This window comes from Pholcus phalangioides, unplaced genomic scaffold (genome assembly GCF_987345545.1).
Source record: "Pholcus phalangioides strain wild (caught in Gottingen) unplaced genomic scaffold, Ppha-v1.0 ptg000005l_1, whole genome shotgun sequence".
NCBI classification, from domain to species: domain Eukaryota; kingdom Metazoa; phylum Arthropoda; class Arachnida; order Araneae; family Pholcidae; genus Pholcus; species Pholcus phalangioides.
Window position 1 is genome coordinate 6,712,649 of NW_028301598.1, and position 132,388 is coordinate 6,845,036.

Consider the following 132,388-nt stretch of genomic DNA (forward strand, 5'->3'; position numbering starts at 1 on the left):
TATAATAAATATTTACAAAGGAAAACAAAGAAAATATGTACATGATATATACATGTATATATCATGTACGAACAGCTATGTGAACCGACGATTTTTATGCACATCATTCAAAGTCCAGGTCACAGTTTGTCCCGGGGGGGGGGGGTCTTTGGGGCCGTGACGTGGTCGCTTCTTTCTTGAACTATGTGCCGTGTTGCCACCTGTGCTGCCAGTCTGCTGGATCTTCTCGTAGGCTGCTGAGGTCTAGTCGTCTGGTGGCTTATATCTATCCTTTTCTGAGGCCTTTACCTGGTCAAAAAATTTTGTGCCTAGAAATTTACATGCTTATTCTCGAAAACTTTAACCAGATTTCATTCTCATGAGGACCCCCCATGCCCGAGTGGGCCCATGCATTAAGACGGCGCTGCTCTGAAGCGATCTGACATAGGTTCAGAGCATTTAAGCTGCTCGTGCAGTTCCACATTGCTCAAGTAGCTCACATTTCCAGATCACTTGAGTGGCCTGCTGCATATTTACTGATCACTTCAGTGACGCGATGCATAGTTTCAGATCCATAAAGCTGCCCGCGGTGCAGTTCCACATCACTTAAGTTATCCTTGGCATATTTGCAGTTCACTTAATTGGCCCGCGACACGTTTTCAAACCAATGAGGTGAAGTGGCCCGCACCTTCCTAAAGGTTGAGCACCATTGATTTAAATGTAACATGTACATTCAATTTATGAAAATTTTAAAATTTATATAGGGCCCGTTCCTCATAGGTTCGAGCCCATTCGGGAAAATATGAATTTTTAGACCCCTCCCCCATTATGTTCATTGAGACTGAGGCGTATGCATGGGAAGGGTGCATATCGGCTGTGCGTAAGATATAAAAGGCAGCCAGTTTTGGGGTCCCGAAAATTTATGGGCCCGTTTGCCCATGCGAGAAGGGCCTTTCATAATAAATTTATGAAAAATTATTCAAATTAACCTGTTTATGTTATAACTGTGACCAGCGTTGCTATATCTCTCTGCATCGGTGACCACCACGCCCCTGAGTTGATTGATTGGTCTGTGAGGTCACAACGGCAGGTAAATGACCATTGCACGAGTCACGTGATGTATTCGAATATGGGTCACATATTGAGTAATGTCGCTGTGTGACTCGTTTATTTCCCCCCCCTCCCAATGCCTAAGGTGTGCGCAACTGCCCAGATGATGAAAACATGGGGTTCCGGCATGCGTGACAGCACTCGCCAATGCTGAATTATATTCCAAGTAAATACACGGCATTGCGTAATAAGCAGTTGATAGGTCCGTAAATATACGTTTTCCCTGGTGACAAAAAAGAGATAATTTATTGTATTACGCGTTTGTGTGAAAAATCGTGCTCTGTATAAAGTTATGTCAAGTTATTTGAGTGATCTAGGACCCAGAGCCATGGCCCCACATAGGGGGGGGGCTGACAGGGCTCTAGCCCTGGGGCCCGGGATAATTATCATCATTTTTTTGCTTTTTCACGCTATAAATTAGCTACAGAAGGGGCCCGTTGAAAGTCTGACCCAAAGCCGCTTGCAAGTTAATGCAGCTTTGGTCTGACCGAGGGGCCCGCTAAAGATCTCAGCCTAGGGGCCATGCCTAGAGCCGTATTTAATGAGGGTGGGGGCTTAGCGGTCTGTAGCCAAGGGTGGCAAAACTCGCGGGCGGTAAAATCATAGATCCGCCTCTACCTAGAGAGCGAAGGACTAGGCCAGTGAGTGAACAAACAACAAGCATGCGAGTAACCTAGAGAGTTTAAGAGCATATGAGTGATCTAGTCCACAGTTTCCCAAACTTTTTATTCCATTGCCCCTTCAGAATTTTTTTCTTTCATCACTCGGACCCTTAGGCTGGGGTCTTCGGCGGGCTCCTAGCCAGCCCGGTCGCTCCATAGCTAATTAACGGTATGAAAAAAAGCTAAAAATCGTCGTTGGCCCTTGTGGGGAGGGGGGTATGTACTGATTTTGAATCTTTCTATATTGGAAAATATTATCTATATGGTGCATTTACACTCATCTTTCGGCTCACCGCGATACAATGAGTTATTGGACATCCATTTTGCAGGCTGGTCGAAAGATGGCACTGATCGAATCTTATTTACATAGATGAAATCGCCATGCGATTGAAGTTTCTAGAAAACATTAGAGGGGGGTTTTTTTTCATTGGCTCCATTGGAATGAACTTTAATAACATTTTTGACCTTCAACCAATGAAGGCACGTGGTTCGATTTCCCTCTTTCGTGAATTCCCCATCCCTCCGATTATCTGTTAAGTCAAGTAAAAAAATAATGGGGTGAAGATAAGTAATAACTCGATCTCCCATCCTTATCCATCTTGTTATTTATGCCTAATTTCAGATCGAAAGAGCCGATTGCGGTGATGCCAAAAGTTGGAGATATCGTAGCCGTTTTGAAATCTATCCTCTCGAGCGACCGCCGCTACAAGCAGGCCGAAGAGGTCATCCATAGGTCAAGCCTCAATCGTCGACTACGAGGGGCGACCGGGAAACCCAATCGCCAAGCAGCTTCGGACCTTGTGATAAGCCCGCTGCTTATCTTCAAGAGACTGATAACATTCCAGAGCCTCGATTACGTCGGTGTGGAGAGGCAAGGACCTAACGGACTGGCGTCGTCATCAGGCGATAACAACGGGCCATCGCCATCATCGAGGGATAGCAATAATTCGGTGGCGATCATGCAGAATAGATTCAACGAAGCCAAGATGAAGGAGATGAGACGAAACCAACGCAGGAGCGCCCCCTCGTGCCTTTTCTACACATGACTAATACACCGTTGCTGCAGACTGGACTTGAGGATATATCCTCTCAAGATAATTATCATTCACAAAATCCATATTATTATTATCATTCATCACATATTGATTATGTATCATGTAGTGTTCATGTATAAAAAATATTATAAAAGACACACCTCGAGATCATTTTAAACAGCTCACACACCTACAGGTGAATTTATGGTTTTACTGCTTGTGGGTTACACAAAGTTTGCCGCACCTTCTCCTATTCTAGTCTTGTCCACTCATCGCTTAAATTTGTCGCCCTAGACTAGACTATAGCCCACTCAGTCACTCCCTGCTTCCTGCTATTACATCTGTGTCTCCAATTCTTTTTGGTCACTCCAATGATTACACTATCTCTAGGTCACTCACCAACCTATTCCTCCGCTATATAGGTCACGGGTGTATTTACTGGGGAGGGCCGTCTTAAGAGCATCATGGGCCTCTGGGCGAAGTGATTTTTCTGAGGCCCTTACCTGACAAATTTTCCAAAATTTCAACCTGTTCCTATTTCTTTGAGTCCTCTCTTCCCCCGAGTCCTCCGGGCCGTGCCCGGGTGGGCCCATGCTTTAAGACGGCACTGCCGTTAAGCCCCTACTAATGTAGCTCCCATCTAGCCCAGTGTGGCAAGTTCAGAGGGGTTGCAGATTTGAGGAATGAGTGACTAAGAAAATTAGTAGAATAGGAGAAGGATGGTGATGAACTAAGAAAATTACCCCTTGGAGGAATGTATTGTGCGTGTGTGTTTATGTGCGTGCCTCTAATGTAGTCAGAGTTGTGCTTGTTCTCTGTTCATTACTGGTGCTGCCATCTGTTTTCTATATTTTAAAGTTAAGTGCTTGAATTTTCCATGCTATGTAAGTATCGCGTTGAAGATCTACCTACTGTTGTATCCGCTTATGAGTCCCCTGTTCTCTAGGCAAAGGCGGATTAATTATTTCACCTCCTGTGGGCAATACAAGTTTACCGCACTTCTCCATTCTACTAATTTTCCTGCCCACTCATTCCATGCAAATCTGCCACCCCCTCTGAACTTGCTGCCCTGGGCTATAATACGCTTAGCCAAACACCCTTCTCCGTAAACACGTCTCTACTCTTATTTGTCATTGTATCTAGAGTAAGTTTTCGACGACGAGGGGATCCGAAGAACATTTTTCTACAGCGAAGAAGGGGCGTTAATTTCGTCTACTTCTGTGTAGTGAGTGTTTGTGTCTACCTTCCGCATCATTTGATCAAGCCAGGATCATCTTAACAGCATCTCCGGGGGAGGATTCCCCCCCCCCCCGCGCTTGCGAAGAACACTATAATTTCCACCCTTCAAGTCTTACACAATTGATTTTAATTTTTGTGCAAGATCATCAGAGGCGGCCCTTCATTCATCAATAGGTCCAAGGTTTCGGGGGATAGTCTCGTACCCGCACTAATCGCGTGAACAGACGGAAGGAATATATAAACCAACTCTTCCCTCCAGGATAAAAAAATCTTTCTCTTTCAAACTGAGCACAAGTCCGGTCTATCGCCATGGGAAATTTACTACAGATTGGAGTTGTGCCGGAAGTGTGAGTGTGTTCGTCCCAAATTCACTATCACAAGGACCACGAGAACCAGTCTGGGTGAGTATAAAGTGTTGTGTGTGAATTTTTTTGTGCTGCCATCTATATTTCAAATTGTGAATAAAGTGTAGTGATTGAATATTTGTACCGTTGTAATCAGAAGGACCCTAGGAAACCCCACACTCTGTATCGCGAACACATGTGTAAATAGCAGAAGGACCAGGACAACCATATTCTATTTATCACGAGATGTACATAGCAGAAGGTCCACGGGAACCCTAACCTATCTATAGTGAGATGAATATAGCGGAAGGACCACACTTTAATCTGTTGTCAAATTCACTATCACAAGGACCACGGGAACCACATTCTATCTACCGGAAGATCTATATAGCAGAAGGACTACGGGAACCCACACTCTATGTAACTGTATCGCTACGTAACTTTTCGTCCTGGACTGGAGTATGCTGTAAGGTTTTGGAGACCATACCTGCAGAGGGACATAGACCTGGTTAAAGGGGTACAGAGAAGAGCTACGCGTATCCTTCTTGTCACACGGGGCTTGAGTAATGCAAACACCAAACATAGCCCCCGCTCTGTCCCTTGAGGGATATAAGCAGTTGCGGCTGAAGAGAGACTTCATTTTTTGAATATGTTTACATTGGATGAACGCAGGTGTCGAGGAGATATGATCGAAGTGTTCAAAATTTTCAACGGGATGGATAGGATGGACCATGAACTTTTAGCACACCGCCAATCGACTGCTTTTACAAGGGGACACCAGTATCGATTGGTAAGGAACAATGCGAGATTATGGTGTCGCAGGGAATTTTTCTCTTATAGGGTTGTTCATAAATGGAATAGCTTACCCCCTGAGGTAGTAAATTGTGACACAATTGACACGTTTAAAAAGAAATACGATAAACATGTTGGGGTAAATCGAGAAGCTATCCATTCTTAGAATAAGACAACCATAAGTATTCTTTAAGGGCATTGTACAATATTTTATCACGTGTATGTATATATATTGTTTATAATTTTTATTAATTGCATTTTTAATTGGGGGTTGCTGTATTTTTGAAATATATGACATCCATATTTTTATGGACATCTTTCTATCAGCCACCTCGTTGGGCATTTTGCCTGTTGTGGCGTTTTTTTTGTATCTGTATAGCAGAACTACGGGAACCCACACTCTATGTATCTCGAGATGTACATAGAACCATACACTCCCTATCTATCGCGAGATGAACATAGCATCAAGACCACTGGAACCACACTCTATCGCGGACTGTACATCGAAAGACCACGAGAACCATACTCTATCGCGAAATGTACGTATCAGAAGGACCACGTTAACCACACTATCTATCGCGTGATTTACATAGCAGAAGGTCCATGGGAACCTTACCCTATCTATCAGGAAATATGCATATCATAAAGACCACGGGAACCACACTCTATTTATCGCGAGATGTTCATAGCAGAAGGACCTCGAAATGTTCATAGCAGAAGGACCACGAGATGTTCATAGCAGAAGGACCACGAGATGTTCATAGCAGAAGGACCACGAGAACCACGCTACCGCGAGATGTACATATCAAATGACACAGCCGTAGCGGGGGGGAATGGGGGTCTGGTTCCCCCGGAAATGTGAGAAAATGACCGAAGAAAGCGAAAAATATGGCCAAATCTATTGTGTTCTATCACTTTGGTTCCCCTCCCCCGAACAAAATGTCTGGTAACGGGCCTGTCAGATGGACCACGGGAACTACGCTTTATCCATTGCGAGATGTTCATAGCAGAAGGCCCACGTGAGCCATACCATATCTAACCAGACCACGGGAACCATACTCTATCGCGAGATTTTTACGCAATTAATTGGTATGCAAAATTATCACGTGATGGAAAAACCTCGTAAAGTGAGATCGCATAAAGCAAAAAACACCAATAACACAAAAACGGGACAAAGGAACAAAATTTAACATAAGTCAAGGGCTGGAATCCGTATCAAAATGAAGATCGATCGGAAGTGCTTCTCGCCAACGAAAATGAGGGGTGGTGATGGAGAGACAGAGTAATCGGAATAGATGATGATACGAACTTCGAAAGTAATTATGGGCCGGAGTGTCAGTAGAGAGGAGTGTAAGAGTGCATGAAATGAGCTCTTGATATCAGACATAGGGGTAACAATGCGTATTGAACTGCAACCCCATTACTTCTAAGCGGCACCTCCGCAAACTAGAACAAAAGTGGCACTCCTGCCACGCTAACAAGAACGAAAGTAGTTGCCACCGATGCCTGCATATGAACTGTGCAGGTAAGCGAACAGTAAAGAAAGCGGCTGTCCTAGTCCTTCGAATCAGAACGAAAGTACAAACTCGAACGGAAGTGGCTGTCGAAACCTTGCAATCTAGAAAACAATAGATTGTTCCGCTCTTGCTGCAACTCATTGGTTACCGCGGGGCTCTGTTGCTTGGGAAATATTTCAGGGAAGTTTCGTTCAAATGCAGTTTCAAGAAGCCCCACGAAAATTAAAAGCATGTTCTTAACTTTATTGGCGATTTTTTTAAGCAAAAAAATTCAAAGTTTAGACATGCATTGTAAGAACACTGAAAACATTCATGTAAATATAATTAAACTCAAAGCCATGCACATTGTGCGGTGACCAAGAGGTGCGGGAGTGCATAAGGGATTAGCAACGTAAACAATTATATTTTGTTCTACACAGCATATACTGGAGAAGAAGAGACGAAAGAGGCCACTCAACGAGGGGCGCGAATAATTTGAACAAACCTGTTTATTTTCATCTCGATCTGCAGTTTTTCTCTATCTGCTGATTGGTCCGCTTTTCCCCCTTTCTTCCCCCCCCCCCCCCCTGCGGTAAGGTATCATCATCATCATTATCTCACCCTTACATTTTAAAACTACTCAGGCCCCATTTTCTCTATCCTCATCTTTTACTATATCCGGAAATCACTTCTTCCACCTCTATGCATTTGTTTAGGTTGCGCTCATAGTGGAGCGAAGAGGTACGCGTTACATGAATCGCGACTAGGAAGAAAATTTGCCGAAATATCAGCAGAAAAAAAATGGAGCTTTCGTTTTTTTTTGCATTTTGTTTGAGAATAATGTCAAGTACTGAATGGTAATACTTGAGTTTTTACATAAAACTAGTCATTTTAGCACGTGAAAAGTGGTAAAAATCTCGATCATCGATATCTGAATAAAAAAAAAAATTCTCTCAAATGTTTCGTTACAAATTTCTTTCTCAATGTTGCAAATTGAACTGTTTTCCTGATTTTGATGCAAATTTAACTATTTTTGATTGGGAACCACACATTTCCCCCAATCATTATTTTAATAAAAACATCGCAATTGAATTCAAACTAGTAATTTTCCATATGGAACTTTTCAACTATGTAAATTTAAAATTTTTCATAAATTGAATGCACATATTACATTTAAATCAATGGTGCTCAACATTTAGGAAGGTGCAGGCCACTTCACCTCATTCGTTTGAAAAAGTGTCGCGGACCAATTAAGTGAACTGCAAATATGCTAAGGATCACTTAAGTGGTGTGGAAATGGCTCGCTGGTAACTTGAGTGATGTGGAACTGCACCCCGCGGACAGCTTTATGGATCTGAAACTATGTATGCATCGGGTCACTGAAGTGATCAGTAAATATGCAGCAGGCCACTCAAGTGATCTGGAAATGTGGCTTGGGCCACTTGAGTAATGTGGAACTGCACGGGCAGCTTAAATGCTCCGAACCTGTGTCGTAGATCACTTGATAGCAGTGCCGTCTTAACGCATGGGCCCACTCGGGCATGGTCGGAGGGGGAGGGGAGAGTCCTCATGAGAATGAAATCTTGTTAAAGTTTTCGAGAATAAGAATGCAAATTTCTATTCACAAAATTTTTGACCAGGTAAAGGCCTCAGAAAAGGATATTAAACTGAAGAGCCAAAAAAACTGGTACAGGCATGCGTATGCAAATAAAGAGATATGGAACAAATCAGAGTACGGCGCTGCGGTCGGCAACGCCTATATAACACAACAAGTGTCTGGCATAGTTGTTAGATTTCGATTTCCGTGTGATTCTGAATTATCCTTAATTTATGGACATGAGTGTATATAAACCACTGGAGACACGGTCCTGTCTCACTAACTCTCTCTACCGTCCTACCTTGGTGCCTGGGAGGCCACTAATGTCTCTACTTCAGCGTCTCACGCCACAGTGCGTGAAATAAAGAAGGTAGGGTCGTGTCTCCAGTGGTGTACAGTCAAACCCACTCAGTGCGTCTACCGGTTAACACGTCACTCCGCTTACCGGGTCGCTTTTTAGAAGTCCCAATTGCCCTCAGGCAGGAACTAGCACAGCTATGGCTTACTGCGTTTAACGAGTCACTCCGCTTACTAAGTCATATTTTTGCTCTCCCGAGAGTGACTCATTAACGAGGTTTGACTGTATATGGTAGCATGATTGCCAGGAATGAAAGAGGGCCTGGGTTCGAGTCCCAACGGAAACCAGATAACTTTTCTTGCAGAGTTCACCTAGGCATCCAGAAAAGTGCTACTTCCTAATCGGAGAAATAATTTACGGACCGGCAACAATAAAATCTGACGGCCTTAGATCAAAATTAATGTAGATATGGCATAATATTTAAATTAAATCTAAAATTCTGTATAGGCTGTATAAATTGGTCGAAATTTCTCGCGGACCAGTAGAAAATTCTTACAAACGGGTGCGGACTAGTGCTTAGGAAAACACTGGTCTAAAGAATTGTGCGCAGTGCCACCCTTAGGGTGTGTGACAGGTGCGGTCGCACCGGGCCCCGCATTTTGGGAAGGGGCTCGCTTTTACGGTAACAATAATATCTTTCCAAAAATTCTGAATTTTCATCACCTCTGGAAATTTGATTTTTCATCTAGAAATAAATAATTCTGGAATTAAGTCTTTCATAACTTCTGATTTTTTTCATGAAAATTCGGGAGAATTCTTAATTTCCATCAATTCTGGAAATGATTTCTTTTCTTTCATTTTTTTCTAAATTTTCATCAATTCTAAAAATTTCTTTTACAATTGACGAAAATTCAGAATAAATCGAAGAAATACTTTTAGAATCGATAAAAAATTTAGAATAAATCAAAGTATTTTTCATCTCTTCTAAATTTTCATCAATTATAAGAGTATTTCTTTCAATTATTCCAAAAATTTTCATCAGTTCTAGAAGTATTTCTAGCATTTTCATGATTCTCATTTTCTTAATTTTCAGGGGGGGGGGCTGCTATTATTTTAGCACCGGGCCCTGCGTCTTATAAGAGTGGCCCTTATTTTGTGAATAAAATACCTTAATAACAGATACAGGTTTATAATACGTAATAAGAACATTTACTACAGATATCACGTTTTTTCTTAAGATTTCAGCCGCGAATATAACCGAGATAACCTTATTACTTTTTTTTCTATTAAAAAAAAGAATATATATCACCAATATTCAAACACCTCACACATATAGAAAACTTTCCCTAAACCGCTGTTTAAATTCCCTTAAAAATGGGAAAATGCCCTTCTTTTCCCCTATAACATTTTCTCATACGAGAGAGATGCCGAATCACTCGAATCATTCACAGCTGTGTTTTCATTGAACGCGTAACGTTAAAACTATTATTATTATTATTATTATCATCTCCTAATTTTGATCCCGCGGGGATTTTTGTCGTTTTTATTGCGATCATTTGATTCGTGACATAAAAAAAAGTTATTTCTTTCCCCCAATCTCTCAGTTATCAATTGGACATGGAGAAGAAAACAGAATTAAAGGTATGTTAGTGAGACTTTTCTCTAAATGCATGTAATTTTATACGTGTGGGGATTATTAATTATTAATATTGTTTTAATTATTTATTAATTTTAGTTGTTAATAATTTAATTATTATAATTTGTTTATTATTAATAAATGATTGATTATTTCCCCCAATGATATCGATTCTATGAATATCCTTCTTTACTTGATGCGAAAAGGAAATTGAAAAAAAAATATACTAAGTACGACCAGGGTTTATGCAGCTGTGTCTGATGCGTGTGTAAATAATTCAGCTACTGATTCGACGCTGTAATTCATTCGTTTTACAGCGTCGTGATTTCACACTTAATCCAGATTTTATAACCCCAACCAACCCCCATAATAAAATACACCGTTGACAAAAGCAAACTTTGAATTTCGAATATTTCTTCGCAACTAATCAGGGTCCGATTTTAACATGAGGTCACTCTGGGCCAGAGTCGCCCGTAGAGGTGAACGACTGGTGCAATCGCACAGGGCCACGTGCTCACGGAAATTATATCGAAACTGATCTTGGGGTACACGCGGTAGCCCAGGTCGATAAGATACTCGCCTAAAGTACCAAAGGAGGTTTAGAGGTGTCGCGAGTTCGATACCCGGTTCGTCCTTGTCAGAAAACTGTCCTGACGCAGGGGTACAGCAGAAACGGCGGCATGATCGCAGAAAAAGTTGCTACCGCAGGGAGTAACCCCCATCGAGGGGTTAGCGCACCAACCTCTCGATGAGCATAAAAAAAAACAAGCCTGCCGTTCGGAATCGGCACTAAATTGTAGGTCCCGGTCTAATTAGGCCCCCGTGTGCAAAAAATGACCGTGGTGCGACAAATATGATCAAATGAAACGAATCTTTTTTTTAAATAAATGCATTTTTGCTTCTCGTTGTGGATCAAAGGGGGGAACCAAGATCCACGAATCAAACAAAGGGCCCAAATTATAAAAAGTTTTCAGCAGTTCCTAAATTATTTCTTTCATCTATTCCGAATTTTCATTAATTCCGGAATAATTTCATACTTTGATTCTGAATTTTTCAAAAGTTCTAGAATTATTTCTTTCATTGATTCTGAATTTTCATAGGTGCTGATATATATACTATATATATACAGTATACAGGGTGCATAGGTAAAACATATGGCATTTTACTGGACGCACCGTTGATTCTATACTTCCAATTAGAAAAAGTATTCAAACAACGTGTAGCACTTAGATATGTCATTCATGTTGCAAGGGGATGTATAGTTATTTAAATTTAAAAGAAAATTGACTTTTTATACTGTCCCAGTGTGCCCAAAAATCTAATTTTTAAAGTTGCTGCCCAGTCTCTCTTGATGCCAACTAAAAAATTCTCCACGGTTCTAAGTGCAATATTCGCTGGGACATGCAAATTCGGAAAACGGAGGAAATTTGGAGCAAAAAACAGCGTTAAATGCGAGTAAAACGATTTTTTTGCATTTAGAGCTAGTGGAGATATCAGATTATTTTTTGCATTAGAGCCAAATTTTCGTTAGTTTTGGAACTATTTCTTTCATTAGTTTGAAAAATTTTCTTCGTTTCTGAATTTCAATCAATTCGGAATTTCCATCAAATTTTGTGTTTATATATTTTGTTGCTTGGATATTTTTCAGCATTTCTGTAATTCTATATGAATTTTTTGATGCCGATTCTCCCCACCCCCGAAAAATAAATATTATGACATCCCTGGCCCTGCAATTAATTCCTGACCGGGTCCTGTGACTGGTAATTGTGGCTTTGCCCAGGATAAAAACAAGGATTATGGGGCGCCCGCCACCGACGTCAAAGATTTTTGGCTTGTCAGTGAATATGTTATCAAATTTTTAAGTCCTGGGCAAAATGCCTCACTTATCAATGGGCAAATCAGTCCCTGCCATCAATATAACACAAAAATACTAAAAATTTACTGATACGAGCATATGAGAAAGATATTTCGGATCTGGTAACCCTACACATGCCGGAGTGTGTGTGTGTTCTGAGTGTATGTGTACACATACGTTAAGAGGGCACGTGCCCTTTTAACGTATTTATGTTGCCAGAGTTGTGCGTGTTTCATATTCTTGCTGGTGCTGCCATCTGTCTTCCATATTTCGAAGTGAATATGATAGATGCTTTAATTGTCATGTTATGTGAGTACCATGTTGTTGTTTTCTCTACTCTCTGCGAGTTAGAGGCTATTCTAGTATTACGTCAACAGATTTTTAGCCATTTTCGACCCCCCCCCCCACTTGTCAGCAAAATTTCGTCAGCAGCTTAGAATATTTCATATCTTCAAAAAGGGTGCTTGATGACATAAGCAACCTTCAAACCCTCCCCCCGTCATCAAAAGTCACCAAATTCGAAACCCCCTCGATGCTGACGTGATACTTTATTGACCCCTTAGGATAAGAACATAGTGCACGCTGGTTTCCGATTTGTTCTGCCAGTCCTCTCCATTACGGATTGGTTAAAAAAACTTGAAATTCAAGTTTTTAATCCAATGCGTAACAAACGTGGATTTGCAGAATCGGAAACCAGCACGCACTATGTTCGCACCCTTAGGGACTGCCGTTTCTACTTCAGTGCGCACTGTTACTGTGTGCATGACATAAAGGAAGAAAAGTCGCGTATCCCATGGTCTAATGCAGTGATTCCCAACGTGGGCGTTAACGCCCCCGGGGGGTGATAGAATGTTCCAGAGGGGCGGTAGAAGCCACGGGTATAACATAGGATCCTACGGGTTAGATTGCGTTGGGGGGCGATGGGAGAAGAAAATTTCTGAAGAAGGGGGCGATGGGACACAAAAAAGATTGGGAAACTATGGTCTAATGTTTATTAGCACACTAGTCTTAATTACACAAAGACTGAAGTTCGATTCCAGATGGGGATCAGCCTCCCCCCCCCCCCCTCCGCTAGGTACGCCCATGTTGTAGGCTATGGTGGCTGAAGAAAATCCTCTCTCGCCGAAATAAATGAAAATAAAAAAATAGGAAAAAAAAAATTTTTACACCACCTGAGTAGTGGTTTTCTGAAAATGGCGCTACTTCCACATTTTCTGAAATGTCTTAATTTTAATTACTAGATTTCGGATCGCCACCGGTGGCAACAGTCGGCGGTTGTTTATTATTTTTCGCGTCATGGCGCGAGTAGCAGCGTTTGTCGTGTCGAATTTTTCTTCGGTGCACCGCGACTGCAGACGATGACGAAGAGATCGCGATCCCGATGGTGCTCTCTGCAGAAGATAAAAGATAGTTACTACGAAGGATTCGCACATGAACGGAAATGGACTCGGTAACGACTGCTAGCAGTAGCATGGACTCTCCCGATGCGTCCGCGATGCCGCCCATGATAACGACCTACACCGTGATCGGGGACAGCGTCTGCGAGGACAGCAGCACCCAGGAACGGCCGCAAAACAGGTAATTATTATTATAATAATCGTATTCTTCCGGATGTTTTCCTCACTGCTTGCTCTGTTTACGTTGCTCTGATGTTCACGTGCTTTGCATACTTCAATGGGGAGTGCTCAGTTTGTAGAGTCGCTCAACTCCCGTTTCTTTACATGTCACTTGTATCTAATGATGATTCGAAATGATTCCGGTCCAATTCCGTTGCATAATCGCACAAAGGAGGAAAAATTCATTTTAATAGTCGGACGGTCTCTACCAAAACTCCATTCATATCTCCTTATACCCCTGTGCAGCAGCACAGGGCAGGAGTTTTTTTTGCTTTATATTTCTCTGTTAAGTGGGGGAGGAGGAACAGCACGGTGTAAGGAGCCCTAAATAGGGGTCTGGCATGGCCCCACAAGAGTGGGGGCTGGCACGGCTCTAGCCCTGGGGCCCTGGGACGATTCTCATCATTTTTGGTTTTGTCACGCTATAAATTAACTATGCACGGGGCCCGTGAAAAATTTAGTTTGGGGGGGGGGCATTCTAGAATCTAGAGCCAACGTAAACAGCAAGCAGTAAGAAAACATCTGGGCAAGTGTGCATGCCTTTATACAGGTATCTAAAAACAGTATGTAAACACATTTTGACAACATTCAATATAGCATATACTTATAGTTAAAAAACTAAAAAATTAGTTCCAACAGATTCATAAAAATGAGCATTGACTGATATACAGGGTAAGTGACCCATATTTTATGGGACAGTCACAGTAATTTTGGCCACCCTACCTATTTTTTATGACGTCTTGTTTTTCCTGTGTTTTCAATGAGGCTTGGTTGAATTTTTGAACTGAAATCAAAAACCAAGATTATTTACATGACTTATAAATTATATTATGATAATTATGACACAAATATCAGAATTTCATTAATTACATCATATATTATTAATTAATTATCATAATATCATTAATTACAAGTTATATAAATATCAAACCCATGCAGAAAGTAAGTACCATCTGTTCATATCTTCAGCCCATCATAAAGTAGAAAAGTCATGACGCATGCGTAATTACTTCCTCCTACTCGAGGACAAAGTAGCCAAACCATTTTGTTTGTTTTCGTTCATATTTGAAGTCATTGCCTGGGCGGGTCATTCAAGTATTGCGTCAGCACCCCCCCCCCCCCCCCTCAGTAGCTTAGAATATTTCATATCTGCAAAAAGATGACATGAGCAACCTTCAAACCCTCTCCCCTCCTTGTCATCGAAAGTCAGAAAATCGTAACACCTCGATGCTGACATAATACTTGAATGACCCCCCTGTGAGTATTCGTGTTTAAAAAATCAATCAGCCTGCCAGTTTTGAAGTAAGAGTAGCAATTAAATTTGGTGAAAAATATAAGCACTATTCTTGGCGCCATGGTGCCAAGCATGGTTCCCATCCTGAACGGCACAGCAATAATCCATTAGAAACAGAAATAATCCTTGGGGTACATGCACGTGAAATTATCCTTAGGGCACAAACATGTAAATAATCCCAAATGCGCGTAATAAATCGAAATAATCCAACGGAATTTTGAACGCTGTGAACTCATACTACCGAATTTTAAAAATTCATCACGGCAATACGGAATTAAAATCACCAGAAGTATTAAACTCCGAAGTGGTTGAAGCTACTAAGCCTCGGCCCAACAGAAGCCAGTAGTAAAATAATTTTTAAAAAATTTTTAGATATTTCTTTAATGCCCATGACTTACTTTCCAGATGAGCTTGGTATATTCATCTCACATAACGGTTAAGCATACTTTATACAGTGGTGTTGACTGAAAAAGCATGGTCATAAGGCAATAAAAATAGGACCCACATGGGTTGAGATTTTTCTCGATCCGTCCCTCCATGCAGTTCAGTCAAGCTATCATTTGTTCATATTGTTTGTTAGTTATTTAAATGCTGTGTTTGCATTCAACAAGACTACTTTTTCCATATGAAGATTTTTTCCTTTTTTTTTTTGCAGGTTAGCATTGGCAATACCTCACGGAGATGATAAGAAGCAGATTTTACACATAAAGAAAGAGAAAAAACCAGCCACGAGGAAATCATGGCGAGGCAGACTTCTTCCAACAGATGCCAAGCCATGGCGGAAACAAAAATTCATCGAGAAGTGGTTAGTAGAAGAACAGTTTCGTGGCTGGTTGGCCAGTCATCCTGAGGACCCAACGTTAGCGAGGTGTGTGACGTGCAACCAGGAACTGGTCGCCGGTAAAAGTGAACTTATCAAACATTCTAGGACGAGAAAGCACGTCAAATCAACACAGGGTGGTGGTGGTGGTATCGATAGAGACATTTCTGTAGAGGAAGAGGAGGAAGAAGATGCATCAAACCCACCAAAAAGTAACCAGCCCTTATTATTGTGGGTCCTTGGGGAACAGGATAGCCCTACGACGACTACAGAAGTCAAGGTGAAAGATCTGTAGAGTTATTGTGATAAGAAAATAATTTTTTCATGAAATATTCAACAAACAATTCCTTAAAGTTTATATTTTATGTTGTTTTTTTTTTTGTTGTTGTTTATACAAATTTGTGAGAAATGTGATATTAAATTTTCTCTACTGGTGTCATCTGTAAAAAAAGTGATGTCATGTTTCTTCTAGCGTCAGTCAAATACAGTGGAACTTTGCTTATCCTACCTTTATTTTTACATAACTTCCTGCTAACTGATTTCCTTTCATACAATTTTTCCCATAAGAAATATCAGAAACTTTACTGCTGATTGGAATGAAGATGCTAGCGAAATCAAACAGATTTCTATAGGGCCCATTCCGCCAATTCTCAAACTGCTCTAGGAAGCCCTGGATAAACATTGATTAGGGAAAGGACCACTGCCGGTGGAAAAAGTTTGAGAACTCCTGCTCTGGGGAATTGCTTGGTTGGAACAGCAACAACATTAGGACGCATCATAAATATTTTTTCAATATAGCTTTAACCCTTTGAATAGCAGGCATTTTTCCAAAACCCATAGAAAACAATGTAAACAGGCATCTCCACTATGGAGACACAGCACCAGAAAGCATTGAAACAAAGAATGACAAAGGATGTTTATGTGTTGGTTTAGTGGATTTTTGATTATAAATATAATCTAAAATAAAAGTCTGAATTGTTGCATAAATTGTGCTATAAATTGATGCATATTCAACTTTAAATGCCCCAGAGCTAAGACATGGGTTTGTTCTCTAATGCAGTGTTTTTCAACCACTGATCGGTGAAAATTTCCTGCTGGTCCACGAAACATTTCGACCACTTCATAACTTCAGATTTATTATGAATATTGCACTGTCTCTAGTTTGATTTTTATTTCTGTCTTAGCTGTCTGTAAATTATATCTCCCATTTATTTATTTTTTGCTGGTCCGCAAATTATTTCTCGAAAGACTTTTTAAGGCATTTGCTTTATTGTTGGTCTGCAAATTGCTTGCCTCATTTGTTTATTTTTGCCAAGTCTGCAAATTATTTCACCTATTTGCTGTGTTTGTTTTTTGCCAGTTCACTCTATTTATTTTTTTATATTTTTTGCCGGTACACAAATTGTTTCTCACACTTTATTTCTGCTAGTCTGCAAATTATTTTTCCCATTTCCGCCAGTCCACAAAATTTTTTGACTACTTTCACTGGTCGAAGCTATAAAAAGGTTGAAAACACTGCTCTAATGGCTTTTTGACTCTCATTGAGGCTCATCCCAATTATGTTGGATGTTATAGGTTTTATTTTATCATCTTCACCTATTTTTTGCGATCAAATACAAATACCTAAGGTGTCAATGTACAGTGAATTCCGCTTGTACAACATTCCCACTTAGAACATTTTTCAGCTCTGTATGATTTATTTTCGTGGTCCCAACTCTAACTAATGCTCATAGGGATCTCCTGTTTGAAGCATTTTCCATCTTACATTTTTCATGATGGTTCTTTAAAACACATTTTAAGCAAGATCCACTAAAAAGCTGGATAAATGATCCAGTATCTGGTAATATATATAATTCCATGGTAATAAAACTATTTCTACCTCTCATTTTGACCATTTTCAACTGCATGTAATGGATTTACCCTTGACTTTCATATGTAAACTTCACGTTTAGAAAGTATCTCAACTGAGAATAATGTGACTTGAAGAAAATATGTTATGGCTGTCACCAGTCTTCCAAACTGCACTTTTTACTGCCCTCCAGCAAAATTTTGTTTTTCCTCTGCGCTTTCCGGCTCAAGTCAACGTATGTAGGATCATTTATTATATAGTCGTGGTTTTACCTTAATTCCAGAGACCACAAGGAGGGGTGTTCAAAATTTTTAAAATATGCATAGTAGTCTCTTAATCATATACATTATTTGCATTTATCATTATAAACTAACAATGATTGATTTATGATTATGTGGAATGAATCTATTTTTTTCATTTGCTAAAATCATTAATAACTATGTATAATCTTCCTACTAATCACTTTTTCAAGTATGTATTATTTGATGCATGTTTTTTTAGAACATCCTCGTGTGCAATCATGGTGATTTCAAAAATAAGTTTTTTAATCATTTTTTACTAAATTCTAATTTATTTTTGTAGTATCTTTCTGGTTTTGGAAGTGATTTGACATCTGAAGACCCAAGATGCCCAAACTCTTTGCCATGGGGGCAGGTCAGTAATAATTTCTGTTGGTATCTCACCAAATTTATACAAATACAATATAATTACAAGGCCACAACAGGCAAAATGCCTGAGAAAAAGATGCCCATAACAAATATGGATGTCATATATATTTCAAAAATACAGCAACAATAATTAAAAATGCAATTACAAACAATATATATATGTGACAAAATATTATACAATGACCATAAAGAATACTTATGGTTGTCTTTTTTTTTTTTTTTATTTATGGCATCACACTTTTCTGTAAGTTTAGGCATGTAATCATGATGCTTGAACTCACTTTCCAGTGCAGATTCACTTATGAATGTGTTTTAGGAACCGACAAAAATTTAAAAAATAAAAAAAAATTGATCAACCATGTATCGTGAAAAGCTGCAAATCATTTGTAACTTTGACAGAATATTTTACTTGCTTTTTGCATCACTTGTATGCATTTTTATGAAAACAGCATCCATATTCACAAAAATCTAAATGTTTCTTAGAAAAATTGCAATTTTCTTTGTATGTTTTTTGCTTATAACATGCACAGTTTACAACAAATTTTCATGAAATGTACAGAAAATCAACACATCCATATTTGATGAGGTATAAGCATTTGGAGATAAAAGAAACTATTTGTAATATATACAATCGGCCCCCGTATTCACTGTTTCCGTATTTGCGGTTTTTCCTTTATTGGGAAATTTTTTTTTGACAACACTCGGCAATCATCGTTCACGTGTTTTGTTTACAAAGTTCGAGCTGTGCTTGTTTAAGATGGCCCATTCTTCTAGTGCTACTGATAATGCTTTGAAAAGGTAAATAAAAGTGAAAACTTGGCAAGAAAAATTGATACATTATTTTTATTTGGTGTCAATACCTGTGGTCCACCATTAAGGAATCAACGAATCTACACTGAGATATATATGTATATATATATATCAAGAAAAAAGAATCTGAAATTCGTTCAGCTGTAGCTGTACCTGTGGCAGTAAAAACTGCAGCGCCTACAGGATCTATGTGGTTTCTGGTACAAAAAATGCTGTTTTTTGTGGGTACAAAAGACAGTATTATAACAGAAAAGGCGAAAAATTTTACTCATCCATAAGGGAAGGGCTTGTGAAACGTCTATTTCATCACAATTTTATGCAAGTAAAGGTTGTTTGATGGGTTTAAGAAACTATAAACGATTCGGATAACGCAATGTAAAAATCACTGGTGATCAAGCCTATGCCGACTAGGAGGCATCTAGAAAATTTCCAAAGACACTGTAGAAAATTATTGAAGAGAAGGGTTATGAGAAGGCATAACACCTCAGCAGGTGTTTAACACTGGCGAAACTACACTATTTTGGAAGAAAATGCTGCAAAGAAGTTAAGCAAGAGAGGAACAGCGAGCTCCTGGTTTTAAGCAAGTAGAGATGGACTTACTATGTTGTTTTGCGCAAATGCGTATGGGTACATGATAAAGCCCACTATCATTTTTAAATCTGTGAATCCGTGAGCATTGAAGGGAAGGATAAGCCAAAGCTCCCAGTATTTTGGACGAATAATAAAAAGGCTTGGGCAATGAAAACATTTTTCCTGGATTTGGTTTAAACTGTGTTTCGTTCCTGAAGTCAAGAGGCACCTTGAGAGTAAATACATGTTATTCGAAGTTCTTTTGATACTGGATTGACGGGGAGAATTAATGCAGCTGACTGGTCCTGAAACTGAAGCAGTACCAGATGAAGAAGATCAAGGTAAAGAAGTAGAAGACAAATAGCGAAAGGGCTTCACAAGCTCAAATCAGCAATAGATTATTTTCATAACATAGATCCCTCTATTTTACTTTCTTCGCCATGTAGAAAAATTAGTAGAGGATGCCTTGTCAACATACACTCCATGATATGAATAAGAGAAGAAACGGCAAACAGAAAAATCACAATGTTTTTTCAGAAAACATCGCCAACAATCGCTGTACCCTCTTTCACTTTCCCTTCTACCTCTGCATCACCCTGCTCTTTCTCATGATGTCCAGTAAACGAGATATACAAATATACAAAACAAACCTATGGTTTCGGTTATTCGTGGATTTCCGTTTCCGCTGTTACCCGTGGAACGTAACCCCCACGAATACGGGAGGCTGACTGTATAGTGTAGCTGTCCCCCAGATTTTCTGGGAGGCTCCAGAATTTCAATTTCATCTCCTGGATTCCCCAAAAAAATTCTTATATATCCAGAATTTCAACTATAATTGTAAAAAAATTCCTTTTGGGGGGGGGGAATTATTCCCAAAGAATGAACTTGGAAAAAAGACTGTTGCTTTCATTTTTAATCCCAATGATGACGTCACAAGCATCCATTATGCTCAAATACACTGGGGGTCCATTTGGGGACAAACAGTCGGTATTAATTCGGCCTTTTGAGATCTAAAATTATTAAGATGACATGTATCTTCTTAGACCGTATCTCCTGTGAGTCTGTATGATCTGTTTCAGGCCCAATGGCAATTTTTTGTTGGCATGATTTCATTTGAGAGCAGTACAGTTATGAAAGGTAATTTAACATACTGGTTGGTGATGATTGGAAACTTGTTGCTAATCAGAGATGGTTTGCATGATGTCACATTTTTGCAAAGGGGAAAAATCTCTATATTGTTTTGAAAAATCACTTTTCTATGGAATTTGGATCCATGTGAAAACCTCCCTAGTTTTCCGAAGTTGGCAACTATGAACTTATATAAAAATTCTAGTTTTGAATGTTGCGAAAACTCAGAAAAATAGCAGCAATAGTTTCAGTTACTTACTTGAAGTAGCTTGATGATAACTGTCACATTTTTACTTTTAAAAATAAAAAAATCCCTACTTTCAAAAAAAAAATCTGAGTTACTTATGAAAATCTGTTACTTATATAAAAATGCTGTATATCAGGGTCTGATAAATAATTTAGTCACGAGCAAAATTTCAAAGGCGTCAAGAAATTCCCCCACCCCATTAACAAAATTGGTCCAAAATAGTGCTGGCATAATTTCCAGTAATTTTGTGCTGTCCTTCAACTTCAATTAAATTATCATGCATAGAAAATATTAGATGACAATTCTATGGCGGCCTGGTGCCTGCGATTTGTCCAGCCCTGTTGTACATTTATAATTTTTGCTAGAAACAGAGAAAAAAAGTGAAACTGGTGGGCCTTTTGGTAATCAAACATAGTAATTGTGGCTAAAGATCCTGTACCGATCACATAGTAATCGTTAATAATCTTAGGTTAAAAAATTTTAATCAATATTATGGATGCTCTGCTCTCCAGCAGCTTGTATGACAGTACAGAGACTCTTGTGTTGTATCTGATGGAAACCTTCAGCAAATGCACTTTCTAAAAAAGATTTGTTACACTGGATATCTGAGAATTGTAAAAAATGATGCAGAGTGGAACTAATCATGCTACACCCCGTTTTGTACTGATGGAAAGTGTAGAGTTTAGCAAAAAATGTACTAGAATCTTTTGAAGTCAGAGCATAGGGGGCGGGGGAATTGTCAGATAAGGTGTAGCTTTGAATTGGCCACAAGAGCTAAAATTTTATTTTTAAACTGTATAAACTTTATTATGGGAACTTATGACAAATTGTTTTGTTGTGCATTCTCACTTGCGTATGTAATCAAATTGTTTTTTTTTCCCTCTTTTAGAATAATCCGCAAGTATGTCCTTATAATTTATATGCAGAACAGATATCAGGGACAGCATTTACTATGCCGCGGGAGCACAACAGGCGAACGTGTGTATTTTTATTGGTGTTAAAAAATGTCTAAAATTGGAATCTTTTGACTAATACTGACATGAAATACAAATATCAAGATTCCTAACACATTTCTGACACACTATTGGTGTCATCTTCAAAATATACAACCTCTATCATGCTGACTGAGTTGGTTACGAAATTTCAATTCCCAGTCACTCAGCGGGGAAATTAAATCAAGTAAAAGTCAGCCAGCCGTTGTAGTAAGAATTTTTGGCCTGAGTGCCTGACTTGTACAGATGTAGTTTTTGCTCTGCGCAACCGAGAGTTTACATTTGCTAACCAACCCATGTATGGTCTGTGATCAGCATGATAGTGGTTATATATATCTTTTTAAGAACCCATCCATAGTATGTTGAAACATGCTAAGATTCATGTTTTTTTCCTTGCTATTTGCCTTAAGCATTCTTCTTTACTGTGTTATTAAACAATGCATTAAAGTTTTAAGTATTATGTCATTTTGTTTTGTCTTCATTGTTATTCAATGAAATCTTCCAACCATTTATGGTCATTCGGATACTTTTCCTGTTCTTTTGAATGCAATGAATCCTGCCTATTTTGTACAGGCAGGAATGAGACTGAATATTCTTGATATAAGGATATGCAAAACGCAATTTCAACAGTGTAAAAATTCCAGAAATTAGAGTGTTTATATATTAATGCTGTCACTCATTCATGGCATCATATTTTACTTCCAATAAAGTGATGAATGCATGTTTTATTTTTTAGATGGTTTTACAGGATAAGGCCTTCGGTTCTGCATATGCCATTCGAACCAATCCACAATTGTGATCTGACTCATGATTGGAACGAAAACCCACCGAACCCTAATCAGGTAGAGTTTGTGTGATTCTTATACTCTGTATTTTCTCATTACTATTTTTCAGATTAATTTTTCTGAAATGGAAAATATGATTTTACTTATATTTGGCTTATATATAGGGATTAATAGGTTAAAATAATTCAAAGCGAGCATTTTCAATCTGATTCTCATTAAAGTGCCCAATCTTTATGCTAGCGAGGTCATCATTTATAACATTTCTGTTTCATTCAAAAATCACATTATGCTAGCTTGAATTTCTACCGCTGTTGTCATAAGGGTGGTAATCTAATGTTGTGCATAAAAACTATGCTCGTGAATAGGAAAAAGATTGAAGAGTCCTGTTTTATAGGAATTAAAAGAAAGAAAATACCAAGGAAAGAGACTTCTGAATATTATTGCTGAGATGAAATCTGAAAGAAAAGTCAGCTAGTTTTGATCAATCCTCTTTCAATCCAGGCAAGTGTGTTAACCGGTATATAACAGGAAACCCTACTTTACTTTTCTTATAATACACACAAAGAGTATCATGAGAAGTAGAGAGCACAATGTACAGAAAGTCTCTTTCCATGGTGTATTGTGTGCAGAGAAAAAAAAACACTTTTCTCTAAAGGAAAAAATATTCAAATTTTAAGGCACCACTTGCAAGTCTGAAGTTGTACAAGAACCTGGAACTAAAATTGTGGCCAAAGAAGTATAGTACCAATTAATTTCAAATCAACTACTCTATGCAGTTAAAGGCACTGAATTGAATTAAAAACAAATATTTACTTTTTATCTATGAAAATCAGGACAGGGTAGTTGACATTTCAAAATTAACTAATATTCATGTCTTGGTGAAATAATTAATTTGCCCTATCAAAAAAATAAAATACAATAGAAAAAAATTAAAGAAATGGGATCACACTCACCCAAACATCTTTCTTGCTGTAGACCCAAGGGGAAGATTTAGGCTATTATCACGTATCTTAGAATGATGTCACTCTCCGCTTATCCATACGAAGGTTTTTAACAGCTGGCTGATGGGAAGATATATTTTGGAAAGGGAGAAAATTCAATTGCCTTTGTAGTTATTCTAGTGGTCTAGGGCATTCACCCAGAAAGTGAAAGAACATGGGTCCATTTTCCCCACAAAGGCAGTTGAATTTTCTCTCTTTCCAAAATATCTTCATATCAGCCAGCTGTTAAAAACCTTCGTATACTATCACGTAGCTGCATAATAAAGTGGCACTTATTTTTCACTTTTTTAAAAGTTTAGCTCCCACCCACTGATCTTTTTCCAATTAAAAAATAATAATAACAATCTGCCTTTTGAAATCAACAAATAATAATAATAATCTATGTAAAATTTTAGCTCAATCGAACTGCTAAGCGACCCTCAAACATTTTGAAGCTGCAACATAGTAAGCAATGTTAATTCCTTATACGCAATGATTAATTCCGTTCAAAAGTGATGTTCTCTTCCCTATCTCAGTCACTTTTTTAATCCTTAGAGAAATTTATGTGGACATATCCAAGCAACCCCAGCAATTGTTTGAAAGCATTCTGAATCGAATTTCGTAAAAGCTAATTTGAAAAATACATAAAATAACACTAGAATTTTTTTTAAATATTGTTTTTTTAATAATGCATACTTCTTCAATAAGCGAAACATCTTTATTTACAACAATAATTTTTATAAAATCAAAAAATAATGTAAACAAACATTAAACATTTTTTCCTAAAAGAGTATTTAGTAGTAGTTGGGTATTTTTTACAGTCTATGAAAAAATTGTTTCTCAGTTTCATCTTTTGTGAGACTATTATTGTAATACTGAATGAGTTTGGATTAAAGCATCTTATCAGGATTTCCCATTCATGAATCAGCTGATAAATTATCAGATGCTATTGATCCAAAAATCAGTAAGGGTACTGCGAAAAAAAAAATTCCAACCATCTCTGGTACTTGGTTCCTAAAACTGTTGCTCTATCATTATTTGATGACAATGTTTCAACAGCGCTTAAGGCAAATATAGCTCAAGTTATGCTGGAGCCGAAAAAGATGAGGAAGGAAAATCAACTGAAGGAGTACTTCTGCACCAAAATGATTTTTCTTCCTTTACAAAATAATGTTTGTTTGTTCACATTATAAAAATCATTGCTGTAAATAAAAATGTGTTTCCCTCTTATCAAAGTTGTGTCAAACGTTATTAAAAAGCATAATATTTCTTAAATTTTTCATATTTCAAGTATTTTTTGAATGAACATCTAGGAATTTGATTCAGAATGCTTTTAAACAATTGCTGGGGTTGCCTTGGACATGTCCTCATAAATTTCTTTTAGAAGGAAAAAAAATGATTGAGATAGGGAACAGTATACAGCTTTTTAACTGAATCATTGCATATAAGGAATTAACATTACCTACTGCATTCTAACTTCAAGGTCTTTGAGGGTCACCTAGTAGTTGTCTGATGGAGGTAGAATTTAGTGCAGATTTTTTTTTTATTAGAACATTATCAGGGGTGAGAGCAGCGAAATTTGAACGTTCAGAAAATTACGTACAGCTATGGACCACCCTACTGCATAAATGGGGGAGGGAGATACTCTATTAATAACTTTTGCGCTCTCTAAAACTATGTGTTCATTCTTTGAAGCCCTGAGCATGCGTGTGTGAAAATCACTTCTTGTTAAACTCATCTCTGGTCTTTTTATTTGCTGAAGAAGGCATCTGATGGAAAATTTAACAATATTATAGGCTGAGTTATTTTTAAAACAAAATGACATTGGAATGTTCTGGATATATAGGTCCATTTGAGACAAAAATTCAGACTGTAAATGTCTTGTCTCTGTTTGATTTCGGAGAAATAATGTGAAACAAAGTTGTTGTGGCGCAGCAATTTCTATCTTATGTAAGCAAGAATGAGATTGCAAATAATTGTGACTGACTTGATTGCCTGCATCATTGTAAGATGTTCTCGGAGGGGGATGGCGAGATGCAATTGCCCTCACAAGAGCATCCCAGACATGTTCTATAGGGTTTAGATTAGGAGATTTGGCTGGCCAATCCATACGCTGTATATCCTCACTTTCCAGATAATCATTGACCAGGTGAGCCTCATGTGGACTAGCGTTGTAGTCCATGAACAGGAACCGAGAGCCAACTGTGCCCCTGAAAAGTCAAACATAGAGCTGTAAGACCTTTCTATATCTCTATACGTCCTAGCGGTCATGGACCCACTACCAAACACATGGAGGGGTGTGCGGCCATCCAACATGATGCCATGACCATGCCCAGACCATGACACTTCCATCACCATAATGGTCCATTTCCCTGATGTGCGAGGGATGGTATCGGATACCTGGCTTTCTCCAGATGAGTGTACGTTGAGAATCAATGTCCAGGTTGAATCTCTAACTCATCTGTGAAGAGCGCCGTGCTCCACTGAAGTCTGGTCCAAAGCTGCTGATGTCTGCACCATGCTAAATGCTCTCTCTTGTGTGCTGCAGTTAGCAGGGTGCAAACAGCAGGTCTTCTGGCATAAAGCCCTCTCTCATGAAGCCTTTGGGCAACAGTAAACTGTGAAACTCGAGTTCCAGTGGCAGCATGCAGCTCACGTGAGAGCTGTGATGCTGTAGCAGTCCTTTAGGCATTATTAGTACCTTTGGTTCAGTACTTTTTGTGAAAACAGACACACAATGTGTAAATTCTCTTAATTTTGTTCATGAGTGTATTTAAAGTGACTGTATAATCACTAGAGCCAGGATTATATGCAGTAAAAAAGTACCAAAATATGCTCTAAAAACATGCAAATATGCAGTTAAAACTGCCAAAATATGCACTAAAAGTCCTAAAAAGTTGAAAAATTCTGAAATATGTACCAAAAATGAGAAAATATGCATTAAAAAAATCACCATGCGATTAAAGCAGACATGTTTCTAAAATATATATTTTATATTTCTTGGTGCATGTTCATTTACAAAAAAATATTCCCATGTATACATACTGCATATGCAAATAACTTCTACATATTTTTGTGTTTAAGCTGGAATCACACTACAAAAGTTTTATTAAAGTTTTGTCATATAAAACTTGCAAAATTGAATTAATTAGCGCATCGGTTACAATCCTGGCCAGTAATAAAAATTTCAACACTATTTCTGAAAAATGAACAGTTTTGACCTATCTCTGAAAATAGTCTTACAATAAAACGAATAATATTTGAAAAATGCAGTACTACAAAGTTTGTGGAACAAACATCTCTATTAACTCATTAAATCCCACCAGCAGAAGAAAAAAATACCCAGTGTTATGGAGATATTATTAGCAATATTTATTTGAAAAATTATTGAAAAAAGAGATTGGGAAATGAACCTTCAAAAAATATGCATTTATTCTGAAAATTCTTTGGTTTTATGGATTTATATGCATTAATGCTAAAAAAGATCAAAATATGCAAATGCATCTTTTTTCAATAATCCGGGCTCCAATAATCAACTATTTCACTTTTAATTTGACTTAGGTATTGAATATTTGAGAGGGTTGAAGTCAGTGTGTAAGTCACATTTTCAACAATTCTGACTCCAGAAGTGCAATGTAGAAGTTCTAAACTATTGAAAGAAAAAATGAATTAAATCTCAGTTTCAGTAATTTGTCACTAGATTGTGAAATCATAGAATGTGGGTCTCTATGAAAAACAATTCTTGTAAAACTTTTTTCTCAAAATGAAGATTTATAGACTGTCACCACACACTCTACTTTAACCCCTTCATTTCAAGGTGGGAATTGCACTCCTACAACACACTAGATTAAACCAAGGACGCTGTGTGGAACAAATCATCTATATATACAGTATATATAATTGAGTTTCTCGATTTAAGGCATATAAATTGCTTTTGTAATGGTTCATCACTTTTTTCAATCCTCCCCAGTAATTGAAGAAGACCTGGGCAGCGCTGAGTATTATAGTTAGTTTGGTATAAAGTGAAGATATTTTTCAAGCTGGCAGAAGATGTAAAAAATCTAATGTTGAAACGCTCAAAATTTTTAGAAAGAAATACCATACAGCTCTTCTTCAGTAAGAAAAATAAAATAGTCTTATAGCGCAGAAAGATAACCTTGGTTTTCTACACCTTCAAATCATTAGATCATTTCTTATGGGGAAGTTTACTTTGATATATGAGTGCTTCAGATTACAAGTATATTTATGGAACAAATTATGCTCACAAAGGTACTAATGCATTTAATATTAACTGATATCTTTCTTTCGAATGTATGCAGTGGTTCTTGGTAAACCTTGCTTTTCTGGCATGCTGGGAAAAAAATCTGATCTCATGCAGAAAAATGTGGTAGACAGAAGATATATATTTAATTAATTTGTGGGGTTTTTATTTTTTTGATGATATATTTTTTTATGCATCTGTCATTATTTTGATATTGAAGCTATGCATTCAGATCAAATAATATTTTTTATCCAATCTTGATTCAGCTGAGGTGGAAGCCCTTCGACATACCAGACAGAGAGCTTGAACAGGTAGACTTCGTAGAGGTATGTCACTAAAAGAAGTCAGCTTATCCTTACTGTAGTTGAAAATTGTTAATGTAAAGTCTGATGATGTTAAATGCTGCTAAATTCTAAATTCTGTTCAGTGTGGTAAAATGAACTCTTAGCAATGATATTGATCTGTTTTTCTTTAGGGACTGAAAACTATCTGTGGTGCTGGTGACCCAAAAATTAGGCATGGCATTGCGATACACATATATGCTTGCAATATTTCCATGGAAGACAAGTGAGTAGGACAGCCCATTTATAGATTAGATTTTTTTTATATGTAGTGGAACTTCAGGTTATATTGCTTCAGATTTTGTGTACTGATCCTAAGAGTAACCTTAGAGTTTTTTTTTTCATTATAATTTCATAACCAAAATTTTTTGCAGTACTTGGTACCAGTGTTGTCTGAAAGAAAGTAATTTGATGAGTAATTTTACTCCTCTCCAGAATTTTTAAGGAATAATTTGGTGAAATGAGAAATATTTTTTTTAATGTAAAACAGAAATAGCTCATAAAACTGGAAATTTGAAAAATTGGAAAAAGAGTGTTTTGACTTCTGAAAGAAATTTGGAGGAGTAAAATTGAATTTTGATGTGTGAATCACGTCTAGATGCGTATTGGCAAACACTGCCTGGTACTGATTTGAAAGAGTCTCTCCACAAAGAGCAATCAGACTTCGAGCATGGTTCTTACATAACATGAAAATTCGGGCATTTGCTGTTTTCACTTCAAAATATAAAAGACATACCAGCTCCAGTAAAACATGAAACACATAATTCTGACAACATGAATATGTTAGGGTCACACATTGCATCGTTGTAGTACACTCCTGGTTTAATTTTAAGTTTATCTCCAACAAATTAATTTTTTTCAGATGACAGTAAAGAAAATAACCAAATACAATTTTTCCACTTGAACAGATATTTATTAACAATTTAATCTGAAAATTAAACCAAACTATTAAACTTAACATTTGATTGAATTTCTGTAATTAATTCAACACTAGTATATAATTATGGTTTGGAATTTAGTAATTCTATACAATATTGCACACAAAATGAATGTCTCACTAACTGATGACAGCAAGGTAGGCAGGAAAATCGTCCTCCATCCCACACTACAAGAGTGCCATGTTTAGTCCATGAAATCTGGGAGTCCATATGTTAATACTACCTTCCCATATCTATTAACATGGTCGATCTTGCTGAGGAGATCCAAACATCCCCATTCAGATGTTCTATGGCATGCACGATCCTACCAAGGATTTCAGTGTGAGAATCACTGGTTTAATGTTAATAATCTGTTATGCATTGGAAATCCTGTCAAGAGTTTTTCACATTATTTGTAAACTTTACCCTTTCATTTTTAATTGCAGGTGCTTTTATAATTCTGATGGTGATTTTTTGATTGGTATGTACACATACTCTTCATATTAGAATAGTATAGATGTAGTTTAATGGGGTTAATACCTAGTGTGGCAGCAATCTGGCCAGTTTTGTGTTGACAAAACCGGTGTTTAAAACTGTTCATTTATTTCTTTTTAGTGCCTCAGCAAGGTAGACTTACCATTACCACAGAATTCGGAAGAATGTATGTAGAGCCAAATGAAATTTGTGTGATACAGGTTTGTACTTCGATGAAGTGTTCTTAAAATAGCTAAAATCATGAACTTATTTTAATCAAAATCCATCTACAGGGCTCCCACTCGTCCTAATTTTCGGTAAAATGTCCTACTTTCTAGTTTTTGTCCTACTTTTTTACCAAATCCTATCGACAAAATTTGTGTAATTGATTTTAATGGAGCAGGAAATTATTGATATATTGCCAAATATTACAAATGTTGCAGAATGCAATTAATGATTCTGCCAAAGCAGAAATTGTATCATTTTTAAGGTAATTTAGAGGAGGGGGGGGGGTATGTGGACCATTTGATTGATTAATTTTTCATTTGCTTAGTTTGAGGGTTCAACGGTTCAACAAGTATAGTAGTCATTAAAAACTTCTGTCTGGATGGAAAAATAATTTTGTATTTATTACTTCGTGGTCTTAAACAGTAACTAACATTCATCATTCAAAATTATGGTGCAAATAGGTGAAACAACGGTTTGCATTTCGAAGCAGTTGGATACATAGGCCTATTCTAGGTTTGGTGATTCTGTTGCTACCCAATAGCATTCAGTTGTCTTCTGTATTTTTAAGGCATGAAGAGGCATAAACAATATTTACAATGCTCAGCGAAGAGCTAGAAATGGAAGTGCTTCATTTGTCCAAAACAGAAAAATTTTAAAAATGATGAGCAACGCAGTAAAACTATCTGGTTCACCTTGTCTTATATACGTCGGATCTTGTAATTTACACATGTTTTGCATTGTGCTTTCGAAAGTGGTCTCGAAGGTGCATCATTCTTAAAAAATGTATGTCTTCGAAATTTGCAGTGCCTTGTCGAAAAGAGTTGACAAGCTTGTCACTTTGGAAGACACCAGAAAAGAATGTAATATATATGAGGAGAGACAGCAAAGAATTATCTGTGGTTGATAGTGCACTGTTTTGACCAAAACTTGGTTTTGTAACCAAGTCATTTGTCATTTTGTTTTGGCTTGACTGAAATAGTGCTAGGGGGGAAAAAAGTTAATTCAAAATTAAAAAAAAAAATTTTTTAATTATTTAAAATTTTTTTTTTTGCAAAAAAAATTTTTTTTAGGGATTTTTTTCCATTATGCTATGATTATGTTGTCTAAGGGGGTTACCCTCCCCCATCTTACTTTTTAGTCCTGCGTTTTCCTACTTTTTCTTATTTTTTGAGTGGGAGCCCTGCATCTATTATAGTGATTAATGTATCTAGCATTGTTATTATCACTTACATCATTCATTAGTCAAACCTTGTCAGTGTGTCACCCGGGTAACACGTCACTTCTCTTACCAGGTCACTTTTTGGAAATCCTGATTGTCGTTTATGAGGCTATAATGTTATTAAACTCCTGATAATACGTTACCCACTCCTCTTAATGAGTTACTTTTGTGAAAGTGCCCTTTCGTAAATTACCATTCAAATCGAAGCTTTTCATATAATATACACTAAGTTCAACATTCACTCTTACCATGTCAAAAATCTACCTAGCAATTCAAGCAGAAGCCACCGAAGCCTCCATTTTCTTCCCCCACTCACTGCAGTCTTGTTGACATTTTTTTTCAACATTGGGCAACCTAACGTGGAAATGGTTCAGTGGAAATTTTTTTTTTCTTGGCAAGTTCCGGTTCTCTCTTCGTCAACTTTTGCTCAAAAACTGGCAGAACCATGGCAGAAATCCAACATTTTTTTTAGAGATAAAAAAACGTTATAGGGTTTAATCCACTCAATAATTTTGTTTCAAACAAGTCTTAGCTGGATGATTGTCAGGCATCTGTAACCCTGTGTGTTCACCCTACTGAAAGAATGTTCCCCAAATTTAAAAAAAAGTTTGTTCACCTTTTAAAGACAAAACAGTGTTATAGTGGGGGGAATATGAAAAATCGACCTATTAGGAAAATTTGACTGCAAAGCACAACAGACAGAGACTTGAAATTTCAGTCTTTGGAGAAAAGGATCGTTTCTTCAACTACCAATTCCACACAAACAAAACTCAGTGTTTTTTCAGTGGAAATTTTTTTTTTTTTTTCGAACTCATGAGGAATATTTCACTTCCATTTAATAATGTTCCTAAAGAATTAAACTGTTATACAAGATGACAATACTTTAATTTCCATAAACATGAAGAAAAATTTGCAAATTTTTAAAAATCTAAAGGGTTATTTCATGTTGTAACAAATGCGTAATTAAGTAGCAAATAAACTTTAATTTATTAATAAAAGCTCAAGTAATGAATTTGTTTGAATAACTGAAATTTTGTTTTCTCTGCGTGAAAGCCTCAATAGAGAGACAGGAATCAGCAAGGGCATGGCTACTCCGCTTAACGAGTCACTCTGCATAAGAGATCATATTTTTGGTCTCCCAGGCGCGACTCATTAATAAGGTTTGACTGTATAATGGGAGGTTTCATAATGATCATTTGACTAAAAAAATTGATAAAGTTATCCATGCACATAAATTTAAACAAACTGGGAGCCGTCATTTTGGGCATGTAAATGTGGTAACCTCACCCATACATAATTATTATTTAATTTTGTGTGACAGTGGATAATGACGATTGCAAAATTGTTGAGAAGTATGCTCAGCAATTCAGATTTTTTTTTTCCAGAACAAAATTTGGGCAAACCAGCCTGATTTTAAATAAAGATCATGACATCAGTTTAAGGACCAACATAGTATGCTTTTATGGACCCATAGAACTTAAAATATCTTTCATCTACTTTGAAAATCATGGTATGCAGTATGAAACATGGCTGAACTAGTGAGAAATTTCAACCTTTTTCATGCCAAATTCAGATTTTTATTGATTTTAATAATTTTTTTCTTTTATTTTCTCTTCTGATCCTTTAGTTTAGAGATACCAACCAAAATACTGATGAATTTTTTTTTTCCTGTAATGTTTCTGGACTTGCCCATATCCATAGAAGTAACATTAAAATCAAAAACAAAAAAAATTAAATTTTATCCTTCCTTAAAATTTGGTGTTTTAAAAAAATTTATGGCATAAAAAAGATGCTTAAATGATTGAAATTTTTGTTTGTAAATTAAGTTTGGAATTAAGTCAGGAAAGTGCTTTTGGAAACGAAAAAATTTTTATAATTAATAAAACTGATGTTCACAATTGGAAACATTGACAGTGGAAGGTTCAGCAGAGGATTGAAAGAATTGTGACGTATCAAAAATGGGAATTTTTTTTTTACCTTCTCAATTAAATGAGTTATGGTTTAGCATCAAAAATAATACTGTAGACTCTCTGATCCAGATTAATTGCAGACCAGAGTGTGCCAGATTACTGGAAGTCAGTTAAAAAGCATATTTAAATCATTTAAACATCTGTGCTCAGACATGCAGTGTTATGGTGTTCTCCTCTTCCACACTCAAACAAAACTCGCCTAAAAACACCTGATCACTATCAGGCCAGACTAGTGCATGACCAGATTATCAAGTATCTACTGTATCTGTTAATTCATTAATGCATTTTGTGATAAAATTTAAGAAAAAAACGTTGTGAACTGCTTTATTAACTGATGAATTATTGGTTGTTACTGATTCAGTTTAAAAAATTTTCTGTGCTGATACAAGGAAGAAAATATTTCTGTGTTGTATACCTTGTCATTCCTTTAGAAGTATTATCCGTAAGTGGGAAAATGATGCAATGTGTGGTTTCTGTTTCCCCTTTTAGCATGGAATGAAGTATAGCGTTGCTGTTGAAGGGCCCAGTCGCGGGTATATTCTTGAAGTTTTTGATGCTCACTTTGATTTGCCTTACCTTGGACCCATAGGTACTTGTTTTTTTTTAATCTTATTGTGGTCATCTTGTTTTCATGCTTAAATCTTCTCACTGGAATTTTTTTCTTGTTTTAGATATTTATGCATTCATTTTGGTTATTCTTTGTCTGGGAATTTTTTTTAATGGTTTATTTTATTTATATAGTACTGTGAGGCTGAGGCCTGTACAAGAGAATATTCTAATGACGTTTATATAAAAATTTGTCTGGATATATTTGCAGGGAAAATGCAAAAGTTTATGCAAACTATAATGAACTCCAAAGAAATATGAAAAATGGGGGGAAAATTACCATATATATGTGGAAAGAAAATTTTTCTTATTGTATCATAGCTGATGCTGAATTAGCTATAGAATCTTCCGGAACAACAACTGACAATGAACAGTTGATGAATGTGTATGGTGCTGAGGAGTTTAATTAGTATAGTGATGATTCTCTGATGGAGACTTCTACAGTGGGGACTCAATAATTAATCAATAGTGATAATTCTTTTATGTAGACGATTATGATTTATGCATACTTGCGAACTACTATGGAATTTTCGTACTTTTTATGGATTTCTACCATAAAAAATAAACTATAGAGAATCATAAAAAAAAAAAAATACAGAATTTTAGTATGTTTAGAAACTCTGTTTGCTCAAGGGTTTCTTTGAATTCCATTATCCTATCGAATGCAAAATGACGTCACGCAAAGACTGCATCTCCAAAGAATAAATATAAAACCAAGAATAAATATGTAATTAATAACAAATCAACATAAAAAAGTGTGGTTTGCACTAAAATAACTTATCATAGCCTAGAGTTGTTTTTGACAAATAAGTTCAAATTTCACTCACAGATGGCGCTGTAAAACAAAATTCAACGTGTATATAAAATTTGTTTTCTTTGTGTCTGTCTGTGTGTACCATAGGGTTTCGAAAATCCAAGTTTCCGGATAATCCGAAGCACTGAAAAATTTTTAATTGCCTTCTTGAGATCCTCTTTCTCTCTTTTTTACCCCCATGAACCCAACTTCTTTATTTATTTTTTTGTGGGAAGACTAGGTAATACGTATGTATTGTATAGTAGTTTCAGTTTGAAAGAGACCAGGTAGCCCCAGCCCTATAATAGCTAACTGGTATGAGAAAATATTAGACTCCCTTGAGGAGCAAGTTTGATTATTTTCTTCTTAACATGGACAATAGCATTGTTCCCTAATTGCTCATGGGAAAATCATCGGGAAAGCAGTTGGAAGCTATCAATGTCTCAGTATCATTCCCATATCCAACTCATTTACAGTTTCATACCAATCTTTGCTAAATTTTGTGTGTACCAAACAAGCCCCAATTTAAACTGTAAGCAACTTTAAAAGTTTGTCAGAGTTGGGCAAATGCCTGATAGAGTCAAAAACTATCCAACAACAATGACTTTTGGAATGTCTATTTTGGTTACCTTGGTTCTCAAACAAAGGTTTATCACTTTTTTAATACTCCCAGTATATGAAGAAGGTATTACACTGCTAGCTTTATATAGAATGTCAGATTCACAATTTTTTCTCGTTTAAAAAAATTGATTTGAATTAAATGTTATAAGAAGAAAATTTCCAGACCCCCCCCCCCCCTCTCTCGGTGATGAACACTGCCATTACGGAGAGGCTTGGTTCCAAGGTTGGCAAGTATGTTTATGATCCATAATTTCTAATTATACAAGAAGGCACTGCTGAATCTGTGACTGTAGCAACAGATTTTGATCACCTTTTAGTGAAGTTTTTAATTTGAGATGCCATAGATATAAGAATTTTTTGTCATTCAGTCACCTGTTGGTGTGCATTTTGCAGCTACATTCTTTCTCCTTTTTTCGAGACTTGATAATTCTGTATGTATCTTTTCCCTTTGGAACGTTTCAAACCTTTAATATCTCACTCATTGTGAAGCAGACTTGTCCAGTCTTTTCCTGTCACTATATCCATCTCATGAACAGTTGTTCTTCTTTCTTGAAGTCTTGGCAATTTTTTTATCCTAATTTTCCTCTCGTGACAAAACACCCAAGTTAGCATGTCTATTTTATGTGTACTATATCATGTGAGAGCACTTAATGTTGAAAAACTTCAGCAAAAAACGCAAGTTACACATGCCATAAAGCTTAACTTTGCGCACATCTTAGCAAATCAAACAGCTCAAGTAAAAGCTTAAGCATTATTTCAAAATCTGAGCTATAACTAACTTTAACAATCACTTATTATGTTATTGGTTATTGTTTGGACAAAATGAGTGCTTCAGAATGTGTTACCATGTATCATTCATTATTGCTATGGGAATGAAATGTGAATTTTCATGTGCATGTTCACATGCTGTGGTAGCTGTAATAACCTTATTCAATATTAATAATTTTTTTCAGGTGCTAATGGTCTGGCGAACCCTAGAGACTTCTTGACACCTGTAGCCTTATATGAAGATTTGGAAGTGGAACATTATGTTGTTGTTAATAAGTTCCAAGGAAAACTTTTCGCTGCTCATCAAGTAACTATTTTTTGTGTCATACACAGTTGATCCTGATGAAGTCATTCTGTAGTGGGGAGGGGATCGAAACACAGCAAGGCCATACTAGTAACTGACTAGATTTCATTACATGATTAACCTTAGATGAAAACGATAACAAATGTGTAGTTAGGATACAGTTAAACAGATGCAGTGATCACATTCAACTCTTGACAATATATATGCTTCAGGTGGGCATGGCACTCATCGCTGATATGCAAATCAATCAGGAGTGTTGCCAGATCACAACACATTTTCTGTTTCCCCCCCCCCCTCCCCCACCATTCAAAAAGCCTTATTTCCAGAGTCTCGATTTTATTTCCCATATCAAAACATCTGCCATTCAAGAATTTGTCCTGCTCAGTATTCTTTTATTGTATAAGGCGGGGGGTGCACAACCTCCGGCCCAATACAGCTTGTGAAAGGTATTCCGGCAGAAAAGTATCAATGCTTACAATGTCATCGTATGACATCGAGCAAATTATTGTCAAAACATTGCCAAAAATAATGTAGTCAAATTGTAGCCAAAAAAATTATCAAAGGCAAGTAAAGTCTCTAGTTGTAGCAAAAAAAATCATCAAAAGCAGGTAAAGTTTCTAATTATATCCAAAAAAAATTGTCAAAAGGAGGTAAAGAAAGTTGCTAACTGTTGCTGAAATTGCTGAAAAATCTCTAATGGCAGGAAATAGAAGAGTCGCAGTCACAATGTATTAAAATATAATTCACTAAAAGAAGTTAATGTTTGACAAAAATATGCATATGTGTGTGTGTGACACCAATATATTTATGTGACTATAGTTAATTATGATAGTGTTGTAATTATCATACATTAAAATATCTTTTTTGCTGACACCAGCCAGACCAAAAAGTTTGTCTGTAAGAGGGATGACCATTAATCAGGATTTTGAAAAGCATACTTTTGTTTTACACTGGGAAATTTTTATTTGGTTTTCCATAAAGAAGGGTAATATAATCTGTGTCATGAAAATAATCTTCATTCTTGATTCTCAATAACCAATAAAATTTCAAGCAGGCCTTGTTGAAAATACGGGGGGGGGGGAGGAATTTTATACAATGGTGTGGACGGCCTAAATTACAGGAAATGATTCTTTTATTTAAGATCAGTTTACTGTACATTCGTTAATTTGCTGAATTATATTTATTTTCTCTCTTTTATTATCTAATTGTAGAATCATTCCCCATTTGATGTCGTGGCCTGGCATGGAAACTATGTACCCTACAAATATAATCTCTCAAACTTCATGGCCATCAATTCTGTATCATTTGATCATCCTGTAAGTTTTGACTTTCTATCACAGCTTTATATTTACTTAGTTTTGTGCTGTTATTTGCAAGACAAGTATTAACCATACGTGAGACACAAATAACTCTGCATTAACTTCAGAAATTCAGGTATTCATGTGTATCAAATTTCATTGCTTATTTTTTTAGGACCCATCTATTTTCACTGTGTTGACGTGCCCATCTACCAGACCAGGTGTTGCCATAGCCGATTTCGTTATTTTCCCACCTCGTTGGGGTGTAGCTGAGGGTACATTCAGGCCACCATATTATCACAGTAAGTGTTTGGATATGAATACATATTTTAAGATTGCTTATGTTTCTTCATGTGAAAAGTTGTCTGCTTATTATTTGTCTCAGGTTTGAGTGAATCATTTTTTTATATTGTCCCAATGTCAGATCACGAACATACTTGAATTGAATCAAATGAACATTGCAAATCAAAAATATCTCTAAAACATTGAATGTTATGAACAATTCAAACTGAGAAAAATAAAAAATAATTATTTATATCAAAACAATAAAACAATTTGCCACTTACCCACCTCCTGCCCAAGGTGGGATATACTTATATATTTGACATTTTACAATTCATTTTTGAAACAAAGAAAGATTGAACTTTACTGGGCAACTGCCCAACTGTTCTTAACTCATAAGACTCACACCACACAGTGACGTTATCAAGAATCACACCTAAAAATATTTTCTGTTATAAGATGCCTATTGGCTAAAGGTGATCACCTGGTGTTTTTCTGAATTTGACTAGGCTTCGCAGTCTTACAGTTGATATGACTGCATTCAAACCCAGTAAAACAAAACAGTTTGGTATAGTGTACTTCAAAAGGCTTTCACTAAAGATAATAAAAAAAGACGGGTCATAGATGGACAAAAGAGAGCAGAGACAAAGAAATAAGTGTTCAATATTGTATTGACTAAAATAAATGAAAAATAATTCTAGAGAAAGCTCTCATAACATAGAAATAAAGTTCATTTCAAGGAAACTAATTTTAATAAAGTTGACCCTATCTATGTAGATATTGTTGGGAGTAAAAGCAAATATCCAATTAAATAGTAATGCAAACTATAATCAAAATTCAAAGTTATAAAAATAGTCAAAATTTTTCTTTTGTATCATAGGAAACTGCATGAGTGAATTTATGGGCCTAGTTTTTGGTGCCTATGAAGCAAAGGTATGATTTTTATTTTATTTTTTTATGAACAGTTATTTGATACCATTAATCTCATGAAAATTGTGAGTTTGCTTACTTTTCTTAGAATTAAAGTACTGTGGGTTTTAATTTCTCTCATAACACCATGTAAGGTGATTTTTGTTCCTGAGTAGCTCGTCTCATTTCCTCAAATAAATTTAGAATTGAAGGCAGAATATTGTAATTTTGTTTTTAAAACTTTGCTTTTGATATTGGGAGAGTGAACACTTATGTATTTTAAAGGTAAAATATACCCAAAAAATGTAATCATGCAAGTTTTAGGCAAGTATTTGTTATATATGGTTGACCATATTACATTGAGATCAAAGTGGGATATGTAGCCAATCACTGCTGATTAGAGCCTATTGAAAAGGGTCTACTGCCTCCTATCACCATTATTGAAACCAAAATTATATCGAACAAAGATGTGTATGCAAGAAGGGGCATGCACATCCCAAGACAATGAAAAATTAAAAATATTTTTGAAAAAAATAAAAAAATAGAAAGATAAAACTGTTATGATATGTCAACAAATTTCTGTTAATTTTAATGTTTTTAAGGTTAATAACTCTAAGGTAATAACAAGGTAACGACCTTTGGGGGAGGCTCAAAGATAGATTCTGCATATACCTCTATGCTTGACAAAAAACATCCAATTTGTGACCAAAAAACTGCATGTATTTTCAACTCCAGAAAGCCAAGTATGATTGGCATGTCCTCTCCTTGTGGACATTTGTGTCATGGGATGTTATACTATAATTAGTGTCTCATTTGTTTGTTGAGATACTTCTTTTCAATTCTGGAAATATCCTCAAAATGAATTTTCTATGTTTGTGGAGAATTTGAACATTCACATGTTTTTAAAACATCTGCTAAGATTGTACGTGAGAATAAAGCTATAAAAAATCCCATAATTTGTTTTTAATTTAAAGTTCTATTCCCCCCCCCCCACAAACTTTTGAATATGAGACTCGTGTTTGAAAAGTAATTTGTGTGGATTTAAATATGCTTTATTAGTGTTAATTTGATTAATCATCAGTCTCAACGAATGGTCTCTGGACAACTGTTCATGTGCTGCCATTTGTTGACTCTGTAGAATGAGTATAGGAATTTTCTTTATATATAAGTTGATACTTTTATTAACTCGGAACAATTAGTTCGTAAATGGGAACTATTGTTTGGGACCAGAATTCTGGGATTGGTGAGAGGGCTTATGGGGATGGTGGTTGCTGCTGCCTCAAGATTCGATCAGGCCCTGTGGTGTGGGGCATTACCCAGCCTGGATACCCCTTAGGTTTCTCCAGCGTGGCCTCTTCAATCTCTTTTATCATCTTAAGGGACAGAGTAGGGTGCTGTGACATGGTCTGGGTATTTGGAATGAGAGGGCGAGTTCATAATAAAGTGTGGACTATACTACTTATGTATTCGTAACAACTTATTACACTATAATAAAGAACCTATTTTTCTTTTATGTGTATGCATATATATATGACTTTTGATTTCTGTGTTTTAGGAAACAGGATTCATGCCAGGGGGTGCTACTCTGCACAGCATGATGACAGCTCATGGTCCTGATACTGATTGTTTTGAGAAAGCTTCCACAAAAAAACTAGGACCAGAGAGGGTTGCAGAAAATACGATGGTATTTATAATATCACACTTGATAACCCTGAACATGTAAACTTAATCTTCACTGTATTGTAAGCAATATCTACAAACAGATTTGTTTGCCTGTTTCCATAGGCCTTCATGTTTGAAACTTCTCTGAGTCTGAACGTAACAACCTGGGGCGAGAAAACTTGCCAAAAAGTCGACCCAAGTTACTACAAATGCTGGCAAGGATTGAAGAAGAATTTCGATCCCAACTGGAAATCAAATATGTAAGTTGAAATTTAAAAATCATAATTTCTATGTATTTATGTAACAACTTTTTTTGAACCACTCTCCCTTTTTCAAGCAGCAGAGGCTGTACTTTTATCTAGCATTGAATGCATTTAACATTACCATCTCATAAGCACCAACTACCAAGCCACATTCAAAGTCACTTAAATCATGATAACCTGCCATTGTAGAAGCAGAAACTGATCTGACAGCTTACCTAGCTATAATTGGCCTCTGGCTACATCATGATGGGTGATTCCATTTATCTTCTTTTGGTAAAAAGGTCGCAGAGAAAAGGAGCAGGTTGGTATTTTCTGTTGCCGTCTTTTGTGCTATTTTAGTGAGTCCCCCTCCTTGGAAAATGTACCGTCCCTTCACGCATCAAGGTCAGAGGCTAACTTAGTATGGGCATACAATACCTGTTGTCTTATATCTTATATGGCAACCAGACCTGCCAACTCTCCCGATTTAGGCAGGAGACTCCGGATTTGTTAAAATTTCTCCGGATTTTGGCAAAAAATTAGATTTTATGCGAGCTTTCATGTTGTCGTGGCATCAATGATTACCGTCGTCGTTAAGGAAAACACCCATAGAGGACAGCCGTAGTCATTTCCATCGAGAGAGAGCAGCCGTAGAAAAAAGTCTCTGTGACCGCATTTAAGCAACTGGCAAAGATGCGACTTCGTTTTCGTAGCGTTTATCGGCAATCACTTATCAGGGGCATGACCTTGGTTGCCGAAATTCCTGTATAATCGTTATTGCATTCTATTAACAGCCGTGCGGGAAACACGTTTTTACATTGGCCGCTTTGTAATTTGAATTTTTTTAAATCATTTCTTCCGATTAAACATCTTCAGAAAGAAAATATAAAACTTTAAGCTGTATAAAGCTAAATATAAAGTTTTAAGAGTTCATATACCCGAGATTATCATTCACTGATGGCATCCAGGAAAGGAAACACCTATACTTTATGAACAGTATGTAGATGTGATTTCTCTATTCTGCATGGAAAGACACATGGAATTATATTCTGCTCAGGGGCAATGCAGAACCTGCCTTGGGGGGGGAGAGAGAATGTAACTTTTTCTTAATTGATTAAAAAAATAATAAAGTTTTTTTTCTAAATCTTTTTTTATGAACTTTTGTTTTGATCGAGTCTATGAGTGTCGGGGGGGGGGGACCCCCCTCGGGATAATCTCCGGATTTCTGGATTTCAAAAGTTGCCACGTCTGGGCAACGTTGATTGGTTGCATTTCTCCCTTATTTGCATACGTTCATCTGTATCAATTTTTCCAGCTTCTCAGTATTTATGCACACAAAATTTTTAGTTTCTATAAAAAAAAAGGATTGGAAATTAGCAAAGCAACAGCAATGAAACCAACTCAACATTATAACACCACCTGTTGATTGCAGAAGGTTTCCACCTAGCTAAGAAAGATACCCTTACTACTCTCTCATAACATAAGAAACATAATCATTTTTCAGTAGAGCCTCCTATAATGAACACTTCCATTAGTGGCCACTTCACAACCCAGAAAAATTTTGAATTACATCAACGAAACTCAATATATCTTACTATCCATTAATGGAAACCCCCCCTCCTTAGTTGACAAAATTTTCAGTCCCACAGAGTGTCCATTATCAAGAGATGAAAAGTATCGAAGTGTATGAAAAGTTGGATGTTGTCCCTTTTGATAGAAAAGACTGATTTTACATAGTAATTTCTGCCAAAAATATTCCTGTTTGAATAATCCTGGTTGCATAATCTGACAGAACTTATCCCAAAGATTCATAAACCATTAAAAAGTGCAATTCGAAAAAGTAGAAGTGTTCCCTTTTGAAAATAAGTTCCTTAATTTTTATTGATAGCCTGTTCATGGTTTAAATAAAATATTAGATCCACATACTGGAAGTCTGTGGTTCTCAAAGTGTGTTCTTCGCCCACCTATATATCAGGCAGGCTATCTATATTGATATTAGCCTGTATAGTGCTTTGGAGTAGTTCTTAATTAGATTATTCTGAGAGCTGCTGATAAACGTTGTTTGAAAACCCCTGCTGTAAGTGGTCTGTTGAACTGCTGCAGGCATTTTTAATGGCTCTTGGGTATACAGACTTCTACTACTTAACCGTACGTACATGCACCTTGTACACATTTCTCTATGGAATTGCTAATGAATCGGCACATGTCAGAATGAGTGTTCCGATAGTCACTTTTTATGATTTCCTTGTTTTGTATGTCATTTTGCTTAAACTAACTTTTTTTTCCTGCTTTTACTTTTTTCCAGCTCCGAAGAAATTGTTTGAGAGAAAACAAAAAAATTTGGTATTTTCTTTTCTTTTTTGTTATTATGAAAATTTTATAAATTTATGAAATTTGTTCGCATCATCTTTACAAAAGAAGAAAAAAATGTTGAGAACTATTTTTTAAAATATGGATACTGTTGCCTTAATGATATCAAGCATTATAGGGAATCCTGTACAGATTAAAATCAAATGTGTATTTTGTATAATTTTTTTTTCTTGAGTATTTAATCAACGTTCACATTTTCTCACTGGATTACAAGAATGGTTTTTTAATTTGATACAAAGCAAAAAAGAAATTCTCCTTCCTCACCCTACAGGTATTGAGGAATGAAGCTCATATGCATTATTTATTTCTTCCACCTATGCACTATGGAGAATCAACTTGTGTATCACAAAAAGGTTAATCGAGTTTCTCAGATATATTTCCTATTACTATAAAGCCCAATCAAATTAAATTTAAGTGAATTTAATGTGGCAAATGAAAATTTTTGCATTATGCAGAGTGACACAATTTCACAGAATAATATTCAAAGAAGCCATAGATACCCTTATGTTCATTAAAAAAGTCACTGTAGGCATTCCGACACTCATCCCATTGCTTGAGAAAGCATTTTGTCCATGATGAAAGACTTTCGTTGGGTGATCCACCAGAAATAAGACATTTGATAAGCTGCATAAAGCCATCATGATCAATAAAGTTACCCAGCATGCTTTGAACAAAATATATATATTTTAGATCACCATTGAAGTTTTGGCCTCCAATTTCACTTGTTTTTTGCATAGGGATTTTATTCCCATGTGTGCAAAATCCCTTATTGTATTTATTGGGGAGTGGTTTTACTATAAAACATGGGGGGGGGGGGTCCACGCGAAAATATCCTTAATTTTCATTTTCAAAAGTTGGCAGCTATGTCATTGCAGCGCACCAACCAAATTCCTCCATCAAGAGAATTTATCGTCATCCGAATGTGGAATAGGCACCAGAGTAATGCCTATGGTGACTCTCTCTAAAAAACATAAGAGCATTTCTAGCTTCTTCGAACATTGCTTTGCCAAATCATTGAATCCTTGAACTCAATAAATATATTCAAACAGGTTTCAGTTGATTAGCCCTTTATGAAGCAAACGTTATGGCTTACTGTCTACGGATCTGTCGCCATAGTGTGCAACTTATTACCAACTGAATTGGGTCAGAATAATTTCTCTCTAGGGCAATCAATACCAGAGTAATTATCAAAGCAATGATACTCTGGTATTGAATGTAAATTGAATATAAGAAATTATATTATTTACACTGATAACATCACATTGATAAATTATATATTTATTTTTTTCCAAAATTTTGAATTTTTGCTATAAGCCTCTGACAGTAAAATGTCCTATAAGGTTCTGGTAATTTGTCTATGGACGATAGCGCTTTGTCTAAAACATTGAAGGCTTGCTGTGCTGGTAGGAGATCTTTATTACCGTAGGGATCTTTCTTGTCATATAAAACATCATCCAAGTTTTTCCAAAAGATATTGACAGCTACTCCAAATTCAAGGGCCTTCATATTATGGAACCAGAGAGCTAAAAATGAAAAAAAGAGAGTCATATCACCAGAGCTTATTTTTAAAGTGTGTGAAAATATCTCAGAAAATCACAATAAGGTCTGGTAGTTAATTTTATCCTGGAAATTGAGCATTTTTCATGTGATATTTGTGTGGCAAATATAAAAAAACTGGTACAGGCATGTGTATGCCAATAAAGATATATAGAACCAATCAGAGTACGGCGCTGCGGTTGGCAATGCCTATATAACACAACAAGTGTCTGGCATAGTTGTTAGATCAGTTACTGCTGCTACAATGGCAGGTTATAGAGATTTAAGTGAGTTTGAACGTGGTGTTATAGTCTGCACACGAGAGATGGGACATAGCATCTCCGAGGTAGCAATGAAATTTGGATTTTCACGTACGACCATTTCACGAGTGTACTGTAAATATCGGGAATCCGGTAAAAAATTAAATCTATGACATCGCTGCGGCCGGAAAAAGATCATGGAAGAACGGGAGCAACAACGACTGACAAGAATCATTAAATGTGACAGACGTGCAACCCTTCCGCAATTGCTGCAGATTTCAATGCTGGGCCATCAACAAGTGTCAGCATGCGAAACATCATCGATATGGGCTTTCGGAGCTGAAGGACCACTCGTGTACCCTTGATGACTGCCCGACACAAAGCTTTACACCTCGCCTGGGCCCGACAACGCAGACATTGGACTGGAAACACGTTGCCTGGTCTGACAAGTCTCTGTTCCAATTGCTTCGAGGTGATGGACGTGTACGGGTATAGAGACAACCTCATGAATCCATGGACCCTACATGTCAACAGGGGACTGTTCAAGCTGGTGGAGGCTCTGTGATGGTATGGGGCGTGTGCAGTTGGCGTGATATGGAACCCCTGATACGTCTAGATACGACTCTGACAGGTGACCGGTACGTAAGCATCCTGTCTGATCACCTGCACCCATTCATGTCCATTGTGCATTCTGACAGACTTGGACAATTTCAGCAGGACAATGCGGCACCCCACATGTCCAGAATTGCTACAAAGTGGCTCCATGAACACTCTTCTGACTTTAGACACTTCCGCTAGCCACCTAAATCCCCAGACTTGAACATATCTGGGATGCCTTGCAACGTGCTGTTCAGAAGAGATCTCCACCCCCCTCTTATTATGGACAGCCCTGCAGGATTCATGGTGTCAATTACCTCCAGACATTAGTCAAGTCCATGCCACGTCGTGTTGCGCCACTTCTGCGGGCTCCCTACACGATATTAGGCAGGTTTACCAGTTTTTTTGGCTCTTCAGTGTAATTAATAATGAATACAAAATAGAACTTTAACTAGTTTTGGATACTACATAAACATCTAGTTCTTTATCAGGGTCTTACACTGTGGCTCAGAGATCAAACTATCTTGCACTACATGGAATAAGGCAGAGAAAAAACTCATATATTTTGAGATTTCAGGTTTTAAAAACCTGACAACAAAATTTAAATTAACTTGAGTGCATTACAATAAAGGTCCATCAAGTTTAAAACCATACTTGATAAAAAATAAAAAGCTGCATCATCACTATCACAAATATTGTAAAGTGCTGTAGAAAACTTTGTTAATCTGAACTTTCAGGGATAAGGATCAGTGGAAAATTTGGATTACTAGACCTTATCTTTTGAACATTAATGGCAGTGGTTATCCCTACCAGTTAGACAAGAGTTACAAACATGACAATGCAGTTAAACTACAGAAGTCAATGTGACTTTTCCATCTGCTGAATGAGGATATGAAAATGCACATAGTTGTAGACAGAGTATTTCATAGCTCCCAACTTTGAAGAATTTTAATTACGGAGATTTTAGCAGATTTAAAAAAAATTCCATACAAAAATAAATATAAAACAGATTTTTGAAAAATATCCAATCATCACCAACCAGTAGATTAAATTACCCATCACTGCTACTCTCAAATCAAATCACGCCAACAAAAAAACTACCATCATGCCAAAAACAGGACACATAGACTTAATGGGATATATGGTGGATACAAGTCATCTTGCTAATTTCGTGTATCAAAAGGCAGATTTTTTTTTCCATTTTTGCTAGAAAAGATTCTTTTCTCCGAAAATGAAAAACTTTTTTGTTATTTGATGCAATGGTAACAATTTATATTATGCTTGTGATGTCATTTCAGAGATTAAAAACAAAGGTCTTTTTTTTTTCCTGGGTAAATTATTCTGGAATAATGTTTTCCCCAAAATTGTTAATTTTTAGAAATACGTTTATAATTTTTCGGGAGTCCAGGAGATGAATTGGAAATTCGGAAGACTTGGCAGCTATAGTTATTTCAAATATTAATGACAAAATTATTTTTTCAATATTGAAAACCTTTATGACAAGCTTCCAGGTAACATACCAGGAATGAAAAGAATATCTCCATGTTGTAAGACAGTTTCATACCAACACACATTCAGAAATTCTGGGTACTTGTTGAGATCTGGATCATCAATATCTAGGACTTCAGACTTATCACCTAATGGAAACACAAGTGAATACAAAATAAAAGCATTGCACCACTTTTTTTTTGGACATAAAATAAAATACATGTCAGTGAGTTCCCGCTTTTAAATCATTTAAATTTAATTGTCAAAACACTTTAAACATCAAGATGTAAAAAAATATATATGTGCTGACTTTAGATGCCCCAAAATGATAGGAAAAACCAGGGGTGACCAACCTGCGAAAGTGTTCTTCAAAAATCCAAAAAGTCTATTCCCTTAATCGACGAAATTCTGTCCCATTTTTCATCTTTCTTTTACCAATAACAGTCTTCAGTGAAATGGCTTTTTCTCAGCCCAATATATTAAGCAAATAGACTTTTTTTGGATATCATGCCAAGATGGACTCGGAAAGAAAAGTCACTTTATCTCCACCAGGTATCGAATTCAGGTCTTCTTGCAAACTAATCAAGTGCACTAACATATACACTACTGGAGATATGACCCTGCCTTTCTTATTTTGCACACTGTGACTTCGTATAATATCCAGAAAAAGTCTATTTCCTTGATGCATCTGGCTGAGAAAAAACTGTCTTGTTCTTTCTGCTGTCTTACCCGGGGGGGGGGGGGGCAGAGTTGCTGGATGTCCTCCTATATGAGCAGTTATTCAAAGAGGTCCGTATGGAGGGGAGGACATGCATTGTATTATACAGTGAAACCGTCTAAAACAGACACTGTGTGAGATGGAAACCTGTCTTGAACAGAATCAAAAGATAGTCCCATCAATAGTTATTGCTTTGATTAGAACCATGGGTAGAAATACTGGATGGGGTGCAATGCCTCTCTCCAGCGTCAATGCAAAGCCGGTATATAAATGAATTGGCATAATCATCTTCACATTCCCCCCCAACCTTTTCATATCTAACTCCACCTAGATGATTAGCACATATATTAAAGAGAAATTGTCTGTGAAATGAATACTATTTGTATTTTGGCATTGTGTTTGTACAGGTTCCACTGTATATCCTGAATGCAGGACAGGCTCACAAAGCTTATTGGGGGGGGGGGGAAGCACCCTGAGCCCTCATGTTCCAGTGTCTATGCACATAGTGTAGGTAAGGTGAACTTCTGTCAATATACATACACAATCTGCATTGTGATTATACTGAGTTATGACTCAAAAAATAAAAACAATTTCAAACTAAAACGAATGACAAAATGAAAATTTTTACAAAAATAAGAGGATTAACCAGATAATATTACAGGAGGAAAGGAAATGCTGTTCCTGTTAAATGGGATGTACTGCATGCTACTGAAGTTTATAGAGTTGTACAGGCATCAAAAATAGTCTTAATTGTTGCATAGCTTGGAAAAAGGTTTGCCACCCCTGGGATAAATGTTGCACCATCTGGTTGTGATAGAAGAGATTTGTTTGGACAAACTTCAATTTAATTATTGTTGTTAAACTGTGCAAATAGTCAGAAATATACCTTACTGTGTGCCCAAGCAGAGACAAAAAAAATTTACCTATTTTTTTCATCTGTATCACAAATAAAAAAAAGCAATTCAGCAGAGTACTGCTTTCATCAATTATTCATTGTGGAAGCAGTTTAAATTACATAAGAAGCCATACTTCTCTCAGCTGAAGAAGACATGATCTGAAATGTAATTCCTATCCCAAATTACTTCTGGCACTTTGTTATATGTAACCCACATAGTATCACTAGAAAGTGCTTTCAATCAGTTGCCATTATTAATAGGTAAGACAGCAACATTCTTAATCACTTGCTTCACTGCTGAGTAAATTTATTGCTTACCATTGAGATACAGCTTCAAGGCATCTTCAGGTGGAAACAGTACAGCTCTCTTCCTTCCTTGGACTTGAATGAGAAAATTATCCATTATCTGTAGTAGAAGAATAATTTTTTTAAATCAAAATTTAATATATTGCCTCGCTAAAATTAACTGCTTTAGTGAACAAAAAACATTCAAGACAGTAGTCATAGTCATTTTCTGCCCCATCATTGTCATTTCGTACACACAAAGGCTAACTCTCAACAGATTTTTCTTGTTTTCCTCTGCAAAGAATCAAATCAATTCGTGTATTGTTGCTGTGAGAGCATTTTTAAATCAAAAGTGACACCTAACACAACTTTTATTTCAATCCTTTATTCTATGTTAATTTTCCTTAACACTAGAAGGACCACACCGGTCATTTTGACTGTTTTCAATCTTCTCTCTTGATTTTCAAATGATGAACCAGATTGTTTAGAATGTTGAAATTTCACGATTTTTCCTAAAAATGCTTAAGCATTACGCTGTCCAACTATTATAAATTTAAAAAAAAATTGTCCAAGATATTTTTAGTTATACCTAGGACCATCACTGGTCAATTTAAATGGTAACGTTATAGGTACTTTCACAAGCACAGCAAATATTTCGTTGAATCGTGGCATCGAATTTCCACTAATATAGATATGCCCACTTCATTTATTAATTGAAAGCATCATTAATGATCAACTAATTATGTAATAAAAATACTAATATGGCCGAAAACGTAGGGATGCAAATCATTGAATCTTGAGAGCAAATGGAAATTTGAGCACGAGATGATTGTTTTTCTCCACTAATACTTGCTGACGTACTGAAGCAGAATAATACTACCTTGGTATGTATAATAATAATAGATCTGTGGAACTTCTAACGAATTGTGAACTTCTAACAAATGTGCATGTTGTGAAGTTTGTTTCTGTGTAATGCTTATGTGTAGTGCCACCATCTGCCATCAGTTTTTCCAACTGTGAGTGAAGTGTAATGATTGAATAACTGTATTGTTGTATAGGCCAGGTTTTCAAAATCTTAATAACAAACAAAAAACTTTTGAACCCTCTCACAAACCAAAAGTTGTCATTATGAGGTGATTATGCCAAAAATTGTTTTGTTTTAAATGTTTCCGGCAATGAAAACTGGGTTATATTTCATAAAACATAACAAAATTAGTTTTTTTAATTATTTAAAAAAGAAATGAATATTCTCGATTATTTTCCAATTTTTACACCACAGGAAAACATTCTCAGAATATTCTCATTCTTCGAGAATATTCTAACAGAGGTTAGAATAATTCTCAAAGAACGAGAATATTCTAAGGGGCCATTCAAGTATTACGTAAGCATATTTTCAGCCATTTTTGACCCCCCCCCCCCCCGTCAGCAAAATTTCGTCAGCAGCTTAGAATATTTCATATCTTCAAAAAGGGGTGGTTGATGACGAAAGCAACCTTCGAACCCCCCTCGTCATCAAAAGTCAGCAAATCCAAACCCCTCCCCCTTGATGCTAACGTAATATTTAAATGACCCCTAACCTCACATTCAATTCAAACCTTAAGCCAAAACTGGCCATTTTAATTTCTTTTTGACTGATTTGTATTTATTGTCTGTCAAAATGGCCTTTGGAAAGAAAAAAAATTGATTCATTTTTATTAGTTGGGTACCCTTACGCATACCTCGGGGCAAGGTAGCCCAGGTCGATAAGATACTCGCCTGAAGTACCAAAGGATGTTTAGAGGTGTCGCGAGTTCGATACCCGGTTCGTCCTTGTCAGAAAACTTTCCTGGCACAGGGTTACAACAGAAACTGCAACATGGCTGCAGAAAAAATTGCTACCACAGAGAGACACACCAACCGATGAGTATAAAAACAAGCCTGCCATTCGGAATCAACTATAAATTGTAGGTCCCGGTCCAATTAGCCCTTGTGTGAAGAAAATGATCGTGGTGCGACAAAAATGATCAAATGATTATGCATATCTCAACTCTTAACTTGAAAAAAGAATCATTAAAAACCACCAATATATAGGTACACATGTGTGCATCTGGAATGAAAAGGTTAACAATAAAATTTAATTTTAAAGTTTATTTGGAAAACAGAGTAGTTTTATATACTATTTGGTTTACCTACACTCATATCTACACAAAAAAAACTCGAAAAAATCGAGATTTTATAGTGAAAATCAACCTCCGGTCCAGTATCTGTCCTAGGCAGAACAAAATGTCTATCCTTCTAGTGTTAAAGAATTTTTCAAAGTTTATTATAATTAATCACAGTCTCTACAATTATGAGATAGATGAGCTATGTATATAACTACTATACAGTCAAACTCAGTTACAAAGGCACCTTGTCTATGATGTCCATAATGGGCAGCCGGTCTGATTCCCATAGAGAATAACGTTAATGAACCTTGCTTATAACATCAATGAAAATGTAGCAACCTCGGATATAACGACATATTTTTTGTCTCTTTGGAATTTTTTTAGGAATGTCCAGTTTCTTCAACGAAACTTGCTTTAATTTAAATACTACAATCAGAGATGAAGATAATTTGCCTGATTTATAAATTGTCATAATAAAATGATCACAAATACAAAAATACTCCCATATTTTTCCCCGTAGCACTTTATTTCCAACCAAGGATTATTTATATTCTTAGACAATTGGCAATTTTGTCAAAAATTAGCAACATTTTTAGGGAGAATAAGATATGTCCCATGATTATGTGATCCGAATTTCCCATATTATATTCTATTTTTATATTCTTTTTTCTATATTTTTCTACTTTTATTATATTTTTAATCATATTTAAACAACTTCATTCTTGTATTTGATTACATCTGAGCATATTTTTGATATTAGAAATGTTTTGGGGAAACATCGACCTTGGTCATAATGACACCTCTGTTATAAAATAAAATTTTGAAGAAATCTTTAATGCTGTTATCGTTATAACCAAGTTTTACTGTATATGTATCAAGCTCTATTGATAGAATTACACACTCTGTTCAATAGCTAAGTTTTGGACTGCTTTAACATCTCTCCCTTGCATCCTGTATATATCTGGCACTGTCTGATAATAGTACAGTGATACCTCAACTAACAAAGATAATTCATTCAGGAATCATTCATAAGCCGAAACTTTCGTTAGCCAAAAAAGCACTGTAAAAAAGACAAACTGACCAAAGGCTAAAATGAACAGCTTCAAAATTGGTTAAATGAGAATTTACAGGAAGATGAGATAGTGAAGATCTTTTTTATTTTACACTATGGACAAACCAACACCCAGGGCTATCTTAAGAGCATCATGGGGGCCCCCAGGCCAAGTGATTTTTCTTAGGCCCACCACCACGCAAATTCTTGAAAATTAACCAGATTTCATTTTTGTGAGGCCCAGGTGGGCCCATGTCTTAAGACAGCACTGCCAACACAGAGTTCAGACTATTAAAGACGGTGTTGATATGGCCCAGTTGTGTAGGTGTCCTCCATCCATTTGTGATTTGGTCAGCTTTTTTTGCGTATGATACGTGCAGATGGAAAAAATAAGCGTGTAAAATGTCCACACCATGAGTCAATTGGACTCAAGTGACGGTAATTCTAATGACAATTGGTGCTAAATTCAGCTCACGTCCTTGCTATTTTATGTTAGTGTGTGTATCCGTATCAACTAAAGCGTTCATTAGCCAAATCTGTATTTGTTAGCAGAGGCAGAAAAATCACAAAAAAATCGTAATTATATAATTTTTTTTCTTTCAGTAGTAGGGATGAAAAAACTTGCATGTTATCATCAAACCACGTGAAAAGTGCATTGCCATACTCAAGGACTATGCCAAGAAGTGTCATTGGCATTTAATCTTCAGTTAAAATAAAGGTTATTTGGAATTGTCCTTCACACTTTTGATTCACTCTCATACGTATAAATTATAACCTTCTCAGTAATAGTCATTTATAATTTTATTCAATATCATTTGAAACATCTTACATCATAGTGAGTCCATAGTGAAATCCCAGCCGATGCTATCCTGAAGACAGTGGAAAATACCTCAGGAATTTCAGGTGGGAAATTGACATCTTCTGCGAGTTTGGGAAACTGTTGTCTTATATCAGCAACATCTTTTCTAGGGTTTTTTCCGAGCGATCTCAGATAGTAATATTCTGTCTAAGGAAAAATAGCTTGAGTGAGTTAATAAAAGTAAACAAGGAAATGAAAATAATTATAGTAAAAGTTCAGAACACATTCCATCCATAGGCAGAGATAGACTTGAAAGTCTGGGGGCATGATGATGATGTCAATTCATATATATTCAAATACATTAGATCAGTTGGCTTTAACTTTTTAACTTTGATGCATGTTTCCCCCCCCCCCTGCATCTCCGCCCATGATTCCATCTGAATACAGTAAAACCTAAGGGTAAGTTGTCACTCCGGTTAAGTCATCATTTTAGTTCGGTTTGGTCTGGCTTCCATAGATAACAATGTTATTAAACCCTCGGTTAGTCGTTGCTAATTTTGGTTAACTTGTCACTACGGAAAAGTTTGAGAGAGAGAGAGGAATGGATAATTTCTATGGGTTCCTTTGAAAAAAAAGCTTGATACAATACTGTTATATATCCGAAAGTGACCATAAAAGCATTACATACCGAAACGGAACAGCTCAAACAAAAATAGTGGTGTTGAGGAAGTTTATTTTCAGATTAAAAGGACAAGTTCTTGAAACGTTTGGGGGACTGTTTGAGCTAGACATAATTCTTGCATGGGGGGGGGGGCCCATTAAAAAATGTAGGGCTTCAATTTAAACAAAATATCTTTGTTGATAAACCAGATATTTTTTTCCAGTTGAGAAGGCTCTCTAATGTATGTTTTGCCCTGCCCAGGGACCCCTCAAGTCAAAATTATTTTTTTTTTTAAATAACGTGGTCATCACGTATTCACAAGAGATTTTTACGATCTGTCCAGGGAATTTGTTAGTGTGTTAGTAAACATCCATGCCCGAACCGGAATTCAAACCCAGGCCTACACAGCCATAAGCTAGCTCCCTAACCACTGGACTGCCAGGCGGCAACAGAAGTCCGAAGAATTTGTCCGTGTTCGAAATTACTACGTATTTGTACCATGAACTACTTATAAAATTTCAAATCACTGAAATTAAATGTGTCATGCTCATATAAAACTTATGTGCATTAAACTGTGTTCTAGAGAAATGCTAACTATTCTAACATTTGCTCTGATAAGTGTAAATTAAAAAAAAATACTGGTATAAATAGTCAATTTACCGGTGTAACTATAATTCAGTGAGTTGAATACTAAATGCTTTAAAAGTTCAAAAATTTGTTTCATGTCTTTTATTATCTAAATAACAATAAATTTTATTAATATTGTAGTTTTAATTCATATTTTGATAAATGGTGTATTATTTTAAATTTATAAACATTGAAACTGACGGCACTCCATTTAAGTCATCACTCTGCTTAAACCGTCATAATTTCTGGATAACTTGAGTGACGACTTATCGAAGTTTTACAGTATATCATCCACATTTGCAGACACAATTCTCTCTTAAAAGATATATATAACAATAAAAATATTATATATAACAAAAAACGTACTCTATCAAAAAAGAATTCCTCATGTTCTGATTCAGCAGCTCGCTTTAAAAACTCCTTGAAAGGCAGCGACCTTCATAAAAAATACAAAATAAATTACTAACTAATAATACATCAGAATTTTTAATTTTTTTTTTAAAGAGTTGACCCCTCATCAAAATTGCTAATGATTAATTCAATCCATTGATGTGTGATCTCGGTGTCAAATGCTCCTGCACACAAAAAAAATTGACATAGCTTGGCTTCCCAATAATGACAGCAGTGCTGCAAGAGAGTATGTAATGCCTCAGTGAACAAAGTTAATTCATTCCAGAATTACCTTCATTAACCAAAATCTTCATTAGCCAATATATGATTTTCCATAGATTTCCATAGAAACCTGTTCTGGGAACTGCCCGAAATTTCAGTAACTTTCATAAAATTAAAACCTCTCATATAAAACATAAAAATTAATTACGATCATTATCGTAATTGTAGATCAAGGGCTAGACAAATCCCAGGTGCCAAGTCACCATAGCAACTAGAAAATTGGTATTCACGTCCAAAATTGTTTTCTGTGTAATTACTAAATTGCAGACAGAGCAGCACAGAATGCTTAGAATTTATAGCAGCATATCTGCCAACTACGCCCTGAGAAAATTAAAAGAATCATTATTTTGGACCTTTTTCCTTTGGGTAAAAAAATTGTTCTGCCACCTAGATTTTTTTGCTATTTGTTTAGCCCTGTTGTAGATTGTTACATTATTTTGGACATGCATTTATGTTTTCAAATACACCTGATGAAAAAAATGAAACAAAATCAAGAAATGTAAGATTTCGCTTTTCTCCAATATCACTGTCTGGAAACGCCTTAAAAATTTCTCCAACATCCTTGAATCCATTATAGGTAGAGTGGGATATCACTAATTTCAATGTCCACAAGATTTAAGCCCTCATTGTTGTTTCCTTCACGACATAATCAGTCAAAGATGTAATCAGTTTCGTTTCATTACAATTCTTTGCATTTGCTCTGCACTTGCATTAGAGCCGAAAAGTTTAGTAGTTGGGGGTGGTTTACAAAATTCCTCGGATTTCACATGCTTGTCACGGCTCTGAATAGCTTGTGTGTCCATGTTGCTCAAACTGAACATTTTTCTGCAAAGGGGACACTTCACTTTATACTGGTCATTTTTGGCTGCTTCAATTGTTATTGAAAATTAAGATTTCTATCCGCCCTTTCTACATTCAAAACAGTTTTTCTTACCATTCATTATTTTCAAATAAAAACTACCCACGTGGAAATTATGATATACGCATGTTTCATCTAGTGTTACTCTATGAAATCAACTTACGAAGTTATTGCAACTGAGCTTTCCTGATATGCACTTTTTATGCATAGACTTCTATGATTGTGGAGTTTAGTTTATAAGTTTTGAGAAACAATTTGGAGTTACGTTAAGGTAGCAGCAATATGCTCTTCCACACAGACACGAAATCTGTTTAACTCAGCAGTTTCTCAGTTTATAGGTTTTTTTTGGCATCCTATAGCGAGATTTATGGATTATTTATATTTATAATGTTCATCAAATTGGAATTAACACTTTCAATGTCACTTTTCAAGGGAAATTTTCTCCATATTATATTGTGGCTTTCGACCAGATGATAATCATGACGATTCCTCGGGTCTGTTGTCAGAAATTTCCAGGTTTTAGAACAAAAATGAGCTTTTTATGCGATTTCTTGATTTTTTAGTACAGCAATTTTTTCCTGACCTGTACAAACCCTGAAGAAGCATTACAAAGAATTCAAATATTGGCCAACGCCTAAGATTAAAAAAAAACTTCACAATTGCATGAAGGAAGATTAAAAACTGAACATCCTTTTCATTTTACACTATGTACTGTATGCAATTGGGTTCATAAGCCATTGTGAAAAAAAAGTGTGTGCTATTTGATATAACTTAGAGCATTTCTCTCAAACACACACGCAGATGAAAAAGATTATATATTATTAGATCTATTATTACTGTATCAAAATTATCTTTTATAAGTTCCTAGAATGTCCAAACTGTTCAGTTTGGTGTTAAGAGTTTTACCATATCCATTGAAACCATTCACAAATCTGACAGACTTGTTTTTTTTTCTTTTTAAATGTATTTTCTCTAAACTCAATGATTCATTTCACATGAAATGGCTCAAAATCTTTCTGAAAGAGAGGTGTATCCGGAAAGCGATTCTGAGGTGGAGATAAATTAATCTCATTCAAGTGACAGTTACTCATTGGATTTGTTTTGATTGGCATGAAAATTTAGTTCACAACACTGCTGCTTTATGAGAGCTCATGCATCCATATCAACTAGAATGTTTGTCAGCCGAATTCATTAGCCAAGGCAGAAAAACGTGTAAAATCTTTGTTAGACAAAAAATTTATAAGCCAAGGTATCACTGCAGTTACTTATAGTTATCAGTGGCATATTTATGGGAGAGGGAGGTTTAGTGGGTTACAGCCCCCCAGGGTGGCAAATTTGATAAAATGTGTCGCCGAGAAAATTAGTAGAATGGGAGAAAGGCAGCAGAATTTGTATAACCCTAAATAAATAAGCCTCTGCACGAAGTAAGGGATTAGGCCAGTGAGTGAGCAAAAGAGTGACCTACACAGCAAGGGACCAGATAAGTGAGTGATCTAGAATGTTAGAAAGCATGTGAATGACTAAGAGAGTGATCTAGAACACATAGTGAAAGTGTAAATGATCAAAAAGAATGATGTAGAAAGCAAGGAACCATGTCAGTGAGTGACCAAAAGACTGACCTAGAGCATGTAAAAGTATGTAAGTATGTGAGTTACCAAAACAGTGTGTGAGCATATGTATGATTATAACAGTGATGTGATTTAGAGAGAGTGAGTGCAAGAGTGACCAAAAAAGTGACTTAGAGACACAGGTGTACTTGCAGGATTGGGAGGGGGAGGCCAAGCAAGTTATAGCACAGGGTGGCGAATTCAAGGAAACAGTAGTGAAGAAAATTAGACCAGAACGGGAGAAGTGCGGCAAAATTTGTTTATAGTCAACAGGCATAAAACCATAAATGCGCCTCTGATAATTATCTTACATTGCTTTCTCAAAGCATTACTGACACATACTCAGTCCACCAAGAAAAAAAAGTTTGTAAAAAATAAAAATGTGAGAAAATAAAATATGAGAAACTTACTTATAGGCGAAGTTCTTGTTGACGAAATCCATGAGTGGAAAACTAGATACATGAATTTTAACTTCTTCTTCTCCTAAAACTTTGGAAAGATATTCCTGACTCCATTTTTCAACACATATGCCTATGTCTATGCCTCGCAACACAACTGGTACACGCTGCATGCAAAATAATGAGCAAAATAAAAGATTATTCAGCACAGATAAGCAAAAGTTTTGTGTGTGAAGTCTTTTTATTTATATTGCCTAAAATATAGCAGATTAACAAAAACAAGACTCATTGGCACAATTTCAGCTCAACGAAAAGGATCTGTGAGCATGGATAATAAAACAATCGGCTCGTTATTTTTTATTACAGCATATATTGAATATTATTCATTGTAATCAATGGGACTCTGGCCTTCTCGACACAAGGAACTCGAAAAAGTAATATCCTGTTATAGATGATATTGTATTCAAATTCTAGAGTAAAGGCCCATTTACACGAGGAGTTAAGTAATTTAATAGTCAACTAAATTTTCAAGTAGTTGAGCATTTTAAGATTTGTCCCCCACGTTAAGCAACAAGTAATTTACTATAGAGTATACAGTCAAGCTCAGTTATAACACTGTCGAAGATTCCTAAAATTTTTGTCCTTACAACTAAGGTTAATGTTTACTAAGACCTTTTTTGTAAAAAATATATACACATGAAAAGCTATGCATGAAATTGTTCCTCCATTATGATTTGGCTGACTATATTTGATTGAGAAAAGTATGGGAAATTGTGATCATCGGACTTGGATTTTTCTGACCTAAAAAAAATGTGAAAATATGGCTTTATAATTTTTCCATTATTTGAGCTCTTATTTTTAGAGTATTGTTTCTTATCTTATTAAGTTAAAACCAAACAAAAAATTCACTAATTTTTTTTTTAATTAAAATTCTTACCAGAATCAAATGGAAACCATGGACTTACCTTATTCCTAATAATTGTTCTTTAGTACATTCTAGAATTGCATTGAATTTTATACGATACAGTTTCAAATGCTTAAAAAAACTGTTATTCTTTAGTTTTGTCTAAGAGAAAACTACTCAGCTCATTTTTTCTTTCTTAAAAATGAGGTAAAAGTAACTGATAGAGCAATATATGAAGAAGGCTTATCACAAAGCAAATGTCTAGTTTCTGCAATTTCATTGATTGTTTTTCAAGCTGAATTGCAATGTTTCTGCATATTAAATTGATTTTGTGCAGGAACATTTAACATATGGAGAAAGCTTGATATAAAAATATTCTGCGGACACCAAGAAAAAATGTTGTATTTATTAGAGGGGTTATTATTACATTGAGAGGCAACATTAATCCTTCAGTGTTATCAAATTTATGCTGCTGTTGTCATCTTTTCTACATCAGCATTATTAGTACCACCAGAAAATGCACACTTTCATGTATTTATTTGCCGTAAAAAAAATTGTAATTGATTAGTTTATTAATAAAATTCACTTAGATGCATTGCCCATGTAAAAAAGTTTACAGCATTGCACTTTTGTATCTTACACAGAAAGTAGCAATACCAATAACTTCCTTTAGCTTTCAGTGATCGTTTAGTGCAAAATATTGATGTTATATCAGATGCCTTCAGAAAAAGGAAAACAAGTGACAAAGTTAAAATTAAATTCAAAACAATCTTTTAGCAAAATATAAAAAAGTATTGTTACAGTTGTTTCAGAAATCGTTGAAAAAATATCGTTAGGGTGGGGATTTATCGAGAGGATATCATTGCATCAACAGGAGTTTAACATTAAACTATAGACAGTTCCAAACAAGATTAAGTATCGTTGCAGTGAGGTGTTTCACTGTATTTAACAAAATAAAATACAATGGTACTATCAGTCCTATTAAACTATACATGCTGAACCTGTGGCCCTCAGAGTCATCTGATGTGGCCCACAATATCAAACTTAATTTCGTAAAAATTAAGTAGAGAGCACATAACCAGATTCCTTAAGTGACCCGGGGCACATTTACAAATCAATTAAGTGACGTGGGGCACAGTTCTAGATCACTTAACCAGTCAAGTGGTTACGAGGGGGTTTGCCGTCGCTGTCATACGTAATGTTGGTGCCTACGACGGCATTTGCAGACACGCAGACTTTTTTTCGGTCTTTTTCAATAGTCAAGTGGTTAAGACGGCATTTGCCATAGCTGATATACGTAATGGTGTTGCTTACGACGCATTTGCCAACACGCAGACTTTTCAGTTTTTTTCACCTAGATATGAATAAATAATTTGTCATACATGTGTTGCCATCTCTGTACAGCCATCCTTCTACTTCATTATCTCATCACTAGATCGAGTTGACAATTATATTTCAAGGTCTGAGATTATTATTACTATTATCTTTGTCATGTTTTGCAAAGCTGTATCCCCATTGCTTTTGTTTCAATTTCCAACTCCCTTGTGAAGATGCACCTGTTTTATTACTCATATGTCTTTTAGCAAAGGTTCAACTACTATGGTTCCACATAAATCCATCAACAGCATTTCTTTCAGTCAGAGGACGTTATGACCGCCCCTCCCCATTTTTGGGGTGTCATATTATGTCTGGACACATTCGAGCTATAAAAAAACATTCTATAAAAAAAATATTTTAATATTTCAAACTTCCAAGAAAAGGGGAAAAGCGTGCGCATCTTCAAAGAAAAGTGGGCACTGCGGGTAACGCTCGGAAAAATTAATTGAACAGTTCACTGGTTAAGTGGCTTGCACTATATTCTTACCTCCCTTAACACTCTATAACTTGAATATTACTCAATAGGTATGTGCATGGGTATCATGTATAATCACCAGTAAAAGTGATATTTTTTAACATTTACAGTATAAAATTTAAAGACGGCGCTTATGTATTATGCATAATTGCTGTTAAAAGTGATCGTTTTTGAAGTGAAACTTCTTTTGCCAGGGGAGTGACTTTTTGTGAGGGGAAGGAAATTCATCATACACAAAAAAGTGAATTTTTTTCCCCCTCCTCAAAAACTTGTTGCGTAGAATAACTGTGTGATGAAGTCTGAGAAACAAATGGGTGATGGTGGCAGTGTCAATAGACATTCGGACGTGTAAGAAAATAAAGCTGGGTGGGGAAGGGATTGGTTCAGAAGGTTTGTGAAAGGACAAAGACAATTTATTACCTTTCCCTACCCACAGTGACGCCGCATCCCCTGGTCACACGAGAGTATATTTCGCATGCAAACAGACCTTTTGTGGCATCACAGTGTCAGCTCCTAATTGGCTGCACTGTCGTAGTGCAGAATACACCCAGAACGCTTCACTTTTTTCTTTTTCTTCTCACTTTTCCCTCTTGTACTTAAAGCCCCGCCCCCTCTGATTTAGAGCCAACCACAATTATCGCCAGAAATTTTTAGTAAACACATCTGCCACACATAGGATTTACAGCAGGTTCAATATGATGCCAAACTCATTAGAATTCTACGGGGCAAATAGTGTCTTTAGCCACATTCACATGAGAAATAGAAAAAGCTTGTTAGAAACCTGCTTCAAACCAATGACTGATCTCCATTTCTTTCCTTACGAAGGAAAAAAGTCATCACCCAGAATGTTACCGCAATATTTGCACATGTAAACGGGGCTTTTGAGTTTAAGGGGTCAATTACATAAAGTTGGTCAAGTTTAAGAAAAATAAAGGGTCAACAACATCAGTATTACTAAATAATATATCAATTTTAAATTAAAATAAAAATTTAATTGAGGTGAATCTATTCATGTCAAACCTAGAAGTTCCACCTCTATCGCGAGATTCTCAAGTTGTTTCTTTTTAGCATTAATCATGTTTACCAATGCTTCCTTGGATCACAATCACCGGTAAAAGTGATAATTTTTAATTATCCATCAAATTTACCAACGAAGTTTGGGTATTACCGGTGATTATGCATCATCACCGGTAAAAGTGATAAATTTCATCAAACTCACAGAAACGACTGGCGATTACACGTAATAACCAATTCATCACATTTACCCTCACAAATACAACACGAAATCATATAATGCATTATAATAAAACATAATTAAAATACAGTGTATTTCGTAGCTAGGGAAAAGTTAAAAGACACCTTTTCGTATAATTTCTCAAAGAAATATTGATAACTTTCATTTACAACGAGCTCAACATCGTATTTCCTCATGCTGTGAAGGCAAGATCCCTGAATGGACCGGCTTTGTTTACAAACAAGATGTTTCAGATCAAGTTAGAGAGCTACAAGAACAAAAAATAACTTCATATTTTAATTAATTACAAACTATATCAATGAGGTAAAATTCAAAAAAATAATTTAATTTCGAACAAAATTTCATTCATAGCTCAATTTATTTTCTTTCAAATCTTTTTATACATATATTTGTAAGGAATTGAACAGAGAAGTAAACAACTCGATGCATGTATCATTAATGTTGTCATAATCATGTGTTTCCGTTATAAACAAAAAACCCTCTGGTGAAATATACCAACTGGTTTTATTTCATTTAGATAAAAAGGGAAATGAGCATCGGAATGAAAGGAAATTGAAAACAAGGGGTCAGTGCCGTTTTATTTGTATGTTTTATTGTTTATAAACAACTCGTTTTGTCTGTTCATTCATTCTTTGTTCAATGTTGTTTGTAGGAGGAGGAGGAGGGAAGTGAAAGTTTCATTTTTACGATGAAGACTTTCAACTAGAAATCGATTAAATTTTTATCGAAAAAAAAAAGTTATCACACAAAATTTCTGTTAACACGGCTTATTTAATAAGCTCTCACGGTAGCCCAGTTATTATCAAACAAGTGCCCCCTCCCCTTTTGCGGCCCTGGGATCTTCTAAAGAGGGAAAAAAATACAATTGTGAAGAAATGAAGCATTCAAGTGAAATATGGTAAGAAAAATTGTGATTGATTTTATTATACAGACCATGTAGACTGTCCTCTACACAAATGGAAGGCTGACAGGGCTCATAAATCATGGCCATCTCATGTTGGAGTAGGGCTCCCTAGGCTCATATTACACTTTATGATACAGTGGGGAGGGGGCAGTGGTTGAAATCGCCCCCTCCCGGATTCAGTGAAAAAGATGTATTATTGGCATAGGTGGACCTTTTTCTTGTCTAGTTCATGAAACTATACTTCTATGATTCCCTCCCATTCACTATACACACCCTGAATGACCCCCCCCCCCCCACAAGGAGTCAGCTTCCGCTCATGCCTGAGCTACTAGTTTAGACACTGCATCAACTCTGGTCATATTGCCATGTCGCCCAACCCCCTTGGGGTAATGTGCTTATATTCCCCATGGGACAGAGCCTGGGGCCATGTCTGATCTTACAGGTCACATCGCTATGAAGCAATTTACTACCAATAAAGTCAGGTCTGAAATCTTTCTCGCTGGAGAAAGTCATATACTTCTGTCTTCATCTTGGATAGAGGGCATTCATAGGAGACTATATATATTGTAATGTCATCGTGGATGCCTCAGGTTCAGTAAGGAAGGAGCTTGTCATCTACTCGGGTTGGACAAAATAATATGGACACCTGTGAAGTGAGACAAAATCTCTATTAATAGGCTGTTTTCCCTCCTTTTGTATTAATTACAACTTGTATCCGTCGTGGGATAGACAAATACAAGTCATGCACAACAGTCGCAGGGATACGTAGCCACTCCTCCTGCAAAAAGGTCACTAATTCAGAATGCGTCTGGAGGTGGAAACCTACTGTGCAGTTTGGCCTCCAAAATACCCCACAAACGTTCAATTATATTAAGATTAGGGGCTGAGCGGGCCACACAAAGTATTTCAGTTCATCAAACCAGTCTCTGACAATTCCAGCTGTGTGAACGGGTGAATTATCTTCTTGGAACACATATTGCACCATTTGATGAAGATGGTCCGCCAGAATACTGACATAAACCGATGCATTAACCCGCCCATCCAGGACAACAAGTGGGCCGAGACCACGGTGAGATATTGCACCCCATAGCATCACTGATCCCCCTCCATTATTAACAGTAGGAAGGAGACAATCAACATCATAGGTCTGTGCTGGCATTCTCTAAACGTAAACACGTCCGTTAGTCTGGAATAACGTGAAGGACGATTCGTCTGACCAGATAACATTCTCCCATTGTTGTTGTGTCTAATTCTTATCTTCGTGACACCATGTTCGTTGTTTCAAGTCATTGCATGGTGTTGCCAATGGCTTTGGAATAGCCACTCTATCATGTATGTTTGCTGCATGCAGTTCACGGTGGATAGTTTTTGTCGATACACCTTCCTGTAGATGTGTGTTCATCTCAGATGTTATCTGGGATGCTGTTATCTTGTGCTTTCTGGCCACAATCCGTTTCAAAACCCTTCTGGGTCTATCAGCCATCTTCGACTTTCGGCCACTGTTATGCTTGGTAGATGATGTTTTTCTGTTTGCTATAGGCTGTCATTACCATCGACACTGTACTTTTCCCGACACCAACAAGGGTGTCCATTTTCATTAATGTGGCCCTGGCAAGACGGGCTCCAACAATCATGCCTCTTTCGAAATCTGTGAGGTCAGCCATAACGAAGTTTTAGCGTCCCAATATACGTTGCATCTGAACGCTATCACTGCTATGACTAGACTGATGTGTGCACATTCTCACACGCTAGGTGGCACTCTTCCACACTAGAGGGCGGGAGTATACAACAGGTTCCCTCGAGTGTTTTTTTTTTCACAGATGTTTATATTATTTTGTCCAACCCTTGTATGTCCTTCTCCAAGAACTGAACCTGACACGGCAGCCTTCATAGACAAACTTCTTACCACTGCATTACTCGTAGGGTCCCTAGTGGACTAAAAAGATGAGTGAAAACATAGTTACCCGTATGGGTGCCATAGTTACCCCTCGGGTTGCAATTCGATGCATGACTAAGGGAAATAAAACAGCTTCTTTTTTCACTGCTCACCTGTTTTTTTTATTTTTTTCATTCTCCTTCTTCTTTGGCACAATAATACTCTATGTTATAAATCGAAATGATCCACAGGGCATCCATGGAATTTAATGAACCGCACATTGCTACTACACAATTTAAAAAAATTTATGAAAATTTGAAATCAAATTTGCTGGAAAAACAAATTCAGTTGAGTTTTTGAAGTTATTGTGAAGTCTCTGCCCAACAGAAGCAGTTCAACGCTGTGAACAATGAAAAAAACAATCGGTGCTGAAACGCAACTGAGAGCAGAATATGTAGCAACAGCCCCAACACGCAATGAAAGTGAAATGAGTCAAAGTTCAACAATGCAATAGTGCAGAAAATGTTCCGTCCGAGCCCAGCTGCATTAGCTGTTATTATTGTCATCTTAATGCACCTGAACTGTTCATTAGGATTATATTGAAAAAAATGTAAGCATTTTCTCCAATGATGCCATTATTACTGTTTCACTAAGCAGCTTTGAAGTCATGGTAGACAAACAAGACAGTAAAATCCAGTCAAGAAAGGCAAGCCCAGAAAAAATAAACAAATGTTATTAAGGTGTCCCATTTGTGGCAACTTTCTGTGAAGGATATCTAAACTCCATTACACCCAAAAAAATAGTATGAATCGTCTTAGGGCTAGGACCACGTTCTAGATATTGTGCCAAACCGGGGCAGGAATAGTTAACCATTTTATTATTACTAGGGCTAGGATTTTTATGCTCTAAAAACTTCTAAAATATGCTCTATAAAAAATTCATTTATGCTCTTTAAAAACTGTAAATATGCCCTATAAAACAAAAAATATGTCTTAAAAATGTTTCATTTCTATCTCAAATAACATTAGTTTTAGCAAAATAATAAGAAGTGTTGATGCAGTCTACAGTGCAGTCTTAACGCACGGCCCGGGGGCCTCAAGAGAAGAGGGCCTCACAAAAATGAGATCCGGTTGAAATTTTCTAGGATTTACCAGGTAGGGCCTCCGAAAAATCACTTGGCCCGGGGGCCCATGATACTCTTAAGACGGCCCTGGCTGTCTAAACTATTTAGAACCATTACTTATTGTATGAACCTCTTCAAGCAAAAATTTCCCTTTGAGCAAGTTTTTACCTTTGAATTCAAAATTAACATGCTGCCATCTGTATGTAGAAATACCTAGCCCAGTAGTGCATTTAATTTTAGAAAAGCACAAAATTAAAAAATATATATATTTTTTATTTAGAAAACTTTTGAGATTAAAAACTCAAAATTTCCTACAAATGCTAAAAAATTCCCCTCATTTCACCAATTTTTTCCAAGAATTACCATCACAGACATTGCTTCAGTTAATTAATCTATTTACAGCCACACACCAATGTCATTGAAGGGCTAGTATTTTTATGCTCTAACAGTTCAATGTCATTGCTGAATGGGTGAAAAATCGGAATTTCAGGATTTTTTACCAATCAGCAACAACGTTCCATTTTTAGTGCGTAAAAACCCTAGCCCTAAGAACTCTCGCCAGTGATGGGAACTGCAAAAACCAGTCCGAAGTAGGATTGGAATAAAGAGGGGAAAAAATTACTTTTTATCGAAAATCATGAAATATGCAAAATGTGCCTTAAAATTTTGGAAATATGTTCTATCACGTTAAAATAGCAAAATATGTAAAAAAATATGCAAAGACATTGAAATCTGAGCCCTAATTCTTACCCTTTATTTTCCATTAGTCGTTTGTATGGCAGGGCTTTCCATTCACAAAGCAGAAAACAACTGGGCCGGGTGTTTGCGAAGATTGAGAACCATTGCTATAGACCTCAGGAAAGGGGTTCTGTAGATAGACCTTGTTTTCTTAAAAATTTTTGCACACTATAAATTTGCTCGGCATTCAGTTCAATTAGAAAGGATCTCACTCATAAATTTAGGGGGCACAACGAGCAGATACACTCCGGATACACTCGGGGGGCACAAGCAAAGAAGGTTAAAAAACATTTCGGCAGGTTTTTTTTTTTAGTAATTTATTTTTTTTTTTTGACTTAGTGGATTAATTTGGAATTGTTTTGAGAACGAAAGAGTTTTGAGTCTGCACAAAAAAATAGACACTCAAAATACAGGGGGTTGAAGTGAAGTGAGGCAAAATTGATGTCCGTGCGTGACATCTTTCTTCAGCGATCCTATGGCATATGAGCCGCTCCCAGAGAATGACACAGAAAACCGGCAGATTTGTTTATGCAAAAATTGGCCCTGATTACTAATGAGAATTTATGAATGATCTGCTCAGCACATGAATGGAGGCTCTAAAAACTACAAGCCTTCCGTTCAGCGACATTTAATTCCCATGTTCAGGACAGAAGAATCACTTTTTCACTTCCTGTAAGTTTAACTGCTGAAACAAGATTTATGTATTAATGATATTGTTTTTCTTCACATATGCAGTCAATCCTTCTTACTTTTATGGCCCCAATTCTAACTAATTCTCATTAACATTCCTTTTTTGAAGGTTCTTCCCACTTATAACATTTCGTAACATATAGTTTTTCATGATGGTGTAAAATAATAACAATAATAACCACTGTAAGTCAAAATGTTTGTGATTAAGTAAAATTTTGCATCTTCCAGGTGAGACAGAATGTAACTCACTCTATTAGTTCTTTATCTGTTATTTAACCATTATTTATTCATAGGTCATGATAGAGGCAATTATCCATCATCATTCTAGTATGTGGATCGTTTGAGACAGAATGCACAATGCTTAGCCGCTCTGCAAACTCCGCTCATGAATGCACAGAAGTGTGCGAAAGATTCCCATATCTCAAGGAATTCCTTCCACCGCTGAAGCTATTGAATTCGATACCAGCTCAAGCTCAGAAAACTTTCAAGAATATCAATATAACGTTCACCTGCATAGATGTCTGCGAGGAATTCATTGCTGTTGGCTCAAATGTCAGCATTGTTTATCTCTTCGATCAGAAGAGGGATAGATTTCACAAGCTACGTTGCAATGTACGTGAAGTCTTTTGCTCTTATAAATTTTTTTTTCCGTATAAAAATTTGATCCTTATAAAAATTTGATTTAAATGCAGTCTTTATTTATTCGAATTTGAAACCATTGAAATCATTCAGACGACATAGTGCAAAGAGTGACGTCATCTATGGATGACTATCAGCCAGCATCTGGTGGCAGTATCATCAATTGCTGGCTTTAGCCCGAGTTAGGTCTGACTGTCCATGTACAGTCCAATTTAACGCACACAAGCTCTAAGGGAGAGGTTCCACTGCCTTCGTAGAATAGTGGTCTAGCACGCTGACCGGGCAAGTGAGAGGACATAGGTTTGGTTCCCCGTAGAGGCAGTTGAATTTTCTTTCCTGAATTCATCCTCACATCAGCCAGTTGTTGAAATTTTTGTAATTGGATTTTACGAACTAATTGTTCAAGTTCGTAAAAATGAGCATCAACCATAATTACAGACATCGAAGCTTCGGCTGTGCTTTGTTTCATCCATGTTCTTGTAGCTATGCAGAAGCATTAATACCATAGGCGCTGAAACCTAGAGGCTGAGGCCATTTGAGACCTACCCCCCCAATATATTCTGAAAAAACCAATGCAATGCATCTTCCCTCTCCTGCGTATACGCTAGAGTCCCATATATACAGGACAACCAGCAACTTTCAGCTCCCCTCCCCAATGTTTTCTTCATGTGCATCTCCACCTGATATGATGAAAACATTGAAAAGGTTGGAGGTTAGAGAAACCAGAAACCTTGATTCAAGGGTATACACAAGAGTGTATTATTGAAGGTGCAGGGTGCTTAAGTAATATAAGGCTCCACAGGATCCAGTGACTGTAGTTATCGTGAGTGCTTTGTGAATCTAGAAAGCTAGAGTTTATTATCACAAACCAACCAGCTAAATAATCACAAGTTTTGGTTAGAATTTTTTATGCAGAATCAGTTTTTTTTGGAGGGTCATAATGTACAAAACCATTTTATTTTGTCCACTTTCGATTCAGGCTCCAGAGAATCCTATAACATGTGTCAGACTCGTTGTTGGTTTAGAATGCTTGGTTGCTGTCGGAAGCAGAGATGGTGATGTGGCAGCTTTCAAGATTCCCTTTCAAGAAAAGGACCAGGTACATATATCTTTTTTTTACAGAGAGTTATGTAGTCAATCCTCAGTTTACGAATGGCTTGATATACGAGCAATTTGTTTTACTAATAACAAAAAAATTTTCTTCAACTTATGAACTGGTCTTTGTTTATGAACACACAAAATGGTTTAAATCCAGAGGGAAAAATATTTCAGAAGTTTGTGATGGCAATTTTTTTTCAACAGAAGAGTTGGTTAAAGAATTAGATTTCATTGCCATAGAGTTCCTACCCCTAAATATGATTCCTCTTATCCAGTCCATGGATTAGCATGTCATTTAAAACTTTATGCAGCTCTGAACCAAAGATATTTTATACTATGACTAGCTGTTACCCACGGCTTTGTTCACATGCATTTGTTAATCTGTAAATCACTCTGCGATGATTCCCCATATAGCATTTGAACCTCATAACCCCCTGGGGGGTTGAATTTTCAGAAATCTTGTATTAGTGAGTATATATATTTTGAAATATAAAAAATATTGATTAAATTTCATATTATAGCTTCAGAGATTTCGGCTTGGCCATGATTGCCTCATATAACCTTTGAATCTCCTAGGGCAGAGCAGAGATGGAAAGTAAATACTACTTTACCAAACACCAATGCTGGCCATATCACTATATTGCAATTTACTGCCATTAATGAGTTGTGTTGGAAATGAAGGCGGCATCTATCAGTGGTCGCCTCCTGTTCTTTTTACGTGTTTGACGATCGCATCAAACACAGGAGATGAAAGCCAAGGCGATGAAACTCAACTATTTATTAATAACAATTAACTAACATAATTTGTTAACAACAATTAACAAAGTTAAAAAAAATATTTTATATATATATAGGTTGTAGTTAATATAAAAATGTGCTAGCAACATCCGACCAGCGAGAAGGTTAGATGTAGAAGGCTATATATTTATCTAGAATCATGATGATCTTCATTTTATAGCTGAAGGCTGAGGCAGCGCGTGCGCGGCTACACTCCTTCTGCCCTTGGGGTCGAATTTCGAGGAAACCCTTTTTAATGAGCCTGTATGTCATGAAATAAAACGACTGATCAAATTTCATAAATATAGCTTCAGCAATTTTGGCTCGGTGTGATTTCTTTATGTAACCTTAGATCTCCTTACAACCCTATTAGGGATCGAATTTTAAAAAAAAACCACCTTAGTGAGCCTAAACATATTGTGAAATTAAAATTTAAAATTAACCTTTATGTCATGAAATAAAACTAATGACCATATTTAATATTTGTAGCTTCAGCGGTTGTGGCTTGATGTGATTTCACTGTGTAACTTCTGAACCCCCCTTAGGGGATGAATTTCAAAAAATCCCTTCTTAGTGAGTCTTTACATCATGAAGTAAAATTACTGACTAAATTTCATATTTATAGCTTCAACGGTTTTGGCTTGACAATGATGAATCCCCCCCCCCCCCCCGGCTTATGCCAATGTGCTTAGGAGCTCTTGTAAAAGTTCATTCTAAAAATCTTCTGGGTTCTAGAAGCAGATCAATTCCTTTTATATCGATTCCCATGCAAGAAATAGTATCGGCTTATGAACAGACTTAAGGAACAAATTAAATTCATTAACCGAGGGTTGACTGTATATACAGTGGTAGCTTAAAGCAAGAGTTTGATTTGATCCTGAAGTTTCTCATGTCATACGAAAAGCTTTTGTCTCGAAAAACAAACTTATCCATTTAAAATATTGTAATGAAGGTCTTCATTCAACTGTTTTCCTCATTCAAACAATAATAATACTCATTTGAATACCAGTTAGCATAGTGTACTACAGTGCAATATATGCAGAATGAAAGTAGTAATTTGCTTATAATACGTCCGCCTGTCGCCGGCAACACCAAAGTGTCCCGCTGCCCCTCGACTTGCATGTATGAGGCCTGCCGCTAGTACATAGTACTGTCTCTTACAGCCACTGCTAACTTTCATGTTTTGAATGAGCTTCTTCTAACAAGCTCATGAGTTCATTATTTTAGCATAAGTTCAAGTATTTTTGGTGAATATTTTGTGCTCACAAGTGGGATTACTCGGTAGACTACTGTTATATGCAGGGCCATCCTTACTAAATGGGGAGCCCCCTTCACTGCACGAATAATTTTCTCTAATTTTTAATACAGTAGCACTTCCCATAATAGAACTCAGGTTAACAGATTACCTAGATGGATTTGTGCTTTCATCCTTGGCTTTTCACTACCAATGCAGACTGCAAAGCTTCCAACACTCTCTGTCTTGAGCCTTTCTCTTCTAGGTCCTCCTCATCAACCGAATAAATAGATCTTCCCATCTCGTTGATAAATTCCACTCTTTCTAGGGAAGAGTGGTCTCTTTTATTCTTTTCTTCAACTATTAAATTGTATAGTATAATTTTTGCAGAATTCATTTTTCATCCATTTGGTTTTATCAGGATGTATTTCCAATCCCATTTGTTGGCTTTTATGATTAATTTGCAACAGCATTATTTCAAGTTCTCAAGGATTTTTAGATATTAGGACAATATCATCAGCAAAAAGAAGCATCTGTAGATGTTCACCATCAATGTTTATAACACCTCTTAGTTCGGTTTTGCGCAACATGCTTCCAAGAGCACTAGTAAACAAATTGGGAGAGATGGCATCTCCTTGTCGAACAACAGATACCTGACATTATTGTACTTAATAATTTTTTTTTTTACTTTTTAGGTTGAAAAATACACAGTACAAGGACTTCATAAGACATCTATTACATCGATAACCTGGGCGAAGAATGGCATTAAGTTCTTCACTGGTGATTCACATGGTGTAGTTGTTTGTACTGAAATTGAACATCTAGAGGTTTGTATATACATATTTTTGCATTAATTATATATTAATATTGGTCTACCTGATTACCTTCAGTTATATCAGGGGCTCTTAACCGTTTTTTGTTCCCTTCATGCTAGTAAGATATCTTCAAAGACTCCTAGCTGAGAACCCTCTAAATACATGTTAATTACTCATGCATTGCTGTACAGACACTTAAGACAGCAATCACAAACTTTTGTTAGAAGGTTTTAGTGCAGGGGTTCTTCACCTGTGATCTTCAGAGCCCTAAGGGCTACGCAGCTGCTTCAGGACAGTAAAATAAATCAGTAAATTTGATAAATAAATAAAAAATAAGGTCTACAGGGCTCCACCATAGAAATTACAGACTAGAAATAGCTCTGTCAGTCAAAAAGCTGATAGCTGCTGTTTTAAGGTGAAAAACTAAAGCTGAATCAGCTAAATGGTTTGGTTTTTAGTGTATGTGATTATATTAGTATCCTGGCAAAAAAAAAATAAAGTCTTCAAGTTTCCAGGCATTTGATCAGTATTTGACTTGTCTAAAGCATGTGATAGAGGAATATTGGCTTTCACTCAGGCAGATAAATGGCAGTTTACTGTGAATTCAATACAGACACATAATCTTTTTTTTTACACAGAATAATGTAATTACTATGGCTCGGATTTTACTATGGCTATGACTTTGCATATCTTCTTATGATTTGGCATAATTCACATAAATTATGATTTTAATAGGGGATTTTTTCATGATTTTTCAGCAATTTTGAAGCATTTTTCATGATTTTCAGAATTTAAATTAGGAGCAATATAACAACGTTTTAAACATCTAACATTGTGACAAATTGGTTCACAAAATGCTGCCTTGTGTAATGAAAGTTCTACAGGTTGTTAAGGTAGAGATTTAGAGCAGTTTTTCCCCAAAATGGGCAATATCGCCTATTGGAAGGTCGTAATGGTACTTATTGGGGGCGGGGGGTAGAAGCAACGGGTACACTAAATGACGTCCTATAGTTTGGCTTAGCCATGAGGCAATAGGAATTTATTCTTTCCTGAGAAAAGGAGGTTGATGGAAAAGGTTAAGTTTAGAAGATGCTTCCTGAAGCATTAAAAGATGATAGAAATATCATCAAATCCATCAAAGACTTATTTTTACAGACAAACTATTTTTAGTAGAACAGCAAAACATCGCTGTTCGAGGTATAAAACCTCTCTACTCAATATAGCCCCGTTCACATGTGCAAGATTGGGGGTCGCTTTGGTGGTAATTACCGGCATGACAACTTTTTTCCCCTCGTAGGGAAGAAAAAGATGGGAGAGAAGCTCATCAAAAAAGCCCATCTTTCTTGGGGTGGATTGGAGGTCGACACCGACCTTCTCTCCCATAATCCTTTGCGCCGCGAAAACTGCTATAAGCTCCTTTGTCAACCATCTTGAATCAATCACTTCCGTTCAACCTACGTAACCAGTGATGACTTCCGGAAAGAAGAAGGGGATTACCGGCATAAACTTAATGTCATGTGAACGGTTTGTAGCAAAAATCCCCATTACCGGGAACTTCCCGGGATATTTTATTGTACATGTGAACGGGGCTTATAAGGATGAATCCCTCTGCACAACAATTCTCAATATAATTATAAATCAAGGATGTTAAGTTGTGGGCTAATATCTGCAGCGATTTGATATAACAATAAATCCCTCCCCCACAACAATATTCGATTTAACAAGGAATCCCTCTCTGATGATACTTGATATAACGATAAATGATGATACCCGATAGAACAATAAATCCTTCTACAACAATATTTTTTCATGTCTTATTTGGAAATACCTGTAGTCTAAAGTTAGACTGCTGCTTCTCCATGTAACGCTAATCCTTCTGCAATTATATTTTGTCTTGGTCCGCAGAGTATTGTTATATCAACATTTCACTCTTACTGTAATCTTTGAAATGTTATAAACTGTAAATACATAGTAGTATTTCATGTAAATTTATACGATATTCGTTTGATTATTCTATGCATTGCACAGAAATTACAGTATATGCTCGTATATAAGCTGACCCCCCCCCCCACTTCAGGACCACCAAAATCACAATAAATTGAAAACCTGTGTATTAGCCTACCTCAAAAACTTCATGCATTTCAGAGAATTGCCCATCACATTGCTGATGCGACACTTTTTGAAGGATCGGAAACAGAATTCCATGCCTCATGTACCCATTGGCACACTAGGCCAATGTCAGGTTTCTTCAAGGCACCACTTTTTGTAGTTTCTTTATCATCGAAACTCATTCATTCGATCCACAAATTCTTTGAGAAGCTTGTTGATGCTCACGTCTAAATCTAAAGGCTGTACAATCAATGTTAACCACCACCAACCAATGATGTTTTCGATTTCTTTGCCTCAGCTTTGACATCAGTTCTGTGGGGTTTGAACATATCCCATACCAATAATGCCGGCTTCTCGAACACTGCTACAAAAATACCTACTGATTGCGTGGGTTCGATATTTTCTCATCAAAAACTGACTCGAGTATAAGCCCCCCCCCCCCCCCCACTTGGGGAACAAATTTTTCCACAAAAAAAACTCGACTTATACACGAGTATATACGGTAATAATTTTTATGTAAATGTAATTTCCCACATTTGTTGCTTTTTATTTCATTTAACATTGAAATTCTGTAAGGCCTGGATTATCCAAGGTTTTGGTTATCTATGGTAAGTCTAATCTAGTTAACTTGGATAATCAGGATCTTACTATGTGTCTTATATGCTGGTTTTAAGCGTTTTATTATGTGCTTGAAATCTATACAGATTACATGCAGGGCCCTCAGCAAAAAATTGCTACTGCAGGGAGTCCCCCATCGAGGGGTTAGCTCACCAACCTCTCGATGAGTGCGAAAAAAACAAGCCTGCCGTTTTGGAATCGGCAATAAATTGTAGGTCCCAGTCTAATTAGCCCTCGTGTGCAGAAAATGACTGTGGTGTGACAAAAATGATCAAATTAAATGCAGGGCCCGACTTTGGCCCGATGGTGGGGGGGGGGGAGGGGCAGGCAAAAAAGGTATTTGGAATTCTCTCTACTGTGGTCAAAAAGGTTTGATATGTCACCAAATACAGTACATGTTGTTTGTAAACACATAAAAAAGGATATGCACTACTATTTTGAATGAGAAATGTAATGTAAAATTCTCCATGAAATATCTTAAAATAAATGTTTTTCATAGTAGTATAATTTTCGTAGTAGTAAACATAGTAGTATTTCATGTAAATTTATACGATATTCGTTTGATTATTCTATGCATTGCACAGAAATTACAGTATATGCTCGTATATAAGCTGACCCCCCCCCCCCCACTTCAGGACCACCAAAATCACAATAAATTGAAAACCTGTGTATTAGCCTACCTCAAAAACTTCATGCATTTCAGAGAATTGCCCATCACATTGCTGATGCGACACTTTTTGAAGGATCGGAAACAGAAGAACAACCTCATAAGAACAAAATCATTGATAATGTCATCAAATTCTAATTTTTGAGTTGTTTCAGCCTTAATATACAATAAAGCTAAAGAGATGACAGTTTTTCTTGTAAAAGACTTTAGCGAACTGTTGATTTATATCCTTTTTAATAAGAAGAATGATCTTTCTCTAGAACAGTTTGACATAGGTGATGTTATTAATGATGATTCAATGCCGTCTCAATATTTGAAAAGTGTCTTCTGAAAGTCTAGCATTATTTAAAATTTATGGCATTGTGCCACCAACCTAAACCAAGGATGAAAATTGGTGAAGTTCATCTGAATTCAGTGTTTGCGAGATCAGATGCATAAAGTTTTGCATTGCAAATACACAGAATCTTCATGAAGATTCGAGGATTTCATGTTGATCAAATGTGCAAACTTTCTTGTCATCATTTCATAAATCAAAAAGATATGAAATTGAGGAATCAAACGAAAGACTGACACATCCAAAATTTTACCAAATAAAATTTATAAAATATATACTATCATATACATTTGGGGGAGGGGTGTCCCTCTGAAACATGGGGCCCTGGGCAAATGCCAATGTTGCCCATGCTGAAATCTGGCCCTGATTAAATGGGTATGTCTCAAATACAGTAATTCTATTGACCATGATTGTATTCAAAGAATATTCACTGTATGAATAAACATTTTTGTTGCTTGCAATTATTTATTTTTATTTAATTCTAGCATCTGAGTCGCTCATCCATTGTTATTGAAGAACCAGGTTATATCGTGCAACTCAGCTATCATAATATGGTCCTATTAGTATCTACACTTCATCGCTCTCTATTGTATCATTGCACAGGAAAAGAAATATTCCAAGTTGGGCAGAAACGCAGAAAATAGTAAGGATTATGTTTTGTGTGATAATGGATTAAGTGCTGTGATTATAATGATACAGACTCCTCAAATGGGAAGATGAGGGTGTGTACAATGAATGGAGGGAAGAAAAAAGAATGATTTTATACCTTCGCTCTACTGCCTATGCTAATAATATAATTGCTTTTGGGGGAATGGCGGAGCGATGTCGGTGATCCCTCACATCTACTTATGACCATGATTGAATGCAGCTCTAACAGAAAGTTTGGGTTTATGACTGATGTTGTGCTCAGTGTGTTAACAACTCTCTGTAGGAGCAATATCATTTAGTTCTCATGTCAGTGAAGTATTACAGTAATCATCATCATCATCAACAACCATTTTCAATCCACTGCTGGATGAAGGTCTCTAAATTTTTCCATTTTGCTCTGTCTGTGCTTTAGCCATACAGTTGACTCCAGCCACTTTCCTGATCTCGTCAATCCATCATGCATGGGGATGCCTTCTTGGATGTTTAACACCACGGGGGTACAATGTAGAATACTTGTGGTCCATCTGTTGTCCTGTCTTTTTGCGATATGTCTGACCCATTTCCATTTTAGGCATTTAATTCTTTCCATGATATCATACTTTTGTGTGGTTCCTTATCCAGGTGATTCATTTTCTGTCTCTTCTTGTGATGCCTAGCATACGTCTCTCCATGCTCTTTTGTGTTGTCTGCAGCCTTTGTATCGTCTTGCTCGTGAGTGTCCATGTTTCAGCTCCATAAGTCAGTGCTGGGAGCACACACTGGTTAAACACTTTTCTTATCAGGCATAATAGCATGTGACTCATTGTAATACCTTGGTATAATGTTAACAACTTGCAACTCCAGCCTGCTAATGACATAGGTTTTTGAAAGTCCTTGCTAGTATAAACAGTATGTTGGTCTCGCTATCACTCAGCGTGCAAAGTAATTTTTATTTGCTCTGTATGTGTGACATTATACTGAGCTTTGACTGCTACTACTAAACCACACAGGCATTTCATCCACATTCCTCTGCCGAACTTCTAACGAATTGATACATGTTGAAATTCATGTGTATGTGTAATGAACCTGATGTGAAGTTTATTTCTGTGCAATGCTTGTTATATGTGTAGTGCTACCATCTGCCATAATTTTTTCTAACTATGCATGAGGTGTAATGATTGAGTAATTGTATTGTTGTAAGCCTGTTGCTCTCTGTGATGAGACTTTTTAAGGAAGATATCGGCTCACATTTGCGCCTCGAGGTTGGGAACTGGGTTCAGACTATATTTTTTTTGGGATAGAAATTAATGTCTATTAAGAAAATTTTGCTGTTTCCTTTGTTTTAGTCTATGCAACAATCCCTAGCCCAACAGAAGTTTCTTCAGCTCCAAATCCCAGGATGCCTGTCATTGAAATGCTCCAGAAAAAAAAATTGTTTAAATTATAATGAAAGTCAAATTCAGAAAGAAAGCATAAGGACACTTGAAACTTGTGCAAACAAGTTATGCTCCATCCATTTTGGCACCCCATCCATGTAATTTTCTAAAAAGAGTAAACTCAGCATCTTTCCTGGTCCACCATCTGGGACACCAGGCCCCCCATTCCCTTCCCTAGTTATGGTCCTGCATATCCTTAATAGTTACCTTAGGAACCATTCCTGACTTCAAGCGCTATCTAGTGATCAGGGTTTAAGCTGGATAAAAAATTCCTTTCGCAAAAAAGCGAAAATGGGGGGGGGGAAGCTTTAGTAAAATACTACAATGGTAATGTAATGATTGATGGTTGGATCTCTACTCGTTTCGTACCTCCTGTATGCATTTTTGCGAAAGTGGCTACTACTTCTTTTGCATTCTACGATTTTCTTTCGCATTTTGCGAAAAATGAGACTGTAGCTTAAACCCTGCTAGTGATGAAGAACTGGACACCCTCCTAAAACCTCAAGCTAATATCCTCAATCCTCACAATTTTCACAAACATTGGTTTTTATGAACAAGGTGGTATCCCTTATATTCAAGGCTATTGCTTAGTAAATATAATTATCAGAGCCTGTGGAAGTTCAGGCAAAATGCCATAAATACTTTTTTTGCCTATTTTCAAAATTTTTTGTAAAAAAAACCTTTTTTGAATTTTTTTTCTGCCATAAATGATTATTTTAACATTGTTTTAAGTTTGTTCGGGAATTTCAGAGCCCATATTCTGTAGAACTTGGATATTTTGAGCATTAGGAACTTTATAAGCAGTGCTCTTTTTAAAATCTCTCACTCTTAGTATTTATTATTAACAGAAAGCCCTCCCCCCAATCCCATTTAAATGCGACAAGTGCCTGAGATATAGAAAACATAGTGTTGCCATACGTTAACTGTACTTTGGCCGGATGGTGTTAGACATGAATGTTTTTGTTTCCAACGAAGGTGGCCTATATATGAGAAAAGACAAGAAAAATTAAAAGTTTGTTTCTCCCATGCTTCACATATGTCTTGGTCCCGCATTGGGCTACACTTTGTCTAAGATCTGACCAACGACTGTCTCAAGAGGTCATATATTGTCATGGTTCACATAGGTAGGAAAAGGAGCTGACAGAGCTGTAGTCCTTCAAAAGCCCATGTTGTTTTGATTTTTTTTTACACTATAAATGTACTGCAAACAACCATAGCTATTTAGTTTAGATATATATATTCAGTATTCGAATAAATTGACCATAACTGCCCCCAGAAGTATGTGACAGGTAGGAAAAAGTGGGGTAAGATGAGATACCTAGTGCTTTTGGGTTTATAAAATCAACAATTATGCTTGGAAATTTTTGAAAAAACTTAATTTTATTATACAGCACTAATTTTCATAATGATATACAAATGGAACTTATATTTTTAGTTCATTTAAAAAAGTTTTTGTTTCAGTTGAAGAACAAAACTTTATCTTGCCCCACCGGGTGGGACATAATGAAGCTAATATTGGCATGACACACAAAGATAAACTAATTCTGCATCTTCTTCACCTGCACATGTGCAATGAGCCCATCGTTCACTTTTCCAACACTGAATCCGGCCCTCAGCAGGCTGTGAGTATAAATTACCACAATAAAGACACTCAGTAACATAAGCCTTTGGTGAAGAATCAGTGTGACCATTTTCAATTTTTCTTAGCATTTTCATTTTTCCCCCCTTCTTTTTTATATTTATTTTTGCCAGAAGTTCATTTTTTTATGGTCATTTCATCAAAACTGTAGTCTTTCATTCTTTTTAATCCTCTTTTTCTTCATTGGAAACCAATGGAACTAGAAATTGATTAGATTTCTTCTCTGGATAACATTTGGAATAATTCATGTTTTTCCCATTGCTTGGTATGACATTGATAGCACAGACTGGGGGATTTTGATAGCAGTAGCAAGGTTAGTAGTGTCAGTGACAGCAGGCTGGAGTGTTCAAAGTGAGGATGGTGGTGACAGCTTACAGGCTGTCTGTAGTGTCAGAATGTGCAAAATCATGTTCACTAGAAACTTCTTAATTGACAGGCCAAATGTTAGTCTTTGGAAATCCATTGATTGCAGTTGACATGGTAGCCAGGGCCGTCTTAAGAGCATCATGGACCCCCGGGCCAAGTGATTTTTCTGAGGCCCTACAAGGCAAATTCTCGAAAATTTCAACCAGATCTCATTTTTGTGAGGCCCCCGGGCCGTGCCCGGGTGGGCCCATGCCTTAAGACGGCACTGATGGTAGCTGCTTTTACACACGCATTTCTATACATTTTTGCGATCTGGTACATAGAAACTACACATCCTGGGTTTGATCTTATCTAACTTGTTACTTCTTGATCATAATAAAACACTCAGTGTTTTTTTTTTGACTGTGGAACTTAAAAGGAGTCAGCAATGTTTTTTTCTGTTTCCCCTTAATAACCGATGCAATTGCATTTTTTTCACTGATTCACACACACAGGATCCCCCTTTTATACATCCCAACCATCTCTGTAAATCTCCAAAGAAGAAAAGACGGCTCAGCAAGAGTGGGATAAGAGGGGTTACTATACCATCATGGTGCACTGAAAAAAATCCTGTCTTGCCCCACCCACGTGTTATTAATGCACCACGGGTGATTGATGCTCGTTGTTGATTAAGTTTTTACTAAGACCATTAATCAAGTATGTAAATAAGTCACTAAGAATTACACCTTTTACTAGTATTTATGAAGTTATAAATAAATAAGTTGACTTTTTATTTAGCATCAAACTGCAACGAAGCAAATAAACTATCCAAGAGAAATCACACTACTATTTCAAAAAAATTTTGCGCAGGCCAAATGATTCAATCAAAATGGCTGCTTATTACACAGAGGTTTCTTCTCCATCTCTCCCACTAAAACAAACGTTGTCATCTCGCTTGCAGCACCAAGACCGCCAGCAGCTCAACTGTCTTATCTTGCCCCACTCTTTCCCTACAGTCACTCCAGACCCCCACCCTTGAAAAACAAGTATAAGAATTATGATGAATATCCCAAATAATACAACAAATAAATGAGAATTATTCATAATTCAAAGGAGCTCTATAATTATTTTTTTTCTCTATGCGCTCTGTGTCTGACAACAGTGGTCCTAGATTCAACCTAATTCTGAGGGGCCACAAACACTTTATTTCCGGCATGAAATTAATAACTAATTACTATCCACATTCAACTATAATTAAAACAGTATATGAAGAAAACGCAACAATTAAAATCCTTAATAACTTACCTTTTAGTTATTTTTCTTTTCCTCAATTAATTTTCTTTTTTTTACTTATTTGTTATTCATATATCATATATCTCGGAGAACAAATAAAATCACCAAGGAATTGGATTTATTGGCGCAAGGACAAAATCACCAAGGGATCATATGATCCATACTGGTGATCATAGATAAAAAAGAATACAATTCATTTCATGTACATATAATTCACACAAATATATAAATACAATTCATCATGTATGAATGAAACGGTTTTCATTAATATTGTTAGAATTTATTAGATTTATGAAAATGGCGATTTTTTTTTTTTGAAAAAGAAACAAATAAATAAATAAATTTGATGTAAAATATTAATATCATTATGTGGCAAACATTAGTGTCAGTTTCACTAAAATATAATATCAGTCATTATAGTGTTATTTCAGAATTACAGTGAAAAAAATAGATGACAAATGAACACCAAGACCTAAAATACGATATTTTAAAAATATTGTTCAATATTAGTAATGGAAAGTATGAATTTTTTAACAGTTTTTTAAGGAGGATTCATTTTTTTCATTTTGAATATCAATGGGTAGTCTATTGTATTGCTTTGGAGCTAAGTAAATGAAGTTTTTACATAAAATATTTCTATTCAGTTTAGGAATAACTATAATTTTATTTAGTCTGATTTAATAGCATTGCGTTTATTGCACAGAACTCGATTTTTATGAGTAGCAATGCATATTTTATGAAAATACAAATATATAAATACATAGATGGATAAGATGTTAAGGTTTATGTAGTTAGTCAAAGTTATACTTCCATTAAAATTAGATAAAATTTGGATAAATTTATTTTGCATTCATAAAACTTCGTTGATGTTAGCGATATAATCTCCTCCCTATGAGGCCATAATTTATTTCAGATTGAATTCCGGCATTGTACAGTGTTGGTAAAAATTATTGTTTGCTTTAAATTTTAGATAAAAAAATTTTCTTTGAAAAAAATCGTAATTTATTTGAAACATGTTTTATATTGTTTCCATTTCAGGTTAGAATCTATGTAAATTCCAAGATATTTAATAGATTAGACTTCTAAGTGTTGGCAGTTACAATTTGTTAGTACTTGACAAGAATTATCGTGTATATGATCCTGAATTCTCTCCTGTATTATCGTGATATACGTATATGATAGAATTCAGGAGTTATAATATTGTCAGTCTTTTTTTAATTTGAAAAGCATATATTTTTAGTTTTGTTAACATTAATATTCATATCGTTGGCCAGAAACCAGTTACATATTCTTAATAAGTCTTCATTTATGTTAGTATTTAGAGTATTTAAATTCTTTGATGGATATTGAAGCAGGGGGGGTCATTCGCAAAGCTAATTAATTTACCCTTTATGTCAAAATTACGCAGGTGATTTATATAGACAAGGAAGAGTAGGGGCCCAAACTTGAGCCCTGAAATTCCCCACCTCTCTGATTGTAAACTCTTGTTTATTGTAAGCATTATAAATGGTGTTTTTAGTGCCTATTTTAAGAATTTTTAGTGCCTCTCTGCCTATCTATTTTGACTATTTTTAGTGCCTAAACTTCTGAGCTCTAATAATTAATAGTATAATTTGAAAAGATTTCATTTTTGAGATTATTCTTTTTTTTTCAATAGCCCAGGCAATTTTGGAGCAGTTTTTTTCCAAACTGAAAATGGTGCAATTGTTTATGCCTCAAGACCAGGGCAGCGCTTATGGAAATCTGATGAAGAAGGTGTTATCATCGAAACTATTATACTTAAGGATATAATCACTGATCATCACCACAGTGTAATGTTTCGGAGAGAAATTTCAAACAAAGATGCTTTAAAAGATTTCCAATTTGGGCCTCTAAAAGTGTTTGACAGAAATTTCTTGCTCTCATGGACAAAAGAATGCATAGTCCTGGTTCATCCCGAATCAGGAACTCTTTGTAGCATCTGTGGATTTTCAGATATTGTTGACATTGCTGTTTCGAATGATGAGATTTATGTTCTTCAAGGCATCAGGCATCTTTTGCGGCTGTCGATTTCCGAAGCAAATTGGTTGAATGCAGAAGGTAATGCAACTATTTTCTTTACCAAATCATTTTTACATTTTGTCGTGCTTTCGGATTACAAAAATATTTGAATGAAAACAAACTTGAAAAATCTTTTGAGACATTACATAGTTAGCAGTTTAATCTTTCAGTTCAAATCATGTTGGCAATGCAGTGGTGATCGTCTGGTGTTTGTTTTCTGCAGTTTTCCAAACTTTCAGGTGCAAATTCTCCCATTTCAAAAAGTCTCTGAAGAGAGCAAACAGACCTTCAATGCAATACTTGTATAATCTGAAAATTTTGACATTTTCCATTTTCACTTTGAATAATGGAAGACAGACAGCAGCATTAGCATAACATGAAACAAGCCTAACTCTGACAATATAGATATGTTAGAGGCATGCATATATACATACGCCACACTCCTGCATGTATCGTTTCATGAGAAATTTCTCAGAGTAATATTTACGAGATGCATGTGTATGATTTAGTAGTAGTAGTTTATTCTTTAATCAATTTTTTCAAGAATTCAAACCATTTGCAATCTTGTAATTAAACAGTTTGGTATGAAACTGTTCAAAAACTTTATTCTGATTGGTCAAGCGATTTATGGGAAGGCTATTAAATTTGCATCTATGCAGTGCTACCTCGTCACACAAAAAAATTATATTATGGGAGGTGGGGTGCTAAAATCATTTTATATTGTATCATGATTACATTAGGTGGGGGGCCTTATTTTCACATGAGCGAGGAGAGGCATTTTCCTTGGACCTCATGATATTGGGGGCCCCATAATTTAAACATATTATATTCACTGAGACTAACCAAATATATTTGACCCAAGTTGCTAGGGGGACCCCACTAATTCCTGCTTTGCCCAGGGCCCACTGAGGTCAAAGTTGGGCACTGGATATGGATAACCTAGTATTTTTTTTATAAAATTATTTTCATGTTATCTGTGCATATATGTGGTACAAAAATAATAATGTTCCATCAATGCAAAAAACATTAATGTCAATAACTTATGCAATGAGCCTAACCAGTTAGTATCTGGGAGCACTTTTTTTTCGTGCTGTCACAAGAAGCATGATAACCTGGGTGACTATCATCCCCTCTCTCCCTTCACCATGTTTCTCACTACCTAACTATCTTGCTGGTGCGGGATGGAAATCGCTGCTAAACCTTTGTAGGTGGAACATATAGATTGACATTATGGCCCATTATTTACAGGACACATTTTTTTTAAATCAGTTCTTCCAAAAATATTTCTTATTTTATGAAATTCATTTGATTAAAAGTAATTCAATGGTATGAAGTTGACAACAAATCCATTCGAAAAATTAATGAAAAAATTTTCTTAAATTAATTTAAAAATTAATCAAAAAATACTCACCTTCGCTTCTTCAGGACTTGCCCTAGCATCTATGTTTTAAGTCTCGGCAGGTACCTTTCGATCTCTGTCAGATGGCCTGAGATGAATAGGTTTATAAACCAAGTTGTTGTGGTGTAGCAATACATGTCACAGATAAACAAAGATTTGATTACAACGTAGTAAATGTATTAGGTGGAAATGTGTTATTTTCCAGGGTAAATTTGTATGCCTGTATATATATAATTTGCGGTGCATTGTCATAGAGAGTTGACAGACTCTGCACTTTAGAAGTCCCCCCCCCCCAAAAAAAAGGAATATGTTTCGTGAGTAGAGACAGAAAAGCATTATCTGTGGTTGCTAGTATGCTGTTTTTGCTATCAAGTCATTTCTGTCATTTTGCTTTGGCTTGAGTCCATCTTATAGGGTACCGTAATTTCACTCAACTATGGTCCAAAATAACATCATTTTCTAGATATATTCATCATCACTTCTGTATTCAAGCTATTCAAAAAAAATTTTTTTGCTGATATTGCCTGTAGAAAAATCAAGCATTGATGCTAAACACTTTTTTATTCTTCATGTAGCTCAGATATAAATTTCAAAGAAATTAAATTCTGGACCTGTTGTGTTACGAAGTCCCAACTATAGTCCATCAAATATTTTGTGTTATAAACTGCTTACAAACCATAGTTGAGAGAATGTACTACAATTATATCACATATCCATCTTTATCCCCTTTGCTAGAAAAAGATGAAGAAGGGGCTTTTCTAAATTCGTTCCCTAAGGGGATCAAAAAGGGGAGTTCATAGAGAAATGACACAGAGTCAAAATCACTAAAGCTATCATTATGAAATTTGGACAGAAGTTTTGTTTCATGACGTAACTAACTATGAAGGCGTTTTTCAAAATTCAACAGCTAAGGGGATCATAAGGGGAGTTTAGTAGTGGGGATAGGGATCGTATGGAGAAATCTGCTGAGCCAAAACCGTTGAAACCAAAATTCAACCCCCCTAAGAAAGTGGGGTTCAAAGGTTATATGGAACAATCATCACTGAGTCGAAATCATTGAAGCCATAAATATGAAATTTAGTCAATAATGTATTTTATAAAGTACATACCCACTAATACAGGATTTCTAAAAATTCATCCCCCACAAGGGGTCATGAGGGGTTCAAATGTTACATGGGGGAATCATCGATGAGTAATTTTCAGATTACCAAATCCACGCGAGTGAAACTGCGGGTAACAGCTTGTGGTCCACAAAAATAATTGGACCATAGTTGAGAGCAAAGTAAAATTTTCTATTATTTTTTCTATAAATATTTTTATACGCACGCAACAATAAAATTTTTTATTAAACATATGTAAGTACTAAATCAACCTGTAATACAGAGCATCAATACCACAGAACAGCTCGTTGTAGTAACTTGTAGCTGAGGAAGTTTGCAGCTGTAAAGATAACGTGAAAAACATAACCCCAACTAACAGCTGATTCACGGGAAAGTATCTGAGGAAAGGTTTCCTAAAACCACATCTCCATATTACACTATCTATGCGCTTTGCTTTAGTAATTAAATAGTCCATTAGATGTTGTTAGCATTTCGAATATCGATGTTTTAGTGAGCACAGGCATTTGGACCATAGTTGTGTGTATTTACGGTACTGAAATAATGCTATAAATTTTTTTTTTTTCAGGGATTTTTTTAAATTATACTATGATTATATTGTCTAAGGGGGATACCCCAGTCCTACTTTTTATTCATACTTTTTATAATTTTTTGAGTAGGACCCCTGACCCTGCTATTTTCTTAAACTAAAGGATGATTAAATCTTCCTATGCAATTGCTAAGGGTTAAATATTTCCATGTCGGAAAGGACATAATTTTATATTGTATTATAAAGGTATCTATTCAGCTCAATATATTGATAGCTGTATCCTTTTCAGAGACTACTACTACTAAACCACACATGTATCTCATCCATATTCTTCTGTGGAACTTCTAATGAATTGGTACATGTTGGAAGGTGTGTGTGTGTGCACGTGTTGTGAGGTTATTGTAAAGTTTGCTTCTGTGTAATGCTTGTTATGCGTAGTGCTGCCATCTGCCATAAATTTTTCTACCCATGAGTGTAGTGTAGTGTAGTGATTAGGAAATTGTACAGTTTTAGACCTTTCGCTCTCTGTAGTGAACAGCGACAAAATTATTCAATCATTACACTTCATTCATAGTTTAAAAAATTTATGAAAGCAGTACACATAACAAGCATCTCTTTTCAGAGACTGCAGAAGCAAAGCATAGATGGCCTTCTCCTGACTTTTAGCATCCCGTCTTATTCTGCCTTTGATATAAAGGGTCTGATTTTTACATGGGCAATGGGGACATTTGTAGTTTTGTAGTTTGTCTCTTTATACAGGTTCAGTATTGACACCATTACATTTCATTAAAACAGAATTTTCTCTTCCAGAGACAAAAGAAGAAGATATACCTTTGCCCCTGCACAAATCGAGCAGTGAAGTATTCCTAGAAGCCATGCAGAAAAGTTTCACTGAAGACAATCCTGCTCCGAAGTTTTTGAGTTGGGTCAAAAGGAAATTTTCTGATGCTTCTGCGCTAGATGACAATGAGAATTTGGGCAGTTCGTCTCGTTCAGAAAGAGCTCATACTGTCACTGGCAATCTTCCGGATGTGGTCGAGTTAGATAACGATCTCGCTGGTTTGAGACTATTTGATGATGTTGCTGTTACGCATAAGACTGCTGACTCAGTGAATATTTATGATGATATTGTCTATCAGCCCAATCCAAAGAAAAAAAAGAAGAAGAAACACAAAGGTAAAAAGTGTCTGATGTTTCTTTATTCTTCTCTCTCTCTTCCCCCTTTTTTTGCTGTTTCATTTCATTTAGCCGATGCTCACTCTGACAGTTCTGGCATTTGGCACAGGGTAGCACTGTAAAGGGAATGACTGCTAAAAGTACCAAAGGCAAGATTCTTATACAAATGCCAAATGGAAGTGAAGTTCAGGGCATCCATACAACCCAATGTTACACATAAATTTTCACTGTTTTCTGTGATTCCTAAGTTTGAGGCACAAATACGGGCAGATTTCCAGTAAAAAGTTCTTGCCACAGAGAACAACAGGCTTATAACGATATAATTATTCAATCATTACACTTCACTCATAGTTAGAAAAACACTGCTCATAACATGCATTACACATAAACAAACTTCCCATCAGGTTCACTACATGTACATGCACATTCTAACATGTGCCAATTTGTTAGAAGTTCCGCAGATAAATATGGACGAGGTGCATACATGGTTTAATAATAGTAGTAAGTTTCCAATGGCAGTTAGCCAGTTCTGTCGGGGCAATGACGTCAGCTGGTACTGACTCTGGCACATCATGAAGCAGCCCTTATTATATGGCTCTGGGTTTTCCTGCATTCCATCAACTCTACAATTCATTCTTTCCTCTCAGTGTTTGCCAATACCAAAAATATTCGTACTTACACTTAAAATTTTTCTATGCATGATTACTAGATCTGACAAAAGAAATATGCTTAGCTCCTAAAATATTTGGTTGGCACCTAGATTTTATTTCTTGATTTCTCAAGCCCTGGCGCATGGTGCCATCTGTTGTAGACATAAGCAGATGCAAGCCTGTTGTTTCAAACAGCCTGCTCTTTGAACTTGAGGGGGAGAATCAACAGTGAACGGGGCAGATTTCCACCTCAACCCTCCCATTTACGCTAATAATACAAATTTTTTGGGGGATGTGGGTGTGTAGGGGCGACCGCTTGTATCTGACTATAGAGGGAAGACTTTGGATATGGGGGAAAAAGTGCTTCCATCTGACTGGTATCTTAATTTCAGGATTTCAGACTATGGTAACCATAAACTGATGGTTCTTAAATTTTTTTCACCCACAGCTTTCCTCTTGCCCAATGCATGGTTCATCTGTGATTCCCCAGAATAGTCTAGTAGATGCTTTCACTTAAAAAAGAACGACTTCTCAAAGCATAAATAGGCACACAAATCACTATCTCCAGCTCGCTGTGATGCCCCTGACAAAGATTGTTGACGCCCCCTAGAACCCATGTCTCACACTTTGGGAAACACTGCCAGAAACTGTAATAAAGCAGGTTATATTAAGAGATGGTATTTTTCGGCCCGAAATATACTGGAAATTGAATTTTCTGGATGTTATATGGGAAAATTCAATTTCTTAGTATATTTCAGGCCGAAAAAATACCATCTCTTAATACAAAAATGACAACTGGGGCAAAAATTGCTGTAGTTAAGAGAGGCTGCTAAGTCTCCATTCAGCACTTCACGCTACTAATGCATGTTATAAAGAATTGAAATGTGTGTCTCTGGTGTATTGGTTAACGCACTTGTGGCTGGTATGCAAGGGGTCCCAGGTTCGATTCCTGGAGGAGACAAATCACTTTTCTTTCTAAATATTAGTTTCAGCAAAACATCCAAAAAATTTAATTTCTCAGTAAAGCAGGTTATATTTTGTATGCAGAAAAATCACATATGCTGTAAAAAAGTGCACATTAGCTTTATGTATGAAAGTTTAAATTTCATCACATTGTTTTAGTAGTCTTTTTACAAATTCATCTTTTGTTGGAAGTTCTGGAATTTTTCCAGAAATTCATTTTTGTGTGAAATTTTCATTTCAGTGCCGGTCATAAATATCTGTGACAATGATGTTGTCGATAAAGGGAATTCACAACCACCTGATAAAGTGAAACTATCGCTAGATCATTCAGATGTTGCTGAGACTGATGACAATGTAACGAGCAGTGTTGAGAACCCCAAGGCTGATGTGAAATCAGAAGAAAAAAACTGTGTTCGCGATACTGAAAATAATGTGCCTACTCAACCAGAAGAAATAGATATTGTTACATTGGCAACCGAACAAAATGTTGATGATCATGACCAATCTTTACAAAAAGAATTGGAGGTGCAAGATATAAACAAAAATTCACAAAATATTGATAACGATATGCGAAGTAATGATAATGAGCAGATTGCTCTTGAAAGTAGTCATGAAGAGGAGCATCAAGAGTATCTCTTTGATGTGACTGATATTTATTCAATTCCAAAGCGTGAATGCTCTAAAACTGATGAGGGCGATGATGGTGTAAATTTCAACACTATGGACCATTGTGGAAAGATAGATACTCCAGAAGATGATGACAAAGAAGCTATGGTTTCTTCAAGTGATAGCTATAGAGACATCGAGTTAGGCGATCCAAAACTAGGCTCTGATTGGGTTCAGTACAAAGGGCCCGAAACAATAATAAGCCTGAGCATAAGTAATCAACACGTGTTCTGTGCGGATAATCATAACTGCCTATATGTATCGAATTTCCCAGTTTTGGGTCTAGTGTGGAAAAAACTCATGCAGCCCACGGAACAAATAGCTGTGTCCCCATCTGAGACTATCATCTGGGCTTTGTATAAAGGGACTGTCTATGCCATGGAGAAACAGTCGAGTAATCACTCTGCACAGTCTAGGTGGACGCCGTTTGCTCAGAATGTATCATCCATTGCAGTCTATGACGATGTAGGATGGTAAGTGGTTTGTGGACACTAGATATGACATGCACATAGTAGATTTTACTATTCTCTACTAGCTTTTTTGTCTTTGTATATATTTTGATTCAGTATTATGAAGAATGAGCTACCTAATCAGTGTTAGAAATATTTTACCTTTTGGGTGACATAATAGACATAAGAATAACAATGTAAGTAAACCCAAAATGTGATGAAAACAGCTATTGCTTTCCAGAACTGTATGAAGTTTCTTCTTCAGTAGCTAACAGATGGAAGAAGAAACTAAGAATACACTAAGAATATGGAAAAATAAAAAAAAAATAAAAAAAACTCATATAGCAGGTGTTACTTGCTGTTCAAGATGTAGAGAAAATGGCCAGCCACATGAGAAGAGGAGGAAGACAAAGAGTGTGAAGCCAATCTCAGAAGAGGACGTGATAGTGGTGATTATGATGGAAAACGTATCTAGCTGTTGTTTTCATCACATTTTGGGTTCATTTTTGCTGTTATTTTTATGTCTATTAAGGTGGTGGAAAAAGTTTACGAACAACCGAAAAACTGCCATAACGTGAAAACTTGTGCTTGTAGATGCATGAAACTTTTAAAGTGCTAACTATTATTGTAACTAAACTTGTGTCAATAAAAATAATTTAGATGAGTGCTGCTGCACTACTTCCAAAAAAAAATAAAATAAAATTATAGCAAAGGTCAAAACCTGGAAAAAAGTATAAGTACAATTGAAAATTTTTTTTTAATGTAGAAAAACACTTTTCTTTCTTTATAATCTTTATGTTTCAACACGGCATTGATAAGTCATTGATAACTAGTTGTGTAATCGTCTGGTTTGTTGTGCAATCATGCTTGTTTGATAATTTCAATAAGATGACATTTGTTTTGTATTATGTACCATTTCTATACGCTTTGTGAGACAAAATGCCATAAAAGTGCTATATATACATGATTAAAAAAAGAACTCAATGATCACTCAAAGGGTTCCCACTGATTTGGCTCACAATCAACACACTTTTTAGCATTTGAAGCATGTACCGGCACATTCTCCTGTTCAAAGGAAAACTGTCTATAAGTATTAAGAGATGCCTCTGGAAATAGAAATTCTGTCTAAGCTGCCTTGATATCCTATATTTCCAAAATATGACCTGTCATTGCATATGTCAGTGATATATAATACTATTGAGTCAATCTAAAGTGCTTCTCATCAAAGAAAGCATCCTTATCCCACTTGGCATAAAAAAAATACATCCTTTTGGCCAAATCGTGTCCCTTTTGTCTGTGCTGTTTTATAAAGGAAGGTTCGCATTTCGGTTTTGTATACCAAACATTGAAATTTTTTTATCACATTAGGCACAGTTTGACATGTGCAAAGAAAATTTTATTCCTTCTAAATTACATCAGAGAATTTTTTTTTTTTTTCATGTAAAATCTGAGAATTTTTTTTTTTTTTCATGTAAAATCTGAGAATTTTTTTCTGATGTATGGTAAGAGAATAGACCCTTCTTGCGCAAGCTTTCAGTCCATAATTCTCGGGCCATTTATGAAACTCTAAACCCACAATCTTCAATCTCTTTTAATTCTTCTCATCATTTCAAGACCATTGGCATACGCAAAGGGAAAGTGTTTGGAGAGGAAACTCCAACCCCTTCTCAAGCTGAGATTATAGTGTTATCTTGCAGGAAAAAAAATTTAACCCCCCCCCCCCCCCCCCCCGCAATACAATTCTGTGTACGTCTATGTTCATAGCGTCTCGTTTACCCTGAGGGCAACCTTTTTGCCCTTTCAATGTCCAATAAACATTTTGTCTTTGGCATCTTCACACTTTCAGAAAACCATTTCATTTCACAGTGTTTGACTGATCAAAATTGTTTTGACCGTTATGCTAACATGAGAAAAATGCCAATTTCTTTCTTAAATGTCAGTAAACGCTGTCCTTATACCTTTTTCCAGGTTTTGATTTTTACTATAATTTTAACAATTTTTTTCTGAAAAAAATTGCTGCACCCATCTAAACTATTTTCAGTGGAAAATATTCAGTTACTATTGTAGTTATTACTATAACATCTTCATGCATCTATAAGCACAAGTTTTCAAGATATGACAGTTTTTCAGTTGTCTGTAAACTTTTTCCCACCCCCCCTTAGTGTTAGAGATCTATCAGTCTAGGTCAGGGGTCGGCAACCTGCGGCTCGCGAGCCATATGCGGCTCTTTGGATGTGAAGCTGCGGCTCTTTAGTTCCATACGCAAACATTATTTATTTTATCAAAAAAAAAACCATTTAAAAGTCGTTCTGAATGGATTAACGAGGATTAGGCACCGATTCTATCTCTCAGCCACTTGTACTCGCTTTTCACCGCACCCCTCCCCCTTGACACGCGTCGTCACTGTCGTCAGTCCATCGGAAGCTCTTGAATGACGCCGCCGTCGGATGTTTCTATGTAGGTTTTAATTCGCTTCCGACGCAAGACAATTTGGCGTCTTCACCAGTGCTTTGGCTGTGACGTATAGTTTGTTGTTTCAAGTAAAAGGGTTAGAAGCGAATTATCTTCTCAAAGTTATGTATGTACATATATATATATATATAATAATAATAAAACCGAAGTAAAGGTAGGTAACATAATAAGTATTATATTTTTAAAATACATATTATACATATTTTTTGATAAATTATATTTCATTATGCCCAGCTTCTCGTATGTGGCTCTTTGAAATGTGGCTCTTTAAAAACTTTGAAATTTTGTAAATTGTAATTTTTGACTCTTCCGACTCAAAAGGTTGCCGACCCCTGGTCTAGGTCAATGGTTCCCAACTTTTTTTAAGCCATGCCTCACCAAACCATCTCTGAAATGCTAATGTTCCCCTGTACTCTTGTCTGGGGACCCCCCCCCCCACAGTGAAACTTCATGGTTCCATAACAAATTCCCCCCCCCCCCCCAAATGTAAAAACCATAATTCTTTGCTTTGCCGCCTTGAATTTTAAATCCAGGGGTCTTTGTCCTTCCATTTCTGTCTACTTTTAATTAGTTAAAAGCAATGGTTCTTAATCAGGGGTCCTCTGAAAGACTTCAGGGAGTTGGTGAGCTTGGATAAGAAAATGATTAACTCATTGTGTTTACATTGCTATACACAGAATATTAATTTTTAAATACGTTCATGGCCTTCATTTTATTGGCACAGGGGTTCCATAGGCTTTATCTTACTGGCGCAAATTTTCTGTGTAACAAAATACTAAGAACCCTTAGTCAAATCCTTTCCACTGAAAGACAAAAATAAAGAAAGAAGTCACACACACACACACATCAAGAAATTGTTTAAAATAAAATTTGAACTGATATAAAAAAATAAAGGGGGATTCTGAAAGTTCCAGGCCTTCATAGAAAAACTCAAATTGCCCCACACTGGAAATCACTGGTCTAGGTAGTTACTTATTCTAGTAACTAATATTCACACTCAAAGATTCAAATACAAAATTAGAAGCCAAAATAGGCAAATTGCTCAACAAGGTGGCTGGAAAAAATGAAGAAAAATGAAGGAAAAAAAAAACCTATAAAAATATGGTTGTCATAGCCTAAATACAGCTACCCAGTATTAATGCCAAAAAAAGTAACAAAACAGCAGAAATATCTATTCATAGAAATATAGTTGTCATTCATTTAAGTATGGATGGCTTCTTGACTACTCCCCACCTAGCTTATCACATTTCTTCTTGAAGGTGGAAATCGATCACAAGGAAATTTCACAATATCAGAAGGTAAGCTATTCTATACATTTTACTACCCTGTTGGGGAAAAAATGTCACTGCAAAAAACAAAACGACAAACAAAAAACAACCATCTGGAATTGTGTCTAACTAATCGAAACTGGTGCCGCTGAGTCTAAAAATTTGAATGATGTCATAACAATATTTTATGATCCATCATATCAGTATCCTTGAAAATCTTGAAACTTCAATCATATCTCCATATAATCTATATATATAAAATTGATTTTTTGTGTGTCTGTCTGTGTATGTTCTTTCTACAATTTTAGATCAATCGTCACCAAATTTTGCATATATACCAAAGGGGACCCGACTTGAACGATAGGCTACTTTAAAATTTCGTCAGCAGGGCAAATGCCCCAAATGGGCAAAAAACTATCGGGTAACAATGGTTTTTGGGCCTCAACAATCACTTTCCGAACGTTTACTTTGGTTACCGTGGTTCCCTAGCAATGCGTTTCAGACGTGTATATGCGTTTACAACAGTTTGTCACTTCTTTAATCCTGTTAGTATATGTATAATAGTTTATGCCTTTATAATGGTTTGCCACTTTTTCAATCCTCCCAGTAATGAGGTTTTTCGAATAGACGTCATAATCATCATCAGCATCAGTTTGAGGATCAGGCAAAGGATGATTTCCATAGAAATCAGCGTTAAAATTGCCGATTTTACTGTAGAAATGCAGAGATTTGGTGGGGTTTTCTGCCCCATCAATAATTTTAAAAATTGTATTGAATTCTCGATTTCTGAAATATATATTGAGTTCGCTTAGAGATATACGAAGCCCAGGAGATTAAATATGAAGTAATTAGCCGGACCTACTTTTGAGTTGGATATCCCTGCAATAACATTGATTTTAACTTTTTATTTATATCTTCTCAAGCATGAAAATTAATGTCTCCGTATTGTCTTTTGATATTTATTTGCATAAATTCATGTGGGTTAGGATATTTTAAAATGAATTATGAGCCCGTAAAAAGTGGATCGAAAAAAATCCAAAGTTAGTTAAGCATTTTTTGAAAGCTGACACAGGCAGATGGGTAACTTGAAGTTCAGGGGGTGGAGGTTTATCGAAATACATAGCGCCCCTTAAAAAAAGGAAAAATATATATTCATTTCTACGTTTCTGTAAATCTAGATTTGTTTATTTCATGAATTGTGCAGGAAGTCGCCATATTGGTTAACTTGGACACAGTTTGTATGTCCCTCAAGAAAAAGAGAGGGAGATATCACGTGATCTAAAAAAGCCTCATTGAAGAAAACCCGGGCTGCGCCGGGTATTATAGCTAGTGCCTATATATAATTGATCCAAAGAAAACATTCAACGAATCAAGTCTTTCTTCGTAGCTAAAGCCTTGCATACTCGTTAAGTATCCTTGCTGAAGCCATACCCATTAGTGATTTAGTGGCTCTTTGCACCCCCTTCAACCAAGTCTATATCTTTGTAGAGATAGGGTCTCAAAAACTGGGTGACATACTCTAGGCCAGGACAAACTATGCCACAGAGTGTTTATAATGGACACAAAAAACTAATGGATGATTCAGGCTTAGGTCTTACACATTCTCAGTGTATTCTTTGTATTGTTTGGTATGTATTTTCATGGGTATAAATCAAGAATTAAAGCAGGGAGCTTATTCTTATTTTTACTGCATTTGTTACAGTGTGTATCTTGCACAAAATCTCTAAAAATGCCCACAATAATTGTGGGAGAGGAAAATTTTCTGGAAGTAATTTTTTCCCAGGCCTGGTTTCTTAGAAGATAATGTGGAAATTGAATACTAATCATGAAAACCTTTGACAGTATTTTAAATACAGGGTGATCATACGTTCCAATTTCAAATAAGAACCACTCATCAGAATGTCTTGAAAATTTGTGTGAATACTTTTGAAGTTGCACTGATGGTTGTTTCTTGAGGGACGCAATTACCTTAGATAAATTAACCCTTAACTGGCATTGTGGAAATTCTGTCTAACTACCATTGTGGTGGCATTTTGACCCCAGTAAATAAAAAGTTTAAAAAATCAACAAAAGAAGTTTCCATAAAAGCAATGGGTTTTTCACATGATTCAATTCATCTATCAATTAATTCACTAAATAATTTTTCAAATTTCTTTAATTATTTTCCCAAAAATTTTCTTTTATTAAGACACACATTTGAAAAAAATGGAGAGATACATGACTTTTGCAATTTTTTTAAATAATACTGTTACGATCTGTAGACTACCTACGGTTGTCAGAGAACTGGTGGGAACATTCTAGAAAGTTCTGCCCCTCCAGAGAGTGGTTCAACATCCCCGTACGGTGGTGCCGCCAACTTGGAAACTGTAAAGTAGAATGTTCCTTTTCTTGAAGTTTCGGCAGACCTATAAATATAGGGAGAATGAGAATAAGGGTTATAGCAGATGCGAGATGCCAGAATAGGGAGAGACTGTATGAAAAGTCAGTTGTGATTTAACTTTGCGAGGAAGTTGTTAGCTCTCTGATTAGCTTGTAAATACGTGTAAATTGCTGTTCTGTAAATAAATCTGTGTTTGTTCGTCGAACCGCTTCTTGTTTTGCAATCTCAAAGTCTTGTGAAAAATTATCCAGAACAATACATTAAATTTTTTTCAACCTAATTTTCATTATTGAAAAATGAACAGATACGATTGAATTATACTCAGAAAATGAAATTTGCAAATTAAAATAATACTTACTATGTTTTCATGAGCACCAAAACTAGTCATATTCGAAGTCGAAAACAGTCTTTGCAAACAACAGCACAACATGTTCATCACACAGAGCTTACATACAATTCACTAATAGCACTATCCTCATGCTCAAACTCGGATATCTGATGCGTCATGATTAATTTGAAACCATTATCGAGAAAACTGCAGCTCTTCAGAGACAGCATTTCGACACTCCGGCCATCAGACAAAAAAGCCTTACACAAGACATGGTGTGGTAGGTCATTTGACCCCACAAAAATTTTGATCAATGATATAGAGCAGTGATTCCCAACGTGGGTGTTAATGCCCCCTGGGGCGATTGAATGTTCCTGGGAGGCGATAGAAGCTACAGGTATAGCACAGGGCCGTCATTTCAATTTTTTCGGGGGGGGGGACAAAGCACATGTACTCAATGTATGTATATATATATATATACCATTTTTAGTGTATTTTCGAAAGCCCCCCCCCCCCTCCCCGCCCCCCCCCCCAAATGACGGGTCTGATATAGCATAGGATTCTATGGGTTTTATGGGCATCTTTTTCTCAGCCACCTCATTGGGCATTTTGCCTGTTGTGGCGTTGTATTTGTATTTGATTACGTTAGGGGTGCTGGGAGAAAAAAATTTCTGAAGAAGGAGGCGATGGGACAAAAAAGGTTGGGAAACTGGTATAGAGGGAAGAAAAAGTAGAAAAACATCATAAATTTGTCAAACACCACTCACATGCCGCCTGGCAGTCGAGTGGTTAGGGAACTAGCTTCTCACTGTGCAGGTCTGGGTTCGAATCCCGGTTCGGGCATGGATGTTTACTAACACTAACAAATTCCTGGGACGGATCATGCTGATCCCTTGGGAATACGTGAGGATCACGTTATTATTATAAAATTAAAAAAAATAATAAAAATAAAAACTGGCTTGAAAGGTTCTGAAAATAAGATGGTCCAGATGCATTTCTTTCTCAAGGGGGTGGCAAGATGAATAATGTGTGGGGGTCAAAATGACCACACCAGTTAAGGGTTAACAGAAAATTAGCTAAAATAATTTTTATTTACATTGACATTTTTATTTGCAGTTGACACTCAACTGCATCTTGCAATTGTATGTCGTCATCCCCACTCACTCCACGTGGGCACACACATGGAGAATGTGTGACATCACAGCTTGGTCAGTATTAGTGTATGTGGCTCTACAAAATAATGGAATATTATTTAATAAAGAAAACATGTGAAAATTTACCGATGTATGACACTATTTGTCAAACGGGGAGGGGGGATGGAATCGGAAGTAGAATAGAAACAATAGCCAGGCAGGGCAAAATGACAATTTAATTAGCATAGCATGAGTTCATATTTCATGGGAACATCACTGAAATGGACACCAATAATTTATGCAAGAAATGTTCTACACATTAGCTGGCATGCCATAAAACTTCAAGTTTTGGCATGATGCCAAATTTTTGAATGTTGTTGTTTGGTCAGTTTCCTGGCAAGCCTGGAAAAGCGAGTTTTAATAAGAATCACAATATGCATTTAACCCTTTTAATAGATTTTTAGAATAAATTTATTTAATAATTTCCCAGTGTGACTCAAATCTCCCAAAATGCCAAGAGTATTCCCAGCATGCTGGTCCCCCCTTTCTGTTTCCCAGCTAATTCAGGAGAAATACAGTATATGTTTTCCACCATATTCTGCACTGAGGTGACAGAAAAAAACTGCATGTTCAACCAAAATCAGCCAAGTTTACGATCAGATCACAGTACGCAACATTCTCGAGGTACTCCTGAAAGCCATAAATTGCAAGGGTTAAGGTCAGGTGAGTGTGACCACCAACTGTCGTGCCATTCTTGGAATGGTTCTTTAGCACTCGCCCATCTGAAATCACAAAGTTGCATCTTGTTAAAAATTGTACTATCCACACTATGATGCTGATATTAATAGGGTTGCGCAAACGATATTCATACCACTGGCCAGTGACAGTACAGGTAACAGGAGCTGCAGAACCTATCTCTTTGAAAAAAAATGATTCAACCGCAATTTTATTCATTCTGCAATTTTATAGCACCTTGCGGATAGAAAAAGGCTTCGTCTGTCCATGAAATGTAGCATGTTTCCACTCTATGAGCCAATTTCCTATGTTTCAAGAGTCCACAGTGCCATCTAATAGTAAATTTTTAAGAGTGTTTTTCCCTCTTCTCTCATCAAACCAAACTACATTGCTTCAGGAATATTTATACATTTTAAAGTCATTCTGAACAGTGGTTCTTATTTTACATTGTTTCGAAATCAAAACTTTAATTGTAATCACCCTGCATATTATTGATGAGAAATCGAAAACTTGTTAGCTATATTGTTGTTGAGACTGAATCAACTAAGCTTCTCCTTTGTTTTATTTTCTCCTGATTTGTAGGTATTTGTCCAATGGTAAATTCATTGCTATGAAGAACTTATCACCCGAGTTGCCATTTGGTTATCCATCTGCTGAAATTGAATGCAATCGTGATTTCATTCAATTGACCTGTCACGAAAAAGTTGTTTGGGCTCTGACAAGCGATTATAAAGTGTTTTGCATGTCTGAATCGATTTATCATGAGAATAAGAAATTACGAGAAGTCAAGTAAGTTTTTTTGCCAGCTTCTTTTACAATATTGAAGTTATGATCAAATTGATTGGAATGCTCATCTTTTCAACTCGCATTTCACTCACAATAGCGTGAACTCAATAAATTATGGGGGTTTCAAAAGCGTTACCAAGTATACAGTCGAACACAGTTATAGTGCCCTCACCCATGTCATGCCAAACCTGCTTGGCGTAGAAATTTTCAGTAAACAAATCTTCCATTTCTAGGCCTTTACACATGTTAAACTGTGATTTGATATAATGCCAAATTCGTTATAGCACCAGAGTTCTGCAATATATAAATGGTGGCATTCAATCACGGTTCGACTGTAACAGGAATTAACTTGGTGGATAGGTTTGAAAGTTTATCCGAGTTGGGTAAATACCCGAAAAATGGGCAACAAACTGTCAGACAACAATGCTTCTTCAGCATTAACAATGGCTTTTTGGGATGTTTACTTTGGATAGTGATTTCCAAAAGATTTTTTTTGGACATGTATATGCTTTTACAATGGGTTGTTACTTCTCGTATGCTCCCAGTACATGGAGCAAACCCGGGAAACGAATACACATATACAGTAAACCTCTATTCAAGGAACACTCAGAATAGGGACACCTATATTTAACCCTTTCAGCAGCAATCCAGATATATCTCATCGAACTTGATTTGCTGTATCTCAGCTACCCCAAAATATTTTCTTCTAAGAATGTGTTGAAGTTTTTCTTACTGTAAAACACATGTTTTCCATCCCCGTCCAATCAATCAACTGCTCTTATTCAAGATTAGGTAAGAGAAGGAGCGAGAAAAAGAGGGAGAAAGAAATATATGCTCAGTATAAATAATACCAAAAAAATTTCCAAAAACAAAGTATTTCTCTTCCTAGAAAGCCACATACATCATGGCAGGTGTTTTTGTATCATAGTGAGGGAAAGGAAAGCGATGGGTGGAGTAAATTTTCTTCTTAGGGTGGGGGAAGCAGTTATCAGTTCCAATTGGAAAGAAAATAATTCTTGAAAATAGGTAGCAATTTGTGAAGGTTTTTCGCAGTTTCAAATGTGGCGGTTATAATGCAAATCAGGAAAATTTTAAAGGCCGCTTAAAGGGTTAAGGGATGCATATCCCATAAGCGGAGATAGACAATTTGAAAGTCTGGGGGGGGGGACAAGATGATGATTGCTGGGCGGCAATGATAATGATGATCAGTTCATATATACCCATACACATTAGATCAGTTGGCTCTGTATTTGATGCTGAGGGGAGATGCCCCCTCCATACCTTCCCCTCTCCCCTTCGAATTTCCACCCATGAGATATCCTGATCTGTTTCCCTTTGAATAACAAATTTATTTAGGAGTCTTAGAAATAAATTTTGGATTCAAGTAAATATTGACTCTAGTAGTTTTCTGAACCAATCATAATTTGTATTTTGTCAGTATTCTCAGATATGCCCCAGACGAATGGTTAAGAGTTAATCATATTTCTAAAAGCAGTGCATATTAATGTGTCATAAAATTATGTACGATTAGGCTGTTATATGGTATGATCTTTATGGATCTTGATATCCATGTAGCAATAACTCGAAGGTACTTTTTTACCCTATTGTACTATAATCTTTCCTCAGGTTCAGTGTATCTTATACTGGAACATATCATGTATGAATATCAAGTAATAGAAACGGTTTATGGTTGTATAATGTAATCTCTGTTATAGATTTCCGCAGATAAAATTCATCAATATGATGACGTTTGGTCATGATGGCACTGTTTATATTGTTGATGCCCAAAACAATGTTTGGTTTCGTACAGGAGTGGATTGTTCGAAGCCTCTGGGTGATGAAGGAACATGGGAGGTAATATGCAATTCAAAATAATATAAGACGGTTGTAACTGGGACTGTCCGATCAAGTTTTTATCACTAGGATTTATATACAGTGAAATACCTATATAGAAATATACTCAAGAAACCAGTGAAACATTCATTATAGATATTAACACTGAAAACTGAATCAGGACCAGAGAGTGATATTATTATATAGGTGATAATCGCTACAGAGCAATGTTCTTCAAACATTTTGCAACTGCATACCAGTGGGAATACAGTGTTTCCCCAAAAATAAGACCTACCCCGAAAATAATCCCTAACATGATTTTTGAGGATGCTCCTAATATAAGCCCTACTCCAAAAAATAAGCCCTAGCTAAAATCATTAATGGGACGCATTTAGTATGTCGTTGCAACATATGACTGATGTATTGAACTATATAAAATGATAGTGGTTATCTAATTATTATAAATTAAAAAATATATATAAATAAATTGTATTGAAATTTTTACTTGAAATGAGTTATAACCAGAAATTAAACACCCAATCAGGCCTCTTTGGACAAGAGGTGAATGCCTACATAAACAGATAAATTTGAGACTGACTTTTATCAAAGAAAACGAAGAAAATTACTACTCACAGCGTTTTTGTCTGGTATAAAACTATAAAAGATTTAGAAAGTTTCTTTTATAAAACTTGAAGCATGCAAAAAGTAAGCGTGCAACCAATAAGCCTATTTTACATAAACTTATTGGTTGTTTTTCAAATTTTACAAAAGAAATTTTCAAAACTTTTATATTGCAATCCCAGCTTATGATATATTCTGGCTACCCAATGAATGCCATTGTTACAGGCTGGGTTAACACCATAAAAGTTTGATAAAAACAACTTAAGTTTTGTAAAAGATCTTTAATCAAACTTTTATAGTTCAATCGTGGCTATAAGTAAACAACAGATACGGTCCAATACCGAATGAAGCGACAAGTATTTCAGGTGGGCATGGACACATCGCCTCGTTTGGTCCTGAAAATTTAAACCTAACTTCCTGTGTTTACTTTAAACAACGACACCCAAAAGAAATGTTTTATGAAGTTTAAATTCTTTATCGATTTTTGTGTAACCCTCATTCAAAAATGTCTTGTAAAAGATATTAGAGTTAAATGATAATATAGAGTTATTCTACCAAAACATAAGTCTAAGTGTGTGATTTTTCAGGATGCTCCTAATATAAGCCCTACCCCGAAAATAAGCCCTAATGCATTTTTCGATACAAAAATTAATATAAGACTGGGTCGTATTTTCGGGGAAATGCGGTAGTTGAAAAAAATTTTGGATTAGCAAAATGTAAATAAATAGAAGAAAAATAATTTTAGAACGCCAGCAAGAAATATATAAATAAGTGGAATAATTTGTGGATCGGCAATAAAATGGATGGATAATTTGCAGACAGCAATAAATAATTAAATAGGATGAGTAATTTGTAGACTGCAATAACTACATGAATAGGATGAATAATTTTCAGACCAGGAAAAAAATACATAAATAAGAGGAATAATTTGTGGGCCGCAACAAATGGTATGAATAGTTTGCAGACTGGCAATGAGTAAATAAATAGGATGAATGATTTGCAGACCGGCAATAAATACATAAATTGGATGAATAGTTTGCGGACCAGAAAAAAATACATAAATAAGGGGAATAATTTGTGGGGCAAAACAAATAGGATGGATAATTTACAGACTGGCAATTAATAAATAGGATAAATATTTTGGTCGTGGATGGGCAAAAATACATAAATAAGAGGAATAATTTGTGGGCAGATAAAAAGAAAAATATAAGCAAAATATAATAATTGGAGGATGGCAAAAAAATGAATGAATAGGAAAAATAATTTGAGAATGAGAAAAAAATACATAAATAAGACAAATAATTTGTGGACTGACAAAAATACAAAAATAAAAGAAATAATGTGAGAACCGGCAAAAAATTTGTAAATTGGAGAAATAATTCGAGGAATGGCAAAAGTGTATATATATATATAAGAATGTATGAAATAGTTTGAGCAATAGCAAAAGTGTATAAATAGGAGAAACAATTTGTGGACTGGCAAAAAATATATAAGTAAGAGGAATAATTTGTGAACCAGCAATAAATAAATAAGATGAATAATTTATGTACAAGCAATAAATAAATAAACAGGAGAAATAATGTGAGGGCAGACAATATATAAGCAAATAGGAGAAATATTTCAAGGAAATGGAAAAATATATAAATATATATATAAAATAAATCATTTTCAAACCGGCACAAAATGCCTGGACATTATGTACACTTTTTTTATGTACACTATATGTACATTATGTACACTGTCTTTTATTTATTAAATCTAAAATTATGTATTGGCTACATGGATTGGGTGAAATGTTTTGTGGACCAATATGAAATTAACATGAACCAGCGATTGAAGAACACTGCTATAGGGGAGTATCATTATATAGGGTTTTTACTGTCTATATATTTCTGTTGAGTAGAAAAGAAGAATCTCAAATTTACTTTGATGTGATAGGTGGAAAAGAGTAGCTACATCTACCAGTTTTGCAGTCATTTGAAATGTGCCGTCATGCAGGTCGTGAATAACAATTTATTTAGCAGCCTCATCTACAATCAATATCCATCAATCATTGCAGCGAGTAAAGCTGGTGTATGGTTCTGCAAGCAAATGGACAGCAATTTGTATTCAAACCAAAAAAGGATTGCGGGTAATTTTTTTTTTTGCATAGCTTTTTGTTGTGCAGTTAGTAGTTTTACTAAACATATCAAGAGAACTGCAACATTGTTGCACCCAATTTGAAATAAATAAATAGAAACAAATCATAAAAAATTTTACAGAATCTTTCCTTATCAAATATTTACTTTTCAGCGAGGAAGTCCTCTCATGACTTTCTCTATTTATGAAGCTATGAACTTATAAATACCTCCTTTAAGTTTTTATGAATTGAAATTCTCCATTCAGAAAATATATCTTCCATTTGAAGGTACTTCATCTTGAAATAACCTCTCTCTCTGAATCGGCATGTTGTCAGCTATCGGGCAAGGCCATAACTCCCATAGCAAAGTCTTGCGACAGAGACAAAGAATTTATCGACAATTTTCTAGACAAGCAAAATGCAGTGTTAAATGTTTTTAGACAAGAAGTAATTTGGGCAACAAAACGGGATATCTTAGACTAGTGATGGATAAGCCACAGCCTGGAGGCCAAATGCGGCCCGCTTAGAGGTTCTATCAAGCTCATGGGAAAATTTGTGGCACTTCACTTCTAAGCATAAAAATTTCAATTATGAATCAGTTTCTGAGTACGTCCAACCCGCCAATTTTTTTTTCTTTGGCCCTCTCCTAAAAAAGTTTGTCCATCACTGTCTTAGACCAAATGTGCTCAACTTTTTAAAAAGTGCAGACCACCTCATTGGTTTGGAAGCATTTTGCGGGCCACTGGAAATGTGTCGCCTGCTACTTACATGATCTGAAAAGGTGTCATGGGTCACTTAAGTGATCTAGAAATGTGTCTCGAGTCATCTATAAATGTGTCGCGAGTCATCTAGAAATGTGTTGCGAGTCATCTAGAAATGTGTCAAAAGTCACCTAAGTGATCTAAAAATGTGCCACGTGCTACTTAAGTGTGAATCACAGGAAATCATCTGGAAAGTAATCACAGTTGCAAATTTTTATTTAATAATATTTCTGTCTATATAGCAAAACTTTCATCATTATTCCTATTTGTATTTTGAATGTTTATGCTGTATCTCACATTTTTGTTTCTTCTAATTGAAAGGTCATCGATGGGATGTTATAGATTCGAATGGAACTATCTCTGCCATGAAGTGGAGCACCATCGCAGTGGAAGGAATAGTCAACAACAAAGGTTCATTTGAATGACTGTTTCATACATATTGTTTATTCAATACGTGTGCTTGTTCTTAATTCAATTCTTAAGCTTGTAAGCCAATATTTCATCCATGCTTACTTTTACAGGGGATTATAAGAACTTTGACGGCTAAGTATAAAACAAAAATACAGTAGAATTAAATTTTAGCATTCATCCACAGGTTTTTCCTGCATAATTATCACTAAATCATATGTGTGAGGTTGTCATAAAAAACCACTTCAGCGTCATGTTTGTGCCACCTACGGGAATGAATGAATGAACTTTGCCACTGGACTTATCCTGTTGCCAAGATCTCTTCCAACCCAGCTTCATGGCAGAGTCTGGAACAGTTTATTTTGAGTTTTTAAAAACAAAAAAAAAACATACAAATTTTTACATCATATTTTTCCTGGACAATTGGTTACTGTTGCGATTAACAAATTTTGTGGTGATAACAGATTTGGTACGGTTGTCGCTTAACACCTTGTTGGTGAGCAAATGGGTTTGACAATTTGTGGGCTAGAAACCAGCATCGGTTTTATTGGGTTGAGTTCACTCGCTCCGGTGGATCTGATGAAAGTATACGAAATAAAAATGTGGGAGAGAATATTTTTATACAATTAGGGATGATCCGTGCCATCTTGCTTAGCACCTTATTCTGTGTGCAACATGAGTACACACATGTCTTGTGGGCATGAAATGCATGAAGAACTCAAATAGAGGAAGGGAATTATGCCACCTACAAAAAACTTGGGATTTTGACTGATGGAAGTGATATCATACCCCCAAAATTTTAAGATTCCAGTTGAAATTAAAATGTTATGTAATTGAAGTAACATGATTAGGGATACATAATTTTTGTATTTACAAAATAGATGTGATAAATGTGAAATTTTTACCATTGTTGATGAATAAATGTGAAAATTTTGATTTTTACAACTTTTCTGGGGAATCTTGATAATACACACTTTTGAAGCAAAAATAATCAGTAGTTTTGCTAGCACTCAAATTCTAGAACGTTGAACCAAGTACAGTACTTTTAAAACTTGGCCTTGCAATTAAACTATGTAAAAATTTTAACTTCGGTTTATTTTATTTTTGCGAATGAATGCAAAATTTTATACAAATACAATGCCACAACAAGCAAAATGCCAAATGAGCAGGCCCCGTCATTTGGGGGGTAGGGGGGCGTTGCCCCCAGCTTTTGAAAATACACTAAAAATGGTATATACACTGCTGGCCACCCAAATTGCAACACCAAGAAAGACAAGAGATATCGCAACAATATTTATTTTGTAGATAACATGTTGACCAAGCATCAAATGATTAAATTTATAGACTTCTGTGAAGTGTGGTTCCTGCCAAAATCAGTAGCCAGAGTAGCCGTTATTGTTGGAGATCACCGCTGCCACACGCCTCGGCATTGATTCAAAGAGACTTTGGATGTGTTCTTGGGGTACAGCAGACCAAGCAGCTTCCACGCGTTGCCAAAGTTGATCTGGTGTGGCAGCTGGGGATGTAATCTGGGTCAATCGTTGAGCAACCATGGACCACATGTTTTCTATCGGCGAAAGATCCGGAGAGCGAGCTAGCCAGGGAAGCAATTCAATCTGGCGATTGATGAAGAACCTTTGGACAATGCGTGCCACGTGTGGTCGCACATTATCCTGTTGAAATATGGCTGTGGGCAAGCCCTGAAGGTAAGGAAGGACAACTGGCTCCAACACCTCGGAGATGTAGCGCTGGCTTTTTAAAGTACCGGCAATGCGTACTAGAGGAGTGCGAGAGTGATATCCAATACCGCCCCATACCATAATACCCGGTGCAGGACCAGTGTGGCGGTGCATAACGCAGCTGTTCAGCATCCTCTCTCCACGGTGTCTCCAGACTCGAATCCGACCATCGTGGTGGTGCAGACAGAAGCGTGACTCGTCAGTAAAGACAATTTCATTCCATTGTGCCGTCCACATCCTTCTTTCATCGCACCATTGGCGGCGGAGACGTCTGTGGTTCTGCGTCAAGGGTAGACGAAGCAATGGACGTCTTGCGGACAGACCACTCTGCTGTAAACGCCGTCGAATGGTACGCGCAGACACTGGATGATGCGGTACAGACTGAATGTGCTATGGTTCGTGATGTGGCTGAGCGATCCGTCACTGCCATACGCACAATACGCCTGTCATCACGTGAAGTGGTACACTGAGGTGGATGCGATCGAACACGTCGGTCCGTCGTACCCTCCTGCATCCAACGATCACATATCCGCATTACAGTTGTTTGGTTTCGTCCAACACGACTACCGATTTCCCTGAAAGATAATCCACAATCTCGGTAGGCCCCTATCCTTCCTCTGTCGAACTCAGATACTTGATCAAAAGATGATCGCTGTTTTCTACGAGGCATAATTGATCGTTTTTTTGAAAAAACCACAAGAAAAACACAATTGCCGTACTTCAAATCGTCGAAATCTCCAAGCCTTAAATAGCGCTTTGAAGTGGCGCCACAGGCGCGCGTGATGTGCGTCTGCGCGGAAATTCTAATCATTTGCATATCTCACCTCCGCTAATGCATGTTGTAAATTTCATATTATTTGCATGCTTCCTTCAGGGTGTTGCATTTACGGTGGCCAGCAGTGTATATACAAATATATATACATTGAGTACATGTTCTTTGCCCCCACTGGAAAAAGTTGAAATGACGGCCCTGCCAATGAGGTGGCTGAGAAAAAGATGCCCATAACAAATATGGATGTCATATATTTCAAAAATACAGCGACCCAATTAAAAACACAATCAAATGAGTGTTTTGTTATTATTAACTTCATAATTAAATTTTTCATGTTAGAAATATTTTTGTGAATGAATGCAAAGTGGACCTGAGAAATATGTTTGCAATTGAATGAAAATTTTCTGATTTTGAGAAATATTTTCGCGAATAAATGAAAATTTTTCTTGAGCAATGTTTTTGCAGTTGAAGCAAAATTTTTGACTTGGGCAAGGTTTTTGCCAGATGAATGCAAATTTTTTTAAATGAGAAATGTTTTTGTGGATGAATGTAAAATTTTTCATTCGAAAAACATTTAGGGGATGAATGAGAAACTTTTTATTTGAATTTTTTTTTATTTTGCAAATGAACCCGAAATTTTTTGCAAATAAATGCTAACTTACTGCTAATTCCAAAAACAAATGATTTGAAAGTTTTTATTTTTGTAAATGAATGCGAAATTTCTGATTTAGAAAAACTTTTTTTTTTGCAAAATTTATGTGTATGTAAGCATGATGTACAAATGACATATTTCATCATTAAAATGTATAGAGATTAGAACTAATACCAAATCATCTATAAACAAAGTTCCTCTACATTAAAAGTAAATTTTGTCAGGTTAAAAAGTGCTAGTGCAGTTTCTAACATCAACATACAAACTGCTTTTGATGAGTCCACCGAAACTGACCAATTGGAACTGTTAATAAATTTAACAAGGTTTTGCAGTTTCCCAACCCTTTTGAATTATTCCTCTTATAACACACACAAGCGCTGGAATAGGGAGGGAGGCTTCTAATATTTTAGCCCCCACCATATAAGCCCTTGAATCCTGTATAAGCTGTACATCTGACAACCCTAGTCATGCTCAATGTTTTCCTTGTGTGAACCCCTCTGATTGAAACATTTAATATTGGTGCATTTGTGTCTTGAAAAACAAACTGTGATGTCTTTTTCAAAACTTATCGATTTTTATTTTGTTTGGGTTTTGTAGGAACGATGTGGAGTAACACCACAAACCATGAACTCTTCTGTTTAACGCACGAGGATGGTATCATGAACCTGTTTAATGTGGACCCTCCCTATGGTGTTGTTCTGAAATGTATCGTGCCAAGTTACAAATGTTTATGGGTATTATCGTCTGATGGGCAAATATTTATCCGAAAAGAGATTTCCAAGAAATGTCCTCAAGGTGTCTGGTGGCATTGTTTAGATATAACTCAACTCGGTCAGTACTTGCACTTATTTTTAATACTCAGGGTTAATATTATTGAAGTTACGATTTCTAAATGCTGTAAAATAAGAACCATTGGTCAAAATGACTAGAAAATTTTCATGAACACTCCTAAAGCAATGGAATTTTGTTTGGAGAAGGAAAAGAATATTCTTGAAAATGTGTGTGCTAATAGATGGCGCTTAATTCATCTCACGCTGGCAAATTTGCTTACAAAATGGAGACAATAACCAACCGAGGCAAAATGAAAAATCAGTTAGTGTCACATGATTTCATAATTCATGGGAATATCACAAAGATGAAGTCATAAAACAAACCTCAACAACTTTCGCAAGAAATTTTCAACATTTTCTTCTGCTAGGAGGTTGGAGTGCAAAAATGTGTGTTCAACAGCAGATTGGTGTGTATCTGTGCTAATGCTATGGAAGCAGTGCATACTTTCAAGACAGCCAAGTTTGCAATCTAGACCACTGAAAACAACATTCTTGAGGTACACTGCCAAAGCCAGAAGTTGCAAGGGTTAAGGTCAGGTGAATGTGGCAGCCTGATGTTGTCATCCTTTTATTCCCATAAAGGTTCTTCAGCAGCTGCTTCACTGTTGTTGCATTGTGCATCTTGATAAAAGTTTAGCTATTCTGCACTCTGAGGCTGGTAAATGTGTCAGGATGATGTAGTTGCGTGAAATCGATTCATGCTTCTAGCCGGTGACTGTACAGGTAACAGCACCCATTGCACATGTCTTCTAAATAAATTATCCAATGATAAATGCTGCAGCAATATGCAGTGACACAGAATTCAGAGATTGAAGAAATAAGCTGTCACTGTTCAATAACAATATCATGTTTACAGTGCAGCTCTTTAATCCGAGGATGATATCACTCTCCGCTATCCATACAAAGGTTTTAAACAGCTGGCTGATGCGAAGATATATTTTGGAAAGAGAAAATTCAACTGCCCCATTCTCTGACCATCCATGTACGGCCCCGTTCAGTGCACACGAGCTCCAAGGAAAGATTGAGATATTCGTTGCTTCTGTAGTCTAGTGGTATAAGACTTTCACCTGAAAAGTGAAAAGACGTGGGTTCGATTCCCCGCAGTTTTCTCTCTTTCCAAAATATATCTTTGCATCAGCCAGCTGTTAAAAACTTTGTATGGATAGCAGAGATCGACATCATCCTCAAATAAGTCGCCATCTGGTGGCATTGACAGCAATTAAGAGCTTTGGCCTCGGTTAGGTCCAACCATCCATGTACGGTCCCGTGCAGTGAACACAAGCTCCAAAAAGGTTGAGATATTCCTTGCCTCTGCAGTCTAGTAGTCTACAGCATTCACCCATAAAGTGAAAGGACGTAGGTTAAATTTTTGGCAGGGGCAGTTGAATTTTCTCCCTTTCCAAAATATATCTTTGCTTGCATAAGCCATCTGTTAAAAACCTTTGTACAGTTCCTTAATTTTTTGCTCTTCTCATTTAAATCTTGAACACATGATCAGGGTCATCTTAGAGCATCATAGGCCTCTGGGTGAAGCAATTTTTCTGAGGCCTGTACTTGACTAGAAATGCCTGCCCTCCAATTGGTATGCATGCTATCAAAATTTTTAATCGGATCCAATATTCATGACCCCCCCTGGCTGTGCTCAGGTGGGCCCGTACTTTAAGACAACACTACACATGCTCTAAGAGTACAAAAATATTTTGGTCTACTAGTCTACTAATTTTTCCATTTAGCTCATCTAATGTATGAGAACGGATATGCATAGTATTCAATATTTGTGATTTATGGTAGCAAAAATAAACGTGAAATTCTTCCTCCAATGTAAATGGAAGAAGTTTTAAACGCAAAAGATTCTAAAATCCAGAGAGCAGTAAAGGTTAAAATCAGCCAATTCAATAAATTCTTTGAGTTTAGATATTTGAGAATTTTTCTGGGATCTGTGACTTTAATTTTCCGGCATGCTACTTCACCACACACCAACTCCATCCATATCACTATATGCGATTTACTGCCATTAACGAGTGGGATTGGAAATAAAGGCGACATCTATCTGTGGTTGCCTCAAGCTCATTAGGAAAAATATCTTGTTACCTATATTCTTCCCGGGGTCAGGGTTTAAGCTGGATGGAAAATGGGGGGAAAAGCTTTAGCAAAATGCTACAATGCTAAGGGGCCATTCAAGTATTATGTCAGCAGATTTTTAGCCATTTTTGATCACTCCCCCCTTGTCAGCAAAGTTTAGTCAGCAGCTTAGAATATTTCATAGCTTCAAAAAAGGTGGTTGATGACGGACGTAAGCAACCTTCAACCCCCCCCCCCCCCACTGTCATCAGAAGTCAGCAAATCCGAAACCCCCTCCCCCTGATGCTGACGTAATACTTGAATGACCCCTAATGTAATAATTGATGGTTGGATGTCTACTCATTGCGTACCTCCTGTACGCATTTTTGCGAAAGTCGCTACTACTTTTTTTGCATTCTACGATTTTCTTTCGCATTTTGTGAAAAATGCTACCGTAGCTTGAACCCTGCCCGGGGTAGAACTTGGGCAACCTTCATGGTGGTAGACACGCTCCTTACGACTATGGCATCCTGCATGCCAGCTAATGCAGTATATATATATACATAATTTTTTTTTAGGGCTCCCACATGTCCTACTTTTTGATAAAATGTCTTACTTTTCCTATTTTTTTACCAAATCCTATCAACAAAATGTGTGCATTTTAATTGAAGAGGGAATCATCTATATATTGCCAAATAATACAAATGTAGTTGGTTGCAATAATTTTTCTGCCAAAGCAGAAAGTGAATAGTTTTTCAAGTTATTTGTGGGGGGGGGGGGTGTATGTGGAGCATTTGGTGGTTTATTGATTTTTCATTTGCTTAGTTTGAGGGTTCAACAAGTATAGTAGTCGTTAAAAACTTCTGTCTGGATGGAAAAATAATTTTGTATTTATTACTTCATGGTCTTGGACAGTAACTAACATTCATCATTCAAAATTATGGTGTTTAGGTGAAACAACAGTTTGCATAACAAAGCAGTTGGTACATAGACCTATTCTAGGTTTGGTGATTCTGATGCTACCCAATAGTATTCAAATGTCTTCTGTAATTTTAGGACATGCGGAGGCATAAACAATATTTACAAAGCTCAACGAAAGAGCTAGAAATGAAAGTGCTTCATTTGTCAAAAACGATTGTACTGGCATTGAACAATGAGATATAAACAAATCCCTTTAAAAAAAGGATGGGCAGCGCACCTTGACTTATTTACATAAGACCTTGTAATTCAAGACCACTTCTGTGCTTTCAGAAGTGGTCTTGAAGGAGCTTCATTCTTAAAAAAATTGCATGTTTTCATAGTTTGCTGTGCATTGTCGAAGAGAAGTGACAGACAAGCCTCTCATTGTAACAGGAGAGCATTGACAAGCCTGGATATTTTGTAGAATTGATTTCTCAATGGAGCACTTTTTCTCTGTACTAAGTTTGCATCTGCTAGAAATCAGAAGAAAACCTACTTCATTTAAAAAGTAACTGCAGTCTTTATCATCAGTAAAACAGTATACTAAATCATATATCAGATAAGAACTTGTATTCAAGATTAGAATACTTCAACTGTTTCACTGTCTTACCCAATGCAGTAACAAAGTTTGCTCAATAGCACTTTTTTTTCTGGTTAATTCTTACCGATTTGCGATTGGTAATTTTCGACTAATGATTTTATCCTAGTTATCAGGAGAATGTCTGGTTCTATATTTTGACTTCTGAATTACAGTGCAATCAGTGACATTTTTGAGCCAAAAAAAGCCCAGAGTCAAACAGAAACCTTGAAGTAGTAAAAAAAATTGTAATAACAAAAATATTACAGCGGAACCTCGATATCTCGACACCCCAAGAGGATCGAAAAACATGTCGACTTACGTGGATGTCAAGTTGGTGAGGTGTTATTTCAAATCAGTTTTAGCCATTTTTAAAAATCTTTTATATATGCATATACATGCCTGTATATTGTTGAACAATCCTATATTCCCTCATCTACAGTTTCATAGAATACTTTTATCTGCAATTCATAAATAAAAGTCAACTTATCTGAGCCCGGAATCAAACCCAGTCCTCTTGCGAACCGGGCAAGCATTGTATCCATATAACCACTGGAAACACGGCCAATCTTTCTCTATTTGCTTACTGTGGCATAAGGCCTTGAAGTGGAGGACTGGATTTGATTCAGAGACAAGTTGTCTCTGTTGGGACGTTGAAGACACATTTACCTCTGCATAATATCTAGGGAAAAAAATGTCTTTCCTTCATCTATTAAATGAAAAAAATCATCTTACTTTCGATAGCAGCATTGTTGGCTGAGAATTATTAGCATGCCATTTTCTAAGTTCACTGATGCTTCTATAAAGAATCCTACCTCCACAATTTTAACAGATAGTTGTTTTAAAATCTCCCAAAATGTAATTTTCTATTAAACTACACTTTTGAATGTAAATTTAGTGAATAACACTAAATTAAATTTCTTTTATGTCACAGCTGATTCGGTTCTACAACACATAAGTTGCTCAAAAGACTGTGTATGGGCCTGCGACAAAACTGGTTTGGTATATTTCAGGGTTGGTACATTAAACCCTGAATCTGGAAGTAAGTTATCACAGGCGTGGATTGAAGTTGATGCTGGTATGGATCCACCTGCGCCATGTATCCAAAAGGTATGCTGTGTCACCAAAAATATATTCTTGTCTACTATGTTCAAAGCAAATCAATCTTCTCAATAACCATGATACAAGGTTTGTTCAAAAAGTGACTGGAAATATACGTAGGAAATCCTAATGGTCATGCTTTAGTTTTTCCCCTGCCTGCAGAAGCTGCCAGATTGCTGATGAGTGAGCGCCGTCTGGTTTTCGTTTTTGACTAAATGATGGAAAAACTTGAAAAACAAACAAAAAATTACAGATCAATGCTACTGCATTAAATTTTGTATAAAAAACTTGATTTCCAAATGGAAATAATATCCATAAGAATCAACAGGCATTCTGGGATGAAGCAATGGGTAGCACACATCAGTGGAGTGACCACAGTCATGCTGTCCATCTTCTTTTCCAGTGACATTGGTTCATCAGGAGTACACACCACAAGGCACAATCATCACCAAGGAGTAGCCTACTACCAAAAGAATCTGAGTTATCATGATTCTGTGAGACGCAAATGGCAACCTGTGGGCTATGGGGGGAATTCGCAGCTCTATCATGATAACACACTCACCTATTCTTCACATTTGGTTCAGCATTTCCTGGCCAAACACAACATGCTTGTGCTTCGTCAAGCTCATTCTCCTGACATGGCTCCGCGTGATTTCTGCCTCTTCTTCAGTCACTCTTCTCTAAGCTGATAATACCAGGGGTGGGAAGTGACAAAGTCGATTTGGAGCAGCAAAATTCAGGATTCAGAGCAGATATTTATAAATTAAATCAGCGAAATTAGCGAAAATATGTTTGTTAGCCCTCACCCCTTTTCAAAATAAAAAAACTGCACTGTTTTTTGTTGTCAAACATCTTTTCATCAGCTTGTTTTTGGTCTTTCAGGCTTTTGACACCTTGTTTGAAAGAGCGGCTGTCATAAAATTTTTCACACCAGTCTAATTAATGTGATTTTTGGTTATTGAGGGCACTATTTGCTATCTGGAACAGCAACACTCCAAATAGGCTAAAATGTTTCTATAAATTTTCAATTTTTTTATACTCGGAAAGAAATTGTTGCAAAATGGGAGAGAATTTTGGAAAAATCAACACGATGCTTGGCGATTTAGCACTGGCGATTTGGCAATATTAGCAATATAACATTTGTTATTTGGCGATATTGGCAATATGTCACTCATTATTTGGGGATATTGGTGATTTAACGCTCGTTATTCTGCAACGTTTCTAAATTATCATTCGTAATTCGGCGGACATGCACTTTTTACTCCCAGAATGAATTTTTTTTTTCACGAAACATCTAGATTTGACGCAATGACGATCGACTACAGTAATTTCTACTACTTCCAGTGGCGATTTTTTTTTTTTTTGCAAACGGAAACTGACTCACATTTGCATTTTAAAGCTGAAAGATCATTGCAAACCATCTTCAGTTGCACGATCACAAATATTATCGGGGTTTTGCAATGGAAAGCATGATGAGGGGCCGATAGTTCAAATAAGGCGATAGTAGTTTAAGTACAGTAGGAATAAAAACACACTCTTCTCAGAAAGAATCGTTTCGCGGCAAGCAGGAAAATTTTTTTTTTGTATCCTTTCTGAAATTCCCGGCATACTGAAGCAAAGTTCACTACATGGCGCAGAAAAATACCAAAATAAACAATTGGAGCAGGATGGCGCAAGATGTTGATTTTGGCGCAGAGTACGCACCCCTGTAATATCCCCGAAAAGAACCAGATTTCAGTCAAATATGTTGACATCACTCCCTCACACTTCCTCACTCATCAACAACCTGCTGCAACTAGCAGCTACTGCATGCAGGGAAAAAATTCAAGCATGCGCATCAGAATAAACTGAACCATGCCTTCCTAGCTTCATTAGTTTACATATGAAAAATTATGGTTGAATACTTTTTGAGTAAACCTTGTATTTATATACCCAATAAATTGCAGGAATCTATATATACAGCATGTATAAAGGATTCAAAACTTTTCATTAATATTTTTTGGAAATTTAGGAAACAGCAGAAGAAATTGTTTTCATGGTAATTCTGTTTATTGCACATCAAAAATCATTGCTATTTCCGTCTTCGTGTAGGTTTATGCGAGCAGTTCCGATCCATCAATCGTTTGGGTCATAGACTGCAAACAGAATGTATTTGCGAGAAGCGGCATAACCACAAGGCTTCCCGTAGGTAATAAATGGATATTGGTTCCTAGTCCAAATGCCAAGCAGTTATGCATCAGCAAGAATGCAGTCTGGCTGCTGAAGGCTTCTGGGAAAATGTTCAGGAGATTCGGAATCACAAAAAACAACTGCACTGGTGACTACTGGAAAGAGATTCCAGGAAAATTATCTCATTTGTCAGGTATGTTATCTCAGACATTTTCATTTCAATCGAAAATTAACCTCTAAATGAAACCTCGAGTTATGAACATTTTACAGCAGGGGTGCACAACATCCGGCTCATGAAAGGTGGCCTACTACCTTCAATGATACTCCAAGTAGAGTCGGAACCGCACCAGTGAGAAAAGTGATGAAGATACCAAGGTGAATCAATATGTTGATCATACTGGTGCCATTTATACTGCCGATCAGTCACCGTTGAGATGATCCGGCGACGGGAACCATCCATCCATATCATAAACTAATCAGCATTCACTATTTTGCATATCGTTGTCTCATTATTTCGGGCTCATCTGATGGCAACAGAATCATTGCCACCATGTATGTTTCTAATACAAACAAACAGTGGAGAATAGGCTCCCTTGATCTCGTGCCGAAGATGGATAACTTGTAAAGGTGAAAAATGAATTAATGATTAATTAATTTAATCATTTATTTAATCATTAAAAATATAAATTAAATATTAAAATATATAAGTCATTGCACTTATTATGGATAAGGTGGTCCTATCTACCCACCGCTGTAGCAGTACCATTACAACAGGTTTTCCAAAAACTTCACAAATTTCTTTCAGACTTGACATACTTTTTTTTTTTCAGACTTGACATACTTCATTAATGACCATTACTTGAAAACAGTTAGAAATAGGACAGGGTTGCTATGGTGTTTTATGCTTCATATTGGCTCGTTTGTTGCCCCTCTTTCTTTTGGCGGATTTGGTCAATTTCATTCTGTATATATCAATATAACAGCAAAATTTTTATAACATGAAATACTTGATTCGCTAGCTCTGCCTATCTTCTGTTTCTTTTTTTCAGTTACAGTCGATGGCGATCTGTGGGGCGTACAAAACAACGACCTATGCAGACACTTAACTAAAGTATTACAGTTCGACAATCCCACTTGCAAGAGTTCCAATGTTGGTGCAATCTCTGATGATGACTGGGAAGATGTTATGGTGGATTTGTCTGATTGAACAGTGCAGATTCAGTTCTATATATTTTGTCCTTGATGCACCAGTTCACATGTATTGACTGTGCCTATGTGTTTCCCATTCCTGCTATGCTTGGAACAATCTCAGGCTGGTCCTGTTTAGATAAGCGCTAATCTATCCCAGGAAAAAAAAATAGTTTTTAATGTTTGAATGTGGTTTTTGTGCCTTATTGATGATACATCAGTATTCTATTTCACATGCATACAGTAACGCTCAAAAATTACCAGACAATCAATTTGTGTCTTATGTGTAGATACCGGTCCTTAGATACCAGTATTAAAAATCATCTCTGGATCATAAGCAGGCCAATAATACAATTTTTTCACTAAACAGGGGAGGGGGTGATCGCCCCTTTCACCCTCCTCCTGTATCCTCTTGGTTAAATTTGCTACATGAGATAGCAAAAGCGAAAATTAGTCGCTCAATTCAAAATTCCTTAGTTAAATTAAGCAAATTTGTACTCGCCATTCGAGATCGTTTTTAAACTTTTTTGTGGTGGTCCCCTCCCCCAGGGTTACCAGAATCTGTGTGTTTTTGCCCCATGCCCCACATCTGTAGAGATGGTGCTTTTAAAAAATCCTGAAGTTTTTACACCTTCAGAATACTTTGGTGGCTCATGACTTTAATACCCAAGGAGCCGCCACCATCAAAGGGAGAAACATGTAGCAAGTACAAAACATAGCAGCTAACCAAACTTTTTTCTACCTGTGTGTAAGACAACTGGAAACCCTGCACAACTCGTATTTCATATATGGTAGAACTCCAATTATCTGAACTCCAGTTATCAGGATCGCCAATTATTCTAATCATTTGAGGGGAAATAAAGAAATCAGCAAAATTTGTATTTCAAAAGTTTGTTACCAGTGAATGATGAAAAATTGTGCTGGCGTAACGATAGCGGATACACAGACAATAAATAACTAGTCTTGTCACTTTGTGGCCACACCAAAAAAATAAAAGGGGGCTGTGAAAAGCAGGAGGAAGAAGAGGACGAAGTGGCAGTTGAGGACTTTAGAAACATCATAGTGAAAATTCCTGGATGTTCCGAGTACAGTGCAGAGCACAAAGGCAAGTGGCTGGTGTGTGATTCTTCAGCCCTCAGTGACGATTAACTCATTCAAAGTTTGAGAGAAGAATTCAAAGATGACTTGAAAGATGAGGACGAACTCAACCAGATGCTAGTAAGGCATTTGAGTGCCTTGACACAATGCTAAATTGGATGGAGCGGCAGCCTAAGTGCGACCATCTACACCTACTATAGTCTGTTTCAGGTTAACTTTGCAATGAAGGGGGAAAGCTACAAGGGAACCGCATCACTCATTGCTATGGAAACTAAAGTCTTTTAACCAATGTATTGATGCACTGTCTTGATAAGGTATGGCTGATTCTCGCCAATCTCAATGAGAAAATCTTTTTTATGTATAACATAATGCTTGTAGAAAAAATTGCACAGTAAGTTTGTAATAATTATAGAATGAAAAAAAAAAAACCTCTGCTGATACTTTCAGAAATTAAAGTGCAGTTTTTAAAATCTTTTTTTCTTTTAATTGAAAAGTGTTTTAAAATTTGTAAAAAATTATTATATCAGCTTACTCTTTATTGATGTGCCTTAAGTAACACTAAAAATTTCGAAAAACATAGTAATATTTTTCTGCAATATTTCCCTTCCATCAGCTGAAATTTATTTAGAAAAATTAATTTTTTAAAATAATATGTGTGTGACAATAACACGAAAGCAACATACAATTTTAACATAGTGTATATTAACTATGGCTCTCAAAAACTCTAGGATTTTGAATTTTTTTAAAATTTATATGGAAAAAATGAACGTTAAATAAAATTTTTAAAGTCAATCAAAACAATAAATTAATTAAGAACAAGTAGATTGACTTCTATCAACCCGGTTTTCTCATTTGAATACAGAAATTTCACCAGATAATACGGAAAAGTTAATAGTTCACTTTTCTTGCCAAAATTTCAGTCGCTCACCCACCCGAACGGTACACACATGGCCCCTACAGGGGTGGGGCTGACAAGGCTCCAGCCCTGGAGCCTGGGACAATCACCATCAACCCTAGGGGCCCCTGCTCCAGGATGTGGGGGCCATGGGTATACGTTGATGCCACTAGTTTTTAAGACAGTTTTGGTTTTTTGTTGCAGATGTGCTGCTCATGGTTATTACGGATGATTCTTATCAAGTATTGTTTTTACAGCAAGCATTCAAACACCAAAAACACAGTATTGAGGAATGAAAAGAGCAGAGAACTTTTTAACATGGCTATCTGCAGTGAAAAGAATGATACAACTGTCACATAAAAGAAAAGAAAAAATGCACAGCTAGTCTAAACTGCTGTGGGTTCACTCGCTTATTTTATCTGAAGAGGCACCAAAGGGACATCTGGAGAAGCAGGTGGCCCCTGCTGTGGGTGGAAGATGGAGTTCGTGTGGGTAGCAGGACGCATTACTCGTATCAACACTCTCTGGGATCGGCTATAGGAATTCGAAACCAATCCTATCCCATGAACATGGCAAGAAATAAATAATTAAAAAAAGGAGGACCTGAGAAATCAAAACCTATAAGAGCCTCTCACAATGGTATTGGCGCTCTCGCGAAAGAGAAACACTTCCTCTAATCTGCGTAAATATCTGAATTCATTGAAGCCTATTTTCGAGAGAAAAAAATAAAACTGATTGAATATTCATCTTGATTTAAGCCTATAAGTGCATGGAAAACTGAATGAAAAATTGTATCGTTGTGAAAAATTCAACCAAATAAAAACTTAAAAAATATATATATATATATAATTGTGTAACAAAAAAGCACGACAGTGATATTGGTGGGGAAAATTTCTAGGATATCACACCAAAATATTCTTGCGTTTGTCACAGATTTTTGATAATGGTAACCAATATTTTTTTTCTAATTTAAACATTTTAAACGAATAAACATCTGTTCAAAACAGTTTTTTCAGTACTTTTTTCAAAATCAAAGAAAAAATTGAAATATTCTGTGCATCATCATAAAACTCTGATATATATGGGAACTATATTTTGCGGCAAAGGCACTCTGTACCATTCTCTTCATTGCAAAGGTAACCTGAAATGGACTATAGCTGTCAAGCGGATGCGAGACTTGGCTGCATGGGGAACAAGTAATCAACATACATTTAATACTTTTCAGTGATGTATTTAGATACAGTATTCAGGTACAAAATGTAAACAAAATTGTTTTCATAGTCATTAAATTACATTGCATACTAAAGCAAAAAATTTTTTATTTTTAGTAAGGAATAATCTTTTTGTGAATTATCCAATTAGCCGGGTATGTGATTATCCAGATGAGGTCTGGTCCCAATTGATCTGGATAATTGGAGTTCTATTTTACTGTATGAATGAATACTTCCAAAAACAGGGGAAGGCCACTTGCTCGAAGAGCTTCAACAGCAAATTCATGATCATGGATAGGTTCTCTGTCAAATTGAATGCTTAGCTGCTGTTGTCTTCATTATTACGAAATTTGTTTTTTCAACCACCTCAATATTTCACTTGTTCACTGCTGTTTGATCCCGTTTTCAATTATTATTATTTTTAAAATTTATTTGTATAGTTTAGAAGAGAATTTTAATCTATTCATGGAATTATTTATCACCACATGCTGTGTATTTTTATAAACGTATAGTTTTTTCCCATCACAAATTTATGATCTGACGTCATGATCCATATTGTTGTTGATTCTGAATATATATATGAATGTTTATGCAGATTTTTGTCTTATATTGTCAACAATTGTTATTCAGACATGACCAAGTAATAAATTGTTATTTAGTTTTAGATTCATGCATTAATACTTTCCATGCTCATTATCTCAAGGTCTTTTGCTTTCAATGGATTTTTGATAACTTACTAGTAAGGTGTCCTCACAGTGGATTCAATCATAGATAAGGTAAATATGCAGAACAATTTACCACTTTCTTGCAAAAATTCAATCATAAACAAAGTGAAGTGAGAAATTGCCACAAGAAAAGAAAAAAAAAGGTATTTAATAATTTTTTTAATGAACATACCACAACATATAAATAAATATGTCACAAAATTTTGGTAAATGTAGAATATGTGTGTGATCATAAAAAAACACTGCCATATCAGTGGAATGTTTTACACACAAATAAAAACAAGCATTACATAAAGAAAACAATTGAATAAAATGGGTTTCAATTCACAGAAATATCTCAAATTAAGATTCAAGGGAAGCTATAGCCTTAAATTCATCTGAAACTGAAGAACAAACTTATTCCATTCAAATGAGAAAAAGAGATTAAAAATTTCGAAATACATCCTGAATTAGCAATCCCAAAGAGAGGACCAGTTTCAGTTTTTTATCAAAATGTCCTAAAATTTATTTTAGATGCAAATGGATGAAAAGCGCCCAGTTAGTTTGTAAGCTCATAAAAAAGACCTACATATTTTTGGAAACTTTATCTGATTCTGCAACTCACAAAGTTTTTGCTTGCATAGGCTTGTGTTGTTAAGTTCAACCACCACAAGAGCTATCAGGGTTCATTTCATGGTTACTTTAACATTTGCAGGACATGCTCGCTGTGTGGTTAGGGTTAGAAGAAACTAAGTCTGACAAATAATGTTGGGCATAGATTTTACGCCTTGTACAACGAGGATCCTTGCAGCAGGCCGGCAATTTATTCTTTGGATAAGAATTTTATTACTTGTTCTGTTAGCCGTGTCAAATCCATAGGACAGAAGCATCATTCAGAGTGAGGACTGGTGTGGATCGGTTGTAAGGGATGGGAGAAAGAACATGGCTACCTTAGTCTCCATATATAAGGGCCCTTGCTATATATTTGCTTGCATCTTCCCTCCTTACCTTACAGGTTAGTATCATAGAGCTGAAACAAATCAGTAGTGATGGCATTTGAAGAAATGGTGGTGGATATTCTGGATTGAGTTTAGGAAGACATTGATGTCAGACAGGATGTTTGCTGTATGACGAGTGAAAGTCAATCATACTACACCATGAAATGTTTGTGATAAAATTTTAAGAGTAATATTTGAAGACATTGCAGCCAAATATGTATCATCATCATTCATTGGTGTCCCAAAGGGAAGAGCTTAGGCAATTTCGCCCATTACTCTGACATCAAATAGACCATGAGAGGTGGATCATGAAAATGTGAAGAAGTTTCCGTTGGAGATTTCCTGATTGTTTCTAGAACAATATTGGGAAAGAAAAGCATGATAGTTAATGCAATTCTGTTGAATGCTGAGACCTGTACTTGGGACATTTTGAGATAGTATCTACAAATGATATCAGCCGTATATAAGTGAATGGAAGAAAGAGTGCTCCTATATTTGTGACACCCTTTTAAAAAGACAAAAGGAGCAGAGAAGAGCTCCTGAGAATATAGCCAGAAACTCAACATCAAATTACTGAAAAATAACATGAGAGTTTAAATCAGAGCAGGGAACTGATAGTCACCATGAGTTAAGATGTTAAGTATAATTTAAAAAAATAACCAAGTTGTGTTAATGCGCTGGCAGCATTTACTACATCACTAAGTGATCAAACCAAAGATGTAAGTCTTTTAAATTTAAATTTCTACAAGATCACAACTAACTACTAATGAAAAGGAACAGAGAATGTTTTCATGCACCCATGAAAACATTCGTTTTCAAACACTCATTGAATTTGTGACAAAAGTTTGCTAAAATCAGCATTGGCTATGATAAACAAAAACAAAAAAAGTCAGGATGATTTTATTACATAATTATACAAATCTATGTCAGTGAAAATTCAACGAGTTGTGCTATTAAATGACATTAAAACAAAGTAGTTAAGTATTTCTGAAAAATATACACTTACAAAATTTTTGAAGCCCTCTCATACATCAAACATTATCAACTTATTCACGAGTGCAGTTTTATATATTCATTAACTTAAAAAAAAAAAAAAGCAGTGCGCCTTGCCACAGCTGAAGTCCCAATACAAAATGTGTATTCTGGACAGTTTTTTAACCCCCCCCCCCCCATCTCTTTATTCGCAGTTACAATTTTAAAATTCAAAGGGATAAATATTGAATAAAAGCTGATTGATGCTGAATCAGCTATAATCGGAAACTTGTGCGTTGAGCCGACCTCTCCGTCTCGAATGGTGCCATGAACACTTTCTCTCTGACAAATGTGAAGTTTTCAACTGTCAATGTATGATCATCATGGAACCACACTGTAAAGCAATGATTTTATGAATGAAAATAAAATAAAAATGCATGAAAAATACTTATAAAAAATACTACCCTTAAGTATGATATTTCCATTGAAGAAGGTTCTTACAATATCGGGCAATTTCCGGCTTGGATCGCTAAAAGAAAAAAAAAGAAAGGCAAAAATTTACTACAATCAGCATTGGCAACAAAGAACAAAGATGAAAAATGTCAGGATTTTATTACATAACACTGGCTGGCCAATTACTACCTTTATTCAGTATTTTATTTCTTTTAACTCAAATTACATCATGGACATGTACTTCAGAGCACCAAACACAAATCAAGACCAGTCCTCTCTGTTGCCAGTTCGGGACTCACGAAACTGTTGGAAAATCAAAGCCACAAACGCTATTGAGGGAAAGTTCCCTGTTTGACACATGTTCAAACATGGGCTGCGTGACATTAGTAAGCTAAAATACAGTCAAAACAAATCTAATTCAAACTTTTTTTTGGCACAAATAAGCTTGCTCAATTATCCTCTCTGCTGCACTGTGTCGGTTAAGTTGAACAAGGGGTGGTTCCCCCGCTTGAAGTGGGGAGAATTCAGAAAATGTAGTATTGAGAAGCAATCAAGAGGGGTGGCATATGATGGAGTAAGTCTGCTGTTAAAATATTGGTGATCTTTTTTTATTGCTGATTTCAGAATAGACAAATTTGCCCTTTTGTTCATGAAAGCTGAATAGAGCTTCGGAATGTGCTTGATGCATTTACTCTATTTTGTTTTCGCAAGGTAACCCGCCTTCAAATGGTATTGCAGAATTAATATGACTAATCCTTGAGTGAAGAGATTTTACTGGTTAAAGCATTGAAACACATTTTAGAGATGAATATGGATGCTCCTTATATGATGCTGAGCGTAAACTAATGCTCGCAACTCAAAAAAAGTGTAATTCCCCCCCCCCCCCCAACGCTTCCACTGCTACAGAGCTTGAAGCAATCAGAGTAATTGAGTAAATATTAGGTGTTTCTATGATTATTTAGCGTGACAAAATGCATTATTAAGAATGCCAAGATCCATCATCATAAGGGACTATAACATAGAAGACTGAGACATCAGAAGCATATTTACTGGAAGGCTAAATGGGCTATGGTCAAGCAGCAGGTTTGAAGGGGTGGCAAATTCTAGTATTTAGTGGTCAAGAATATCAAATTAGAACAACAGGAGGGAAGAAAAATTTGAATAACCCAAAGATGACAAAGCCACAAATTCGTCTATAGAGGCCATTTGTTTTAAACTCAAGAATTTCTAAAATTGGGATCCTATTTGATTGCTTTGAAATATTATTATTACGAGGGGAGCATCCAATCGATCTACAGGCAGACACCTTCAACACGATACTTACATAACACTAAAATTCAGGCATCTGCTATATAACACAATAAAATGAAACATGCATAACTCTGTCAATATGTTAGGGGTCGCACATATACACACACATGCAACATGTTCCGGCTCGTACCAATTCTTTAGAAATTCTCCAGAGGAATGTGCTTAGGTGGTGCATGTGCGGTTAAGTGGTAGTAAATATCTAGGATGATTTAATGTCCAGAGAATAACCATGAGAGATGAATTGAAATTATCTGCACTTTTTCTTGATGCGATATATTTCTCTGACCTCTCCGTGGCTACGAACTTTTGTATTCCGGCAGCACACAATTGCAAACCTTCATTGAGCTTCTTGAATCATTCATTGAAAGGTTTTTTTTTTTTTTTGGTTTTTTTTTGCAATATGCTCTCACAAAGAGCTAAGAAAAGTTCTTAACATTTCACTGATGAATTCCGGCTTATTCTAAACCTCTTTTCACCAGAAATTTCATGACCAGGTGCTGCTGCATTAGTGATTTGACTGGTCAAGCGCCATCTTAAAAGCAGTGAAAGAGCTCAAGTTTAACTCTCACCGTTTGATATCATACATTCAATTTAGAATAGTTTTTTGAATCAACTTAGCATGCTATTTTTGGGGTGCCTCTATGTTGTAATATTTTGGTTAAAAAAAAAAAAACAAGACTTCACTGTAAGAAAAACAAACATAATCTGTATATGTTACTGCCAAAGCCAGAAGTGCTGCAAATTCGTGAAATGGCACAGAAGTTTGACCAAAGTCTGATTTTCCGAAATGATTCGGGCTTTGGCAGGCCAATTCACAAAGTGGTTGGAGATCCTTGGCCAAAGTTCAATGTGCTGATGTGAAACGGTCCAGTAGGTGTCTAGTTTAGTTTTATAGTTATACTATACTGCCGCTGTGGTGGTCGAGTGGTCTCACATCGCGGGGACCCGGGTTCGAGCCCCACCGTCACCACAGTGGTGGTCGGCTGAAGTTGGTTTTCTGTGGTTCCCAACTTTGAGGCGCAAATGCGAGCCAATCTCCCCATTAAAAAGTCTCACCACAGAGAGCAACAGTCCTACAAACAGTACAAATATTCAATCATTACACTTCACTTCTGAGATATAAATATGGCAGCTCTAAAAAATCATACACAACACTAGATACGCACTCAGACTGTTAGGTACATATACTTACACTTCTGTCACAACTCACTAGGTAGTAAATTGCCCATGGCGATAGACCTGAGTTGTGCATGGTTACGGTTTGGAAAAAAAAAGTTTTACTATACAATTTATTATCAATTTCAAAGAGAAAGAAAAGGTTACTGCATTGTGAGTGCAGTTTGTTGGGTTGCCATAGCTAATATGGTTATAATTGTCACCAAAAAATATGCTAACTTGGCGATGGCCTCAAATTCTCTTTTGTTATCAGACTTTGGCCAGGGATCCCAACCCACTTCATGAACTGGCTGGCCAAAGCCCAAAATTCAGCCATTGGCCGGGTCAATATTCAACTACATTTCGGCCCCAATACCTTCCTCTCTTTAATGAATTTAAAGTATTAATAACCAAAAAAATGATCAGAGCCGTCCCATGCCTTCAGTCTGCAGCCCTGTCGCCCCCCTGTGGTGGACATGATCCTCTGGCAATGCCGTCTTAATCCATGGGCTTACCCAGGCACGGACTAGGAGTTTTCAGAAATATGCATGTAAATTGGAGGCAATTACTTCTAGCGAGGTAAGGGCGGGGGCAGAAAAATAACTTCGCCCGAGGCCTATGATGTTGTTAAGACATCCACTGGGCCTGATTTCCAGAACAAGTTAACGAGTTTTGCTTTGCATCCTCAGTATATACACATTGCAAACATGAAAAACAAATTAAATAAATAATGACACGATTGTTTACCAATTTGACTCCGGTTGGGCTCCAGTAATAGACATCTGTAGGTTTCTTTGTGGTGCCTTCAGAAGCAGTTCTCCTTCGGACGACATCTCGGTGCCAACCTTTACATTTTGAGAATAAAAAAAATTTGAATCATTCCAATCGCTTCCATAATGATGTTGGGCATTTCAGAGTGTGGTTAATGTGCCAATTCAATATAGTATTGCTGAATAACTTACCCATAGTGAACGGAATGGCAATTTTCTCCAAGTTGTAGGATGGCGATGAAGATGTGGCAATGTTCCTGCACTGCAAGCCTGGACGAAAAAAACAAATGCCATTCAGAGGTATATTCACAGGGAATGAGCAGACAAGAAAATTAGACTGGAATGGGTGAGAAGGGTGCCACCAAAACCATAAATCTGCTTCTACCTAGAGATCAAGGGGCCGTTTCAATAAGCTGACTACAAAAGCGACATAGAGAGCATGCAAGCACATGAGTGACAGTGTGCAAGAGTGGTAGTGACCAAAAGAATGATCTAAAGCAAGGGTGCTGAACCTTTAGGAGAGTGCGGGCCACATCATTGGTTTGAAAACGTGTCGCAGGTCACTCAAGTGATCTAGAACAGTACCACAGGTCAATTGACGTGATCTGTAAATGTGCCACTGGCAGCTTAAGTGATCTGGAACTGTGTTGTGTGTAACATAAGTGATTTGGAACTGGACCGCGAGCAGCTCAAGTGCTCCTGAACTGTGCCGTGTATCTTTCAAGTGATCTGTACATATGCCATGAGTCACTTGAGTGACCTGGAAATGTGCTGCGAATCACTTGTGGAAATGCACCATGAGCTACTTAAATGCTCTCAAACTGTGTCGTGACATGAGAATATGCCGCAAGTAACTTGATTGATGTGGAACTACAACACAGGCCACTTAGGTTGCTCTGAAACTGTGTCGCGAGGTAATGAAGTGGTCTCGAATTATACGGTGAGTCACTGAAGTGACGATTAGTGTTGATTAGGTTTGAAGTCATGAGCCACATCAGATGGATGCGAGGGCCACATTTTGCCCGCAGGCTATGGACAAAGCCGTATTTGGGCCTAAGGGCCTCAATAGAAGAGGGGCTTCACAAAAATGAGATATAGTTGAAATTCTTGAAGAGTATATATGTAAATTTGTCTGGTAGGGCCTCAGAAAAAATCACTTGGCCCGAGGGCCCATGGTGCTCTTAAGACGGCCCTGGGTTTACCAAAAGAGTATGTAATTATGGGATAATTTGGTCAGCAGGTGAGTGACAAAAATAGAGACGTAGACATTATTTACTGGACATTGAAAAGGCAAAATACTTGATCTGCAAGAGAAACTGCGATGCCTAGTCATGGAATTTTGAGAAAATTAAAAGAGTGAAGATTTTTGGTTACGGTTTCATAAATGGGAACAGAATTTTGGAGTGAAAGCTTGCACAAGAAGGCTTGTTTCCGTTATCATACGTCAGAAAAGATGACTACTCACTGGTTTTACGTGAAAATTTTTTTTTCTGTGTAATTCAGAAGAAATATAACTTGCCTTACACATGTCAAACTGTGCCTAATGCGATGTTGTAAATGTATGCAAAACCAAAGTACAACCACAGCACAGAAAAAAGCGATGGGAATTGACCAAACAGAATGTATCTTTTGGTGCCAAGTTAGTGTTTTCTTTGATGAGAGAAGCAATTTAGATGGACTGGATGGTTTCAAATATTACTGGCCTATGAAATGACAGAACCATATTTCGGAAATACAGTATAGACATATCAAGACAGTTTCAGTGGAATTTATATTTTCTGAGGCATTCGTCATAACTTTTATAGGTTTTTGTTCCAACAGAACAATGCTTCTGCACATTTTTCAAAGCCTAAAAGGTGTTGGTTTGAAGCCAATTCAGGTGGAACCTCTCGAGCTGTCATTGAGAAGTCTTTCAATTAATCCTCTCTCTAGAGTATATATACTCAATCCACATGACCCGTGGGCCAAATTTGGCCCTCTCAGTCATCTGAAGTGGCTATCCCACGACCTCAACCCTAATTCTGAAAAAATTAACTAAGTATCGCGCATTTCCAGATCACTTAAGGTAGTCGTGGCATATTTACAGATCACTTGAATGAACATTTAAAGTGGCCCATGGCACATTTCCACATGACTTAAGTGGCCCACGGCACATTCCTAGTTCGCTTAAGTGATTCTCTACATATTTTACAGACCCACGGCTTGACTGACCCACGGCGCAGTTCCAGAGCACTTGAGTGACCCGCGGCACATTTTCAGATCGCGCATGTGACTCACGACATACATATTTACAGATCACGCAAGTGACCCACGACACACATATTTACAAATCACTCAAGCGACGTGTGGCGCAGTTCCAGAGCACTCATGCGGCTCACTGTGCAGTTCCACATCACTCAAGTTACCAGTGGCCTAGTTCTAGATCACTCAAGTGGTCCATTGCACATTCCCAGATTGTTTGAGTGTCCTGCGGTACATTCACAGATCGCTTAAGTGACCCACGATACGTTTTAAGCCCAATGAAGCATCCCACACTCTCCTAAAGGTTGAGCAGCCTTTCTCTTGTGTTGCATTTTGACTCTTGAAGGGTTATGGAAATGGTAATCAGTACCGAAAATAAACATAATCTTATTACAGTCATCAAACGAGCTTGAAAGATGGTTACACAACCAGTTATTTATCGCTTTTAACATCCAAAACTCACAAAGATTATAAAGAAGAAAAAAAATGTGACTCGATTAAAACAAAATTTTTGCACATAAAATTTTCGATTGCCCTCTCTCTTATACTCCCCCCCCCCCCCAGGGGTTTTGACCTTTACTATAATTTAAATCATTTCTTTTCTGGAGCAGTGCAGTACTCATCAAATTTATTTTCACTTGTAATTATCACTCTAAAATTTTCATATGCAATCGACGCCGCTTATTAGAATCATGGATAATGTTATCATTTTTGCATTGTTATCACTTTTTCAAAGAACAGAACGAAGCAATATCATAACATGGGAAAAATTTGTTTACAGTTATCGGGATTTCGGATAATGTTATATTTTTTCCGTCCGTCAATCAATTTTTTTTTGGTTCATTTTCTTTTATGTTTATCAACTTTTCATATTCTGATGCTAAGTTTTAACTGAACTTATTTTTTAAGTTATCGTTATCAGGCTGCAAGACTATGTAGCAGGCTAGAGAGTGTCATCTCCCCCCACCCCTCGCCGCTCCTGTTGACAAACATTTCCGTGCTTAATGTCGTAATCACTCCGTAATATTCGCTGGGATCCATGTACGTGTGGAACAAGAATATCGTAATCGTGATATACATAAGAGTTAGACAGTTCCAGTCTAACGCATCACAATGGCTGAGTAATGAAAATGTAAGATTTTTAGCTGAAAGGAAAAAAAAAAGTCCCGTTTTTTAGAATAGAATAATAATAATAAAAAAAGCAACAAGAGATTGAACATTTTGCAACCAAAATTATGTGGGAAAAAAAAGACAGTTATCCCGTTTTTGCAATATCGGTTTACCATACGCCCAGTTTGACAGAGACGTGTGGTAAACCGTATACCAAAGACATATGGTCACAGTACTTGCAAATTGGACTCTTTTTCGGATATAGTTATCATTGTATTATTGTTATCAGGAACCGTGAGCACCAGTGTGATCATATTAAGCTGTGCTGAATGTATTTACATCCACAGGTTTTCGATTGTCGGCAATTTATCGGTTCTTTTTCCCACCAATTTATGCAGGTGATACTAGGACGTACCTGACCCATTGGCGAGAGATCCGACGAGTTGCTGCTGTCGGGGTCTGTTCGGCACGAAGGTGGAGCGACAACATTCCGCCAAGATATCACCATAGCTAACCTGAGTGCCTGTAGAGACTGTTTTTTTCCTCTTCCTCCTCTTGTGTTTGCTCTGGATAAGCTTGACCACGGTCCTCTCCAGACTGAGGATGAGCTCAGTCTGGTTTACCGTTGAAGAAGCGATCATCCCGGAATTCTCGATACTCTGCATCAAGGTCCGAAAGACTTTCTTCTTGGTCCCATGCAACTTGCCAGACCCGGTTGTCGAAGGCGCCAGGTTCGAGTTCCCATCGTCCCTCTGCTTCCGGGGTCGACCGATTTTTCTTTTGGTCCCGCTCGGCTGGGCGGACTGTGATGAAGGCACCAGGGCCAGGTTTTCGTCCCGCTGCTTCCGGGGTCGACCGACTTTCCTCTTGGTGCCGGACTGAGATGGAGATATTTTTTCACTGTCCGGCTTCCGGGGTCGACCGACTTTCTTTTTTGTCCCGTTAGAGTTAGTCAAGGGTGCCGATTCCACCGAGACCTGCACGTTCTCACTCGAAATGCCGTGCGCTCCACCATACTTTCCGGATATTTCCGCAGAAGCTTTCGATGCCGAACCCGGTTCCGACAACCCCAGATCTCCGACGGACCCGGCCGTGGCGTTGTTGTTGCACGGAACGGCTATCACTTTCGGATCGATTTTCTCGAGGTTGGAAATTCGCAGCTGGGACTGCTTCTGCAAGAAGTTGTCCAGAACATCGCTGGAACATATTCCTTCCATCATCTTTGACTTTTCGAGGCGTTTCCCAGGGGTGCTCTGTCCGCCAGGGCCACCACCGGCTGGCTCCTCTCCCTCCTTCATTACCAATATCTGATCATCGTAGTCGAAATATGGGTTACCTGCGGTGGTGGTGGTAATAGAATTCTTATCGTAATCGTAATATTTCTCAAAGAAAGGGACCTTCGGTTCTGGAAAGTGAGTGGGCTCGTTCTCTTGCGGAACATTCCAGTTTATTCCGCTCCCAAACGACTCGAGGGTATCGGAGTCTGGCGAATCGTTTCGCTCGCAGCGAGGGTCGAAACGCTTCTGCAGCGCCTGATCGAGGGAGTTCTTTTGTTCGTTTGGTGGCGACTTCTTTGGAATCACAAACCTGCCGCAATATGAAACAACACTGGCTTTCACTGTGACATCGATGGCATCCATAGAGGATTCGTCTCCGTACAGTGAATCCGTGGACGAGCAAGAGTCGACGCATATCATCTCCTGGAGTAGTCCACTTCGCTCAATCGACGAGTACGTCTGCACGATAGTAGGTCCATTCATTGGCTGGTTCATACTCAATTGAAGAGGGTTCGAGAGGCACTCATCGAGTTTCACAGGTTCCCCATTATAGAGCGAGTCCATAGACGAATCATCCGAGTCGATGCAGATCAGCTCGTATTTCTTTATGTTGCACCTATTGGTGGGGTAAAACGATTGAAATAAGTGAACTTTGATGAAAAAACATTGATAAATCGAAAAGGTCATGGATGAAATAATGTGCAAAAGGAAGAACCAACGTTCAAGCAGAAATTGAGAGCCTGAACGTGAATGCCAAATGGGTATAGGCACAGGGCCGCAACTATACGCTTTGTCAACCGGGCAAGCACGCATTTTGGCTCCCCCGTGTAATGTGAGGGGAACAGTTAAAGGGTAATTTTGGCGCCTCCTCCAGTCCAGTACCCGGGGCACCCCAGTTCCATTTGCCCCCACCTCTAGTTGCGCGCTGGGTGTAGGAATATCGTGCATGTGGGACATTGGCATCTAATTTGATTACGACCACTACATCTGGTTCAAGTGTGCGTGAAGATGGGCGAGCGAGAACTCTGCACTCAGTGACATCGGAGCATGGGCGGAGATAAGGGAAGGAAGGGCATTGCCCCCCCCCCCCCACCCGAACATCAAAGATGTGGACAGAGATCTAATATAAACTGAAGAGCCAAAAAAACTGGTACAGGCATGCGGATGCAAATAAAGAGATATGGAACCAATCAGAGTACGGCGCTGCGGTCTGCAACGCCTATACAGTATAACACAACAAGTTTCTTTGCCTAATTGTTAGATCGGTTACTGCTGCTACAATGGCAGGTTATCGAGATTTAAGTGAGTTTGAACGTGGTGTTATAGTCGGCGCACGAGAGATGGGACATGGCATCTCCGAGGTAGCGATGAAATTTGGATTTTCACGTACGATCATTTCACGAGTGAACCGTGAATATCGGGAATCCGGTAAAAAATTAAATCTACGACATCGCTGCGGCCGGAAAAAGATCATGCAAGAACGGGACTGACGAGAATCATTAAACGTGACAGACGTGCAACCCTTCCGCAAATTGCTGCAGATTTCAATGCTGGGCCATCAACAAGTGTCAGCGTGCGAACCATTCAACGAAACATCATCGATATGGGCTTTCGGAGCCGAAGGCCCACTCGTGTATCCTTGATGGCTGCACGACACAAAGCTTTACGCCTCGC

At 36.7% G+C, this 132,388-nt stretch overlaps 5 protein-coding genes across 6 annotated transcripts in view; 3 read left to right on the forward strand and 2 right to left on the reverse strand.

Moving 5' to 3' along the window:
- LOC149085801 (uncharacterized) overlaps positions 1-2,933 on the forward strand; it is a 6,471-nt gene extending 3,538 nt beyond the window's left edge. The window contains exon 2 of the mRNA XM_089232381.1: positions 2,374-2,933. Coding sequence (XP_089088507.1) covers positions 2,396-2,797 — 402 coding nt within the window. The 5' untranslated portion in view covers positions 2,374-2,395 and the 3' untranslated portion in view covers positions 2,798-2,933. The remainder of the gene's footprint in view (positions 1-2,373) is intronic.
- A 7,038-nt stretch (positions 2,934-9,971) lies between these two features.
- hgo (homogentisate 1,2-dioxygenase) lies at positions 9,972-43,226 on the forward strand. Of its 2 annotated transcripts, XM_089232220.1 has the most exons (17): positions 13,219-13,620; positions 15,608-16,052; positions 18,204-18,275; positions 21,934-22,022; positions 22,773-22,878; positions 28,329-28,388; positions 28,538-28,629; positions 29,767-29,801; positions 29,936-30,015; positions 33,701-33,800; positions 36,185-36,306; positions 37,515-37,619; positions 37,777-37,903; positions 38,764-38,816; positions 40,348-40,476; positions 40,578-40,714; positions 43,002-43,226. In XM_089232220.1, the coding sequence occupies exons 1-17, from the start codon at positions 13,484-13,486 to the stop codon at positions 43,018-43,020; spliced, it is 1,908 nt and encodes a 635-aa protein (XP_089088346.1). In that variant the 5' UTR covers positions 13,219-13,483; the 3' UTR covers positions 43,021-43,226. The 2 variants fall into 2 exon arrangements, with proteins under 2 accessions (XP_089088347.1, XP_089088346.1); XM_089232221.1 differs by lacking the exons at positions 13,219-13,620; positions 15,608-16,052 and adding an exon at positions 9,972-10,192.
- An 893-nt stretch (positions 43,227-44,119) lies between these two features.
- LOC149085803 (tRNA wybutosine-synthesizing protein 5-like) lies at positions 44,120-61,899 on the reverse strand. The gene is made up of 7 exons (XM_089232222.1): positions 61,779-61,899; positions 57,676-57,830; positions 54,494-54,563; positions 52,870-53,046; positions 48,879-48,966; positions 46,980-47,096; positions 44,120-44,589 (listed from the first exon to the last, which is right to left on the reverse strand). Exons 1-7 carry the CDS (start codon positions 61,848-61,850, stop codon positions 44,345-44,347), a joined length of 924 nt encoding a protein of 307 aa, XP_089088348.1. The 5' UTR covers positions 61,851-61,899; the 3' UTR covers positions 44,120-44,344.
- Positions 61,900-62,126: 227 nt separating this feature from the next.
- LOC149085804 (tectonin beta-propeller repeat-containing protein 2) lies at positions 62,127-120,381 on the forward strand. Its single transcript, XM_089232223.1, has 16 exons — positions 62,127-62,239; positions 67,299-67,617; positions 68,624-68,743; positions 71,449-71,580; positions 75,782-75,939; positions 82,294-82,715; positions 86,533-86,898; positions 88,753-89,650; positions 98,525-98,731; positions 100,444-100,582; positions 103,121-103,313; positions 104,384-104,473; positions 108,231-108,464; positions 112,996-113,171; positions 115,254-115,524; positions 116,381-120,381. Exons 2-16 carry the CDS (start codon positions 67,363-67,365, stop codon positions 116,536-116,538), a joined length of 3,819 nt encoding a protein of 1,272 aa, XP_089088349.1. The 5' UTR covers positions 62,127-62,239; positions 67,299-67,362; the 3' UTR covers positions 116,539-120,381.
- Positions 120,382-122,309: 1,928 nt separating this feature from the next.
- LOC149085805 (methyl-CpG-binding domain protein 3-like) lies at positions 122,310-126,378 on the reverse strand. Its single transcript, XM_089232382.1, has 4 exons — positions 126,279-126,378; positions 126,064-126,161; positions 122,899-122,926; positions 122,310-122,791 (listed from the first exon to the last, which is right to left on the reverse strand). The coding sequence occupies exons 1-4, from the start codon at positions 126,280-126,282 to the stop codon at positions 122,673-122,675; spliced, it is 249 nt and encodes an 82-aa protein (XP_089088508.1). The 5' UTR covers positions 126,283-126,378; the 3' UTR covers positions 122,310-122,672.
- Positions 126,379-132,388: the final 6,010 nt, after the last annotated feature.

Coding starts and splice junctions, on each gene's coding strand:
- LOC149085803 (XM_089232222.1), bottom strand. CDS start 61,850: ATGAGGAAATACGATGTTGAGCTCGTTGTAAATGAAAGTTATCAATAT. Junction 54,564..57,675: donor AACAAGAACTTCGCCTATAA/GTAAGTTTCTCA, acceptor TTTTTTATGAAG/GTCGCTGCCTTTCAAGGAGT. Junction 48,967..52,869: donor CACTATGGACTCACTATGAT/GTAAGATGTTTC, acceptor CTTCTACTACAG/ATAATGGATAATTTTCTCAT.
- LOC149085804 (XM_089232223.1), top strand. CDS start 67,363: ATGCTTAGCCGCTCTGCAAACTCCGCTCATGAATGCACAGAAGTGTGC. Junction 89,651..98,524: donor GTCTATGACGATGTAGGATG/GTAAGTGGTTTG, acceptor CCTGATTTGTAG/GTATTTGTCCAATGGTAAAT. Junction 108,465..112,995: donor TTTAGATATAACTCAACTCG/GTCAGTACTTGC, acceptor TTTATGTCACAG/CTGATTCGGTTCTACAACAC.
- LOC149085805 (XM_089232382.1), bottom strand. Junction 122,927..126,063: donor GCCCAACCGGAGTCAAATTG/GTAAACAATCGT, acceptor TTTTTCTTTTAG/CGATCCAAGCCGGAAATTGC. Junction 122,792..122,898: donor GCCGGAAATTGCCCGATATT/GTAAGAACCTTC, acceptor ATTGCTTTACAG/TGTGGTTCCATGATGATCAT.
- hgo (XM_089232220.1), top strand. CDS start 13,484: ATGGACTCGGTAACGACTGCTAGCAGTAGCATGGACTCTCCCGATGCG. Junction 13,621..15,607: donor CAGGAACGGCCGCAAAACAG/GTAATTATTATT, acceptor TTTTTTTTGCAG/GTTAGCATTGGCAATACCTC. Junction 22,879..28,328: donor ACCCACCGAACCCTAATCAG/GTAGAGTTTGTG, acceptor ATCTTGATTCAG/CTGAGGTGGAAGCCCTTCGA.